This window comes from Lactuca virosa, chromosome 2 (assembly GCF_052849685.1).
Source record: "Lactuca virosa cultivar CGN04683 chromosome 2, Lactuca_virosa_CGN04683_v6, whole genome shotgun sequence".
In the NCBI taxonomy this organism is placed as follows: domain Eukaryota; kingdom Viridiplantae; phylum Streptophyta; class Magnoliopsida; order Asterales; family Asteraceae; genus Lactuca; species Lactuca virosa.
Genome location: NC_136427.1, coordinates 217,780,907 through 217,925,085, shown reverse-complemented (window position 1 = coordinate 217,925,085; position 144,179 = coordinate 217,780,907). Strand labels below are relative to the sequence as shown.

The window sequence follows — 144,179 nt, the reverse complement described above, 5'->3', positions numbered from 1 at the left end:
ACCAAGACGCTCCATGCAACTGATCGAATAAATCGTCGATCCTCGGTAAGGGGTAACGGTTCTTGACCGTCAGTTTGTTCAGCTCCCGGTAATCAATGCACATCCGGTGTGAACCATCCTTTTTCTTGACAAAAAGGATCGGCGCTCCCCACGGCGAGCTACTCGGCCGTATAAACCCCTTCCCCAGCAGCTCCTGAAGCTGCGAGGATAACTCATGCATCTCTGGTGGCGCAAGGCGATAGGGCGCCTTGGCGATAGGCGCTGCCCCCGGAACCAAATCAATACGGAACTCTACCTGCCTCTCGGGAGGCACACCCGACAACTCCTCGGGGAAAACATCTGGGAACTCGCGCACTATCGGGACCTCATCGATCGACCTCGGTCTATTTGCATCTACTCTCGTATCCACCACATAAGCCACAAACCCACTACAGCCCTGCTGTAAACTCTGCCTCGCTCTAGCGGCCGAACAAAATGCTGACCCAGAACAGGAACCCTCGCCGTACACCGTAAGTACTCCCCCACTGGGGTCTCGTATCGTCATCAACTGTCGCTCACAGTCAATCACAGCTCCGAAACGGCTCAACCAATCCATGCCCACTATGACACATACGTCCCCCATAGCAATCGGGACCAGATCTATCGGAAACTCGACACCGAAGATCTCGAGTACACATCCTCGAATCACATCAGTAGCATACACCGCTCGCTCGTCAGCTATGGAAACTCGTAGAGGTCGACTCAACGCCTCACGTTGGGTACTGATGTGCTGACTAAACGCTAGTGACACAAAAGACCGACTCGCACCCGAGTCAAATAACACCAAGGCAGGTACAGAACACACAAGAAATGTACCTACGCATATCACAATATAAGCATAACACTACAAACTCAAAATAAACAGAGGAAAGAATACATACCAGCTACCACATCGGGTGCTGCGCGGACCTCCTCCGTTGTCAACTGGAAGGCTCTCCCGCGAGCCTTCGGCGCCTCAGCCTTCGTCGGCCGACTCTCTGTAGCTCGAACAGCAGCAGGAGCAGATCCCTGAGAAGCTCCCTGAGCTGACCCTCGTAACTGTGGACACTCGGCCTTCCGGTGTCCGGTCTGGTTGCAGTGAAAACAGACTGCACACCCCTTGGGGCAATCCTTGGCCATATGCCCCTCCTTGCCACATTTGTAGCAAGTCCCTGCTCTGCACACTCCATCATGACTCTTGCCGCACTTGCCACAAGTGCGGCCCCTCTGGCTCCCTGATCTCGAATCGGCAGGCTTGGCCCGCTTGGCTGCCGGCTGAGACTGTGCCGGTCGCCGATCCCTCCCCTGAGACTCCGCCTCCTCCCTAGCCTGAGTCTCCAGCTCTATCTCCCTCTTCCGGGCATTTGCCTGAAGCTGGGCAAATGTCCGGTACATCGAGTTCGCCACGAACTCTCGTATATCCCTCCTCAAAATGCTCAGATATCGGCTCATACGTGCCTGCTCGGAGGACACGTGCTCTGGGCAGAACATCGCCCGCTCATGGAACATCCTGGTGATCACTGTAACAGACTCTATACCCTGCTTGAGGGTCAAAAACTCCTGGGCCAAACGCTCCCTCTCCACCTGGGGAACGTACTCTTCTCGGAACATAGCAGTGAACCTCTCCCAGGTCACTGCAACAAGCTCAGTAGGCGAATAGTGCGCCATCACAAACTTCCACCAGTCCTTCGCTCCCAAGCGAAGCTGGTTCAACGCGAACCGGACTCTTAAATGCTCTGGAGATGAGAAAGTAAAGAAACACCCCTCAATTTATGATATCCACCTCATCGCTGCAATCGAGTCCTGGGTCCCATCAAACTCCGGTGGTTTTGTGTTGCTGAACTCACGAAACAGCAACGCATCACCACCCTGCGGCCTAGTCGCAGCTATAGCTGCAGTGGCCGCAGCAACCGCAGCCTCAGAAAGAGCAGCGTATCTCTCGTCAAATGTCTCTATCAGTGTGGTCTTGATAGACCCGAACACCTCTGGTATCTCTGCCCTGATGGCCGCAGGCACCTCCTCATGAATGATCCTACGGATCTCCTCATCACTAGTACCGCTGCTCTCTGGTGTGTGGCGTGTCCCAACCATGATGTCTCTGAAATACAACATAATAAATATCAGGGACTCGCTCGAGTATACTCGCACTCGATAACTCCACCCTACTTGCTCCTTAGTACCCAATGGATTCTTACTTAGGGTGCGCACTGCTCCGGTGTCTTCAGTAGTACGGGCCCTATACTACCGTCCACACCGCATCAGCATCCACTCTAAGTCCTCCTCCTTGGATCCCAAGTCCCAAGTACTCTACTCTCTTTAACCATATGCTACTCACTAGCAGCTTTCTCATAAACTCCTCGCTGCTATCTAAACACTCTCAAGTATCCCTAGCAGCAAAACTCCTAGACTAAGGCATCACATATCAGGCCACTCTAGTCCTAATAAGAATACCTAGTCTACTCTAGCATGCATAGCATAAATCATCATATATCATAACATAATATATCTCATAACACTAATTACAAGGGTATTTTGGGAAATCACCGTTCGGGCGCTGGCTGATCGTACACATGGCTCTGCTCTGTTTGTCTCAAAACTCTTTTTACTCTTTTAAAAAGTTTTTAGTCATCAAAATTTCTCTCAAATCCTCAGTTTGAGTTCAGATACGCCCGAAGATGAATCTGAATCCCTCAAACCAAGGCTCTGATACCAACTTGTAACACCCAAATTTTCAAAACAATTTTTCACATTTTATAAAACATGTTTTCATTCATAATCGTTATAAAAACACCATTGTATCACATAACAACATCTCCCAAGATCATAATAAAATCTCCCCGCGTGTGTACTGATCAAGCCGGCGCCTTCCCGCGATCCTCGCTGGTACCTGAGACACATAACACAACACTGTAAGCATAAATGCCTAGTGAGTTCCCCAAAATACCACACATAACACATATTAGCCACTCGAGGCTATAACTCTGTTTGACACTCTGGTCAAAGTGTCTCTGTGGGACCCCCCAGTTCCATAACTCTGTGGGCCCTCTGGCCCTAACTCTATGGGTCCTCTGACCCTAACTCTGTGGACCTTCCGGTCCTAACTCTGAAAACTCTGTAACATACATAGCATATAACACATAGAAATCACATCATGCAAAAGCATACACAATACTCTGTCTCATAGCTCTAATTACCACTCTAGGTAAAGTATAGTGAGAAGACTCACCTCGGTTAACTCGGTAAAGCTCGAACTCTGTAAAGTCGGGTCTAGCCTCCGCCTAATCATATGAAATAAACACTCTGAATCAATACATCTCTCAAGGCTAGACTATTCCTTCTCTTGGTACTCTCAGAAGGGTAAAAGACCATTTTACCCCTCTCATGGCTCAAAGACCCTAAAGTTGACCAAACCCTAAAAGTCAATAAAGGTCAACGGTCAAACTTTGACCCGACTCGCCGAGTGCACTTGGGCGACTCGGCGAGTCTACACGTGCCCACTATCTTTCTGATCTCGCATGACACGTCGAGTCTTTCCCCTTACTCGACGGGTGACACCTGTCATGAATCGCGGGGCCACCCCGACTCAACTCGCTGAGTCTGTTCATGGACTCGGCGAGTTCCGCCTTGAACTCCAGTCCTCTATTTCCTCCGACTCACTGAGTCAACCCTATGCTCCACGAGTCGTCACAGATTGCGAGTCGCGGGGCTACCCGACTCTACTCGTCGACTACGTTCATGGACTCGACGAGTTCATTCCATGCACATCCTCAAACAACTTCCTGAGGTCAGATCCAGTCCTCTAACCAATAGATCTATCATTCCCAAACCCAATAACCACGTAAAGTTTCCATCTTGATGCACATACAACATCTATTTGATCATATATGATGATTTAGCCCCAAATACCATAACTCAAGGTCATAGCCTCCATTGTTATTCAAAAAGCTTAATGAATAAGGCTCTCTGGACCTCTATGGATCCAGATCCAAAGCCTCCTCATCATAAGGGACTATTTGGGCTTCAAATCTAAGCAACAAAGGGTCTAAGAAACCCTAAATCCATATGATCATCATAAGAACAGAAGGGGAGTCGAATTACTACCTCAAATGTGAAGATCTTAGCTCCAAATCCATAGAATAGCAATCTCCTATGCTTCCTCTTGGCTAGTACTTCCTTCTTCTTGCTAAACAACACTCCCAAGGTCAAAAAAATGGCTTCCTTCCTCTCCCAAAACACTCAAGCACTCTAGGGTTTCTCTCTATGACTGGTGACCTCAAATGGCGGCCATAAGGGCCTTTAAATAGTCCCCAAACCCGAGAAATTAGGGTTTCATTAAACAGCGTGGACTCGTCGAGTCCATGTATGGACTCGCCGAGTCCAGTCATTAACCCGGATGGAGATTCGCGACTCTACTCGGCGAGTCTGAGCGCCTACTCGCCGAGTCTCTCTCCAAAACTCAATAAAATACATAATTTAAGATACCTGGGAATCCGGATGTTACATATAAGTTCTAATATATTAATAATATTATTTAATTAGTATTCATCAAGAATTAATCTAGAATTAATTAAGTGATCAAAATGGAGACTAATAAAATATATGGGTTGATTGTGTAAATCATTCATACTTGTATAGTGGGCTAGTTGCTCCATGGATTATCTAGTTGGGCTAAGGTCCATAGGATGCTCCATGGGAGTTACAAACCCATGGGTCATGTAAATGAAGAGCCATGTTACATTAGGGTTTACATGGTGTAACCCTAATGCAACACACTATATAAAGAACATGTTATCTACCAAAATCGGCTACACTAGTGAGACAAGAGGGCAAGCCGAATTAGAAAGTGTTATACATTCTCTCAAAGTTTATTCCAAAAGCATTTGGTGTTGTGTGAATCATTTGAGGCATCACACTTGGGGTGCTAGGCTCTCAAGGTTTTCAAGGAATCAAATCAACAACAAGGTATGTAATTCTAGCCATCTTTTATGATTAAAGTTCCCCATGTATGCTAGATAGGATTATGAACCTTGGAAAAAGTATCTTGCATGTATTTTAGACAAACATAGATCCAAGGTTTTCTAGGGTTGCATGTACACTTAGGAGTGTTAGAATGCTCAAAACCCATCAGTGGTATCAGAGCCTAGGTTTGTTTGTTTTGATACTTGATGCAAAATTGTGAAAAAACTCGTTTTTATGCATTCTGACACATGAACTCGCCGAGTCCATGGGGGGACTCGACGAGTCCATGACCAAACTCATCCTACTCGTCGATTAGGTTCTTGCACTCGACGAGTACAAGCCCATGAGTGCAGTTTTTCGAGTTTTGCTGCTGGAAATGGACTAGAAACATTACGCTAAACTGTTTTGGTGTTTTAAAACTTGTTTTAGATGGTGTAATGATAGTTTTAATCCATTTACAATGGCCAATATAAAAATTACATGATTATATGTGTTCGTATGTTCTTGAAATTTTGATATGATTATTCATGTTCTTATGAGTTCTTGATAGATCATAGGAATTACTTGTTTAATGTTGAATTCATGATCTCTATGTGTTTTAATGGAATCCATAACTTGTCGTCAAGTTATGGATTACCAAAAGTCACTTTGTATTAATTTCATTAAAAGAACACATAAGTTACAAAAATGAAGAGTCTTCATTTTAATAACTCATAAGTTATGAATTGAAAAGGTTTTGTAAAGTTACAAAACTTGCCCTCAAGTTTTGGAACATGTAAAGTCATCTAGTAAACTTTAGTTCCAACCCCTAGAATTTTAAAAGTTAAAATTCAACCCTTATACTTTATAATATTATAAGTTTAATAATATATATATATATATATATATATATATATATATATATATATATATATATATATATATATATATGTATAAGATCAAAGTCGTTTTACCGTTAGTAGGCCTCATTCACGAAGCCGGTCTATAAGGGGGGTATAAGGTTGTTGCCTATAAAATGACAGCTTAATGGGTGTCCACTCTCACCCACCGCTCCCTTGACTGGTGGAGGGTCGTTAGCCGAACGGGTAGGACAATGACTTAAAATTCTCATTAAAAGTATAATGATTATTATAAAGTGACTAAATGTTTTATAAATTCCCAATCTTAGTTACTTTAGGAAAATGTGAATAAGGTGCTAACCCATGAAATTACACTTTGCACTTTGATTATGTCGTTAGTGGAACGTGTGTGGTTAACCGGCATACTAACTTGGACTTAACAAGGTAGACAAAGGGTGACTTAAGGTTTTCATAGGTCGGTGGAGCGCGTGTGGTTAACCGACACATCGATTAAGTGAAAAACATTAAGGGTACCAAGTAATTTGCATGGTTACTTCACACCTTGTTTTGTGATCATCGGTATCCCAGTCACAAAACATGAAGGGCACACTCGAAATTGAAACATGCCATTGAAAAGTTCAATGAATCTCAAAAGAATCTAGGAGTTTCTAAAAAAACAAATAAAACCTAATAGTTTATATTTCGTATTCATGGTGGAAATTGGTGAATCGTCATTCACCTACCTTTCAAATATGTTTTAGATTAGATTACGGCATCCCTCTTCTAAGTTATAATATATTGTGATTGGATCATAGCCTTAATATTACATTTGGGTGTTTTATTAAGGACTATCTTTATATCTAAACTAAACTTGTTTTTTCTTCTTTTCAGATGTCTACCAACAATGCTGCTCCTGGCTCAAACCCTACTGGCTCCTTCTCTCTCATGAACCTTTGTGGGAGAGTCATCTTTGATGGATCCAACTTTACAGATTGGATCAGGAACATCAGGATGGTCACTCGGTATGAGAACAAAGAATATGTTCTCGACAAGGAACTTAAGGTACCCGAGCCAACTGCTACTCCTAAGGAGTTTGCTGAATATGAGGCACATGAAAGAGATGCTACCAAAGTGGCATGCATCATGATGGCCACTATGACAGCCGAGCTCCAAAAGTCCTATGAGGACTATTATCCTTTTGAGATGCACCAGGATTTGATGGACCGCTACCATCAGAGTGCTCGTCAAGAGTGATATGAAATCATATCCTCTATGATAACAACCCGAATGAAAGATGGTGAACCCATCACTGGCCACATGCAGAAAATGCAAAGGTATGTGGACCGTTTGATGAAGCTGAATGTGAACTTCCCAGAGGAGTTAGCAATAGATATCGTTTTGCACTCCTTACCATCGTGTTATGATCAATTCCGCATGAAATACCACATGAACAAGGAAGAAGTCACCCTCATCAAACTTCAGGGACTCCTAAAGACCGCAGAATCAGGTCTTAAAGGTAAGTCGGTTGTTACCACTCCTACTCTTACTCCAAACTCCGCACCTGTTCTGGCAATCGGGAAAGGTAGAGGGAAGAAGAGGAAGAACCCTTCGAAGGGTACCAAGGGTAAGACCCTTGATGGCTCCTCTTCAAGCGGAACCAAGAAAGGTTTCGTCACTCCTTCTGCTGACCCAAAAGAGGCTGAATGCTTCTACTGCCATGAAAAGGCGCACTGGAAGCGGAACTGCCCAAAGTACCAGCAAGATTTGAAGGATGGGAAAGTGAAACCCAACCATGCAGGTATTTACACTATATTATCTAATAACTCACCCTATTCTAACTCTTGGGTCCTTGATACCGGCTGTGGTATTCATATTTGTTCTGATTTGCAGGGACTAAGAAGAAGTGAGAATGTGGAGCATGGAAAGATAAACTTGATCATGGGGAATAGGAAAGTTTCACCTGTCACCAAGATTGGAGTTTATACTTTGTTGCTAAGTAGTGGGTTTACTTTAGATTTGAATAAATGTTGTTATTCGCCTGAAATGGAAAGAAATGTTATTTCCTTTCATGCTTTGTACAAACAAGGGTTTACCTTCTCTTTTGATAATGAAATTGGTGGAATAAATGCTTTCTTTAATAATGTGTTTTATTTTAAAGCATTACCTTGTGATGGTGTGTATGAAGTTGTGTCTGTTGTAGATAATTTAGGAAATAATGTGTTGTGTATTGATTCTACTAATGATAATAACTTCGATAAAGCATCATCATGGCATTGTCGTCTTGGACATATAAGCAAGAAACGCATAGGCCAACTCCAAAAGGATGGAGTCTTGGAGTCATTTGAACTAAAGTCAGATGATAGTTGTGAATCATGCTTACTTGGAAAAATGATAAAGTCACCCTTCACAGGTTCCTGTTCTAGGGGTGAAAGTTTGTTGGATCTAGTACACACAGATGTGTGTGGACCCTTCAAAACTGCCACAAGGGATGCTAATCGTTATTATGTGACTTTTACAGATGATTATAGTAGATATGGATATGTCTACTTAATTAAGCATAAGTCAGAGACTTTCAAAAGGTTTAAAGAGTTTAAACAGGAAGTTGAGAATCAATTGGGCAGGAACATTAAGATGCTTCGATCCGATCGTGGTGGTGAGTATCTTAGCACAGAGTTCCTCGACTATCTTAGGGAATGTGGGGTTGTCTCACAATTGACACCTCCCAGGACACCACAGTTGAATGGTGTAGCTGAGAGGCGTCATCGAACCTTGTTGGACATGGTTCGTTCCATGATGAGTCGAGCTTCACTACCAATCTCATTCTGGGGGTATGCCTTAGAGACTGTCGCCCATATCCTTAATCTGGTCCCTACAAAGAAGGTTGCCAAAACACCTCACGAGATGTGGATTGGAAAAGTTCCTAGTCTAGCCCACATCAAGATTTGGGGTTGCGAAGCTTTCGTGAGACGCGAGACTCGTGATAAGCTCGAACCTCGAAGTGAGAGGTGTATTTTCATTGGCTACCCACAAAAATCCTTTGGTTACCTTTTCTACAGACCTAGTGAGAATGTGGTCTTTGTAGCAAGAAGGGGTGTCTTTCGAGAGAGAGAGTTCACAAGCCAAGGAAACAGTGGGAGGCAAATTGACCTTGAAGAACTTCAAGAGTCAAGTGGTGAAGGAACCTCAAACCCTAGCAGTCAACTTGAGGAGGAAACTTTTGTTGATCCAATTGACAAGTCTGTACCTCTGAGGCGTTCCACAAGGGTTAGGAATGCACCTAAGCACTACTATGGTTTCCATATTACTGCGGAAGGTGAGACACTGGTAAGTCTGGATGAACCTAACAACTATGCGGAAGCCATGGCAGGCCTCGAGTCTGCTAAATGGAAAGAGGCAATGGACAGCGAGATACATTTCATGTATGACAATCAAGTTTGGAACTTGGTTGACAATGTACCAGGTCGTAAGACAGTTGGGTGCAAATAGATCTTAAAGAAGAGGACCGGCATGGATGGTAATGTACACACTTATAAGGCGCGACTGGTTGCAAAGGGCTTTTCTCAAACTCCAGGAGTTGATTATGATGAGACCTTTTCACCAGTAGCCAAGATCAAGTCTATTAGGGTATTGTTAGCCATTGCTGCATTTCATGACTATGAACAATGGCAAATGGATGTCAAAACCGCTTTCCTCAATGGAAAGTTGGTTGAGGATGTTTACATGAATCAGCCAGAGGGTTTTGTCAGCACAGAGTACCCTAATAAAGTGTGTAAGCTTGAGAAATCCATTTATGGATTAAAGCAAGAACCTCGCAGATGGAATCTTTGTTTCGATGAGAAAGTCAAAGAGTTTGGCTTTTCGAGGAGTGAAGATGAATCTTGTGTATATGTCAAGGCTAGTGGGAGTATAGTTAGCTTTTTGGTATTATATGTGGATGACATACTACTCATAGGAAATGACATCCCAACCTTGCAGCAAGTGAAGTCCTGGCTTGGGAAGTGTTTCACTATGAAGGACCTAGGAGAAGATGCCTATATTCTAGGGATAAGGATTCTGAGAGACCGGAGTAAAAGACTAATTGGACTTAGTCAGAGTACATACTTGGATAAAGTACTGAAAAGATTCAGCATGCAAGATTCCAAGAAAGGAGAGTTACCCATCCAGAGTAACGCTAGATTGAGTAAGACTCAGAGCCCGAGTACCGAGGTTGAGATAGCATAAATGAGTCGAGTATACTATGCTTCAGCTGTAGGCTCGATCGTGTATGCTATGACGTGTACTCGTCCTGATGTAGCCTTTGCTTTGAGCATGGTTAGCAGGTATCAGGGGAACCCTGGTAAGGCTCACTGGACGGCGGTAAAGAACATTCTCAAGTAACTGCGGAGGACTAAGGATTGGTTCCTTACCCTTGGTGGGAGTGATGACTTGAGAGTTGTAGGGTATAGTGATGCTAGCTTCCAGAATGATAGGGATAATTTCCGCTCTTAGTCGGGTTGGGTCTTTACCTTAAACGGAGGACCAATTTCTTGGAAAACTTCCAAGCAGGAGACAGTGGCTGATTCAACTTGCGAATCAGAGTATATAGCGGCAATCGAGGCAGTAAAGGAGGCGATATGGCTAAAGAACTTCATTGGAGACCTTGGAGTTGTACCAGCTATAAAGGATCCCATAGAGATTTTCTGTGATAGTGAAAGTGTTGTTGCTTTAGCAAAGGAACCAAGGGATCACGGGAGATCCAGACACATTGACAGAAAATATCATTTCATCAGACATCGAATAGAAGAAGGACTCCTCGTGGAAAAGAGGGTATCATCGGATGAGAACCCGGCAGATCCCCTCACGAAGGGACTGGGTAGGGTTAAGCATCTCCAGCATGCAAGGAGCATAGGGCTGAAGGATGATATTAGTTTTAGTAGTTAGAAATTTTTTTTTGAAATTTGTAAAGTGTAATTGACATTTGATGATGAATAAAAGGTCTGTTTTATTTATGAGTAAAGTGTTGCTATCTTGTGTCGATCGTTTACTATTATTTCTTTTGCATGTTTTGACTTCCAGAATATTTATGTTGTGTTTTACATATTATTCAAATCATCCACAGTCGATCATATGTTGGAAGTAGATATGAATTAAGACTGTCATGAGTTGGTTGTAGAGGTCTAAGATGTTGGACATGGCCTCAACACTCATGAGTGCTCATAAGTCCTGAGTATTGGATTCAACCCACGCTCGCTGGTCTCACTTCATGGAATTTATCTCGAGTGATCGCAAGACGGTAATATCATATAAGTCTTCAAACCTAGAGATATGACTTGTTGTCTATGAGTTGGTTATACATTGATCGTGCGAAAACGCATTGGTAACTCGATGTTATAAAACGTGTGTTTGTGTGTGATTTAACAAGTAGTAGAACAAGCATATGAGTCGAAGTTTATCTGTTCCTTCTTGGATTAGAAGTGATATCTGGGCCCCTCGATGATTTTGTTTTGACCTATGTACCGGGCCCAGTCAGAACTAAATTGATGTGTTCAACTAAGTTCTATGTCAAACAAATCGGAAATCGGGAAAGAAACTGCTGGACAAAAGTAAGACATTGTTCCATGTATTTTTCCAGCTGATATCTAGAACAGAGGATTATATGATCACTTATCTGAAATGGCATATCATCATCTTCTCAGTTCCGAGAGACCTTGAAAAGAGCTACGATTGCTGATCGGTTCCTGAAGTCATACTTGCAGTTATAGTTATTAGACTTATCCAAGTGGGAGACTGTTGGATAAGGTGTCTAAGTCCATAACTATTTCTGGTATGTACTTGACCCGACCCGGCATGGTCCATTTGGGTTGCATGGCATCATGCAATTGGATAGACTAAATGAGAGAAATAACACTTGTGGTTTATTAATATATTATAAGTTCTAATATATTAATAATATTATTTAATTAGTATTGATCAAGAATTAATCTAGAATTAATTAAGTGATCAAAAAGGAGACTAATTAAATATATGGGTTGATTGTGTAAATCATCCATACTTGTATAGTGGGCTAGTTGCTCCATGGATTATCTAGTTGGGCTAAGGTCCATAGGATGCTCCATGGGAGTTACAAACCCATGGGTCATGTAAATGAAGAGCCATGTTACATTAGGGTTTACATGGTGTAACCCTAATGCAACACACTATATAAAGAACATGTTATCTACCAAAATCGGCTACACTAGTGAGACAAGAGGGCAAGCCGAATTAGAAAGTGTTTTACATTCTCTCAAAGTTTATTCCAAAAGCATTTGGTGTTGTGTGAATCATTTGAGGCATCACACTTGGGGTGCTAGGCTCTCAAGGTTTTCAAGGAATCAAATCAACAACAAGGTATGTAATTCTAGCCATCTTTTATGATTAAAGTTCCCCATGTATGCTAGATAGGATTATGAACCTTGGAAAAAGTATTTTGCATGTATTTTAGACAAACATAGATCCAAGGTTTTCTAGGGTTGCATGTACACTTAGGAGTGTTAGAATGCTCAAAACCCATCAATGATGAGTATTCTAATGATTGTTAGGGTATATTTCCAAGTATGGTGACGCTACGTGGTAGACCAGTTGGAAGTTCTGGTGCCGGCGAGGGATCAGGCTCGGACTCTGGAGTCGGGTAGCTTGATGGTCAGATGAGGGAGTTCATTCCATCTGAGAGTACGCATAATATCACTTACCAGACTCCTGTGACCTTCGGTATGGTCAAGGAGGGCATTTTAGAGATTTGTGATGAGAGGTTGAGTGTGTTCTGCACTGAGATAGCAGCCAAGATATGGACGCGTACGTTGATGTTTCGGGAGATCAGAGCTTGTGAATCCCCAGATTATCATAGGGCGAGGGACCCCATTGCTAGCAGCAGATGGTTGGCAGATGTCGCCAACACTTTTTGTACAGCCGTTTCCCGAGAGGGACAAGGTCCGACTTACTTCCTACCTCCTGAAGGATAGGGCATGTGATTGATGGGAAGAGGTTTATATAGAGTTGGGTGATGATACGGCGATGCTATGTCATGGGATGACTTTTCGACCAGGTTCCGGGCAGAGTTTGCCCAAGCGATTGAGGCATAGCAGTTGGCGCGAGAGTTTCTGGATCTCCGCTAGACTACTGAGACTGTGGCAGAGATTACTGCCAAGCCTCGGGAGAGAGCTTATTAGGTACCACGGTATGCAGCGGATGAGGAATGAAGAAGGGAAGGTATCAGGATACACTGCATAATGATATAAGTGAGATAGTGAGTATCTCGGAGTGCGAGACCCGAAATGATATGATTTTTAGAGCCCGAGAACGAGATACTGACTTGGAGCACATTGTGAAGAGGGAACCAGATCAGTGCATAAATTGGAGGGTCTCGGGAAGAGACCCAAGATTTCGGATCAGTTTTTGAGAGGCCAGCAGGGCCGGATTCAGAGCAGCACGTGCGGGAAACTACACAATGGAGTCTTTCGTTCCAAGGGTTTGAGTAAGTGTATCTATGGGTTATCCTCTATTTGTGTTTGAATTATATTTTCAATAGATGCCATATGTCAATTGCATACAGAGAATTATTAGTGGGTAGCTAAAGGTCATTTGCGTAATTGCGAGTTGGGAGTGTGCAATGTCATCTGGTTTATGGTCGAGATCGGATCAGGGGTGTTATGTGGAAGGTCTGCAGTCAGGGTTCCGTAGGATGGTTATCCAGCATCGTCAGGATTCGGTGGTCTTAGTAGCCGTTATTGATTGGCTAATGGAAGCACCAAGGGAAGTGGGTCGATGATGAGGTATTAGTTGGAGCATCTGTCTTTTGGTCTTCAAGAGTTGAGTGTGTTATCATTCAAGCATCTGGAGTTATTGGTTTTGCTGGGATTCGAGAAGTGTTCGTCTAGTTCTTAGAAGTGTGTGATCTTTTGGATTGGCTAGTAATAGAGCACTAGTTGGTAAGAGTTGGTTGTCATCGGATCGATCGTTGGAAAGTGAGGATTGGGAATTCTTCAATTTTCATGTATTGTGAAGACTTAGTCGAATCTAAGTGGGGGAGAACCGTCCAAGGATCCAAAAGTAGGAGCAGTTTTGAAACTAGGATAAGTTTCACATCCTTATCAGAAAGGAAGACAGCCCAAGCGGCTATATGGATTGAGGATAGTGTGAGTTGGAAGTTCGAAAAACTTGCCAATAATGAGATCGCGTTTTTGGAATGTTTGATAGCATGCCTTAGGGAATCAGTTTGGGGATTCCAGTCAAGACATGAGTTCAGTTTGGAATGTTAGGTCGTGTGTATGCTCGACGTTGGATGCGTTCGGAGTAGTAATCAGCGATTGAGACAGCGTGGGAAGTATTATAAGTCTGAGGGTGTAGCCGTAGCATTCACAAGGTTATCAGATAGTGCTAGAAGTGTTTTAAGTATGCGGGTGTAGCCGTAGCATTCACTAGCATCCAGATGGCGTGGGAAGTGTTATAAGTTTGCGGGTGTAGCCGTAGCATTCACAAGGTTAGCAGATAGTGCTAGAAGTGTTGTAAGTCTGTGGGTGTAGCCGTAACATTCACAAGGTTGGAAAATAGTGCTAGAGTGTTGTAAGTCTGCGGGTGTAGCCGTAGCATTCACTAGGTTGGTAGATAGCATAGCGTGTTGTTAGAACGCGGAAGGGACAATAGTACCCACCAGTCGGGTGCAACAGTGAGGGCGTGGCAAATCCACGGATTGGTTTACAGAATTCTCCAGATGAATTAGACCTGGTTGAGCTAGCGATACGACCGTAGGAATACCACTGCAGTTATGAGATCAGGGAAGCAATAGACCGTATAAGGTCGTTTGTGGTGAAAGGCTACCCTTGGTCATGTAGCAATCACTTTTAGCCTTGGATTTGGTGATGTCAGGACTCGATGTATGGAGTCGATCAGTTAGATCAGAAGGTCATTAGAGCCATAGTGGCAAGATAGCTAGTGGCAACTGTTGACAGACAAGGATTTCGTTCGGAAGTTGTGTGGAGCGGCTGCGTGGGAGTCTTTTGGCTCTGCAACCGGGCTGGAAGCCGGTGTTTTAGATAACTGGTGAGCGAATTGAGACCAAGGAGGTCTCGGTAGATCTTGGAGAGCATCCATGTGGCAGCATGCTGTTTTCGGGCAGTTTCAGTGTTTTGGCAGTATTAGTAATTATGTTTTAGAATTTCAGGTATGGATGGGTAACATATTTCTTGGGTTATGTTAAGTAACTCACAACGGGATTATCTGAACCTTGGCCAAGTATAAGTGATCTGCAGGGATAATTGGAGCTGTGATTTTGTTTTCTAGTGGGAACCTCGAGTTAGCAGAAGTTGAGTAGTCAGTTGAGAGATAAGTGGACTGAGTTCAAAAATAATGATTCAGTATGGGCGGTCTGTCAGGGAGTCCGACCATCCCAAGTCTACAGATTCCAGATTGTGTAATGTGATCATAATACAAGAAATTCATTTATTTTCGGGTTTTAGAACCCTGCGAGGGATGATTAGATTACCTTGGGGAAGGCTGGGGTTATGCTCGGGATTGTGGACATGTCGTTCAAGTTGTCGGGCATGTAAGGGATGGTAAGGAATGATTTCGAGGACGAAATCTAATTTAAGTGGGGGAGAGTTGTAACATCTCGTTTATTAAATAAATAAATTGATAAAATTAATAAATGAATAGTGGCCCTAAATTTGGAATAATTTAGCAAGGCATTGGTTTTGAAGGTTAAATGATTCAATTTGGACTTTGGGGTTAAGAGTGTAATTTCCGGGCTAATTTGTAAAGAATTTTAAGGGTTGAGGGTTGTTTGGTAAATTATGGATTTAATTTGAAAAGGAATTTATAAGTGAGGGTATGATTAGTAAATTATGGACTTATTATGAAAGTATTTTTAGAAGGCAAAGGCTAAAGGGTAAATTCTAGACTTAAGTTGGAAAAGATTTGCGGAGGAAGGACTAAACTTGTTAAAACGAATGAAAGTTTGCTATAACATGGGATACACCCGGTGTCCCTTCCCATCGTCTAAACCCTAACCCTAATACTCAACATATTCACCAGCCGCCATGTGAGACTCCAGCCGCCAACCTCGTGTCCAGCCGCCACCGTTGTCGGAGCCGAGAACCACCGGTCGAGTGTTGTTGTTGCCATTCCGTTGCCGACGAAGGCGAGAAGTTGATGACCATCGCCGCCACACCTCTACCTTTCTTCTTCTCATTCTTTTTGTCACCATTCGTATCCGTTCATGGTGTTCGCCGACATTGTCCCAACTGCCGTCGCTCCTGACGTTACTCCGTAGCAACCGGTCGCCGCCGCTGCCGCCGTTCGAGCAATTTTCCCTTCAGTTTTCCAATCGAAGTTCACCACCATTAGGAGGGATCGGCTGAGTTCATGTTTGGGGGTGTGCTCGCGATTAGGTGCGTTGCTTTTCATGTGGGCGTGTTTTTTTGGCCTGAAAAACCGAGAACAACCACCATGGCAGCCGACCATGGTGGCTTCCGTAGTGTACAACCATTTTGCCACCACCCACCGCCATGCGGTGGCGGTTGTGTGTGATATTTAGTGATTGTGTGTGTGTTTTATAATAGTAAGGGGTTGTAGGAGCGTTTCTTGGCTGGAGACCCGAAGAAAAACCCCACCAACACTACCACCACGAGGTGGTGGCTGCCGCCGTGAGCCGTCGTTAATCACCACTACCCGAGGTGGTAGTGGGTGGTGCCCGACCTAATGAAACCATAATTGACCTAAAAATCTAATCATTGTACTAATTGGCATGTGCTTGGGTTAGAAAACCTAATTTTGGAAGATGTTAGTTTTGGATTTTCGGGACCCGCGTTTGGACCAGTGGATTGAAGTATGAATTATGCCCAATTACACTGTATGATTGACCTAGTAGATTGATGGACTTAATGGATTAAGTCCTTAATGGGTAAGTGTTTCTAATTAATCCTAATCGCCATTTCATGTGAAAACCCTAATTGTGTTGTGTTTGAGTTGGGCCTTTTCTGTTGGGCCTAGATGTTTCGACTATTGATGGGCCATCCAAGAACAAGTATATGGACTAGAATATTGAATTGGGCTTTAGGATAAGGCCCATTGGAAAAGCTTGGGCCCAATTTGGAAAATTGGGCTATAGATGGGCCATAACTGGGCCTTGATGATTATGAGATATTGGACCATTAGAATGCCAAATTTTGGACCAAGAATAAATGGTTGGGCCTTAAGGTAAGACCATGTAGAGGTTTGGGCCCAATTTGGAAAATTGGGCCATATGTTGGGCCTTGGTTGATTATTTGACTTTTGGGCCTCCAAAATATGAGTTTGGGCCTTAATCTTGGACCAAGCTAGGTTAGGGGTAAAATGGTCCTTTTACCCCAAGAGGGGATTTTAGAGTTATGAATTGGAAGACCAAATGGTTAATTGGGTTTTGTTTTGACGATTGACAGTTCGGGAATTGGCAGTCAGCAGCCAAAGAATTATCTATGGGACTTCAGCAGTGCGAGGTGAGTTTCCTTCAGTAGGAACGGGTCTACGGCACCAAGGTCGGCCCGTATATGTGATACGTTAGTAGCTGAGTGTGGGCGGGGCCCAAATCTCAAAGTAGCCGAGTGTGGGCGGGGACCGAATCTCGTAGTATCATTTGAGTATGGATATGTGACTGCTTGATAGAAATAGATATACTTGTTGTCTGTGTGATACTTGTATGCATGTTAGTAGCGGAGTGTGGACGGGGCCCGAATCTCCTAGACAGCGGAGTGTGGGCGGGGCCCGAATCTCCTAGACAGTGGAGTGTGGGGGGTCCCGAATCTCCTAGACAACGGAGTGTGGGCGGGGCCCGAATCTCCTTAAAAGCGGAGTGTGGGGGGGGCCCGAATCTCCTAGACAGCAGAGTGTGGACGGGGCCCGAATCTCCTAGACAGCGGAGTGTAGGCGGGGCCCGAATCTCCATGAGATTGGGCGAGGCCCGTATCTCCTAGTTGCATGTTATGTGTATGGTATGTGGTAGTCTGGGGAGACTCACTAAGCTTCGTGCTTACAGTTTTCAGTTTTGGTTTCAGGTACTTTCGGTTGCAAAGGAAAGAGCTCGGGATGATTGCAGTGCACACGCCATTTGTTTAGCCTAGGATGTTTATACTCTGATATATTTGACAAATGTTATGATATTCTTGAGATACACGATTTATGATTTTTATATGTTGAATGATAATTCTGGTTTTATTAATGATTTAAAATGAAATTTTTAGACTGTATTTTTGGGATGTTTCAACTCCATTCTCTAGAGAAATAGCCAAAATTTCAATCCTCCTCTCTCCCCACTCCTAAGTAATCATCTTGCTAGTTTGGGTGTGATTTCATTAGAGGCACGACACTTGTGGTGCTTGCTTCCAAGAGATCTTCAAGAAGGAATCATAGTTATTTACTACAATAACTATTAAGGAATGTAATCCTAAACCCTAATTTATGTTTTTTCAAAAATTACCTAGGGTTCTTAGGGTTTCTTATTTGATATTCATAGTTATAGGTTCAATAGTGAAAACATAGATCCTTTTAGGTTGCATGTACTTAAGGGTTTTAAGTTTATGTGTTTTACCTAAATCCCATCACAACTTTCCAAGTCCAATAAGTCCCAAGAGTTTTCCATATAGCTCAAAAGGTGTTGGAGTTGCCTCAACTCCCAAACACAAGCTCAAAGGACCAAAATGTGACAAAAATGGCCAATTACAAGATCTAAGAAATCAATGACCAAGATACAAGCTTTTTACTTTAGAATGGTCCAGAAATGAAGCAACCTTGTTGGATCTATACTTGAACCCTTCTTCTATACACTTTGCCACCACCTTGTTCTATAACATCCTGATGATGAGCTGACTTCAATTTTGACCCTATGTTTAAAGAGATATTACATCTTGGCCCTTGTGCATGAGAAAGGTTGCAAAATGGCCCACAGTGGCATTTTGGTAATTTGGGTCGAGACTTAGTACGCTGGGCATACGCTTCGTATGCAAGGCGTGTTGGATTTGGTGTCTAACCCCATAACTATATCTGGTATGTACTTGACCCGATTGTAGCATGGTCCTTTTGGGGTTGCCTTCACCAGTGCAATCTGATAGGATGGACTTTTGAGAATAAGATTATTGGTGATTTATTAATATATTATAAGTATAATATATTAATTGAGAAATCATATTATTTAATTAGTGTTGGTCAAGAATTAATTTGGAATTAATTTTATGATCAAAAGTGACTAATTAAATCTAGGGGGTTGATTATGTAAATCATCCATTCTTATAGCGTGGAACAAAGATCCATTAGGGTGGGCTAAGTGATTCATGGATAGTCCATGGAGCTTTAATCCATGGATCCTAAGGGATATGGAAGGTCGTAGTGCATTAGGGTTTCATGGATGAAACCCTAGCCTTGAGAAACACTATAAAAGCCTCCCCTTTGTGAAAAAATCGGCTACACACATGTACACAAGAGCATAGAACCGATTTTGAAGCTACAAGTCCTATTCTCTTAAGCCTCCTTTTCATATTGGTGTTTGTAACACATTAGAGGCACAACATTTGAGGTGCTCAAGCTTCCAAGTTCAAGAACTACACAAAAGGTAAGATATCTACCTAGTTGTTACTTTGAATTGTATGTTAGTTAAGTTATATGCTTTGGAAATTTGAAAAATGCATGTATAATTAGAGAAAACATAGTTCCAAAGCATCTAGGGTTGCATGTGCACCATAGGAGTGTTATAGTGCTTAAAACCCAACAGTGGTATCAGATCCTAGGATTTCTTTCTATTATATTTGATGCACACTTGTTTTCAAAGCTGAAAAATCGACTTTTCTGCACTCTGACTGATGAACTCGCCGCGTCCCATGAACAGACTCACCGAGTCCACTCAGTAAAGCATCAACTCGGCGAGTCCAGTTCATGTACTCGAAAAGTTGCTGCCCCTGTGTGCAGAAAATTCGAGTTCTTGGCAAAAATGGATAAAGTCATTACCACAAATTGTCTTGTAAACATAAAAATTGTATTTTCTAAATTGGTAATGATTGTCTTCATCCATTTAAAAGGCAATTGTCAAATGTTTTGATAATAACGTAATTATATGTAGTATTTGATATGAATTGTCTTGCTATGAGTTTGTTTAGATTAATAGGAAAAATTATATGATAGTTGCGTTTGATCCAAAATTTGATCTAATTGTTAATGAAATGTGTTATTGTAACTTGTCCTGAAGTTATATGAAAAGTCACATTCATGGATATTAAAACTCATAATGGTTCATAGGTTATGAATATGAAAGGTCTTGAAAAGTTTCAAAACTTGCCCTCAAGTTTTGGAATTTATAAAGTCACATTAATAAGATATTTAATTCTAAAACCCTAGAGTTTTAAAAGATTAAAATTTTACCCTATACTATTATAATATTAAATGTTAATACTTATATATATATATATATATATATATATATATATATATATATATATATGTATAAGAAAAAAGTCAGTCTTACCGTTAGTAAGCCTCATTCACGAAGCCGGTCTATAAGGGGGGTATAAGGTTATTGCCTATAAAATGGCAGTTTAATGGGTGTCCATTCTCACCCACCGCTTCCTTGACTGGTGGAGGGTCGTTAGCCGAATGGGTAGGACAGGACATTAATTCTCGTTAAAAGTATAATGAAATTATAAAGTAACTAAACCTATTATTAAATTCCCAATCTTAGTTACTTTAGGAAAAATGTGAATAGTGCTAATCCATGAAATTACACTTTGCACTTTATTGAGTCGTTAGTGGAGCGTGTGTGGTTAACCGGCACACTAATCTGGGACTAATAAAGAGTGGCAAAGGGTAGCTTAATGTTAATCATAGATCAATGGAGCGTGTGTGGTTAACCGGCACATTGGTTAGGTGATTTGTAACATTAAGAGTACCAAGTATATTTGCATGGTTATTCACACCTTGTTTGTGATCCTCGGCATCCCAGTCACAAACTTGAGAGGGCACAATCGAGATTTAAACATGCCATTGAAAGTTCAATGAATCTCAAAAGAATCTAGGAATTTCAAATCCAATTAAAACCTAATAAATAATTTCGTTTTTCATGGTGGAAATTGGTAAATCGTCATTTACCTACCTTCAAATATTTTACAATTGGATTACGGCATCCTTCTTCGCAATTGTAGAATATTGTGTTGGATCCTAGCCTTAATATTTCATTTGGTTGATTTATTAAGGATTTTCATCTAATCTAAACTGTTTTCTTTTTCTTTTATAGATGTCTATCCCAAATAATGCTTCCAACCCAATCTTTTCAGGCTCTTTCTCCCTCATGAACCTATGTGGGAGGGTCATTTTCAATGGTTCGAATTTCAATGATTGGATTCGAAACATCAGGATGGCTATTCGTTATGAGGATAAAGAATATGTCCTAGAAAAGGAGCTCAAGGAGATTGATGTCACTACTGCTACTCCTGAACAAATTGCTGAACACACTACTCATGAGAGGGATGCGACAAAGGTGTCGTGTCTAATGATTGCAACCATGACTGCTGAGCTACAGAAGTCCTATGAGGAATACTACCCCTATGAAATGTATCATGATTTGATGGAAAGGTACCATCAATCAGCTCGGCAGGAGAGGTATGAGATCATAGCCTCCATGATCACCACTAAAATGAAGTATGGAGAGTCCATTAAGGGCCACTTGCAGAAAATGCAAAGATATGTGGACCGCTTGCTAAAATTGAATGTCAACTTTGATGAAGAATTAGCTATTGATATTATTCATCATTCCCTACCTCCTTTTTATGATCAGTTTCGTATGACCTATCATATGAATAAGGAGGAGGTCACTCTTAGCAAGCTTCAGGGTCTCCTCAGAACTGCTGAAAGCAACATGAAAGACAAATATGTTGCTACTACTCCTACTCCTACTGCTGCCCCTGTCCTGGAAATTGGACATGGTAAGGGTAAAAAGAGGAAGGCTCCTTCCAAGGGAAAGTCCCGAGATGGATCTTCTTCTAGCGGAACCAAAGTTGGTTCTGTTGTGCCCTCTACCAATCCAAAGGAAGCAGAGTGCTTCCATTTCCATGAAAAGGGGAACTGGAAGCGAAGCTGCCCAAAGTACTTGCAGGATATTAAGGATGGTAAAATCAAGCCCTCCTTTGCAGGTATTTACACTATTCATTCTAATGAAACATCACATGCTAATTCTTGGGTCCTTGATACAGGTTGTGGTATTCACATTTGTTCTGATTTGCAGGGACTAAAAAGAAGTAGGGATGTGGATAATTGTTGTTCTTTATTGCTTAGTAATGGTTTAAATTTAGATTTGGATAATTGTTGTTTCTCGGCCGATATGGCGAGAAATGTTATTTCCTTTCACAGTTTGTATAAACAAGGTTTTACCTTTGCTTTTAATAATAATAATGGTGGTATTTATGCTTATTATAATGGTGTTTTTTTATTTTGAAGCTTTAACTTGCAATTGTGTATAAAACTATGAATGTTGTAGATAACCTAGGAAATAATGTGTTACATATTGATTCATCCAATGATTTGGATAAAGCATGCGTATGGCATTGTCGTCTTGGACATGTCAACAAGAAGCGCATAAGGCAACTCCAAAAGGTTGGAGTCTTGGAATCGTTCGACTTGAAATCGGATGATACTTGCGAATCTTGTTTACTTGGAAAGATGACTAAGTCACCCTTCACTGGTACTTGTGAAAGGGGTGAGGGTTTGTTGGATCTCATACACACTGATATGTGTGGGCTCTTCAGATCTGTCACAAGAGATGCCAGCCGCTTCTATGTGACTTTTGAAGGGTTTTGAGCATTCTAACACTCCTATGGTGTACATGCAACCCTAGAAACCTTGGATCTAGGTTTTCTCTAATATACATGTAAATTTGATTTTTCCAAGGTTCATATCCTAACTAGCATGTTATGGGGTACTTGTAATATAAAATCTAGATAGGATTACATACCTTTTCTTGTGGTTGATTGTTTGGAGTTATGAGAGCCTAGCACCAATAATGTGGATGCCTCAAGTGGAATCACAAATCACCAAACCAACTTGGAAAACTTGAGAGAGTGGTATGCTCTTGTAGAAATCGTCTATGCCTTCTTATCTCACACACTAGTGCCAATTTCAAGTGCCAAGGACTCCTTTATATAGTATGGTGGATTAGGGTTACATCCATGTAAACCCTAATACCCATGACCTTTCATTTCCATAGGATCCATGGGTTAAAAGCTCCATGGACTATCCATGGACTTCCATGCAAGCTTAGCCCATCCTAAATGAACATTGTCCCATTCTATATATATAAGAGTCCATATTTAATTAGTCTTTTTTTATCACCAAATTAATTCCAAATTAATTCTTGATCAATACTAATTAAATAATATGATTTCATATTAATATATTATATCTTATAATATATTAATAAATCATAAATATACTATTCTCAAAAGATTATCCATACAAATTGTTTCGGTGAAGTGGAACCCAAATGGACCATGTCGGGTCGGGTCAAGTACATACCAAATATAGTTATGGACTTAGACACCTTATCCAACAGTCTCCCAGTTGGATAAGTCTGATAACTATAGTTGCAAGTATGACTTCAGGAACCGACCAGCAATCGTAACTCTTAAAACTCTGTTGAACTATGAAGTGCCATTTTAGATAAGTGATCACATAATACTTTGTTCAAGATATCAGCTGGACAAATACACGGAACAACGTCCTACTTATTGTCCAGCAGTTTGTTTCCCGATTTCCGATTTGTTTGACATAGAACTAAATTGAACACATCAATTAGGTTCTGACCGGGCCCGGTACACAGGTCAAAACAAAATCATCGAGGGGCCCAGATATCGCTTTTAATCCTCCAAGGACTAAAAGGAACATATAAACTTCGACTCATATGCTTGTACTAACTACTTGTTAAATCATACACAAATGTACGTTTTATAACATCAAGTTACTGAGGCGTTTTCGTACAATCAATGTACAACCAAATCACAGTCAACAACTCATATCTCTAGGTTTGAAGATTTATATGATATTACCGTCTCACGATCACTCGAGATAAATTCCATGAAGTGATACAAGTGAGCGTGGTTTTAATCCAATACTCAGAACTTATGAGCACTTATGAATGTTGCAACAACACTTGCTATGTCTAAACACCTTAGACATCTACAAGCCTTATTCATGACAGTCTTAATTCATACCTACTTCCAAAGTATGATTGACTATGGAAAGTTTGAATAAAGTAATTATTCTGGAAGTCAAAACATGCAAAATTTGAAACAATAGTAAACGATTGACACAAGATAGTAACACTTTACTCATAAACAAATAACAACTTTTATTTAATCACCAAATATCAATGACCTTTTACAAGTTTTAGAAATAGCTATCTAATTATTAAAACTAATAGCGTCCTTCAGCCCGATGCTCCTTGCATGCTGCAAATGCTTAACCCTAGTCAGTCCCTTCGTGAGGGGATCTGCTGGGTTATCTTCTGACGATACCCTCTTTACTAGGGGTGTAAGTGAGCCGAGCTACTCGTGAGCTACTCGGGATCGACTCATTAAAAGCTCGACTCGAGATCGAATTAAACGAGCCTGAGCCGAGCTCGAGCCTAAATGTGAGGCTCGTTTATTAAACGAGCTCGAGCCGAGCTTCAACTCATAGGCTCACGAGCCTAAACGAGCTTAAACGAGCCTATATATATATATATATATATATATATATATATATATATATATATATATATATATATGTGTGTGTGTGTGTGTGTGTGTATGTATGTATGTATGTATATATGTATGTGTATATATATATATATATATATATATATATATATATATATATTTATATATATATATATATATATATATATATATATATACATAGAGGCTCGTTTAGGCTCGATTAGGCTCGCGAGCCCACTAAATTGTTCACGAGCCGAGCTCGAGCTTCATTTTAAGGCTCGAATCGAGCTCCAGCTCGAGCTCGAGCTTCCTCAAAATTAAACAAGCCGAGCTCGAGCTTGGTCAGGCTCTGGATCGGCTCAGCTCGTTTACACCCCTACTCTTTGCCACGAGGAGTCCTTCTTCTATCTTGTGTCTTATGAAGTGATATTTTTTGTCAATGTGTCTGGATCTCCCATGATCTCTTGGTTCCTTGGCTAAGGCCACCACACTATTGCTGTCACAGAAAATCTACATAGGCTCTTTTATAGCTGGTACAACTCCAAGGTCTCCAATGAAGTTCTTCAGCCATATCGCCTCCTTTGCCGCTTCACTTGCTGCTATGTACTCTGATTCGCAAGTTGAATCAGCTACTGTCTCCTGCTTGGAACTTTTCCAAGTAATTTCTCCTCCATTTAGGGTAAAGACCCACCTCGACTGAGAGTGGAAATTATCCCTATCAATCTGGAAATTGGCGTCACTATACCCTATCACTCTCAAGTCATCACTCCCACCGAAGTTAAGGACCCAGTCCTTAGTCCTTCGTAGGTACTTGAGAATATTCTTTACCGCAGTCCAGTGGGCTTTTCCTGGGTTCCCCTGATATCTGCTGACCATGCTCAAAGCAAAGGACACATCAGGGCAGATACAATTCATAGCATACATGATCGAGCCAACAACGGAAGCATATGGTAATCGACTCATCTCAGCTATCTCAGCCTCTATACTCGGACTCTGAGTCTTACTCAGTCTAGCATTGTGCTGGATCGGTAAGTCACCTTTTCTTGGAATTCTGCATGTTGAACCTTTTCAACACCTTGTCCAAGTAAGTGCTTTGACTAAGTCCAATTAGTCTTTTACTCCTCTCTCTCAATATCCTTATCCCTAGGATATAGGCAACTTCTCCAAGGTCCTTCATAGCGAAACACTTCCCAAGCCAGGACTTAACCTCCGACAAGGTTGGGATGTCATTTCCTATGAATAGTATGTCATCCACATACAGTACCAAAAAGCTAACTATACTCCCACTAGCTCTGACATATACACAAGACTCATCTTCGCTTCTCGAAAAACCAAACTCTTTGACTTTCTCATCAAAACAAAGATTCCAACTGCATGATGCTTGTTTCAATCGATAAATGGATTTCTCAAGCATACACACTCTATTAGGGTGCTTTGCATTGACAAAATCCTCTGGCTGATTCATGTAAACATCCTCAGCCAACTTTCCATTAAGGAAAGCGGTTTTGACATCCATTTGCCATATTTCATAATCATGAAATGCAACAATGGCTAGCATAACCCTAATAGACATAATCTTTGCTACTGGTGAGAAGGTTTCATCATAGTCAATTCACTGAGTTTGAGTGAAGCCCTTCGCAACCAGTCGCGCCTTATAAGTGTGTACTTTCTCATCCATGTCGGTCTTCTTCTTGAAGATCCATTTGCACCCGACTGTCTTACGACCCGGTACGTTGTCAACCAAGTTCCAAACTTGATTGGCATACATGGACTGAATCTCGCTGTCCATAGCCTCTTTCCATTTAGCAGACTCGGGGCCTGCCATGGCTTCCCTATAGTTGTTAGGTTCATCCAGATTTACCAGTGTACTATCACTGATAAATGTATCACCTTCCGCAGTAATATGGAAACCATAGTAATGCTCAGGTGCATTCCTAACTCTAGTGGAACATCTCATAGGTATGGGCTCGTCAGTTGATTCAACAGGAGTTTCCTCCTCAGGTTGATCGCTAGGGTTTGAGGTTCCTTCACCACTTGACTCTTGAAGCTCTTCAAGGTCAATTTGCCTCCCACTGTTTCCTTGGCTTATAAATTCTCTCTCGCGAAAGACCCCTCTCCTTGCCACAAATACCACATTCTCACTGGGTCTGTAGAAGACGTAACCAGAGGATTTATGTGGCTAGCCGATGAAAACACATCGCTCACTTCAAGGTTCGAGCTTGTCGTGAGTCTCGCGCCTCACGAAAGCCTCGCAACCCCAAATCTTGATGTGGTCTAAATTGGGAACTTTCCCAGTCCACATCTTGTGAGGTGTTTTGGCAACCTTCTTGGTAGGGACTAGATTAAGGATATGGGTGGCAGTCTCTAAGGCATACCCCCAGAATGAGATTGGTAACGAAGCTCGACTCATCATGGAACGAACCATGTCCAACAAGGTTCGATTGCGCCTCTCAGCCACACCATTAAGTTGTGGTGTCCTGGGAGGTGTCAATTGTGAAACAATTCCACATTCCTTAAGATAGTCAAGGAACTCTATACTAAGATACTCTCCTCCTCGATCGGATCGAAGCATCTTAATGTTCCTGCCCAGCTGATTCTCCACTTCCTGTTTAAACTCTTTGAACTTTTCAAAGGTTTCTGACTTGTGCTTGATTAAGTAGACATAACCATATCTACTATAATCATCAGTAAAAGTCACATAGAAGCGGTTAGCATCCCTTGTGGCGGTTTTCAAAGGTCCACACACATATGTGTGTATGAGATCCAACAAACCCTCACCCCTTGCATAAGTACCAGTGAAGGGTGACTTTGTCATTTTTCCAAGTAAACAAGAATCGCAACTATCATTTGACTTTAACTCAAATGACTCCAAGACTCTTCTTGTTGACATGTCCAAGACGACAATGCCACAAGGATGCCTTATCCAAACTAGTGGAAGAATCAATATGCAACACATTATTTCCTAACTTATCTACAACATTCACAGCTTCATATACACCATTGCAAGGTAATGCTTTGAAATAAAACACATCATTATAAAAAACATTAATAGCACCACATTCATTATCAAATGAAAAACTATAACCTTGTTTGTACAAGCCATGAAAAGAAATAATATTTCTCGCCATTTCAGACGAGTAACAACATTTATTCATATTTAATGTTAACCCACTACTTAGCAATAAAGAGTAAACTCCAATATTGGTGACAGGTGATGCTTTCCTATTCCCCATGATTAATTTTATCTTCCCGTGCTCCACTTCCTCACTTCTTCTTAGTCCCTACAAATCAGAACAAATGTGAATTCCACACCCTGTATCAAGGACCCAAGAATTAGTATGTGGTGAGTTATTAGACAATATAGTGTAAATACCTGCAAAAGAGGGTTTGATCTTCCCATCCTTTATATCCTGCAAGTACTTGGGGCAGCTTCGCTTCCAATGCCCCTTTTACTGACAATAGAAGCATTGTGCTTCTTTTGGGTTAGAAGTGGGAGTGGCAGAACCACCTTTGGTTCCACTTGAAAAAGAGCCTTCAATAGACTTTCCCTTGGTACCCTTCGAAGGGGTCTTCCTCTTCTTCCCCTTTCCATGCCCGATTGCCAGAACAGGGGCAGTGGTAGGAGTAGAAACAACATTTTTCCCTTTGAGGTTGCTTTCATCAGTCCTCAAAAGTCCTTGAAGCTTGCTCAAGGTGACCTCATCCTTATTCATGTGATAGGTCATGCGGAACTGATCATAACATGGAGGTAATGAGTGCAGTATGATGTCATTAGCCAGCTCCTCATCAAAGTTCACATTCAGTTTGAGCAAACGGTCCATGAATCTTTGCATTTTTTGTAGGTGGACCGTGATGGACTCTACATCCTTCATCTTAGTTATTATCATGGAGGCGATTATTTCATACCTCTCTTGACGTGCACTCTGATGGTACTACCTTTCCATCAGATCCTGGTGTATCTCAAAAGGCTAGAAGTCATCATAGGACTTTTGGAGTTCAGGTACCATAGTGGCAAGCATGATACAAGCCACCTTGGTGGCATCTTTCTCATGTGCCATAAAATCAGCAACCTTCTATGGATTAGCAGACGACTTATCAAGTTCCTTAAGCTCCTTGTCAAGGACATATTCCTTGTCCTTATAGCGTGTGACCATTCTGATGTTCCTAATCCAGTCATTGAAATTAGTTCCATCAAAAATGACCATCCCACAAAGGTTCATGAGAGAGAAGGAGCTGGTAGGGTTTGAGCCTGAAGCATTGTTGGAAGACATCTGAAAAGGAATAAAGACAAGTTTAAATAAGATAAGGAATCCTTAATAAGACACCCAAATGTAATATTAAGGCTAGGACCCAACACAATACTTTATAACTTGGAAGAGGGATGTCGTAATCCAAGCTATAAAATATTTGAAGGTAGGTGAATGACGATTCACCAATTTTCACCATGAAAAACGAAATAAATTATTAAGTTTTAATGAAGTGAAATTCCTAGATTCTTTTGAGATTCATTGAACTTTTCAATGGCATGTTTAAATCTCGATTGTGCCCTTCAAGTTTGTAACTGGGATGACGAGGATCACAAAACAAGGTGTGAATAACCATGCAAATTAACTTGGTACCCTTAACTTTATCACCTAATCGTTGTGCCGGTTAACCACACACGCTCCAACGATCTATGATAAACAGTAAGTTACCCTTTGCCATACTTACTAGTCCATGTTAGTGTGTCGGTTAACCACGCACGCTCCACTAACGACTTGGTAAGGTACAAAGTGTAATTTAATGGGCTAGCACCAAATTCACATTTTCCTAAGTAACTAAGATTGGGAATTTATAAAAGGTTTAGTTACTTTATATTTATCATTATACTTTTAATTAGAATTATAGTCATTGTCCTACCCATTCGGCTAACGACCCTCCACCAGTCAAGGAAGCGGTGGGTGAGAGTGGACACCCATTAAGCTGCCATTTTATAGGCAACAACGTTATACCCCCCTTATAGACCGACTTCGTGAATGAGGCCTATTAACGGTAAAACTGACTTGATCTTATACACACACACATATATATGTATATATATATATATATATATATATATATATATATATATATATTATTAACTTATAATATTATAAAGTATAAGGGTTGAATTTTAACTTTTAAAACTCTAGGGGTTGGAATTAAAGTGTGTGTGAGACTTTACAAATTCCAAAACTTGAGGGAAAGTTTTGAAACTATTCAAGACTTTTCATATCTATAACTTATGAGTTTTAATGGTTTTAAAGAAAAGACTTTTGGAATTCCATAACTTGAGGACAAGTTATGGAGTCCATTAATTGACATTTAGATCAACAATTACACTAACAAACAATTTGCAAATAATTCCTATGATCTAGTAAAACTCATAAGCATGAACATTCATATCAACAATTTCAAGAATCATATAAACATATACAAAACTTGAAACTTTTGATAATAACCATTGAAAATGGATTAGCATAATCATTACCACATCAAAAACAGATTTTATAAGACCAAAACAGTTTAGGGTAATGATTCCAGTCCATTTCCAGCAGCAAAACTCAAAAATCTGCACACAGGGCCTCCTACTTTCCGAGTGCAAGAACCTACTCGACGAGTAGGATGAAATAAAACATGGACTCGTCGAGTCCCCCCATGGACTCGGCGAGTTCACTGAACAGTGAGCAGAATTTCGACTTTTTTCAGCAATTTGCATCAAGTACAAGGAAAACAAACCTGGCTCTGATACCGTTGAAGTGTTTTGAGCATTCTAACACTCCTATGGTGTACATGCAACCCTAGAAACCTTGGATCTATGTTTTCTCTAATATACATGCAAATTTGATTTTTCCAAGGTTCATATCCTAACTAGCATGTTATAGGGTACTTGTAACATAAAATCTAGATAAGATTACATACCTTTTCTTGTGGTTGATTGCTTGGAGGTATGAGATCCTAGAACCAATAATGTGGATGCCTCAAGTGGACTCACAAATCACCAAACCAACTTGGAAAACTTGAGAGAATGGTATGCTCTTGTAGAAATCGGCTATGCCTTCTTATCTCACACACTAGTGCCAATTTCAAGTGCTAATGACTCCTTTATATAGTATGGTGGATTAGGGTTACATCCATGTAAACCCTAATACCCATGACCTTTCATTTCCATAGGATCCATGGGTTAAAAGTTCCATGGACTATACATGGATTTCCATGCAAGCTTAGCCCATCCTAAATGAACATTGGCCCATTCTATATATATAAGAGTCAATATTTAATTAGTCTCTTTTTATCACCAAATTAATTCCAAATTAATTCTTGATCAATACTAATTAAATAATATGATTTCATATTAATATATTATATCTTATAATATATTAATAAATCAAAAATATACTATTCTCAAAAGATTATCCATACAAATTGTTTCGGTGAAGTGGAACCCAAATGGACCATGTCGGGTCGGGTCAAGTACATACCAAATATATTTATAGACTTAGACACCTTATCCAACAACTTTTACTGATGATTATAGTAGGTATGGTTATATCTACTTAATCAAGCATAAGTCAGAAACCTTTGAAAAATTCAAAGAGTTTAAGGCAGAAGTGGAGAATCAGTTGGGCAGGAAGATAAAGGTACTCGGATCCGATCGAGGAGGAGAATATCTTAGTATCGAGTTCCACGACTATCTTAAGGAATGTGGAATTGTTTCACAATTGACACCTCCTAGGACACTACAGCTGAATGGTGTGGCTGAGAGGCGCAATCGAACCTTGTTGGACATGGTTCGTTCCATGATGAGTCGAGCTTCGTTACCAATCTCATTTTGGGGGTATGCCTTAGAGACTGTCGCCCATATTCTTAATCTGATCCCTACCAAAAAGGTTACCAAAACACCTCAGGAGATGTGGACTGGGAAGGTTCCCACTTTAGACCACATCAAAGTTTGGGGTTGCGAGAATTTTTTGAGGCGCGAGACTCACGACAAGCTCGAACCTCGGAGTGAGAGATGTATTTTCATCGGCTACCCACAGAAATCCTTTGGATATCTCTTCTATCGACCAAGTGACAATGTTGTCTTAGTCGCGAGAAGAGGGGTCTTTCGTGAGAGAGAGCTAATATGCCAAGGGGACAGTGGGAGGCAAATTGACCTTGAAGAGCTTCAAGATTCAAGCGGTGAAGGAACCTCAAACACTAGCAATCAACCCGAGGAGGAAACTCCTGTTGAACTTATTGACGAATCTGTACCTCTGAGGCGTTCCACCAGAGTTAGGACTACACCTGAGTTTTATTATGGTTTCCATATTACTACAGAAGGTGATACATTTATCAGTGATAGTGCATTGGTAAATTTGGATGAGCCTAATAACTACGTGGAAGCCATGGCAGGCCCTGAGTCTGCTAAATGGAAAGAGGCTATGGATAGCGAGATTCGGTCCATGTGTGACAATCAAGTTTGGAACTTGGTTGACAATGAACCGGGTCGAAAGACAGTCGGGTGCAAATGGATCTTCAACAAGAAGACCGGCATGGATGGAAAAGTACACACATATAAGGCGCGACTGGTTGCAAAGGGCTTTACTCAAACTCAGGGAGTTGACTATGATGAGACCTTCTCACCAGTAGTGAAGATTAAATTTATAAGGGTTATGTTGGCCATAGCTGCATTTCATGATTATGAAATATGGCAGATGGATGTCAAAACCGCTTTCCTTAATGGAAAGTTGGCTGAAGATGTTTACATGAGTCAGCCAGAGGGTTTTGTCAATGCAAGATACCCTAATAGAGTGTGTAAGCTTGAGAGATCCATATATGGATTGAAACAAGCATCTCGCAGCTAGAATCTTTGTTTCGATGAGAAAGTCAAAGAGTTTGGATTTTCGAGAAGCGAGGATGAGTCCTGTGTGTATGTCAAGGCTAGTGGGAGCATAATTAGTTTTCTCGTGTTGTATGTGGATGACATACTACTCATAGGAAATGACATCCCGACCTTGCAGGAGGTTAAGTCCTAGCTTGGGAAGTGTTTTGCTATGAAGGACCTTGGAGAAGCTACTTATATTCTAGGGATAAGGATTTTGAGAGACAGGAGTAAGAGACTAATAAGACTTAGTCAAAGTGCCTATTTGGACAAGGTGTTGAAGCGTTTCAGCATGGAGAACTCTAAGAAAGGTGACTTGCCTATCCAGTGCAATACCAAACTGAGTAAGACTCAGAGTCCGAGTACAGAAGCCGAGATAGCAGAGATGAGTCGGATACCATATGCTTCCGCAGTTGGCTCAATCATGTATGCTATAACTTGTACTCGCCCTGATGTGGCCTTTGCTTTAAGCATGGTCAGTAGATATCAAGGGAACCTGGGTAAAGCTCACTGGATTGCCGTTAAGAACATTCTTAAGTACCTGTAGAGGACTAAGGATTGGATCCTTACCCTTGGGTGGAGTGATGACTTGAGAATATTAGGGAATTGTGACGCCGGGTTTCAGACTGACAGAGATAATATGTGTTCTCAGTCAGGCTGGGTGTTTACCCTAAATGGAGGAGCAATAACATGGAAAAGTTCCAAGCAGGAGACTGTGGCTGATTCAACGTGCGAATCAGAGTACATTGCAGCAAGCGAAGCATCGAAATAGGCGATATGGTTGAAGAACTTCATCGGAGACCTTGGAATTATGCCATCCATAAAGGATCCCATAGAAGTTTTCTGTGATAATGAATGGGCGGTTACTTTAACCAAGGAACCGAGAGATCATGGTAGATCAAGGCATATCGACAGAAAGTACCACTTCATAAGACATCAAGTAGAAGAAGGGAACCTCGTGGTGAAGAGGATATCGTCACAAGACAACCCAACAGATCCCCTTACAAAGGGACTGAATAGGGTTAAACACTTGCAGCATGCAAGAGGCATTGGGCTAAAAGACGATATTAGTTTTAGTAATTAGATCAATTAGAAACTTGTAATAGCTAAATTGTAATTGACATTTTGATGATTGAATAAAAGGAGTTTTATTTATAAGTAAAGTTACTGTCTTGTGTCAATTATTTACTACTGTTTCATTTTGCATGTTTTGACTTCCTGAATAATATAATTATTCGAACCATCCACAGTCGATCATACATTGGAAGTAGGTATGAGGCTAGACTGTCATGAGTTGGTAGTAGATGTCTAAGGAGTTAGACATGGCAAGAGTCTGTTGCGCCATTCATGAGTGCTTGTGAAATAAGAATTTGAGCATTGGATCAACCTGCACTCATCAAAATCACTTCATGGAATTTATCACGAGTGATTGTGAGATGATAATATCATATAATCTTCAAACCAAGATATATGAGTTGTTGACTACAAATTGGTTGTGCATTGATGATGCGTAAATGCATCAGTAACTTGATGTCATAAAACGTATCGTTGTGCGTGATTCAACGAGTAGTTAGTACAAGCATATAGAGTCGAAGTTTATATGTTCCTTTTATCCTAAGAAGGATTAAAAGCGATATCTGGGCCCCTCGATGATTTTTTTTAGCCTATGTACCGGGCCCGGTCAGAACGAAATTGATGTGTTCAATTATGTTCTATGTCAAACAAATCTAAAATCGGGAAACTAATTGCAGGAAAATAAGTATGACTATGTTCCATGTATTTGTCCGCTGATATCTTGTAGAACAGAGGAGTATATGATCACTTATCTAAGGACAGTCACTGACTGGATCAGAGTTCGACAACGGCTTTTGGAAGCTACGATTGCTAATCGGATCTTGAAGTTACATTGGCAGTTATAGTTATTAGACTTATCCAAGTGGGAGACTGTTGGATTTGGTGTCTAAGCCCATAACTATATTTGGTATGTACTTGACCCGATTGTAGCATGGTCCTTTTGGGGTTGCCTTCACCAGTGCAATATGATAGGATGGACTTTTGAGAATAAGATTATTGGTGATTTATTAATATATTATAAGTATAATATATTAATTCAGAAATCATATTATTTAATTAGTGTTGGTCAAGAATTAATTTGGAATTAATTTTATGATCAAAAGTGACTAATTAAATCTAGGGGTTGATTATGTAAATCATCCATTCTTATAGTGTGGGCCAAAGATCCATTAGGGTGGGCTAAGTGGTTCATGGATAGTCCATGGAGCTTTAACCCATGGATCCTAAGGGATATGGAAGGTCATGGTGCATTAGGGTTTCATGGATGAAACCCTAGCCTTGAGAAACACTATAAAAGCCTCCCCTTTGTGACAAAATCGGCTACACACATGTACACAAGAGTATAGAACCGATTTTGAAGCTACAAGTCTTATTCTCTTAAGCCTCCTTTGCATATTGGTGTTTGTGACACATTAGAGGCACAACATTTGAGGTGCTCAAGCTTCCAAGGTCAAGAACTACACAAAAGGTAAGATATCTACCTAGTTGTTACTTTGAATTGTATGCTAGTTAAGTTATATGCTTTGGAAATTTGAAAAATGCATGTATAATTAGAGAAAACATAGTTCCAAAGCATCTAGGGTTGCATGTGCACCATAGGAGTGTTATAGTGCTTAAAACCCAACAAGGCGTTCATACGCGGGCTTAGTACGATAGGCATACATCGCATATGCAGGACGTACGTGTGGGGGTTTCAAACCCTAAAATTTAGGGTTTGAACCCTATTTAAACAACTTTATGGCCCCAAAACCTTCACCCTCATTAGCCTCCATCTAAATATCATCCCTCTAGCTAACCGTAAGTGAGAAGAGTGCACTTTGAGCTCATTTATGTGTTTTGGTGGTATTCTTGAAGAAGAAGAAGGTGGTAAAAGGACACTGGAGCTTGGAAGAAGCTTGGATCTGGGATTCTCTACTTGCTAGCAACCTCCAGGAGGTAAAAAGCTCTTATCTTGATCATCCTTTCTTATAGATCTAGATAGTCCTTCATTTAGAGCAATTTTTGGTCCCAAGCTTTGTGATTCTTGAGCATGGCATGTTCTTGATCAAATAAGTCTTCATTTCAGACTCAATGAGGGGTCTTGATTCATAAAAATGAGATCTTGATGCTTAGTTCTTTCCCATGCATGCTTTAGAAGGTCTTTAGGTGTTAAGAAGTTAAGTTTGTTGGTATTAAGCACTTAATAGGCATGCAAAGTCATAAAGTTGGAAACTTTATGACTCTCAGTGGTATTTTGGCCTTGGATTTGCATTTGGACATAAAAAAGTCGAAGTATTAAGCTCTTAAGTGGTTAAGAAGGAAGACTGTTGCGTACATTTGGCGTACCAAATGGTACGTTGTGCGTACGCAGGTTGAGCCCCGATGCCTCGGACCTCGAGTACGCCCCGCATACATCCAAAGTACGCCCCACGTACGAGGCTTGAGCTGACTCGACTGAGTTGACTCGGATCGGTTGACTCGGTTGACTTGTTAATTTTGACCAGTTTTGACCAAGGGTATTTTGGGGAAAATGTTATTAATTTAGAGTGGGAAATGTTTTGATATTTAGGAGTCGGGTTGAGCCGGTTGTCGGAGCAGAGATTTATTCAGACTGCATTCAGACTGAGAGGTGAGTTTTCCTCATTGTACCCATGGGTCGGAGACACCAATGTCGGCCCACTAGATTATTTATCTTGGTTAGGATAGTATTATGCTAGTTTGTAGCTGATTAGTAGATCTGCATGAGTATATGTATTTGTTGGTTGTATGTTATGTTTATCTGTTATATATGTCGACATATTGTTGGGTTGAGGTTGTACTGCTTTGTGCGGTAGCCAACAAACCCGGAGCAATCCAGACCTATGCTAAGGACCTTGTAGGGGTATTCCATACATAAGTTGTGGGCTCGGGAGTATTCCAGATATGAACTAAGGGCCCGAATGGCATGCCAGACTCATATTGTAGGCTCGGGGTAATCCAGACTTATGCTGAGGACCTTGTAGGGGTAATCCAGACATAAGTTGTGGACCTGATATATGCTATTATATGTATGTGTGTGTTGGTACTTTGGGGGAACTCACTAAACTTTGGCTTACAATTGTTAGTTTATGGTTTCAGGTACTTCAGAGGATCGTGGAAAAGTGAAGGCGTGATCATGCACAACTTCCTGTTTTATGTCACTGGGTCTTGGGAAAACTCTGATTTAAAATAATGCTTTTGAAACAATGACTCTTTTTGTAACAATATTGATTAATGGTTGATTTTGAAAATTTTAAATTTATTGTGATTTTTGGAGTGTTACATGTTCTTCAATATTCCACCTTCCAATGAAGAAATAAGCTAATAAATGATGTCAAGGCTAAAAACTAAGTAAGAGGAGGCTAGGGTTTCTCAATGAATGATCTTTAGGTGATGGAGACTGGTTATGAGAGGGTTTCCCATAAGTTAGAGCCCTTAAATAGGGCTCAAAACTGAAGATTTAGGGTTTTGATATGTCGCGATTACGCCCTGCGTAACATAAATTACGCCATGCGAAATTCATTAAACCTGCGTCCGAAATCAGTAAGTTACGCTCTGCTTAATTCTTAGTTATGCCATGTGTAGCAGCTATGCCCTGCGTAACTTTCCTACGCCATGCGTAGGACAAAATCCCCCACTTTCCACTTCAACTTCAAACAATCATAACTTCTTCGTTTCAACTCCATTTTCGGCGTTCTTTATATGCACAAAAAGGTATTGAAGAGCCCCACAATCCTATCTAATTACTTTGGATTTAAAACATACTTAACTAAAACCATAATCCATGCAAGAAGCCTGGAATATTACTTTTCCCATTTTACCCTTTTTGCTTCGAAGCACAATTCGATGGCTTTAATCACTTAACCCAACATTATCAACATCTGATAGGGTCTAAACTGTATTCCCTTGAAGCCCAAGGCGTTTACTTGATTCATTTATTGTCCACAATCCTGAAATAATATACTTCTCGAAACATGATGTTACACTAACCCAAATATGATGGAGATTCTCTAACCCAAATGTCATGGAGATTCTCTCCCCCTTCTCTCTTACTTGCATAAAACCTAGCCTTCATAAGCTAAGGTTTTGTTCTTCTTGGTCCCCAATAAATTACAAAGGCTAAAAGGAAGAGTAATATGTTCTTGTTTTGAAAATTGTCTACTTTAGGATGCGAGCTAATAAAGAAACTCTATTTTGGGATTTCAAAGATCATCCGACAATCTATTCTTTTAATCTTTCTTGCAGTTAGTTGTTGCTATTTTTTTTTCATGACCATAGATCGTATATTGTAGTTCAATTGGTCAATTTTGCTATACTTCTATTGCTTTACTTTGTATTTTGAAAGACATCATAACAAAAGATGTGCGTATACATATGTTATTTCCATTTTCCCCTTGAACAGACGTACATATATTTTTTTTCGTTTTTTTTTGCTTTGAAGATGGGAGCCTAATGGTTGAAGAGTGAAACTCAACATAGGAGGTCCAACGTTCAAACCCAGACACATCAAAAATATTGTTAGTGTTCCACAACTGCCTTTCCACATAAACATTAAAATTAATTGACGTGAGCAGTTTAAATGATACAATTTAACAATTTTTAGATACACATGCTTTTGTTCTCATCTTCTTTTGAAGCATCTTCAAATTGAAACTCAAATTCATGGTCATATGCCCATGTGTATATCAATTTAGCCACTTGACAAACAAGACGCATAACATGATGTTTCTAAAAATTTGTTCTCATCTTCTTTTGAAGCATCTTCAAATTGAAACTCAAATTCATGGTCATATGCCCATGTGTATATCAATTTAGCCACTTGACAAACAAGACGCATAACATGATGTTTCTAAAAAAGATGATGGATTCAATCCAGATATACTCGTTATTCTAAATAAAATAAAATAAAATAAAATAAAATAGTAAAAAAAAAAATCCATATTTAAACTTGTCACCCAAATTTAGTACAAACTATTACCCAATGGAGCCTCATTTATCGCCTCTATAAAATCCGGCCGATATCGATCTTGTATCTACTGAAATTAAAGCAAAATAAAAAGTTCATTTCCTTCCCATTTTTAAATTCCATCTCACCAGTAATATATATATGTCATGCAGTATCTATGTATGTATGTATGTTTGCATGATACATGTATCATAAACGTGAGTGGTTTAACCTTGGAAACTTTGCCACCTCTTCTCCCACTCTCATCTCTCTAGAGCCGTCAATCCAATTCTCTCTCTTTAAAAAATCACTTGAATCAGAACCAATTTACACGCGCCGCCACTCACCACCTCCAATAAAATCGTCAGTCACACATCGCAGTCCCATAATTTCTCCTCCACCCATTCAAGAATCAGCATCGGAATAACAAAAAGAGAGATCTGTCAGATTCATCAATCCACCTTTTTGGGAAGCTAAACCCAATACATAAAAACTTTTCAACAAAATCGAGTTTAATTTATGAATCGAACTCACTCAACCATTAAAAGAATTACAGATGGGAGTAGTAACATCATCAATCGCTGCAAAACTCGCTTTCTTCCCACCTACTCCACCGTCTTACACGGTAGTCGGCGACGCTTCCGGCAACGGCAAACTATTTATTCCAGAGGCTCCCAGGAGAGAAGGTGTCGACGTATTGAAGCTTCGAACTAAAAGAGGAAACGAAATAGTCACTGTTTATATCAAACACCCTAAAGCTTGTGCCACCCTTGTTTATTCTCATGGTAATGCCGCCGATTTGGGACAGATGCTCGAGCTTTTCGTCAAATTAACTCATCGTCTTCGCGTTAATGTTGTTGGGTATTCACCTCTGTGTAATTACTTACTTTTCTGCATAAATTTGACCAATTTCTGATCTGATATTTATGAATAAGGGAACGAAATTTCTAGCCTTTATTTAACTTCACTGAAAACAAGAGTTGATTGTTGACTTTTTCGTTGTCAGATTAGTGTTTGATAATTAAAAGATTCTGATAAGTGATAACCAGAAGTGTATAACATTATTCGAATAGAAAGAGACAAAAAACTAAAACAATCAATCTGAATTTTATATTGGATTCAAACATCAACATCTTTTTTTATATCTGCAGCTATGACTACTCTGGCTATGGACAATCAAGCGGAAAGGTTTGTGAATTGTCATCTTTAATTTTCTTGAAATGAAATTAACACAAACCCTTGTCGTATATTTCATAAAAAGAATATCTTTTTTTCTTGTTTAACAGCCTTCTGAGTGTAATACATACGCCGACATTGAAGCAGTATATAAATACCTCAAGGAGAAATACAAAGTCAAAGACAATGAGCTAATCTTGTATGGTCAATCTGTTGGTAGTGGGCCCACCATTGATCTTGCCTCACGTGTATCTGGCTTGAGAGGCGTTGTTCTTCATAGCCCTATCCTCTCAGGGTTAAGGGTACTCTACCCTGTCAAAAGAACCTATTGGTTCGATATTTACAAGGTACACTACCCTGTCTAATCTGTTATCTGTCATCTGTTATCTGTCTGTATGTCTTATGCTTTTTTTGGTTTTAGAATATTGAGAAGATTGGTTTGGTGAACTGTCCGGTTTTGGTGATTCATGTAAGTTTCTTTTTTAGAACATTTTATAGTTGATTATCGGGCATTGTTAAAAGGTGAAAATGTGTGTGTGTGTGTGTGTAAATATTAAACAGGGAACAGCAGATGAAGTTGTTGATTACTCTCATGGAAAGCAGTTATGGGAGCTTTGTAAGGATAAGTATGAACCACTGTGGCTAAATGGAGGTGGGCATTGCAATCTTGAGCTTTATCCTGAGTTTATTGTACACTTAAAGGAGTTCAGTTTGGCTCTTGGAAGGAAATAATGGCTGTAAAGAATAGTTTAGATGGTAGACTTAAGCAAGTGTTAACATCATTATGTAAGAAAATGTTACCTTTTTTTTCAGGTTAATTTTTGGTATTGAATTACCATGTATGACTTTGTAGTTTGTATATACTATATATCCTTGATTTTCAGATACAAGTCAACAAGTATCATGTAGATATTGTATTCATGTATTATGAATATGTGTATGAAGTATGAACATGGTAATATGACATGAATACTCCACTACTACTATTGAGTTTTCCATCTACATGAATCTGTTTGTTTGTTGTTATATTTCTATGTATGTGTGTGAAGGGCATAAGTATGTGTCGTAATCAATTAATAAAGTAAGTGAGTACGAGATTGTCCCATGAAGACTTTAAGAGTTTAAGTCATTAACATCTACAGTTTGACAAAAGTGTTTCTTAATTGTAATTTTTCATAATGTTAGACTTAGAATTGTGATAATCCTTTTTCAGTAAAGTAAAATAACTAGTGAATTGGAAGTCAATTTTGTGAATAATATGAAAGAAAGGGACTAGGATGCTTAATATTCGTTGGTTGTAGTTGGATTAAAGAATAATACGGATAAGACATACTAATTTATTTGATGCAATTTTAAAGGGAACCATAATGATGAGGAAAGACAAATAAAAGATACAAGTATTTAGGGTCTATAATGTAATCGGATGGATGTAAGATTGTCTATATCTAACTTCCCATTACCCCATTTTGGTATGAGATTTGGGTCTCAACTTTCTTTAATTAAATTATCATATTCTTATGGAGGATTTTAATATAATTTGACTTTTTCAAGTCCAAGTTAAACTTAGGTTTTTGGTCGGTCCATATTAAACCTAGCTAATGTAGATACACAACATCAGGGTTGATGAGTAGCGTTGTCTCTTGTATGTTTTTGTTTTTATTTCTTTATAGTTGTACCTTGTTTCTTGCTCATATATTTCTCTTCTGATTATTCATGTATTATTATGTTGCTCCTTATTGACTTATGATTTGTCATTTTCTTATGTTATCGGGTTCATATGCTTATTTATGATGTATATGTTTTCTATATACACCAATTTTTCTCTCATTTGCCTCATTCACAAATTATTGTTTTTGCACATATCATATGTCATCTTTGTGAAGCACTCATTGCCCCCCTATGGAGGCAGCACTGTTGACATCTACCTCACCTTACCCACATCCTGATGTCATCCTCAAGGTTTGTTGTTTATTTCGGTCAATGTTGATTGTAAGATAAATGTGGAGTCATTGGTTCACTCTCCAAAATAATAATAATAATAAACCTTTATGGAAAGAGAGGAGTCTCCAACATATATATATAGAGAGACTTTATTGCACTAATATGGAATACACTAACAAAACATCAATTGAACCGAAATAAACATTTGATCACATAATAAATAACAATATGAAAAAACCGATAATTTTGAACTATAGAATATTCAACAAGTTTTTACCTAAAACATGTTTAATAAAAAGATAAAAAGCAAAAAGAGGACTTAATCTAGACATACATATAGGGACGTATCTTTTTGACCTAATACATAAAAGATGTCTTAATGGGCTAAGTGGGGAGGGGGAGCATTACACATTTAGATCATCCATCTTTCCACCTTCTAGTTGATTTCCCTACAATAAAGCACACATAGATTAGCATCAACTTCTCCCACAATCTACCCACTTAACTCTAGAACAAATACTTTTAATAAAAAACACAAGGGAATAAGAATAACTATAATAAATTAGAATCATCACCTTTTTCATTGTGTCAAAAAGGATTCACTTTGCAGCATTCCAGACATAACCATTCTCCCAATATCATATCTAAAAGCAAAGTAGAACTAGGAGAATATCTACATGGCTCAAAAGGATGAAAACTATTTGCTAAGCTTCTCCAATTTGCACTTGAGTTCATAAATAGCTTGTTGTCTCATATTTGCAAAAAACTTCAATGACTAAAACACAAAAAACAAACCATTATTCTAACCTTCATTCTATCTTTAAGAAAGAAAAAGTTAACACAACAAAAACATGAAGATCTTTACTTTACTTTACTTACCCCAATTCTTTGCAACTCCAAAGATTTCTGCAATGCTTCTCTTTTACTAAGTAGAATTCTTGAAATCTTTAAAGGGCGTTTATAATTCTTCCCACGATAAATAATTATTCCATACCCAAGTTTCAATTTCTCTATGGAAACAAGAATTCCACCACTTTCTGCTTCAAGACATTGTGAAGTGTACAACACCCTTGAAAACACTCTTTGCATTGTAACCACTTTCACTATTTCCCTATGCTTCCAATGTTGATGCATACCTTCTATCACTCCATCAAACACACCACGTCGCCCTAAAAAATCCAACATTTTTTTAATCAATAATGTAAACATAATCACCAAAAAAACAAAAACTTTATATTTTTTATATTCTTTAATTACCAAGAACTAATGTGCTATCCATTTTCAACCCCATCTTTCTGTAACACTCTCTTTCTTCACTTGTCATAATCTCTTGATCCTCATTTGGCTCTGTGGGCTTGCATGCAGAGGATAATTTCATTAACTCTTTTGATGCCTTGTTTATCTTCATCTTGAGCTACAAAATGAAACAAAAAGTAATTGATTATAAATTTATAATATCCATTTTTCGAATAAAATGAAATGTGAATATAATTTGAGTATAATATCCATACAATGAAATACTTGCGTTCTTGATTCCGGATTTCTTTTTCTAACTTCAACTTTTCAGCTTCGGTTTCAACTTCGGAATCACTAATTCCAGAGTTGAATCCATGGTGTTTTGACTGAATCATCTCGAATTCTTTTAATGTACCAATGGTGCTAACATGATCAAGATCCGATAAAGTTTCATCAATATAGTCAAAGGTTTGACTTATGTTGGAACGTGTGGTTTCTTCAAGATGTTGGAAACTTCTGATCTCCATTTCTCTGTTGGAAACAAGGTCTGCAATGGTGGGAGAAAGGAAATCTTTGCCTCTGTAAAGAATTATATAGAATTTATTACGTAACAACAAGACTCCACCTGTCAAAACCTGCACATGTTAACAAATTATCACTTTAACGTCTAAATTTCCCTTTGACTTTTTGGTCAAACGAATATTACCTTCAGCTCATAAGCCATCTGTTCATTGTTTGTATTGGGAATTCCCCATTTCACTGCGATCTTTGCAATGTGACATTTCTCCCATAGCTTTAAAATGGCGGAAGCTAAGCCTTGCAGGTTTTGATTTCTTCCTATAAAAAAGTTAACAATGGCGCCCCTGTTATCTCTTTGAATCATTAAATACACATAAATTATCGAAAAGATTGATGAACATACCGAGGACAAAATGGGTAGGAAAATGGTAAGCTTGCTTCCTCAAGTGAGTTAACTCGTTGTCTGTGAGTTTAGATGGAGCATTCATTAGAGAAAGTCTTGAAGGTGGTTTATATCCATGAACGATTTCAGGAAGCAAATCTGCATCAATCGGCAATGGCTTTGGCATCCACCAATCAATAAATCGAGGGCCCAAACCATCTAATAATCTATCAGTTTCCCTTTCGTAAAGTGACCCTTGTACAGGCTTCGTCTCCTCTTTTCCACCATGGAAACTAGATCGCATCTCTCTGTAATTGCATCCTCTGTAGATAACAAGAGTATCTTTTTTACTCCATATCACTAAGCCTCCCGTTTTAATCTGCCATGAAGAAAATTTGTGGGTTTGATTCGTATGTTGCGAGAGAATTAAAAGATGTGATTTTGAGAAAAACGACATAAGCGTTACGAACCTCGACGATTTCGCGTGCTCTATCCATGTTTCGACACAAGGGCATGTCGAATTTGAGCATAGCGAGTTCATCGGTATTCCAAATTAACCTAATTTGTTCAAGAACACCTTCGTTTACTCCTGCTTTCTTAACATTCACCCACTTCCTCATCCTCCTAGCCTCGTCTCTCAATCTCTCAAGTAGTTCATCATTAAGGGTTATGTCAGCTGCAGTCACCGCTTTCACCCTTTTTGTCCTCCTAAACACCATTCTTTCCACCCTTTCCCACGGCAGTTTCCGGCGAAACAATCTCTTATCTCCTCCGTCGCTATCTTCGTCCAACTTCCCCAATGACAAATCAAAATCGATTGGTGCTAAATTTTTCTGGGTATCCTCTAATTCTTGGTTTTCTTCTTCAAGAATATCTATACTGTACAAAATTTTCTTCATTGCGTGTTTGCCTCTTCCGCCTCTAACTTTATGGGTCAATAATTTTTCGGCCTTTTCGTTTTTGTTATCAGAAGACTTCTTCCTGGTTTTAGGTTTTGAATAGTCAATAACTTGATTGGGTTCAAGAACAAGAGGACCTTTCATCCATGGAGCTGTTTTTGTGGCTGGAATCGGAGGATTTTGCTTAAATTCATTATTTGTGTCAGGGATTTCAGGGGTGGTTTGGATGGGAACAGAAAGGGAATCGGGGTGATTTTGAGGGTTTAAGCAGTGAATCTTTTTCGGGAAATTCAAAGCATTTGAGAGCATGGTGGGGGAGAGAAACATCCTTGCTGACATTGTGATGGAAGCAAAATTCTCAAAGCACAAACAGGTTTGCCTCGAAGCTGAATTTGGAAGTGGAAAACTCGAAATGCAGAGTGGCGAGATAAATCTATCCAAATGCAACAAAGGTCCCATAAAAATCTTGACATGTCATCATCTACGTGGCTGATTTGGCTGATGAGGCAAGCTCTTCCAGACTGTATGTATCTATAGATCTCTTTTTGTATCTACTTGACAAGGACAAAGCCTCAAGGGTTGCAACAGAAAATTTACATTGTATCGAAAATTTTCCTAAAAGATTTACTTTGTGCTGTAAAATTTATAGGGTTGCACCGATCACACTTAGAGAAATATGGAATGATTGTGATGAACCTTTTGTGGTTCTATTATAATATAGTATGTTAGAAACACACTTCTTATATTGTTGAAACAGATAACAAACAAAATTTTCAATGAGTTGAATTTATAACCACTTGTTCAAGAACTAAGTTCACCAAAAATATGTAAAATTTGGTATTATTCCTTATCCGATTCTCGCTGATTTCCCAATAAATATAATAATCAATGCCTATAATGTGGGAAACAATGTAGATCATAATCAATATAATAAATACAAAATACACTATGTCTAAATAGGCCCCTACAATTTGTGCGGGAAGAGGAGGGGTACTCAAGCTGGATTTGAAGTTGAAAAAAGTTTACACGATGACCTTTTGCGAAGATGTTGGCATGTTGAAAATCCGATGGTACATGGAGGACACATACATGACCGAGTATGACCTTTTCTCTGATGAAGTGTATATCCATTTTGATGTGCTTTGCGCGTTCATGTTGGACAAGTTACGAGATAGATAGACATCGAAAACGTTGTCACAATAAATCAGGGTGGATAGACGAAGTGAGACACAGTGGCGGACCTTAGTGGAGCCCGGGGGGTCCCGGGCCACTGCTCCGATTCCGATACGTTTTTTTTTCTATTAGGTGCATCGGCTTAAAATACGAGTGTCATTACTAATTTAGATTTATTTGGAATTTTTTTTAGTGCCAACCCTACTAAAACATTATGCGTCCACCACTGGTGAGACATTTAGTTTAGAGAGTAAGGTGTTGTTTGTTTTTTCTGAGGCAAAATGTCTGCAGTCTGCGGACCACATCTGTAGACCTCTGCAGTAGAAGATGTGGACCAAACGTCTGCAGTCTGAAAAAATAAGACTGTTTGTTTTTTTAACATCTGCGAGATACTAAAATAAACTGAAATTTAAATAAACTGATTTTTTTTAACTTCAAAGTGTTTTTTAATATTGTTATGACTTTGTTATAAATAATTAACAAATCTATATCAACTTTTATGTATTATTGTATAAAAAATAAAAATAAAAATGGTATGAATTAACGTATATATTCGATAAAAACCAACAACTTTGGTTGCAAATTTATAACTAAACATTATAATTAATGATACATAAATGGATGAAAATAAACTTCGATTTTTTCAATTAAATCCATTAAAAACGTAGCATAAATATTTTCTCGAGAAATTGACGATCGTGTATTAAATAATGTTTTACAAAATTTAGCAAAAAAATATAAGAATATATTATGATTTTTTTTCGTATTTATATAAACAACTTCAACGACTATTATTGTAATAAATCTTTATTTATAAATTTGTCAAAAATATCATGTTTGTATCGTCGAACGTTTTTTTTTTTAAGTTTTGTAATTTTTTTTTTCAATTTTTTATCATTAATAAAGTTGGAAAAAATATAAATTAAAAAAAAAACTGAAAAAAATATAGATATATGTGTTTTTTTTAGTCTAGAAGATGTCTGAAGATATTAGAAGACTCTGGTCCACATCTGCGCCAAGAAGAGGGCGCACAGACATTTTTAGGTCTGCAGTCTTCAAAAAAACAAACAGTCTGCGAAGGCTAATGTCTGCGCGTGGTCTGCGCGGCGCAGACAGAAGAGGTCACGCAGATCTGCAGACAAAAAACAAACACCACCTAAATTATATAGCAACACCCTTCAACAACGAAGTTTGCTACACCGTGGTACTCGGCTTCTGCATTGGACATGGACAACGTGATTTTTCGTTTAGCCAACCAAGAGATAAGGTTGTCTCCAAGGATTGGATTTTGGGTTTGTTCACCTCTAGTAAGAAGACATAGGTAATGGGAATGGATTATGAGTGTTTAAGGGTTGTTGAGATGTAGTGAGAAGACATTGATGATGGGGATATATAAGGAATGTTTAAGGGCTGTTGAGATGTAGTAAGAGTGTAGGGAGATGTGTCTATGTGGGTTGTTGGCCCTATTGCAAGTCGGTAAGTAGTATGGAGGAGAGTTGTTTAGGCCAAGAGTGTGAGGGTTGTTGGGTTGGTAATTAGTCTGAGGTGGAGGGCTTTTCATGTTGGGACAAATGGTGGGAAGGATAGTGAACAAGGGTTGTTGAAGGGTTGTTTGAAATGAGTGGAGTGGTGAGAAAGATGGTGTATAGTGTTGGTGATAGGATAAGTATGAGGATGGTTCAGTAGAATCATAAAACTTGTATTGATGTGGTTGGTATTTGGATAGATTTGAGTATGGGAATATATGTTAATGAAATGTTACATGATAGAATATAATTGGAGGGGAGTTTGAGAGTGTAAAGATAGGTATCCTCGATGATTTATTTGGTAGCCGAGAAAGACATAATGAGTGGTTAGTAGGGATAATATTTGAGGGACAGTGGAGGGAATGTTAGGGTACCACAAGCACCCGAAGGTGTAGAGGTGGGTGTTCATTGATATAGTATTTTGGTGGGTGTTTTATTGGCAATGGTGCGAGACGGGAGAACTAAGTTGTTATCTTGATGTTTAAAGGGTGTAGTTCCAAAATGAGGGAGATAAAGAAGCTTGTATGAGATTTGTGTCTATCATATATTGTTATAGTTTGAAGGATATGTTTGTCTTTACCATTTTGGGATGAGGTATATGAGCATGTAAAATAGTGTTGGATGTCATGGGTTGTGCAAAATGATTAAACACTGTATTGTTAAATTCGCGTTCATTGTTACATTGGAATGTCTTTAACTTTCTTTTGAATTAGGTATGTATTCGTATATGAGCTTATAGGAAAGTTTGAAATACTTGAGATTTTGTTTTTGAGTACAAAGGTCTACATGGAACATGAGAAATCGTCAAGCATCTCAAGGTAGTATTTGTGATTATGTGTGCTAGTGATGAGAGATGCCCAAATGGTGAAAAAGTAATAGAAAGAGAAATATAAATGGTAACAATGTTTTCCCAAAGAACAAGCATAACACACAATGTCATTACTTTTGCTATTACTAGGAAACAAATTGCTACGGTTGAATAAATGAAAATTTGAAATTGCAGGATGGTCGAGTCAGTTATGATATCTGGTTGGCGACACGATAAAAGAGCTACGGGAGGAGACTTGGCATGTTTGGGCTTGAGTAAGAGAATAGAGCTCGTTAGAATTATTGCATCTCATGATATGCTTTCGTGTGTTGAGTTTCTTCGTAGAAAATCCAAACGGGTCAAATTCTATTGACATGTTATCATCACAAGTAAATTTTAGAACATTAATAGAGGTTTTCGATGATGTTGAGACATGATAAAGTTGTTCAAAATTAAGGAAGGGTGCGGTTGTGTTGCCATGACAAAGAATTGGGACAAGAGTATCATTTCCTACTAGGGATTGATCCTAATGTATATCCTTTCTCAAATTATAGGGATTGACTATTGTATTTATTCTCAAAAAAATAATTTATATTATATGAATTTCACAAGAAAGATTTACATAGACGTAGCGGATAAAAAATAATGAGAACGGTATACCAAACTTATGGTAGCATTACGCAAATTCCCATTCTCGATTGCCCCAGATTAAATACAATGGTCAATCCCTATAATATGGTAAAAGATATTCATCAGAATCAATACAATAATCGAAAAAATATAATAATCAAAGAATAATGAAACAAAATTCAATATAATAATTAAAGAATAATGATACAAAATACACCAAGTCTAATAACATGAAAAAATGCATGAAGAAAATGCCAACAAACCAATTCACTACCACCTCTTTTTTAGCAAAAATCTTATAGCAGAAACAAGGGGATCATGATTCTTGACCACACATCACCATATCATTCTACACAACCCACAAAAAAAAAGGAAAATAAAATACATGGATCTGGTCCAACAAACACATAAAGATATCTAACAGTTCTATTGATCAAATTAATCTAATTTAAACCATGAAATCGAATATTTACAATTGAAATTGGTCACAATCATATATTCTTAGCTTCTTCTTCTTCCAAAGGATCACGAAGGGTACCAAACATGGAATCCATCCACACTGTGTAATGCCCATAATTATGACGATATGTTGTATGATGAATTGTGTGGTATCCTGCCCCCATTACTGGCCAAATTTTTCCATGAATGCAATCATGAATGTTAGCTGTCCATATAGCTTCCAGAAATAAAAGCACAATGTGTGTTGTGAAATGTGTAGGCACTATAAATAGAGCAATCACATGTGGTAATGCTTGCAGAATTCCATCTATTGGGTGGAATGCCAATCCTGAGAAAAAAAAATGAATTACACACCAATTAGATACTTATATGATGTTTAACAAGAACCCTAATGTTTTCTTGTTTAACATGCTTAAATTTCAAGATAACAAGAACCCTCAAGTTGTATGCTTTAACATGCCTAAATGACAAGAACCCTAAAGTTTTCTTGTTCAACATGCTTAAATTTTAAGAAACCTAAAGTTTTCTTGAATACATGCCTAAATTTCAAGAACCCTAAAATTTTCTTGAATACATGCCTGAAATTTCAAGAACCCTAAAATTTTCTTGAATACATGCCTAAATTTCAAGAACCCGAAAATTTTCTTGAATACATGCCTAAATGACAAGAACCCTAAAATTTTCTTGAATACATGCTTAAATGACAAGAACCCTAAAGTTTTCTTGAATACATGCCTAAATCTCAAGAACCCTAAAGCTTTCTTGACTAGATGCCTAACTTTCAAGAACCCAAAAGTTTTCTTGGTCAACATGCCTAAATAACAAGAACCTTAAAGTTCAAAACTTTGGAGATCAAACTTTTTGTTACCAAAAAGAAATCAAGACTTTTAGCAAATCCTATATTTACAACAAGAACCCCAAAGTTTCTTGTTTAACAAACCTAAATGGCAAAAAACTCTTAAGTTTTTAATTTCAGAAAACCATTATGTTTTGGGCAAATTTGTAGTTTAACTAACCACTTACACGTTATTTTTTCCAACCAAACCACAAAAGTTCTAGACATTTTTTTTCCCAAATTAACTTTTTTGACCTGATATAATAGGTCTCAATATCAAGTCAAAACGGTTAATTTAGAAAACTTTATGAGACTTTTATGGTTTGAAATAAAGTATTAGTGGTTGAAAGGTAGACAAAGGTACTTACCAGCAAATGGAGAAAGTGTATTTTGCTTATTGTAGATATGATGAGTTGCATGAAGATATTTGTAAAGAGGCTTAATATCATGCAACTCTCTATGCATCCAATAAATCCCAAATTCTACAATTAAGAAATAAAGCCCAAAATTCCAAATGTATGAAGCCCATCCAACGTCACTTATTCTTGAAAAGCATCTTGTCCGTCCATTTTCAACCATGTACTCAGAGATTGTAGGAAGAGCACAATACCATGGCATCGCCTTCATTGCTACATATATTTGTAAAAGCATTGCTTTTCTTGAAGGAATTGCATCTGTAAATCAATAAAGATTTCAATAATCATCAAACACTACTAGAAATTTTATTTTCGTTCATAACAACTTGATACAAATCTTTATGTATAACCAAATTTGAATCTGAAAAGAGTTTAATACGGGCTCCTTTTAGAGGATGATGATGATGTAAAGACATGCGAATCACATTCAAATCTGGGCAGTATAGTAAATCATACTAAATTCTAAAACATGTCCGAATATTCAAAATGGGGATCAAGATATTTATCCCGAAACAAATGGGGATCAAGAATGATATGGGGATCAATCGTTATCATTTATATCATAAGCTAAAGATTCGGTTCACACAAAACCCAAAAAACAAAACTGAAAGTTGATAATTACAAGCATCTATGAATATCGATATGTGGTTCAAATCGCAAAACAGAAGAGAACAATGAAGAAACTAAGCGATCTTTATATGTTCTGCATACGACTACTGATTGAATTTATAATCGTAAAACGCCGACTTTCCCGATGGAATTGGAACTCACATTTATCAAATGGAGACAAAAACAAGCAACTTTTTTATCAGCTAATTGCTAGATTATAAACAAAAATCTGACCTTTGGGTACAAAAACATTACGCTTAATGTGATAGATGTAGGAGCACCAGAGGACGCCGGAGATAAAGTAAATAAGAGTGGCGGCAATGTAGTTACGCAGCCACCCTTGGACGAAGTGTGGAAGTGGGGTCCACAGCTTTTCCGGCAGTAAACCACCGAGCACTATTTGATTATACAGATTGGTCTCCTTCACGAAGAGACCCAAGTAGTCATCCATCAGTAAGTAGAGAATTGCTACCAGTGAAGTAAGCGGCGGCTGAGGGTTAAACTCCGGCGATGGGTTTTTTACAAGAGTAATAAAAGGACAATCTTGAAGCTGGAAAGTGGGTTGGTGGGTGGGTTGGCTGGTCAGATGTGTGCGGACTCAAAGGAAAGATGGCGATATAAATAATAAGACGTATCATCATCGACAAGGGCCATGTGTCTGGGCTTTCGGCAGCATCTTGTACAAGTCATTAAGAATGAAGTACAACCCTAGAGTAATGAGTTTGACACTTAGAAGAAAAATGGAAGACTACTGCTAAAATTTACTTTAAATTCCAATCAAAAGTACAAAGAGAAAAAGTCAAAAACTAAACTGTTTTTACATTGGACTCGAGGACTCAACTTCTAGACTTCTGGTCTTCTCCCAAGAATCATGATGTCATTTCATCATGTAATCACCAATTTCATTTATAAATCAATAAATTCATTTATCAACCGGAAGAAAGTTTGTAATTCCTATTCTCTATCAATACAATCGACGGTCAAAAACCAATCGGAAATAACTATGATAATGATTTTAATTCCAATCGAAAGTCTTCGAGTACATAATGTGTTTTCTAAATCAACATTTGTTTTATTTAATAAATGTGATTTTATGATTTAAGTAAAATGTGTTTGATTATTTAAAAAACCTACGGGTTACGGGGCGGGTTTGGATATCTGTTGATTCGGTGGATAAGGGTATGGGTTTAATTATTCAAAACCCTGCGGGTTACGGAGCGGGTTTGGATCGGATTTTGGAATTTGTTAAAAGGGTTTGGATCAAGTTCGATTCGCTCCAAATCCGCCCCATTGTCAGGTCTATTACTAAATACTAGTAATTGTCTTATATATATAACAAATAATTATCATAAAAAATAATAATAATACTACCCTTTTACAAAATGTACAACTAAAAGCATAATTTATAAGATAAATGTAATGTAACTAGTGCAAAATGTTATGAACACAAAAGGAAAGCTTGGAATTTTTGAAAGATATCTATATATGTTTCTAGGCTACAAAAATGTACACTTGAAAAAGAAGTTTTAAAATGGCAAAGATTACTTAATTGCATATAGGAAGTGGACATATCCAACTATTCAAGATAAATATAGAATGACGTGAGGATTGCGATAGATAGGAAGTTGACTCACAATCAAACCTTTTTACTTTTTGTTATTTAAATTTGAATTCTTTTACACTTTTGTAAAAAATAACTTTTTTTTTGAAATTTTTCTAAGGTTCTTAAGATCATGATCTTACCTAAGATCGTTTTATGTGTTGTAAGATCGTAATCGTAAGATCCGATCAGGATCGGGAGATCCTACCAAAATAAATTCATATTTAAAAATTTGTTCGTAAGTTTTTGGGTGTGCAGTATACATTATTACTTGATGTCGATTAAGACGTCGATATGGAGCCAACTTTAACTTTTTAAACACAAATCATAACTTTGGTTGTTGTAAACCTTAAAAATTAGAAAGAAAACATCTCAATTACAAAAAGAAATAAGATTGCTATGATCTACAACTAAAGGCTTAAGATCACAAATGAAATATCATGAATGTAACCTGTCTAATTCATAATGATACTCTATGAGATTTCTTGCAACTTGCGATGCTTGATTTAAAGTTAAATAGACGAATTTTCCAGGTTCGACTACATAATAAAAATAGAGATGTCATATCAGATTGTGTTAAGATCTTATTATTCTAGTCCGGATCCTAAGATTCTACTATAGATCTTGTTTCATATGTGCTGTAGTGAGATCGAGATCGTTTTTAGGTTGCAGGATCTTAAAATCGCAAAATCTTACGATCAAGATCAAGATCAGGATCTAAACAACCATTTTTTTTCTATTGGTTAATGGTTATGAATATTTTTTATGGATTTATTCATTGTATATACGAAAATATATTTCACCAACGTTATTTATTAACTTTTTTTATCGACATGCAACTCAAAGTTAAAGCTTATGAGATTCGAACGTACTTTAAGTGATCATCATCAAGTCATGTTATTGGAGTAAGTTATTCATTAACTTCTTTATCGGTTTTACTGACATAATAATTACGTGATATAATTATTTGAAAACTAATTGAATGTTCGTATGTTTTGCATAAATGAAATTATATATATATATATATATATATATATATATATATATATATATATATATATATATATATATATATATATAAAGTCGTCTGACTTTTGAGCACTAACATTAATAAGCCAACTAAAGTTGTTTGGCGTCGGCTAAAATATCGGCTCACTACCTCCGTCTCCAATCAACCATTTCTTATCCATCTTCCAATCAACCAACGCTTTATTCTTATTCAAAGTTCTTAAATATCAATCTCAGTCTTCTCTCAATTTCATCTCTGAAGTCCACGGTGAACTCAATTTGGCTAAGAAGACGACACGAAAGAAAACCTACAGGAAAACCGAAGGTGGTACGGTATCCTCATCCGAAGGTAGTAGTGGTGCCTGAACAATCGAAGATCCTTTCAATGGTTTTGGTGAACGACAATGAGTTATAGGGATGTAACGTTGACTATAATTGTATCGCATCCGCCTTTGTCTCTCTCTTTTTCTTGCCATATCATATGCACATACCTACATCGGTACTCGTGGAAAATAAGACCAAGAAAGCTACAACGTTTCTGTAATGTCCCATTTTCACAAACAAATTTTCATTTTTAATTAAGGTAAAACACCATTTTCATAATACCCAAGTTAAAAAATCTTGTTTGTTCTAAAATATAGTTTTTTGAAAATCAAAGTAATGTAATAATTACGGAATCTCCAATACTGTTGGAGAGCGTGTATAGTCACACATTCGTCTTCCCATGATCACCAATGGTACCTGAAAAACATTAAACCCACAACTGTAAGCCAAAGCTTAGTGACTTCCCCCAAAAGACCACACACCACAATACACATATAATGCATGCACACTCGGGCATCATACGGTACCCTACATCACTACTGGCAGATCACTGATGAATGCATAACTATATATAATCAGAAGTGAGATAGACAGTCAAACATATGATCCCACTCTAGATCCGCAACCAAACAAGGAACATGGAAGAAAGCCTAGATCAAGAGTTCTCAGGTTATCATGCATGTCTACATACAACCCTTAGGGCACTCAACTAAACGAACAACAACCCCTGGTACTCTAACCAATATACCACCACTCCTATATCCTAACATACAAAGATATATACTGCAACGCATAGTATATTGAGGAAACTCACTTGAATCGAAGACCCAAGGAAATACAACAACATTTTCACTCTCTGCACACATCATTCCTGCGAACCAATTGGCAGCAAATACAAATAAATCCTTAATCAATAACCAAGTCCTTCAAATTTGACCCAAAGTCAAACTATTCAAAAGTCAACGATCAACGGTCAACAGGTCCACGACCCCCACAAAAGTTAAGATTGGGCTATAGTTTGGGATTTTAAGATTGGGCCATTAGACTTATGATTTGGGCTTTTGGCTAGTATATTGGGCTTCCTTGGATTTAGGCCCATGATGGGTTTTGGGCCCAATTTAGAAGATTGGGCCATATTGGGCTTTAGGTTGCCATTTGGGATTTAGGCTTGTTGGGCCTTGATTTCGGGTTAAGTAAGAAAAAGGGTAAAACGGTCTTTTACCCTGGTTATGGGCTAAGTAGCTTAGATTCTTGGTTATTGGTAGAGATCCAATTATTAATTGGATATTATTTTGATAATGATAGCGCGGGGATTTTTTCGGACCAGCTGACCGAGATTCATTTGAGTGTTTCAGCAGCTATAGGTGGGTTTTCCTCACTGTGTTTAGCGGGTCGAAGGCACCAATGTTGGCCCATGGTTTGTTATGTTTAGGATGTTAGATGTTTGCGTTACTCTTGCATATGTATTATGTTTGAATGTGTATTGGGCGGGGGCCGATGACCATTATGTATACTATTTATCTTTGTGATTATTGCATGTGTTATGTGTTTATATGTTTATATGTATATTGGGTGGGGCCCGATGACTGACAGATCTATATACCGAGCGGGGCTCGATATCGGGCAGGGCTCATTATGTGTTTATAATGTATGGTATGTGGTATTTTGGGGAACTCACTAAGCTTCATGCTTACGGTTTTCAGTTTATGTTTTCAGGTACTTCTGGTTCGAAGGGTAAGAACTCGAGATGATTACAGTACACACACCATTTCATTTTGTATTTTATGTTACTATGATGTTTTGTGATGTAGTTGATACACTTTGTTTCACCATGGTTTCTATGATGATATTTTGGATAATAGTTTGAAAATTTTTGGTCTTAATTTTTTGGACGTTACAAATGTATGAATGAAATTGACTATTGGAATGGAATTTTCTGTTGGAATACAATTGTCTTTTGGAATGGAATTAACTGTTTTATAATAGAATGGAATTGATGCAACACCCAAAAATTTCAAACGAATTTAAACTTTTAAAACATGTCAAGTTCATCAAAACATTACAACTTTGTTTTCAAAATATTATTTATCAGAGTATTCCTAGAAACATAAACATAATATGAGGAGTTGTACGATCATGCCTTCGCCTTGCCGCGATCCCCTGATGCACCTGAAACAATAAACTGAAACTGTAAGCCCGAAAGCTTAGTGAGTTACCCCCAAAATACCGATACACATACAGTCCACATAACCATATCAGTAATAACATATCACAACAAACTGAAACAGCATACAATGGGTCCACAGCTTTACGAGCTGGATTACCCCTGGGCCCTCAGTACGAGTCTGGAATGCCTACCGGGCCCTCAGCTCGTATCTAGAATGCCATCGAGCCCTCAGTACAAGTTTGGAATGCCTACCGGGCCCTCAGCTCGTATCTGGAATGCTCTCGAGTCCTCAATATGAGTCTGGAATGCCTACCAGGCCCTCAGCTCATATCTGGAATACTCTAGGGTTTGTTGACTACCGCACGGAGCAGTACAACCTCAACCCATCCCACATAACCTGAAAGAACCCCTTTCTATACTTTCATATTTCTAAAAGACCCAAACTTTCATACTTGACAATATAGTTACTCCAAAACATGCTACATGCATATTCATAAAACAATATTTTTACATTGATAAAGTCATTACAAAAGATTGGATACAAACCGACTATGTTTTAAGATTTTACATGACTACCCAGGATATTGTAATTTTATACATACATGAACTGAAGTACAAAAGTATTATTACAAACTATTCTAAGTCTTCCAACTATACTGGGTGCTTATTGCCTGCATTATGTTAAAACATTGGGAGGGGTAAGCGATAACGCTTAGTGAGTTCAATAATAGATACAATATAACGTTATGCCATATATATACCAATATGGCAGAAGCAATTAGAAGCAAGGAACAACAAAGACATAATGTGATAAGCTTTCCCTAACAATCATTGATTTGATTTAAATATATACTATCATTTAGACATAACAATTTCCATACTTGATAAACATCAATAACGCTTCGGCCCAAATGGCACTGAAGACAAACAATTTCTGATTAACATTAATGTAGATTTCAGGTTTTCATGCCCTGTCTAACCATATGCCAATGCCATAGAATAGAGTCATTCACTTACTGGGGGACATGCTCTACCTGGCCAGAGGCTACATACCAGTGCCACTGTGAATCTGAGTTCGTAAACTGATCACATGGTCAAAGGTATAGCTTTGCTATCATAAATAGCAGAAATAAAAATAACACGGGAAAATACTCAGGAATAACATTCTACCGAAGCCAAAGTGATGCCTATGTCATACACTTCATGGTCAACGGTTCATACCAATACCCAAGTGATGCCTATGTCATACACTTCAAGTCAGAGGTACAGCCTTGCTATAAAAATAGCGGATACAACAACTCGAGATGATAACATGGAAACGCACATAGCACATATAACACATAACATACAATTGTTTCTACATATTAAACTCACCTTGAATTAACCGGGGGTCAAAATAATAATTTGGGCAGCATTTCGGCTCTAAATATGACTTTCGTCGTTGAAAACCGGGAGTTTTCTTGAAAACCGGGCCTTGCGAAGGTAGAGCTTCGAAACCGAAAAGATAAATTTTTCGGGCTTCTCGGGAATCTCGGGGAGCGTTTCAGGCTTTGGAATAAGTACCGGGGCTTCGGGGGATGTCGGGATAGTAAAAGTATTGAAAAATGGTGAAAAAGTGTGAAATTTCCAAAGTTAGCCGAGAGGGTTCGCACCCTCCTATTTATAGGAGGCGAAGGTCTTCGGCCGAAGGGAGGAGGGGCAGCTGGCGGCTCGCGAGAGGACCAGATGGCGCGCATGCGAGGGCTCCAGGTGGCTCTCTTCGGACGCAACAGGCGTCTTCGGATGCGAGGAGTCACCGGGTGACTAAGCAGCTTCGGACGACTCATCGCGACACGCGTCGGATCCGAGCGAGGGTGAGTCACGACGTCGGAAACGAGGCGGACACGGCATCAGACCAATCAGAAGGTGCCAGCGAGGCCGCGGTCCAATCAGAAATTGCCACGTGGATCAACACTATTCATGCGAAAATTAAATGAAAATGTGCCCAATCTTGTAAAATCCATAACTTTCTCATACGGGCTCCGTTTTTGACGTTCTTTATATGCACGCGTAGAGAAAGTTATGCTCTACAACTTTCGTTTAGACTTCGTCGGAAAATTTTGACTTTATTTTTATATAATTATTTTTAACAGACCGGGACTGGTAAATCCGTTAAAAATTCATAACTTCTTCATCCGACGTCCGTTTTCGTCAGACTTTTTACCATTGTACTGCTAATGACGAGACCTTCGATTCTCTTTTAGGTTGTGTCGGCTAAAAATCACTCGATCTAAAATTCGAGTTTTTAGCTGTCTACTGCTACGCTGAAACTTGTAAAAATCATAACTTCCTCATACGAAGTCAGATTTTGGCGTTCTTTTTATCGAACTTCTCGGTTTAACGAATACTACGACTTTCATTTAGATCACTAAGGCTAAAAAGTAGTTTATCAAAAACTCACTTTTTACGTCATTCGGCACCGTGCCGGTTTTATCGCAGATCTTCGATTGGTCATAACTTCTTCGTTATAACTCGGATTTCGACGAGGTTTTCGCCTACGTGTTTCTAACGAGATTATCTACAACTTTCATTAATAAAATTTTACTTATTTCAAAGTTTATATTTTCGCTAAATTTCACTATTTGGCTTTTAATTGGAATCTCATAAGACTTCCAATAATTTATGAGTGATTCTAAACATAGTTTTACTTCATTTCTAGTAAAAACTATCTGTTAGAACTTAACACTCAATTTCTTATAATATGATTAACTTTTTAATTTACATAACACGATTTCAAAACGTGTATGTTACATAACCTGTAACATATAACATAACTACTGAGCATGCAATAATCATATAACATCATAGGTAGTCCTACAGATCCACCTAACTGGAATAATCACTAACATGCAACACAGACTCATACTCAACATCCAATACTGCTAGGATAACACATCCAATGGGTCGGCCTTGGTGCCTTAGACCCCTTAGTATAGTGAGGATAACTCACCTTGCAACTGTCGTCTGAAATTAGAAAGCTCAACTCCTGGATCACCAACACAAGCTCCACCACCTATAGTTACCATAAAACCATTTTTCATAAATATCCAAATTACCATAATACCCTCAGAAGTCAACTGGTCAACCCTTGGTCCAAGTCAAAGTCCACAATCAAATTCAACAGTCCATGTTGACTCGACTCGTCGAGTGCAGTTCACCGACTCGTCGAGTCCTTCCTGAACTCGAGAAGTCATGAAATCCTTGATTGGCTCGTCGAGTTCCCCTTTAACTCGCCGAGTTCATACGTGTCCAAGAATTGGGAGAAACCCTAGCCGACTCGCCGAGTTCAAGGCAATCTTCAACGGACTCGCCGAGTTGTTCATCCAACTCGTCGAGTTCATGGCCATCTTCAACGGGCTCGCCGAGTTGTTCGTCCAACTTGCCGAGTCCTTGCAGACCTTCATCCATGGAGACGCTTTTTAAGCCATGACAAGGTTCCAGATTACAGATACAAGCTTCTAAGGCATGTTTATCACGTAAAGTTGCAAACTTTACGCACATGCAAGGCTCTAAAGGCCCTAAATGACCAATCTAAGCTTCCAATGGAGCTTTACACCTTGGGAGAGTCTCATTCTTGCACAAGCTGGAAACTTTATGGACTAAGAAGCCCAAGGGAGCTCAGTTCTGAAGTTACAACTTCAGATCTTAGCTTGCATACAAGAATATCTTCCAATCATACCATGAAAACCCTAGAATTTGTCCAAAGAGGGGATCTAGAATGAAATGAGGTCAGGGTAACGATTTATACCTTCCAGAAGATGCCCAATAAGGTAGATTTCAGATCCCACAAGCTCCTTGCTTCTGAATACTTGCTCTCCAAGCTCCATTCTCCACAAAATCCTCTTCCAAGCTCAAAAACACACAAATGGAACACACACACTCGATTAGGGTTTGAGAGGGACAAGAAGCAGTAAAAGGGGAGGCTGGGGGAGGCCAATGATCCTTTAAATAGGGTGCAAAACCCCGAGATTTAGGGTTTCATCTGCCAGCTCCTACTCGTCGAGTCCCTTCTTGGACTCGGCGAGTAGGTCATTAAAATACGTAGACCAACCCGCTGCTACTCGACGGGTAGGGCAATCAACTCGTCGAGTAGCCCTTGAAATCAAGAACTCACACATTAAATCAATACCTGATAATCGGGGGGTTACAATTGATAGGTGTGTAATGGTATTGAATTGGAATGGAATTGACTGTTGGAATGGTTTGACTGTTTTATAATGGAATGAAATTGAGTGGTTTTGTAAGGGAATTGAATTGGAATGGAATTGATTGTTGGAATGGTTGTCTATTGGAATGGAATTGAATTGAATGATTGAATTGAATTGAATTGATTGATTTAATATAATTGAATTGAATGATTGAATAGAATTGAATTAAATGGAATGAAATTAAATAGCAATTGAAAACACAGATACATAATAACAAATTAATAGCACCAATGTCAAATTACTCATGGAATTCAAAAGATAATTGTTCATACCATAATTTAAAATATAGATAAATCAAGGCAACATAATTGTTTATACCATAATTGTTCATAACATAGACAACATATCCAAAAAAATCATAACATAATTGTTCAAAACATAATGACAGATACAACAAATACAAAAGATCATAACTGAAGGGTTTTGAGCATTCTAACACTCCTATGGTGTACATGCAACCCTAGATGCTTTGGGTCTATGTTTTATCTAATATACATGCAAACTTTTATTTTTCCAAAGCATCATCCTAACTAGCATACAATGGAGTATCTTTACTACAAATTCTAGTTAGATGACATACCTTTTTGTTGTATTTGGAAGCCTTGGACCTTTAAGAACTTAGTGCCCCAAGTGTTGCACCTCAAATGGAATCACACAACACCACCAACAATGGAGGAACTTGAGAGGAGGTTACCTGCACTTCATAAAACCGGCTTGCCCTCTTGTAAGCTTACTAAGGTTCGATTTCATGAGCTAGAAGGGTTCTTATATAGTGTGGCAAACTAGGGTTACACCATGTAAACCCTAATGACTTTCCATATCCCTCATGCTCCATGGGTTAAAACCTCCATGGAGTATCCATGGGTAACTACATGGGTTTAGCCCAACATAAAGAACTATGAATCATAAGCCCGCTTTATAAGAATGAATGATTTACACAATCAATCCCCATATATTTAATTAGTCTCTTTTGATCACTAAATTAATTCTTGATCAATATTAATTAAATAATATGATTTCATATTAACATATTAGAACTTATAATATATTAATAAATCATAAATAACCTCTTCTCAATTATCCATCCTTCAGATTGTTCCGGTGCCATGCAACCCAAATGGACCATGCTACTCTCGGGTCAAGTACATATCAATTATAGTTATGGACTTAGACACTAATCCAACAGTCTCCCACTTGGATAAGTCTAATAACTATTATTGCAAGTACGACTTCACAACCCGACTAGCAATCGTAGCTCTTAAAAGCCGTTGTCGAACTCTGACCTAGTCAATGACGTTCCATTAGATAAGGATCATATATTCCTCCATTCTAGATATCATATGAACTGAGACATGGATTATAATCATTCTCTCTGTCCATCTGTTGTTTCCCGATTTCCGATTTATGACGACCGACTAATTGAACAAATCAAATCAGTCCAGGCCTGGTGTCATCACTAAATCATCGAGGGGCCCACAGATATCGCTTTTATCCACATGGGGTAAAAGGAACGGATAAACTTTGACCCAAATGCTCGCTTGTACTTACTCATCAATTACACACAACAATATGTTTTATAACATCCAAGTTACTGGTGTGTTTACATATGTCAATGTGCAACCGACTCGCAACTACAACTCACATGTATCCGTTTCAAGAATATAATATATTATCGTCTCATGATCACTCGTGATAAAATCCATGAAGTGATTCAGATGAGCGTGGGTTGAATCCAATAGCCGAATCTTATTCCAGGAGTACTCATGAACATTGCAGCCACCTTGTCCTAGACAAACTACAGACCCATTCATGACAGTCTTGCCTCAATACCTACTTCCAAAGTATGATCGACTGTGGATGGTTTGAATAACCTAGTTATTCGGGAATTCAAAACATGCAAAGTGAAACACAAGAATAATACTAATCCTATATGGCCCAAAGCTTCTGAGCCATATTGATTACTCATCATTCATTGTATAATGTTTCGAATAATCAACTTAATATTTGAATTAGAACAATAGTTATGCCATGCTCCAAGCATGCACACTATGTTTGTCTAAACAATAGTTATGCCATGCACCAAGCATGCACACTATGTTTGTCTATGGTCCTTACTTTGTGAAATATATCAATTGAAAAACATTTCAATGATGCTCATTTCAAAATTCCAAATCTTTATTGCAAGTGTAAGAATTCCAAATTCTTGTCACTGCTAGAAAGTGTTAGATTCTAAACTATCATGCAATGATTCTTTTGTAATGTCTAGGTGCCAAAAGTCACAGAGACTTGACCAATGATATTACAAAATATTCCTTTGGAGATTGCTACAAGACAATTCCATGGAAATGAAGTCTCAAATTCAAAGTATTCCTTTGAACATCCTTCTTGCATAAAAGTTTCTAACTTTCTCATCTATTCTTCAACTCCTAATATGGAAACATTCCATATTTGCCATACGACAATTCATTATTAATAGACTCATGTCTATTTATAATAATGTCAATATGGTCCTTCCATTACTATACTTCCAACTGTCCTTAAGCGACCAATCATTGTCGAACCTTAGATTGTCCTTAACAGTTGTTTAACCACTTTAGTCATATCCGGTTCTATTCCTTTTCCCTCCAAATGCCCTAGGCATTCGGAAAATTAGAACACGAGATATTATAGCATATGAATCGATCCTATACCCGAAGCATATGGGACACGATTCACAATGTCTAACATAAAGACATGATACTTGACCAGTCTTTTGCTATAATATTTCTATTTGCCATGTTCTCATCATTCGAATTATGAAAAGGGATGTTGTAATCATAGTCGAATTTTAAGAACGCAATTAACACATCCATATGTAGAATTTCCTTATGTTGAACCATTCCAACATAACATTCATATATATTTGACTAAATTTGATTAAAATCTCAATCTAAGCTTTTAGAATTGAAATGAAGTATGAATTCCTCTCCCTTAATTATAGCAAAACAACTTTTCAAACCCTGCAACTTGCGAATTGAAACTTTTGTTTTCTATAATTAACATTGCTAACTTGCAACACTTACCATAATAATTATGCTCCCACTAGCATAATAATTATTATTAGCATAACATTTATGCTCCCACTAGCTTTGACATGTATTCAGAAATCAGCTGGACTTCTAGAAATCAATACTTATTGACTTTCATTACCAAAGTTCATATTTCTGATACGATATGCTTCGATAAGACTTTATCTAGGCTTCTAAAAATCATACACCTTTCCTTAGATAGCTCACATGTGTGTCTTAACAATTTTAGAACTTACAGCAATAAGTCTCAAATGTTTAGACCCTTTGTCATTTCTCACAATTCGAATTATGAAGAGGGATGTCGTAATCATAATCGAATTTGAGAATGCAAATATCATAATTTCTATCTCCTTAAAATCTACTTAGTGAAAGCGTTTCCTCACAATCATTTTCATGAATCGGAGAGAAACCTTATGACACTTAGATTTTATGGTGTATGTGTTCCTATCCATATGAATTTGTCATGACCATAATCAAAAGACAAGGTTAGTGACAAATCCAAAATCATATGGATTGAACTTGTTCAATCTTAATTTCTTGCCACTTGGCAGCACAAGGGCCTACCATTGCTTCCAGGTTGTTATGCAACCAACTGAGAACTCTCAGAACTCACATGCATAGTCAACTTTAACTGGAATGGGCACAGAAACAAGAATATGTCAACACGATAGGTTATAAACCTCAAGTCGTATGCTAGTGATAAACAATAGGTTTTATTCTTTATTAGTTCTTGAAGCTTTTCCAAGATCTTTAAGACTCCCACTTCCCTCTTGACATATAAGATTTTCTTTTCATGAATCATTCCTTGACAAAACAAATATTCAAGAGTTAGTGCGGATTTTATCAAGACAAACACTTCACACAATTGGCCTTAGTTGGTCTTTGTTTTATCCAAAACATCACAACTTACCAATTTCAAATGTACAAGAATAGAAAAAAATTTACTCTACATTTGATAAGTGTTTTAAACCTTTTTTAAGATTATGTCACTCAAGGTTACAATCTTGGAGTATGACTCTAAGACTTGTTTTGGGAACGAAGTATGACTCATCTTGTTGATTTAAACTATTTCAACAATTCATGATTCCTCTTCTTAGCCATACAAATGCACTAAGATGTCTTTAGAGGATCAATTGTGATATGGTTTATCCACAAACATTAAGATGATCATAAAACACGATACTAAAGTACTCTCCCATCTTTTCAGATTGGAGAAACTTTTGTCTTTCTGCCTAATTTGATTCTTTTCATTCGTTCTGCCATACATTGAACCTTTTCCAATATTTTAGAATTATACTTAAACTTGTAAGCATAACCATGTTTACTAAACTTTAGCAAATCATGACGAATAGTCTTATTAATCTTTGTGGTGGATCTTGACCAACGCACACCCAATGTACCCGATCCCCTAGTCCTTCACTTGACTCACATATACATGTGAACAAGTAATTAGTCTTAATTTACCAAAGATGAGAATTCTCATTCATCATACAATACAACTTGCATGATTCCAAGTTTCTTTCCAATTGAAACTTGGGTGATGAGAATCTTTCCTTATTTGGAAAATACTCGACACTACCACAAACGAAAGAATCAAATTCATATTGCTAACATAGAAACATACAAACATCAATTTTCACAAATGTCATTGCAAGGAGATATAATAAAACAAAACAAAATTTTATTTATTTATAAAATTACGGGAATTTTTTTCCTTACACTGCAATTACAAATGAAAACTATGTTACTACATATTTCTAAGCAATCTATCATAACTCTTTATGCAGCAGCTCAAAAATCCGATCTTCGAACCATGCGATTGAAATCCATCTTCACGATCAGATTCAGCATACTCTTCCTTTAAGCTTCCTTCCCTTTGCATGATCCTACAAAACATCAAAATGAAACCTTGTCACATCATGTATTAAGAATCAACAATTAGGAACTTAATAGACTTAGACAGTAGACTTACCTGAAGCAGAGTCAAACTTTTCGATTCTACCTTTTCTCAAATCTTTCAGGTAGTCAGGGCAGCTTCACAACCAATGCCCCTTCTCTTGGCAATAGAAACATATAGACTCTTTGGGAATGGTACACGAGACAATCACAGACTTAGCCTTTCTCTTTCCCTTGGAAAGAGAAATCTTTTCTGGACTTCCAATGTTTCCATTGTCAATGTCCATGGAAGTTTGGGGAGTAGATCTTCCAATCAAATTTGCTTTTCCAGTGCGCCAAATCATTGCTGATTCAGCAGCAACAAGCAAATAGGTAAGATCAATAAGGGACATGTCGTGGTTTATCTCATAGTAGTCCTTAATGAACTCACTATATGACTCGGGAAGTGAATGAAGAACCCAGTCAACCGCCAACTTCCTTGAGACAACGACACCCAATACTCTCAGTCTGTCAATATGTGACTTCATCTCCAAGACGTGAGTACACACAGGCCTTCCATCTTGATGTTTCATTGCAAGTAGGGCTCGGGTGACCTTGAATTTTTCAAGTCTTTGAACTTGTAGGTTAGGGAGAATTATTGGAGGAGGTGGAGGAAGTGAAGTATAACTTCCACGATCCAACCGCAGGACATCATCTTCAAGAGGAAAGCTTGTTCCAAAATATTTGGGAAGACCATAGTTGTCTGAACTAGACATCTACAATGGGAGAAATTCAAGTTAGTTGATTTAAGTCCTTAACATAACACCCAAATAAAATATTAAGGCTAGGACCCAACACAATATTTTACAATTTGGAAGAGGGATGCCGTAATCCAATTGCAAAATATTTGAAGGTAGGTAAATGACGATTTACCAATTTCCATCACGAAAAACGAAAAAAGAATTTTAGGTTTTAAGTTAATTGAAATTCCTAGATCCTTTGAGATTCATTGAAACTTTCAATGGCATGTTTAAATCTCAATTGTGCCCTTCAAGTTTGTGACTGAGATGCCGAGGATCACAAACAAGGTGTGAATAACCATGCAAATTAGTTTGGTACACCCAATGTTACAACCACCTAATCAATGTGCCGGTTAACCACACACGCTCCATTGATCTATGATTAAAATCAAGCTACCCTTTGCCACGTATTGTCAGTCCAGATTAGTGTGCCGGTTAACCACACACGCTCCACTAACGACTTAACAAGGTGCAAAGTGCAATTTCATGGATTAGCACCATATTCACATTTTCCTAAGTAACTAAGATTTGGTAATTTATAAGTGTTTAGTTACTTCATATTTATCATTATACTTTTAATGAAGGGAGAATTAAATTTCTATCCTACCTGTTCGGCTAACGACCCTCCACCAGTCAAGGAAGCGGTGGGTGAGAGTGGACACCCATTAAACTGTCATTTTATAGGCAGTAACCTTATACCCCTTTATAGACCGGCTTCGTGAATGAGGCCTACTAACGGTAAGACTAACTTTGTTCTTATACATATATATAAATATTAAACCTATAATATTATAATAGTATAAGGGTAGAATTTTAAACTTTAAAATTCTAGGGTTTGGAATTAAATGTTTCAAAAGTTAGACTTTTACATTTACAAATTCCAAAATTTGAGGGTAAGTTTTGAACTATTCAAAAAAAAAACTTTTGGAATCCATAACTTATGAGTTTAATATAGGTTTTAATTAATGAAAAGACTCTTGAAAATCCATAACTTGGGTACAAGTTATGGAGTTCATAAAAACATTTATGGAAAAAGACTCTTCAAGTTCATAACCTATAAGTTTAATGATCTCTTTAAAAGAAAACTTTTCATTTTCCATAACTTGAGGACAAGTTATGGAATTCATCAAAACATTTAGATCAACTAATGTAACTTACAAAATCAAACAATTTGTCAATGATCTAAATTAAACTCATAAGAACAAGACAATTCATATCAAACAAATTTCATGTAATTAGCCTAACCATATAAACTAATACAAAACATGAAACTTTGACAATTATCTTTAAAATTGGATTAGGATGATCATTACCACATCAAAAACAGGTTTATAAATTCAAAAACAGTTTAGGGTAATGATCCTAGTCCAATTCCAACCTTAAAACTCGAAATTCTGCATCCAGGAGCACCAAATCGTCGAGTGCATGAACTAAATCGGCGAGTTGGTCAGATTATAGGGTGGACTCGGCGAGTCTGTCAGTGGACTCGTCGAGTTCACTGTGCTGACAACAAAAAATCGATTTTTCAAGCTTTGAAAACAAGTAGCATCAAGTATATTGGAAAACAACCCTAGGCTCTGATACTACTGAAGGGTTTTGAGCATTCTAACACTCCTATGGTGTACATGCAACCCTAGATGCTTTGGATCTATGTTTTCTCTAATATACATGCAAAATTTTATTTTTTCAAAGCATTATCCTAACTTACATACAATGGAGTATCTTTACTACAAATTCTAGTTAGATGACATACCTTTTTGTTGTAGTTGGAAGCCTTGGACCTTTAACAACTTAGTGCCCCAAGTGTTGCACCTCAAATGGAATCACACAACACCACCAACAATGGAGGAACTTTAGAGGAGGTTACCTGCACTTCATAAAACCGGCTTGCCCTCTTGTAAGCTTACTAAGGTTCGATTTCATGAGCTAGAAGGGTTCTAATATAGTGTGGCAAACTAGGGTTACACCATGTGAACCCTAATGACTTTCCATATCCCTCATGCTCCATGGGTTAAAACCTCCATGGAGTATCCATGGGCCACCACATGAGTTTAGCCCAACATAAAGAACTGTGGATTATAAGCCCACTTTATAAGAATGAATGATTTACACAATCAATCCCCATATATTTAATTAGTCTGTTTTGATCACTAAATTAATTCCAAATTAATTCTTGATCAATACTAATTAAATAATATGTTTTCATATTAATATATTAGAACTTATAATATATTAATAAATCATAAATAACCTCTTCTCAATTATCCATCCTTCAAATTGTTCCGGTGCCATGCAACCCAAATGGACCATGCTACTCTCGGGTCAAGTACATATCAATTATAGTTATGGACTTAGACACTAATCCAATAATAGCACCATAATTGGTTCATAACAAAGACAACACAAACACAACTTAAGCAATATTCTTCCCTTTCTTCCCCGCCTTCCCTTTCCCGCTTGAACTTCCATCACCTACACCATTGGATTGCATACCATCCCCTGCACTTTGACTTCCACTTTGACTACCCTTACCCACACTTTGGGCTTTCTTCCCAACCTTCCTTTTCCTGCTTGAACTACCATCACCTGCACTTTAACCTCTACAACTTCTTTTACTATGCCCAAGTTTTTTGCATTTTGAGCATGTCACACTCTTGTCCTTCCTTGATGCCTTACCATACTTCACCATATCTTTTAATTCCACAGCTGGCTTCCTTATTTTCTCCTTTGTTCTTCCAATGGGGACATGATGATTGGGAGGAAGAAATGTAGTTGGACATGGAAACTTTTCCCATATTCTTCTTCCATTAATTGTTTCAATCTTGAAAAAATACATTTCCTTCCAAGTTTTTAACCAGTAAGTGGAATGAACCCATTCTTCAGGTAAGCCAACATTCTACTTATTTTTTCGCATGTCCCAGATAGCAACAAGGGCATGCTTACATGGTATACTAGTGAGTTCCCATTTTCTACAAGAACATGCGTGATGAACCATGTCTACCACACACTGGTCCATTCATGGTCCACTCACCTGATAATTTCCATTCCCACAGAACTTACCCACACATTGAGCTGCATTAGATTTGTTTTTTCAAGCACACTTACAACAGTTGGAGTTAATGGTCCAACTGCCTTATCAATTACCTTTTGGACACTCATAATCTTTAACATAAGGTACTCTCTAATGAATACAAGGCATGTGATAATTTCTTGGTCGCGTGCTTTTTAATTTGATTATTTATAGTCTCACACAATTTATTCAAAAGCCCATCACAATGAGCCCTCCCTACAACATAAATAAAAGTTTATGTGAGAAAGTGAATCATTTGGTCACAATTAACCCAACAAAATAAAACAAACTTATGAAGTGTGACCTAGACCAATGCTGAGGTGGAATAGTTTTGACTCGTTCGTAGCAGTCATTGTTTAACTTTCTAAGCTCTTCCATAGTAAGGTTGAATTCTTACATTGTTGTTGTACTTGCACATTTACACAACATGTCCTCAAACACCTTTCCCCTCCACGTCTCCTTCATGTTTTCATGAATGTGTCGCCGACAAAACCTGTGTTCTGAACATGGATACAATGTACCAATTGCTTGCAACAACCCATATGAAAAAAGAAACAACATTAGATACCAACATAAACGTATAAAAATAAAATTGAATCTAATTTTGAAATTAATTACCTTATGTATGTCAGATATAAATGTAAAGTTGGAATTAGTTTGCAAATCAATGTCATCACCCAAGCAACTTAAAAACCAAGTCCATGAATTTATATTCTTAGCCTCTATGACAACATATGCTAAAGGATGTGTACAATTATTTCCATAAAGACCCTAAACATAGTGAAGGAGTTAGTAATTTAGAAAAAATGGAAGAAAATGACACAAGATATGTATTTATTAATGTTTACATCTTACCACTATTGTGAGTATAATTCTAGGATAAGGCCATTTCATAAAAGTCCCATCCAAACCAAGATAATCTCATTTACCAGCTAGAAAACCTTTCTTCAATGGCCCTAGGCAGATGTAGATCCGTTTGAAAGTTCTAGTCTCAGAAGCTAGTTTTGGCTCACTTTCCACCTTTATCTTAACTGTTGTCGTTGGGTTTCGAGTACGAAGTTCTTGAACATAGTCTCTTAGTGTAGTATATTGTCGTGCATAATCTCCCCTTACTTGATTCAATGCCTCTGTTTAACCCTAAATACCTTCATCTTGGAAATATCGACTTGGTATTCATGTTGAAGTTGTTCCTGTAAAGCTCTTGTAGGGACAGTAGGGTTGCTTTCCACCTGTTGCACTAGTTTCTTTGCCAAGCACTTGTAGGTACAAGCTTTCACATTTCTTTTTTGTAGAGATGCATGCTCTTTTTCGTAGGTTATGACTTCTGAACTCCCAGTCAACATCTTTTTCCCACTTGCAAGCATATAGTACCCATGGACACTTCTTTTCTTCACTTTCTTTATTGCTTTGACTGGGCCCACATGGGTCAAGTTGACCCAGGTATGGGATAGTGCCTTTGAAAATAGCTCTCACTCTGTTTTTGTCATTTTTATGAAGTCTAGTTCCCTCCTTGTCTCTACAACATGTTTTCTTATTGCGTCTTTCAATTCTTCAGATGAGGTAAATTTTTGGTACACATAGAATGGATCGCTAACTCTTGTTTCATTGTTTTCCATTGACCTTCGTATTGCCTTAATTAACCTTCTTATCCTGTTGCTCCTACCTTCATCAGATGATGACTTAGATAAGAATAAATCATTGTTTACAACGTCAATATCATCAATTTCCCATGTTTCTGTTTCCTTGACATTTGACCCTCCAAGATCACCCACCCATTCTATATCTTCATCAATATGTAACAAAAACTCATTCATGTCTATCTCAGGTTCATCTAGGATGTTATCTAAGTCTACTGTGAACTCACGATCATCACTATCATCAACATCATGACTATCATCACTATCATGAGTATTCCATCCAGGTTCTTCATTTAGAATTTCAACAACATCATAAAATTCATTTGTAGGAGGAGGTGTTGTTTCAAATTCATCGCATACACCTTGTGTTTCACATTAGGCATCAATTTGGTCACTTTCAGTTTCTTTTGTTGACACAAATTTTGGTTTGCTTGATCTAATACAATCCCTTATTTTAGTTTCCTTCCATTCCAAAAATAGCCTTCTACTACACGAAGGTTGATCAACAATTTCTTCTATCCTAACTTTACTAGGGGTAGAGGATATTGTATATGTACGCAACATTGTTTTAACTTGTTCAACATAAACTTCAATCAATTTATGTTTTCCTACGTATGTACACAAATGGTTAATTTTACTGTCATTTGCCAATGCAGACAACCCAAAGTCCAAATATGAAAAAAGGTCTTTTGAAGTGGTAATAAAGCAACTTACCCTCCTCAACACAACCTAGGGACTCCATCATCTCGTCAATATCATCCACACAAAACTAATCATTGTCCAGTAGATCAACATATCATTCTCCACCATAGAATAATCTAATGGAGAAGATAGTTGGATGGCCAGTTGTAAAAAGAGAAAGCTTCAACTTATTAGCTTGAAATTTGTTGGTGATAAATTTAATTTTTGAAAATAGGGAGTTACTGTAATTTTCAACTTCTATTTCTTCCATGTTTTCTCTAATCCTCCAACCCGCCATTGTTGCTTCGATGATTCTTACAGAATTTTGAGGAGTTAGGGTTTCCACTCGATTTAGTGAGATAGAGCTTCAATAAGAGATAAAGTGGTGATCGTAAAGATTGAATGATTGGAATGGAGAAATGATAGACATAGCCATTTTGTAAAAAAAGGACAAAAATTTTGGATTAGTGTCTAAGCCCGTAACTATATTTGGGAAGTACTTGACCCGGTTGTGCATGGTCCTTTTGGGTTGCCTTCACCGTAGCAACTTGACAGGGTGATTTATGGAGAGAGAGAAGATATTATGGTTTATTAATATATTATAAGAATAATATATTAAAGGAGAAATCATATTATTTAATTAATATTAGTCATAAATTAATTAAGAATTAATTTGGTGACTAAAAGAGATTAATTGAATAAAGGGGACTTAAACTGTCAAATGTGTGATAGTTGTATTTTGGGCTGGGAAACCTAATAGATTAAAGAGGTGAACGAAATTATGATGGGAGCCCATCATATTTTCGTCCATGGCCTGTATTCCAGAAGGTTCCATGGGCTGCTTAATGTTTAAGCTGTCCATTAGGGTTTTGACTGAAACCCTAGCTGCTCACAGTATAAATAGAACCCCTAGGCTACAGAAATCGGCCACTGCTTCTCTAAGAACCCTATCGTGTTGAAATTTTTGTGCCTATTCAAGTTGGCTTTGCATAGGAGTTCTGAGAGTTCTCAATTGGTTGCACGACTACTTGGAAGCAATGGCAGGCACCTGAGCTGCCAAATGGCAAGAATTTAAGATTGCACAAGTTTAATCAATATGAGTTTGGATTTGTCACTAACCTTGTCTTGTGATTATGGTTTTGACAAATTCACATGGATAAGAATACATACACTATTAAATCTAAGTGTCATAAGGTTTCTCTCCGATTCATGAAAATGATGGTGAGGAAACACTTTCACTAAGTAGATTTTAGCTAGATAGCAATTGTGATATTTGCATTCTCAAAGTCGTTAGTGGAGCGTGTGTGGTTTACCGGCACACTAACATGGACTTGTGAGAAGTGGCAAAGGTCTAAACAATTGAGACTATGATTACGGCATCCCTTTTCATAGTTCTAAAATTGTTTAGACACACATGTGAGCTATCTAAGAGAGGTGTATGATTTTGATAAAGTTTTATCAAAACAATCTAGTATCAGAAATCTGAACTTTGGTAAGAAAGTCAGCTGATTCTGAGTACATGTCAAAGCTAGTGGGAGTATAAGTGTTATGCTAATAATCATCATGTTAGTGGGAGCATGATAATTATGACAAAGGTTGCAAGTTAGCAATGTTAATTATAGAAAACAAAAGTTTCAATTCGTGAGGTTGCAAGGGTTGAAAAAGTTGTTTTGCTATAATTAAGGGAGAGGAAATTATACTTCATTTCAATTCTAAAAGCTTAGATTGAGATTTTAATCGTATTTAATCAAGGATATATATATGAATTTCATGTTGGAATGGCTCAACATAAGGAAATTCTATATATGGGTCCATTATTTGCGTTCTAAAATTCGATTATGATTACGGCATCCCTTTTCATAATCTGAATTTTGAGAACTTGGCAAATTGAAATGGAAATATTATAGAAAAAGACTGGTTTAGTCTTTATGTGAGACATCATGAATCGTGTCTCATATGCTTCGGATATAGGATCGATTACATGTGCTATATTCATCCTTTCTAAAAATTTCCAAATGTCTGGGGCATTATGAAGGGAAAAGGTCTAGAATTGGATATGACTAAAATGATTAAGCAATTGTCGAGGACAATCTAAGGTTTACCAAAGATTGGTTGCTCAAGGACAGTTGGAAGTATAATGTTAATTCTGGAAGGACCATATTGACATAATCTGTAAGGAGGCAACTCTTGTTCAGAAGTGATAGTCAAAATGGAATATGGAAATGTTTCAAAGTTAGAAATTATTCAATCTGTGTAAGATTAGGAAACTTAATGAAAGAAGGATGTTTCCAAGGAGCTGATCTCCTTTGGAATGCTCTGTAATGATTGTTTTCAAGTCTTTCTGACTTCGTGCATAATCATTAAGAGGATCAATGCATATAAGTTTAGAATCTAACAGATTTCAGTAAATGGCATGAATTTGGAATTCTTGCATTTGCAGTAAGGATTTGGGACTGTGAAAAGAGGATCATTGGAGTGATGTTCAATTGATCTATTTTACAAAGTAAAGATCATAGACAAACATAGTATGCATACTTGGTGTATGGCATGACTAGTGTTTAGAAAACATAGTGTACATGCTTGGAGCATGGGACAACTATTGTTTTAAATTCAAGTATAAAGTTGATAAAACCGAAACAATGAATAATGAGTAATCAGTATGGTGATAAATAAAAGTGTTTATTTATATTCATAGGGTTTGATACCATATTTGATTCATTTATTCTTGTGTTTCACTTTGCATGTTTTGACTTCCAGAATAACTAAGTCGCTCTTCCTGAATGATTAAGTTATTCAAACCATCCACAGTCGGTCATATGTTGGAAGTAGATATGAATCAAGACTGTCATGGGTTGGTTTGTAGAGGTCCAAGTTGGTGGACAAAAGTGGTGCTACAACACTCATGAGTGCTCATAAGTTCTGAGTATTGGATTCAACTCGCGCTCATTTGAATCACTTCATGGATTTTATCACGAGTGATCATGAGACGATAATATCTTATATTCTTCAAACCTAGAGATATGAGTTGTTACTATGAGTTGGTTATACATTGATTGCACGAAAACGCATTGGTAACTCGATGTTATAAAACGTGCCTTTGTGTATGATTCAACAAGTAGTAGAACAAGCCATATGAGTCTAAGTTTATCCATTCCTTTTACCTTCGGGATAAAAGCGATATCTGTGGGCCCCTCGATGATTTAAAGATGATACATGTGAGTGCTTGGCCAAGCCAGGACTGATTTGATTTGTTCAATCAGTCAGTCATCATGAATCGGAAATCGGGAAACAACAAATGGACAGAGAGAATGATTGATAATCCATGTCTCAGTCCATATGATATCTAGAATGGAGGAATATATGATCCCTTATCTAATGGACAAGTCATTGACAAAGGTCATAGTTCATCGACAAGGTCAGAGTTCGACAGAAGCTTTTGAGAGCTACGATTGCTGATCGGTTCCTGAAGTCATACGCAATAATAGTTTTAGACTTATCCAAGTAGGAGACTGTTGGATTAATGTCTAAGTCCATAACTATAATTGGTAAGACTTGACCCGACCCGGCATGGTCCATTTGGGTTGCATGGCATCATGCATTTGGATAGACTATAATGAGAGAAATAACGCTTAAGGTTGGTTAATATATTATAAGTTCTAATATATTAATAAGGTTATTTAATTAGTATTGATCAAGAATTAATTTGGAATTAATTAAGTGATCAAAAGGAGACTAATTAAATATATGGGTTAATTGTGTAAATCATTCATTCTTATATATGTGGGCTTGTGATCCAAGATTCCTTATGTTGGACTAAGTCCATGGGGTGACCCATGGATACTCCATGGAGGTTAAAATCCATGGAGCATAAGGAATGGGTAAAGTTATGAGTTACATGGTGTAACCCTAATAGCCACCATATAAAAGAATCCCATGGCTCAAGAAATCGTGCACTAATGTGTGAGTGTGAGGGCTAGACGATTTCAAGGAGTGTTCAAGTTTCTCTCAAGTTATTCCAAGTGTATTTGGTGTTGTGTGAACCATTTGAGGTGTCACACTTGGGGCACTAGGCACTCAAGCTTCATGAAGACATTCTACATCAAAGAGGTATGTATTCTATCTTGTTATATTTATTATTTTGTATGCTAGATTAGGATAATACCTTGGATGTTCATAATTGTATGTATAATAGAGAAAACATAGATCCAAGGTATTTAGGGTTGCATGTACACTTAGGAGTGTTAGAATGCTCATAACCCAACATATAAGTCTTGGATGATTGCATGTACAATTAGTGAAACCTAGATCCAAGCATTAGGGTTTGCATGAGCACATAGGATGTTGTATTGGCTCAAACTCATCAGTGGTATGAGAGCTTAGTTTGGTTTCAATTGTATTTGATGCTATATGATCTGTTCTTGCTTAAAAATTTCGTTTTTGTGCAATCTGCTTGTCAGGCAGAGGATATTTCGAGATTATTTGCTGTTTTGGTTAAGGATCATTACCTAAATCGTTTTAAACAAATAAAATCCGAATTTTATTACCTTTTTGACAATATCCTCAACAAAACAAGAGATAATTACAAATCATTTGATTAATAAATTTCTTATTTGATAATATTTGATTATATGAAATTGATTTGGTAAATTATCTTGTAAATAATCTTAATTAGGTCAAATTTAGATAATCATTAAACTAATTGTTTAATTTAAAATTATTTTCTATTTGATCATTTGTGTTTTTGAAAAGTTCAAAACTTGTCCTCAAGTTTTGAAATTTAAATTTATGATTAAAATGTTTAATTTGAACTATTTTAAATTTCAAACCCTAGAATTTTACAAGTTTAGAATTCAATCTTATACTTTATAATATTATAAGATTAACATATATATATATATATATATATATATATATATATATATATATATATATATATATATATAACTTAAATTGCTAGTCTTACCGTTAGTAGGCCTCATTCACGAAGCCGATCTATAAGGGGGGTATAAGGTTATGGCCTATAAAATGGCCGTTTAATGGGTGTCCACTCTCACCCACCGCTTCCTTGATTGGTGGAGGGTCGTTGTGACAACCCGAAATATTTTAAATTTTTGCCTTGTAAAGCACAGCCAGTCAACTCAACTGAGTGTCAAACTCATTTCTGCTATCATTTAGCCTCGTTTAGAGTCTGTTTAAAGGTTCAAAGCTCAGTACATTCAAGCATTGAGCATAGAAATGGATCGCGGAAACTTCTAGCACCAAAATCGAGCCTTACACTCCAACATCACGAGTGTACGGTCGTACACTGGGTGTGCGGCCGCACACCCTTCTCCTGGCAGCACACTCTCGTGTATATAGGAGGGACTTAGCCTTCATTCATCGCTTTTCACCCTCCCAAGCCTAGAACTCGATTTCTCTCTCAACTATCATCCGATTTTCAGCCTAGATCTTCAAGAATGTAAGTGTTCTTCCCTTGATTTGTTGTTAATCTTCATAAACTAGTTACATCCTTTGATTTCATCCATTTGAAATCATGTTTTGGCTAGATCTTCAAATCTTCATCCATTTCACCAAGAACACACACTTGTTCTTGGCGATTTTGGACCTTCTCGAGCCTCCGAATCGTAAGTACCCTTTCCCTATACTTGAATCTTGTTTAGAACACTTGATTTAGTCTTAGAAAATGCCCAGAACTCAAGAACATATGGTGTGTGCGGCCGCACACACAGGTGTGACCGTACACCCCTCAAAACACCCTCAAAACACCCCTAAAGGCTCCCATATTGTAAGTACCATTCCCTAAGCTTGTTACTTACTATATATGAGCCTTAGAAAACGTCCAAACCATGTTCATCAAGGAGTGTGCGGCCGCACACACTCCATGTGGCCGTACACCCCTTTGTTTAGTGCATAAGGGCCTCCAAATTGCCTTTCTAGCTTCAACACTTGATGAGCATTAGTCCTACAAGCCTCCCAACCATTGGAAAACGTTTTTGTGCACTCTTTACCATGAGTGTGTGGCCGCACACTCCCTGGCTGCACACCCATGGCCGTACACTCCTCAAAGTGGCCGTACACTCCCTTTTAGTGAATCACATGTGATTCCAACACTTGGTCAAAGTGTTTCCTAGTCCCGTAAGGTGTTTCCTTGCATTTGGTTGCTTCTAAACACTATATTTATGCCAATATATGCTATTATAGGTCATTTAGGACTCGTTAAGTTTCGGTACTTCATTCGTGGAACTTCTCATCCTTACGCGCATATTCGTTTGAATCACCCACATAAGGTGAGTTCATACCCCTATAATCAATCTTTTAAACTGTTTTAAATGCTTTTAAGGGGGGGGGGGGGATACAAGTTGAACACAATGTTAATTGTGTTATTTTTTGTTATAAACATTTTCAAAAGACTGCTTATGTCATTTATAAGTGGTCAAAACATTTCAAAAACTCTTTTTAAGTTATGTTACTTTATAGTTTAACAAAACTCCATTTTTTAAAGTGCGGCATAAATTAGTAGAAAAATGAGTCTTTTCAACAACAGTTCAAGTAAATTACTAGTAAACTATAAGGGGTATAGTTTAGGGGTTCAGGTCATACTATAACTAGAAGATACTAAGATGCTAGATACTAGAGAATACTAAGATACTATAACGAGAGGATACTAAGATAGTATAACGAGAACATACTAAGATACTATAACGAGGAGATACTAAGATACTATAACAGAACGAACTTACTAAGATACTATAACTATAATGTGAGATACTACTTCATGGCGCGACACACATTGTTGTAGCGTGTTTTGTACCAGAGTCTCCTGGAGGGAGAGCGTGAATTTGTATATAGATCTATACGGGATTGACCATCCCACACCTTGCTGCTAGCTACAGTGGGACCTGCAGGTCTACGGGTGACGAATGTCATATCATTTCGACGTCTCGAACGTCGTGTTATACTAAGTCAAATCAAGCATGGATACAATAATATCACATTTTACCTTAATTAAACTAATAAGTTAAAGGTAAACAGTACAGCAAGATGTCAGTTCATAAGACAACTGAGTACTTATATTTTCCTATTACTTTCATCTTGTGACAGTTCCATTTGAAAGTTAATACAAACTATTTTCGAGTCAAGATAGTTATGAACTAGGGAAAACTTACATTTTACAACCGACACACAAAGCAGTCGAGTCTAGTACATTCAGTAGAAGGGGCCTATAATGCTAACTTTATGATTCCTTAGTGTATGCATTCAGGGATATATATTAATCGAATCCGACAGGTAGTAGGATGTGTGTTTTCCGCTTCATTTCCTGTTCCTTGTTTGGTTGTGGGCTTAGAGCAGATACACCCAACCTACTATCTATCTGATCTGAGATATATATATGTTTCCGTATACCCTAAGTAATCATAAGGGGTACCAGGTATGGGCCAGGTCATAGGACACTAATTCAATGCACCGTTTTCTAGTACACAAACATACTTTTCAAACAAGAACTTTCGGTATACAAAACTAGAAACTTACCAGTAAAGGGTTTAATCCATTTTTATTAAACCAGTATAACTTAAAGGACCTTAGGTGGTTAATTCTATAATACCTTAGTTTATACACCAGGGTTATATATAGTTAATATCCGATAGGCAGTTGGATGTGTGTTTTCCGCCTCATTCCCTGTTCCTTGTTTGGTTGTGGGCTTAGGGCAGATTCACACAATTAACTATATATTCGATATTAGATTATATGTAGCTAGTATAAACTAAGTGATTATAGAAGGAACTACTGTGGTTATCATTTTTACTATAAGAAATAAGGGTTTTCTTAAAGGATCTTTTCATAAAACATAAAGGAACTATTACAGTTAACTCCATGAGTACCGAGTGGAAACGCCAGGGTTATATACAACGGTGATCTAACAAACAATGGGATGTGTGTCTTCCGCCTCATTTCCTGTTCCTTGTTTGGTTGTGGGCTTAGGGCAGATACACACAACCGATTGTTTGTTTACTCTGAGTTTTATATAACTTGTATTCATTTAATACTCATAGAAAGGACTGTTGAGTCATTTTTACTTATCTTTCATCAAAGCATGAAATATAGGATTTTCTGGAGGAACAGGCAAACTTTTCTAAACAGAACTTACTACAACTTACTACAACTTTCTTACTACTTACAACATCACTTAAATCTTATGAACTTACCAGCTTAAATGCTGATCTACGCTTTCAAAATAACTTGTATTCTCAGGAGACCAGTAGACAGGTACGCGCACTGGGATTCAGAAGATGGAGCAGTATAGCTTCATGTCTTTTTGTTATTTTGCTATGTATTCTATATTATGTGAACACATACCTTGTAAACACTTTCTTTCAAATGAAATGGTTTTTTTATTACTTTTCTTACTATGACGTATGTCTTGTGATACTAAACATGACGTCCTCCACCCCAGAACGTTTCCGCCGTTCCTGTTTTGGGGTGTGACAGTCGTTAGCCGAACGGGTAGGATAGGGCAAACCTTTCCTCATTAAAAGTATAATGAATCTATATAAAGAAACTAAATGTTTTTTACAAAATTCCCAATCTTAGTTACTTTAGGCAAAAGTGAATTGATGCAATTCCATGAAATTACACTTTGTACCCTTGCTAAGACATTGATGGAGCGTGTATGGTTAACCGACACATTAATTGGGTTCTAAGCAAAGGTGGCAAAGGGTGACTCATGTTTGTCATAGTTCGATGGAGCGTGTGTGGTTAACCGGCACATCGAATAGGTGACTGTAACAATGAGGGCACCATGTATATTTGCATGGTTATTCACACCCGCTTTGTGATCCTCGGCATCTCAGTCACAAACTAGAGGGGCATATCGGGATTTAAACATGCCATTGAAAGGTTCAATGAATCTCAAAAGATCTAGGAGTTTTTCAATACATTTAAAACTTAATTTTTTTTCGTTTTTCATGATGGAGAATTAGTGAATCGTCATTCACTTACCTTCAAAATTATTTGCTTGTTAGATTACGACATCCCTTTTCTAATTAGTGAATAATGTTGTTGGTTCCTAGCCCTAATTTCTCATTTGGGTGTTTAATTGGGGAATTCATTTCTAATCAAACTTTGTTCTTTTTCTTTTTTCAGATGTCGAACGTCAACAACAACGCTTCTGGTTCAAACTCCTCTGGCTCGTTCTCACTCATGAACTTGTGTGGGAGAGTGATCTTTGATGGGTCCAATTTCAATGATTGGATCCGCAACATTCGCATGGTCACTCGCTACGAGGACAAAGAGTATGTCCTCGATGAGAAGCTGAAGGAGATTGACATCAACACTGCCTCTGCTGAAGAGATCACGACCTTTGAGGCCCACGAGCATGATGCCACGAAAGTCCATTGCATCATGTTAGCGACTATGATTGCAGAACTCCAGAAGTCCTATGAGGACATGTACCCATACGAGATGCACCAAGATCTGCTAGACCGGTACCAGCAGAGCACTAGGCAAGAAAGGTACGAGATCATCACTTCGATGATCACTACCAAAATGGGTAATGGAGAGTCCCTTACCGCTCATCTGCAAAAGATGCAGAGATATGTCGATCGCCTGCTAAAGTTGAATGTGAACTTTGATGAAGAGCTGGCAATTGATATTATCCTTCACTCCTTGCCTCCCTGCTATAGCCAGTTCCGCATGACCTACCACATGAACAAGGAGGAGGTCTCTTTGAGCAAGCTTCAGGGCTTGTTGAGGACTGCTGAGAGCAACCTCAAGGACAAATCTGTTGCATCAACTCCAACTCCCGCTGCTGCCCCTGTCTTGGCAATAGAACAAGGGAAGGGTAAGAAGAGGAAGGCTCCCTCTAAGAGCCACCACAAGGGAAAGTCCCAATATGGTACCTCTTCTAGTGGAACCAAAGTTGTTTTTGCTAAACCCAACTCCAACCCTAAGGAGGCAGAGTGCCACTACTGCCACAAGATAGGGCATTGGAAAAGAAGTTGCCCAGAATATCTGCAGGCCATCAAGGATGGGAAGATCAAGCCATCTTTCGCAGGTATTTACACAATTAAATCTAAAGGTTTATCACATGCTACTTCTTGGGTTCTTGATACAGGATGTGGTTTTCACATATGTTCTGATTTGCAGGGACTAAGAAGAAATAGGGATGTGGAGCATGGAAGGATGAATCTGATCATGGGAAACAGAAGATCGTCGCCTGTCACCAAGATTGGAGTTTATTCCTTAGTGCTTAGTAATGGATTAGGTTTAGATTTAAACAATTGTTGCTATTCGCCAGATATGGCAAGAAACATCATTTCATTTCATGGTTTATATAGACAATGATTTAGATATTCGTTTGATAATGAAAAGGGTTCTATTTATGCTTATCTTAATAATGTTTTATATTTTGAAGCATTGCCTTGTAATGGAATATATGAAACTGTGATGGTTGTAGATAACTTAGGAAATGATGTGTTGTGTGTCGATTCTTCCAATAGTATGGATAAAGCATGCTTGTGGCATTGTCGTCTTGGACATGTCAACAAGAAACGCATAGCCCAACTCCAAAAGGATGGAGTATTGGAGTCATTCGACCTTAGGGATGATGACGTATGCGAGTCTTGTTTACTTGGAAAGATGACCAAGTTACCCTTCACTGGCACTTGTGCGAGGGGTGAGGGTTTATTGGACCTCATACATACATATGTATGTGGACCCTTTAGATCCACCACAAGGGATGCGAACCGCTTCTATGTGACTTTCACCGACGATTATAGCAGATATGGGTATATCTACTTAATCAAGCACAAGTCAGAAACCTTTGAAAAGTTCAAAGAGTTCAAGCAAGAAGTGGAGAATCAGTTGGGCAGGAAAATCAAGATGCTTCGATCTGATCGAGGTGGAGAGTACCTAAGTCTTGAATTCCACGACTACCTCAAGGAATGCGGAATAGTTTCGCAATTGACGCCACCTAGGACACCGCAGTTGAATGGTGTAGCTGAGAGGCGTAATCAAACCTTGCTAGACATGGTTCGTTCCATGATGAGTCGTGCTTCGCTACCTATCTCATTCTGGGGGTATGCCTTTGAGACTGCCGCCCATATCCTTAACTTAGTCCCTACGAAGAAGGTTGCCAAAACACCTCACGAGATGTGGACAGGGAAAGCTCCCTCGTTAGCACATATCAAGGTTTGGGGTTGCGAGGCTTTCGTAAGAAGAGAGACTCACGACAAGCTTGAACCTCGTAGTGAGAGATGTATTTTCATCGGCTACCCACAGAAGTCCTTTGGATATCTCTTCTATAGACCGAGTGACAATGTTGTCTTCGTTGCGAGAAGAAGGGTTTTCCGAGAACGAGAACTCATAAGCCAAGGAGACAGTGGGAGGCAAATTGATCTTGAAGAGCTTCAAGAGTCGAGCGATGAAGGAACCTCTAACATTGGCGCTCAACCCGAGGAGGGTTGAACCAATTGACGAGTCATTACCTCTTAGACGTTCCGATAGAGTTAGGGTTCAACCCCAGTTTTATGGTTTTCATATTACTACCGAAGGGGATACGTTCATTAGTGATAGTACACTAGTGAATCTGGACGAACCTAACAGCTATAAGGAAGCCATGGCAGGCCCGGAGTCTGCGAAGTGGAAAGAGGCGATGGACAGCGAGATTCAGTCCATGTATGACAACCAAGTTTGGAATTTGGTTGACCATGTACCAGGTCGTAAGTGGTCGGGTGCAAGTGGATCTTCAAGAAGAAGATCGACATGGATGAGAATGTGCACACATATAAGGCGCGATTGGTCGCGAAGGGTTTCACTCAAACTCCCGGAGTTGACTATGATGAAACCTTCTCACCAGTTGTGAAGATAAAGTCTATTAGGGTGATGCTAGCCATTGCCGCATTTCATGATTATGAAATATGGCTGATGGATGTCAAAATCGCTTTCCTTAATGGGAAGTTAGCTGAGGATGTTTACATGGCTCAGCCAGAGGGTTTTGTCAATGAGAAGCATCCCAATAGAGTGTGTAAGCTTGAGAAGTCCATTTATGGACTTAAGCAAGCATCTCGCAGATGGAATCTTTGTTTTGATGAAAAGGTCAAAGAGTTTGGTTTTCTGCGAAGCGAAGATGAATCATGTGTATATGTCAAAGCCAGTGGGAGTGTAGTAAGCTTCCTCGTATTGTATGTCGACGACATACTACTCATAGGAAACGACATCCCGACACTGCAGGAAGTTAAGTCCTGGCTCGGGAAGTGCTTCGCTATGAAGGACCTCGGAGAGGCTGCCTATATTATGGGAATAAGGATAGTGAGAAACAGAAGTAAGAGACTAATAGGACTTAGTCAGAATACTTACTTGGACAAGGTACTAAAACGTTTTACTATGGAGAATTCAAAGAAAGGGGAGTTACCAATCCAAAGTAATGCCAAGTTGAGTAAGACTCAAAGTCCGAGTACTGAAGTCGAGATAGCAGAGATGAGCCGAGTACCTTACGCTTTCGTAGTTGGCTCGATCATGTATGCTATGACTTGTACTCGCCCTGATGTGGCCTTCGCTTTGAGCATGGTCAGCAGATATCAAGGGAACCCTGGCAAAGCACATTGGACCGCAGTCAAGAACATTCTTAAGTACCTTCGAAGAACCAAGGAATGGTTTCTGGTCCTCGGTGGGAGTGATGACTTAAAAGTGCGAGGGTACAGTGACGCCAGTTTTCAGACCGACAGAGACAACTACCGTTCGCAGTCGGGCTGGGTCTTTACCCTAAATGGAGGAGCAGTGACTTGGAAAAGTTCCAAGCAAGAGACCGTAGCTAATTCAACGTGCGAATCAGTGTACATTGCAGCGAGCGAAGCGTCCAAGGAGGCAATATGGTTGAAGAACTTCATTGGAGACCTTGGAGTTGTGCCAGCCATAAAGGATCCCATGGAAATTTTCTGTGATAATGAAGGAGCGGTTGCCTTGACCAAGGAACCCAGGGATCATGGCAGATCTCGACATATCGACAGAAAAAATCACTTTATTCGACATCGGGTGGAAGAAGGACTCCTCGTAGTAAAGAGGGTATCGTCAGAGGATAACCCAGCAGATCCGCTTACGAAGGGACTGAGCAGGGTTAAGCACTTGTAGCACGCTAGGAGCATCGGGCTGAAGGACGATATTAGTTTAGATTAGATAGTTTAGAAACGTGTAATAGATAAATTGTAATTAACATTCGATGATTAAATAAAAGAGTATTATTTATTAGTAATGTTACTGTCTTATGTTAATCATTTACCTATTGTTTCATTTTGCATGTTTTGACTTCCTGAATAACAAGATTATTCGAACCGTCCACATTCGTTCATATGTTGGGAGTAGGTATGAATGAAGACTGTCATGAATTGGTGTGTAGATTGTCTAAAGTGTATTAGACATAGCAAAAGTTTGCTACAACATTCATGAGTGCTTATGAACTTGATTTGAGCATTGGAATAAACCCACGCTTGCTGGAATCACTTCATGGAATTTATCACGAGTGATCGCAAGACGATAATATCATATGGTCTTAAAACCTAGATATATGGTTTATTGTTTACTAATTGGTTGTGCATTGATAATGCGTAAACGCATCAGTAAATTGATGTTATAAAACACATTGTTGTGTATGATTTGATTAGTGGATAGTAAATGCATATAAGTCGAAGTTTATCTGTTCCTTTTATCCTAATAGGGTAAAAGCGATATCAGGGCCCATCGATGATTTGATTTGACTTATGTGTCGGGCCCGGTTAGGACTGAATTGATGTGTTCAATTAAGTTCTATGTCAAATAAATCAGAGATCGAGAAACTAACTACTGGATAATAAGTATGACTATGTTCCATGTAATTGTCCGTACGATATCTAGAACAGAGGATTATACGATCCCTTATCTAAAGGACAGGTTACTGATAAGATCAGAGTTCGACAGCGTCTTTGAGAGCTACGATTGCTAATCGGATGGTGCTTGCATTTGTAGTTACTAGACTTATCCAAGTGGGAGACTGTTGGATTAGTATCTAAGCCCGTAACTATATTTGGTAAGTACTTGACCCGGTTGTGCATGGTCCTTTTGGGTTGCCTTCACCGTAGCAATTTGACAGGGTGATTTATGGAGAGAGAGAAGATATTATGGTTTATTAATATATTATAAGAATAATATATTAAAGGAGAAATCATATTATTTAATTAATATTAGTCATAAATTAATTAAGAATTAATTTGGTGACTAAAAGAGATTAATTGAATAAAGGGGACTTAAACTGTCAAATGTGTGATAGTTGTATTTTGGGCTGGGAAACCTAATGGATTAAAGAGGTGAACGAAATTATGATGGGAGCCATCATATTTTCGTCCATGGCCTGTATTCCAGAAGGTTCCATGGGCTGCTTAATGTTTAAGCTGTCCATTAGGGTTTTGACTGAAACCCTAGCTGCTCACAGTATAAATAGAACCCCTAGGCTACAGAAATCGGCCACTGCTTCTCTAAGAACCCTAGAGTCGATTTTGTGTGCCTCCTCCCTCTCTCATATACCACCCTCTTGCTAGTTGGTGTTTGTAAGCCATTAGAGGAGTGACACTTGTGACTCTAAGCATCAAAGACAAGAAGATTCAAGCAAGCAAACAAGAGGTAATATTCTAGATCTGATTTGTTTCTTGTAATTTCGAATTATTACCATTAGATCTAGGGTTTATATGTCTTGGATGATTGCATGTACAGTTAGTGAAACCTAGATCCAAGCATTAGGGTTTGCATGAGCACATAGGATGTTTTATTGGCTCAAACTCATCAAAAAATACCCCTCATGTGCGAAGCATGTGGGGGGGGGGGGTCTTAACATTTGGAATTGACGACAAACGGACGCAGGGACCAGGCGGGTAATAAAAAGAAAAGGTGAGGATGGTCTGAGTGCAAAACAAGTGCAAAACAAAAGATAGGGACCAAATGCACAACTTTACCCCACAGGGCCCATTTCAGTAATTTGCTAACACCGGGGATGTTGTTGCTACTAATCATGTTTCGTTAGAAAACTCATACAAAACGCGCTTATTTGATTAATATTAAACCTTGAAACGAGAATGGAGGAAGACGAGAGGATAAAAGTAGCAATCGCATCAGCTGCGTGTCTGAACCCTAAATTCAACTCTCCTATGTTGTTGCCTAAGCTCGCCTTTCCGAAGTCATTACTAAGTGCAGTAGGCATAAGACACACTAATGTGACATGGAATTGTGCCATTTGGTCTTGGTGTAAGATATGGATTATAGATATGAAGTAGGCGTCGTTAGTAAGTTCTCAACTTTATTCCTAGCTGCCACCAGAGAACAAAATCATTAGATTGCCTTAGGGACTATAACCCGGGAGTAGGCTAGACCCGACGATCAAGTTAGATCGATATGTATGAGGAGATGGTTAGGGCTTGGGCCATCCCATTTATCAACTAGTTAGGGGCTAGGTTGTATGCACTTAAATGGCTAGGTTGTATGCGCTTTAGAGGTCTGGCAACACAACCTAGCCCACAACTAGCTGGGCCTGAACTGGGTTGACCCAAGCATAACCTAACTGTCCATTGACTAGATCTATAAATAGAACGCCTCCTCCTCCATAAGGAGGATCTCTCATTCTCAGACATGAGCCTCCATTGTATACATACACTCTTCCCATCAAAATGGTTCTCCATCCAGGAGAAACCATCTCCCATGCACATCGATATGACTTGACTGTCGGAGCATGCTTTCAGGCACAATCCCTAAGACAGTTCTAACATTTTTGTTCTCTGATGGAAGGTAGAAGTCAAGTCAGGAACCCGCTTATGACACCTATTCCAGATCTGATACCAAGAATCGATAACCCGATTCTTTGTCACAGCAGTGGATCTTATGATTACCAAAATGGGTAAGGAACTTTGGTTTGTTCATAATAAGGTAATATCACCTGTAATTACCAGCCATATTATCTTATTTTGAACAGGTCAAACAAGATTAATCCTCTCTAATAAATGAAGATTTTTTTGCCACTTATCACACTCTTATTCAATTTGCCAAATGTCATTTTGTGGTTATTTTAAATTAATTTTTTTCCACATGTCATTTTATGAGTTTTTCTATTTTATTAAATTCTATATAATATTTTAATGTAATAATTGTAATAAATGTACTAATAAATTGATATCAATTTCATTAATGAATTTACCTTTTAATTTCAAAATTCCAAAATTAAAACTCATTAGTTTCTTTTATTTATTTAAATTATTTGTTTAAATTTAAAAGATAAAAAATATTTCTATTATAATAATTCATTATTTAACTTTTTTTTTTAAATTAACCCATGTAATACATGGGTCTCACAACTAGTTGTCAAATATATACAAAAAAAAACATGGTTATAAAGACCAAAATTTTAGTTAACCAGAAAAAAAAAAAATTTCTCGGATGTTGTTGCGACGGGTGTTGTTATTGGCACCTAAAACCACCTTCATAAGTCAAAACCGCCTACATGACTATAATTAACCTAATGAGATGACTGGTTTTTTTTTTTCAATTTCTATTTTCCTTATTGATAACTAAATTTCTATTTTAGATGCACCTGAACTAGATAACTAAATATTACATATTTAGTCCTTTTATTTACATTTATATTCGATTCTTAATTTTTTATTTAAAAAAATTACTCTTACATCTTTATATTATTATTATTATTATTATTATACGCACACATTGTTTATGATACTAGGAATAATCCACTAACATAGTTATTTTATTATAATGAGTAGCGAAGACTCTGTTTATACAAGAAGTATTTTGAGATTATTCGGATCTGGTAATTATAAAAAACAATAATTTTGAAAAAATTATATATATATATATATATATATATATATATATATATATATATATATATATATTATTCGTGTTCGTTTGCTTATTTAAATGAACAAAAATCATATTTAGATTTGTTTATTTATTAAATAAACAGAAAATAAATGAGTTTTTATCGAACAATTTATAAATTTTTTGGATATATGTTGGGTTTGTTTACTCTTATAGTTACATTTTAGTAATAACATTAAATTTTAAAAAACAAATGTTAAAAATATATATTGGATTGAAACTCCACCGCACTAAAAACTTTTGTTTTTGCAAAGCTAGAAGCCGCACTGTAGGTTAAAAATATATATCAAAATTAGATTCGTTCCTGACCCGCATACTATTCAAACACTAGTTATGTGGTCGGATTCTATTAGGTTGATCGGAAGTCAACAAAAAGCGTTAGATATTGTGTTGATGACTGTTTTTTGATGTATTTAGAATTTTAGAAATTTCATTATTTTTGGAACGGTTATACTTAGGAAATTCATCATTTTTGATGAGGTGGTTGATAGATCGTTTTTTTGAATTTCTAATAGCTGTAGGAAAACTAAATTGTGTTTTAGTTTCTTGGTTTTAAAACCCAATTTAGTTTCTATTTTATTGTAATGAGTCTTTTTAACTCTCCGTTAGTTTTTAAATAAAATCACACTATTCTAACAAAAATTAATGAATTTTGTCAAACTATTTAGAACGTTTGGATATACGTTCGGTTTGTTTATCATTACATTTTTGGTGAATAACTATAAATTTAAAAATACAAATATTAAAGGGCATTGTAATTAAAACTTTATTAAATAATACAAAATATTTTATTATAATATAAATTTAATTAAATAAAAGTTGTTGGAAAATACATAACTATTAAGATTACAAAAAATAAATTTATATATTAATTGTAAGGTTTAATAATAAATATTAAAAAATAAAGGCTTAAGTTAAAAGTTTGATATATCTCAGGGGAGGTATATGTTATTATAGGTTCTTAATAGGTATGCCAATAAAATTCCCCCGTTGGTGTTTCGGTAGAAAACTCATACAAAACACGCTTATATTAGAATAAACCTTGAAACGAGAATGGAGGAAGACGAGAGGAGAGAAGCAGCAATCGCATCAGCTGCGTGTCTGAACCCTAAATTCAAGCCCTCGTTTGCTGTTGCCCAAGCTCGCCTTTCCAAATTCCAGGTTCCATGATTCAACTTTTTTTATCAAAGTTATGATATCGGGTCAGTGATAATTCGTCGATTCCTCCGATTATCTACAAACAATAGCTATATCGGATTTATTCTGATATCTGATTTTGCTTCTTCTATGCTCTTCAATTTAGGAATCCAAAGTTCTATTTGCATTACCATGTCGGAATCTATTTTGGAATTCCAATTCATAATAATAGGAACTGGAACTGACTATGATCTGTTTGATTGTGATCCTTTCATCGATAGGAACTGCACAAGAGGCGATTACAGATAAAAGAAAAATCCAAGGTCAAAAAGAAATCACAAGGTTCGTTCGACAGCTTCCATTAAAACTATGTTTTATTTATTTTTTTGTTGTTGTTCACTGTAAGGTGATCAATCATGGTTCTTCAGGGAAGCCTTCTAGGCCAAACAGATTAGAAGAGAAGGATAACCATGTTGATGAATTTGTAGCAAGCAAAATCCCATGTAAAACAGCTGAAGATACACCCAGTTCTACCTCATTAGATGTTTCTTCAATGCCAAAACCACAAATACCATCAAAGAAACCATACAAGTTACACTGGGGGTAAGTTATTATAATTTTTTTTATAGCTTTTGATGTTCATAAATGGTTTTTAGGTTTACTAATTTTGCATATTAATTTGTAGGCTTGACACCAAAGAAAGATGGGAAAGGAAATCCAACATGTAGTCCAGAGATGAAGATTCTTAGGATCATTGTGTAACGTGTTTTCCCTTTAGTGCTGAAGGGATAAATGATGTATGTCTGGAGTAAGTAATAAGTGCTGAATACACAAAGAATCTCTTTTTGTTTGAATACGAGTAAATGACCGTTTTACCCTTGTGAATGTATTACGTGGAAAAAACTCCCCTATATATCTATATGCATAAAGTCCTATTCCCATTAAGTAAAAAAGAAAAACACTTTAGAGGTTTCGTTTTCTTTAACCAGTAGTTGAATAGTAAATGACCGTTTTACCCTTACAATCTAGAAGCAAATATCACAACATTCATCAAATTTTTACTTTGATTTATCTCAAGAAACACTGAAATCCCAAAAGTCAAATGTGTCAAAAAAGTGCCCATAGTATCAGAAAATTTACAATGTGGGCAGATTGCAGAAACTAACTTATTATTAATATGAAGATGAACACCTAAAAATGTGCATATAGATATAGTGAGCTATATCTATATATATATATATATATATATATATATATATATTATATAGCTGGGCTAAGTTCACGTTCAATATCTTCCAAAGATCTCCCCTTTGTTTCAACAACATTGGCAGCTATGTACATAACTGCAAGAACACAGATAGATGCAAATCCCAGGTACACTTTGCTTATCCCAAATTTAGTCACCACACTCAAGAAATACAACCCAATTACAAAGTTTGATATCTGCTCATTAAAAAACATCACCATTTGTTAGTAAAAATAATCATTTTTTTTAAAGATTGAACATAAAATAAACTTACCCAATGCATTCCAAGTGATAAGGCAACTGCTTTTGCTCTAATTCTGGAGGCAAAAATCTCTGGTAATAGTAGAGCAGGAACAGGGCCAGCACCAAGTGAAAATGATAGCACATACCTGAAGAATTAATTTGTGGGTGATTAATTAATTATATGAATAAAAGAATATAAGAATGAAATTTATATAATTTGGTAAAAAATTTAACTCACAAAATAGTCCCGATGACAGCAAGTGGTCCAGAATATGGTGCTAAAACTTTCCAAGTGAAGGATAATGAGAGCAGCATCATGGAAATAGCCTTGCAGATAAAACATGTATCAAATATTTTTTTTACATGGTTTTGAAGTTTATATAATTACAAAAATGATATTTAACAAAATTATCCCTATATTTAATTATGTGCATACCATTCCAGAAAAGCTTGTGATGAGAAGACTTTTCCTCCCTTGTTTATCCATCAAAGAAGACGCAATCATTGTGCCTGAAATAAAATCAACTTCCATCCTTTAGAAAAAAACAACATTTTACCATTTTCCATCTCCAAATTGAAAAACCAAAAAACAATCATCAAACCAAAAACATTGGCTGCTCCAACAGCAGCACTTGCTGCCACGTCAGATGCAACGCCAGCTGTACGGAAGACAGAAGTGGAATAATACACAACCGCATTTATTCCAGCCAATTGTTGGAACAAGAAAAGTGCTGCACCAACACTCACAACTGCCATCAAAAAATAAAAACAAAATTAAATAAAATGAGTACTGACAGGACAAGACAGGACAAAACAGAACAGGTTGTACTGATTTGATTTCACCTTTGAAATAGCGGGAACTGAAAAGGTCAAACCATCCGGCATCTTGTTCTTCTGAGCCTTGATTGGATGCACTCAAGTCCGCCATAACTTCGGTGACCCTCCCCTCACCGTATAATGTCTTTATTGCTTTTTCAGCATCGGAGATTTTCCCATGCTGAACAAGCCAACGAGGGGATTCTGGAGAAAATGCCATTCCAATTGCCAATAGAACTGAAGGGATCACTGCAATACCAAACATTGTTCTCCACCTGGAAAACAAACAGACTGAGTACTCACAGGACAAGACAGGACAGGACAGAACAGGTTGTACTGTGTTTTGAAAATAGTGGGAAACATTAAATCACCATAGAGGGTTTCCGGCTAAGGGTAGTCCAGCTACCAAAGCTGCAAGGATTCCAATGCAAATGAATAACTGGTTGATAGATCCAAGTGTGCCACGGATTTCGGTTGGTGATATCTAAAAAAAAATATTTAATGTGAGAAATGTAAAGTTTTTGAATAAAAATGTAGAATCTTCTTTTTACCTCGGATATGTAAAGAGGGACAATAGCAGATGATATGCCAATTCCAATGCCAGCAAGCAAGCGGCCTATGATCATGGTTTGTACATTTGTAGCTGTGGCACTGGAAAATTTGATCATATTAATAACATGTGTAAATACAGAATCATAACCACAACTGTGATAGCTAAAAGATGGGAGAATATTATATCAAACCAAAGAAATGCTCCAACTGCAAGTGGAATTGCATCAAGTAGAAAAGTTTTTGTTCTTCCAAATTGGTCAGCTAGAGATCCTCCTGTAAATGAACCAACTGTGGCACCAGCGAGAGTGGAGCTAACAATCCATCCTTGTAGGACTGTGTTTTCAGCAATACCAAGATCCTTGGCAAGATACTCAAGTGCACCATTGACAACACTGAAGCAGAAACAGATTGGGAATTGGATGAATTATATTATAGAACAGTAGTAGTTTTATGATATGTAGAATTATGTGATGTACCCTAGATGATATCCGAACAATATTGCTCCCAGACTTGCAATACCAACATAAGGCAAAACTGATCCAGAAGACTTTGATTGGATCTTGAGAGGAGTAATATCTCCATCTGTATTTGATCATTTGTGTTAGAAAATGGTGATTCTAAATTGAATGTCTAATGGTTTTGACAAGTAGATGATTGCCAGAATACACAAGTTGATTGCAACATTCAAAATCTCAAACAACATTAAACTTTTATGATGAACAACTTAACCGAACTAATTGATTCACAGAAGAATCAAATGACATTAGGTCAAACACCAACACACAGAATACTTGTGCGCAAAATTGGAACGAATTATGAAGTAAATAGAGAGCATAATCCAATGAAACTAACCGGAAGCTTGAGCTTTGACTGATCTGGACTTTGTAGAGGAGCGGAACACACTTCTGGCGCCGGCGCTACCAGGCTCTATGCGGCGCATATGACCGGCACCGAGTCGCGAGACAAAATCAGAATCTCTCCCGTTCCCAATCATGCGCACAGTGCTTTTTCTGTTCCTGAATTGACACGAACCCGACGAAACCCTACTGCTATGATTTTGGACATGGAAACCATTGACACTGACGCTTAGAGCTTGCATCTTCAGTTACAAAATTTCGAGAAATCAACACTGTTTATTACTTGTGAAAGCAATGCTTGTAATGAACAGGATCGAATGTAGGGAAAACGCAGAGAATTTAAACAAATTGATTGAACTCGAGTGAGTGTTGATCTGAAGGTGGAGGAGGTATGAGGGGTGGGAGTGGGACCCTGACGTGTTCTTGTTGTTTCCGTTGCTTTGGTGGCACCGATCCAATCGACATGTATTTTATTTGTAGTTTGAGGATTTGAGAAAATGAAAAAATATGTAATGTTGTTGAATTTGTTGAAATTTGGTTAGATTTCGGATTGGATTTTAGTACACGCAGATGTCATGTGACTTTCTTCATCCTAACCGGATGACACTTCCACGTGCTTCTGCGTATTATACAGTACATAGATATCACTTTGAAATACTTTCATTATTAATTGAAATTGAAATAATTACTAATCATATGGTCATGTCATATCATTTTATATTACGATGATTAACAATAAAATTATAAATTAAAGAGAAATGATCATAACTTGAAAAAAATAAAATATATCCTTTTTTTTTTAACAATTAAATATTTTATATTTATAAGAAAGGTTAGCGTAAATCTAACGAAAAATTACAAAGGAATAAACAATATCTGATTTAACCTTCAAAACATCCCAGTAACACTAACACTAAATTTCTTTCCCATGCACAATCTAATTATAAGAAGATCTATCTATCAATCAACAAATTCCTTCTAATATTAAGATCATCAAAAAGAACATCGTTACGGAAGTTTCAAATGAGCCACTACATGGTCACAATTATAAACTCCAAAACTGTACGTTTGACACTAGAAACTCGAACATTATTGATCCAATTAACAACATCTTTGACCCCGACAAAGGAAGGGTTGTTTAAATCACATCATCTGCCTGAAAACACAACTACACAACCACAAATGATAATATGCGACAAATTTTCAAGTACGAGTTACAAATGCCGCAAACAATTCAAAAACATCCCATACTAAAATTTTGGATTGTGGACAAAAAACAATTCCGAAATTTCAAGAAAAAAAAAATATGAAATTCAAAAACAAATTTGAAATTTCAAGAAAATGTGTTTTTTTACTGAAATATATCTAAAAAGTTAAACAAATATAACAAATGAAATACATATATATATACACACACACACGAGCTTAAAAGACAACATTTGACTGAAAAAATATATGATATTATATATTTCGAAGATTTCTGACTTAAAAACTACTCCACGTGTGTTGGGTGACACATCATTGAACTCTCCTCTTTAAATCACTTATCACCTTACTTTAAGTTATATTATTCAACATAGATTTGTTTAATTTTTTTAAACAACATGTTTATTATTTTAAAAATATTATTAAGGATATTATAAACAATTCGAGTATATTTTACATAATTTTCAAACCATTTGGTAAATTTCATATAAATAATTGATTTGCATATGATTAAACTAAATAAATATTTGATTTAGAATTATTTTTAACTATTGTATGGTTAATTTCAGTTTATTTCAACAGCCTGTAGACGTTAAAAAACAAACAAACTTTTTATTACAGACTGCAGCTGTGTAGTCCACCTCTTCTGCTGCAGAGGGTTGCAGATGTGGTCCGCAGACTTCATGCGTTTTTCCTTCAAAAAAACAAACAACATTTTATGTGTTATTTGTTTTTTGTCTGCAGATCTTCTTGGTCTCTTCTGTCTGCGCCGCACAGACTACGCACAGACATTAGACTTCACAGACTGTTTTTTTTTTGAAAACTGCATACATAAAAAGGTTTGTGCGTCCTCTTCTTGGCGCATATGTGGACCATAGTCTTCAAACATCTTCAGACGTTTTCTAGCCTAAAAAACACTTATATCTTTGTTTTTTGTTTTTTTTAAATTTTATTTTTATAGCTTAGATTTATTCCAATTAGGAAAAAAAAGTTAAAATGCTTGAAGAAAAAAGGTTCCGGCGACACAATCATGACTTCTGTGACAAATTTATAAATAAATATTTAATTACAATAATGATTGTTAGAGCTATTTATATAGATATAAAAAAGAAAATCCTAATATTGTCTTATATTTGCTGTGTCAAATTTTATAAAACATTATTTAATATAGTGTCATTCATTTCTTAGAAAAAATATTTATGCTCGACTTTTAATTGATTTAATTGAAAAGGTAAAATGAAAAATTTGAAGATTTTCATTTAAATCAATATTTATTTCCGTCAATTTTATGTGTTAAATTCTTTTATCCTTAATCACAATGTTTAGGTATAACTTTGTAATCAAAGTTAGTTGATTTTTATCAAATATATAAGTTAATTCGTGCCATTTTATTTTCACTTTTTATATAATAATACATAAAAGTTGATCTATATTTGTTAATTATTTATAATAAAGTCATAAAAATATTGAAAAACTCTTTTAATATTTAAAAAAAATTCAGCTTAATTAAATTTTAATTTATTCTAACAACATGTAGATGTTAAAAAACAAACAATATTTTTCTTTCAGACTGCAGACGTTTGGTCTACCTCTTTCTACTGCAGATGTCTGCATATATGGTCCGTAGACCGCATACCTTTTGACTTAGAAAAAACAAATAATAACGTAGTATTGCGCTATCATTTTCACTTGCTATAACAATTTCTATTATATTAAAAATATTTGGTGAAGTTTAGTAGATTTAGTGACAAATATTTTATTAAATGACCTATTTTTAATAAGTATTTTTGGTATAATCATTTTAATAGCATATAAAAATAATTGATATGGAATAATTATAATACTTAAATGAAAACTTTAGGGGGTTTGGTCCAAGCCCAGCCGTTTACAGAGAGATATGAGCCCAACGATGAGAGGAATGGAAGATGAGTGTCATCTTGTTGCTTACGAGATTCAACTTCGTTTTTGAAATTTCTGCAACTCGAAGCAATTCCTTCTGGGACTAGGTCGCTCGTAGACTTTTTACATGTTTTTTCAACTCTCTTAAGCTTATTATCATTCCAATTTCGTTCAAATTTGACCCTTTACGATGATGTCCCCAAATCTTAGCCCTGACGATCGAGGCTCTTCTCATGCGGCTAATTTCAGGTATATTTGTCTGTTGATTTCGTATCAGTTATAAGGTCTTTTGATTTGGTAACCAATGCCCAACCTTTGCAAATGATTATAGAAAATTAGGAGAAAATTACACACAAGAGAATGAAACTGCCCTCAGGTATTGTTGTTGATCGGGGTTTTACAAATGATGTACTTCCAACTCTTTTTGGCCTATGTATTCTGTTGATTTAGCTCACTCACATTCTTTACTATTCACTAAACATTGAAATTAGTACTACGGAGAGTAGAATGTGCACGATGAAAGCTCATTTCAGTCGAATGGTTCTCTTTCCTTGTGGTACCCTAGTTTTCTCCTGATGTGAATGTGCCAATATTGTTTGCTATGAATATGAAAGCAGTTGCAATTTCTACTTGGTTTTGCACACACATGTACTTTCTATCAAAAATATAAAAGCAACGAAAAAAGAAAGAAGTGAACAACTTCCAATGAAGAGCGATTTAGAACAAAAGTTCCATAGAAACAACATATAGAGATTAGAGATAGATTAATATATCCTCTTATTGCTAGTTTTTTCAACTGATTAATATGTGTACAACAGGCACACTCCCTTGCAAATAATCCATTTCATTGGCAACTTCTTGAGGATATGGTCTGTGTATTCCATGTACAGCTATCTGTCTCAAACAGGAGCTTCTGTTGTACTTTTTATCTTCAGTTGTCTTGTTCCATCATCCATCCTCTTTTTAATTCTGCAAAAGCCATGGAAGGGAAGGCCACTCTCAAATACACAGGTAAATCTGAATCCTTCAGACATAATATTTCTGTTACTATATATCTTTTTCTTTAAAAAATGTCTTACTTTTCAGGTAGTACCTTCGCTTATTAATGGTGTGATTACAGCTTTATACTACATCTTATGGGGAGTAGGCCTCAAATCCTGTGGCCCTGTTAGGTATGTTTTTCTGCTTGATAAAACAGTAAAGTTGGCAACATTTTCCCTAAGGTCATTTTGGTCATTTCAGGGCTATTTTGGCAGAGTACTCAGGTGCTGTTCTTGGAGTTCTTTCTGCTGTTTTGTATGGCAGAAAAGGGCATATTTGGAAAAAAGTTGGTGGGCTGTTTGCAATGTTGGCATCTTTCTACTTCTTGTCTCAAGGATGGGCCACTGCTACATATTCTCCATTCTATATCCTCTCATTCATAAAAATCTTACTTTTTTTTTTAAAACTTTTTCTGTAAATCTGTTGTGAGTTTTATATTTGATGAAAGACTTAACTAGAAAATACCATATAATGATAGCGATGATACTGAAGGTAAAACACAGGAAATATTAAACATGAAGAGCATGATAGCTCCTATATTTGCTGGAGTTTTATCAGCATTAAGAAGGGTAATCACAAGACGTATCTCACTCAAGGTATTCTAAAAAATTGAAACATCTTTTTAACAATTTATAGTAACTAAAACATGATTAAACATATATTTTTAATTTGCAGAATCAACTAAAAAGAAGGCTTCATGCTATAACAATTGCATCTGCCACTTGCTTTCTGTTTCCAGTAGCCATGTGGGACATGATTGTAGTAAGTTTAAATACATTCATTTCTAGATTACTCTTTCTAGTTTTTACTACTTAAACATAATCTTTTCTTATTTATTTATTTTATATAAACAAACAGGGTTCTAGCTCAACCAATGTGGAATTACCATTTTCTGTTTGGGCTTTTTCAAGCACCATTCTCTTTGGTGTAATATTAATATTTTATGTGGACAGCATTGCTGAAGAAAGGTAATCCTAATTACTATCTATTTATTTATTTATTAATATTTTATATAATATTAATGGTATGAATGTAATATTTAGGCTGCATATGGTGTTCTCATCTCCAAGACATTTAATGGTTGCTGGAGGATGCTTAATTCTCATGGAAATCTTTTACAAAATGGACTTCTCATTACCAGGCTTTTTGATTTGCTGCATTCTATTGGGCTTTGGTACATCACTTTTATATCAAATTTCACTATTACTGTCTTATCATTTACTAAATACTATGACAATAAATTAAAATATTATTAACCTTTCATGGTTTTAACAATGTTTTTTTTTTGTGTAGGAATATACGAAGCAACTTCTTTGGAACGTGGGAAAAAAGAAAATTTAAATAATATTGATGTTGGGGATGGGATATTTGATGATCAAAGTCAAAGTCAAAGGTCTCCTCTTCCAACTTGATATATTTGAGACTCGTATCTTTGTTAATTGGTAAGTCCTGAATGTGTAATGATGTAATGATGTCTGTCTGGATAAAGTGTTGTATATGTCATGTCTGACTCTTTTGTCTTGTATTGCAGCATGGATTATGTGTATGTACATCACGAGAGAGAGAAGATTAGAAGCACGTGTTGCAGAATTGATAATATCTTTATATTCACAAGAACTCAAGAAGCCAAGAAATTTACTCATGAAGAGAGCTCAAGTGATGAAAATGAAGTGAATGTGAAAGTTGATTACTAACCAACTATTTTGAGTGTTATTACAAGATTAGTCACTTTTTTTTTTCACATTTTAATGTATGGGAAAGTAACCAACTAACAAATTTGTTCAAATTATACCAATATGACTTTCAACAGTTTTATCGGTTACCCCCTTTATGTGGCTTCTACAATCTATATGGTGCTCACGTGACATCCAAATTGTTGACATCAACATTAATAATACTATAAACATCATGAATGTAAACAACACACATTTGTCAGTTAACATGTCAAATGTTACTAATACTGTTATTGTTACAAAATCTATAAAAAAGAATGTTAATCGAATATACTTTAATTCAAAAAAGAGTTTCAAGGTCTCTATCCGAGTTCCAAATCTTCTCAACTTCATCAATGTTGTATAGCAACAAGTCTTTCTCTTTCCTTAAAGACAATAACCTCAAAACACAATCTATATCTTCCCATTGAGGATGCGAATGATCTCCCGCCGAAAATGCAAAAACACAATCTTTAACCTTAATCCAAGACCACCCCGGTTCCTTAACAACACCTTTTATCCTCATTAATCTCCTCAAATCTGCCGCTTCTTTCCACCTCCCTTTAGCCGAATACAAATTCGCCAAAGTAATATAAGTCGAAGGGCAATTTGGGGTTTTCTCAAGAACCTTGGCGGCTGCCCGCCGCCCAAAGTCAACATCACCGTGTAATCTACAAGCTCTCAACACGGTTGACCACACAACATCATCGCCACTAAACGGCATGTCATTTATCATGTTTTCAGCCTCACGTAATCGACCCGATCTACAAAGTAAATCGATCATACAACCATAATGTTCTTTAGATAAACTTAGGTTATATTTTTTAATTAGGTCAAAGTATCGAAAGCCTAAGTCAACTAAACCCGCGTGGCTACACGCGGTTAGAACCCCAATGAATGTGATTCCGTCCGGTTTTAAACCGGACCCAATGAGCCGCTCGAAGAGGTCAATAGCTTGTTGACTCAACCCGTGTTCTGCGTACCCGTTGACCATTGCAGTCCATGACACAATATCGTTACATTTAACCTCATTGAAAACCTTTAAAGCTTCTAAAATGGACCCACATTTCGAATACATATTGATTAAACCACTTTGAACCATGGGTTCATGATCAAGACCTACACATAGACAATGAGCATGAAGTTGTTTGCCTAAATCAAGAATCGCCATGGTCCCACATACGCTTAAAACACTAGCAAAAGCAAATTCATTCGGTTTTAATCCTTCGTTTCTCATTAAAGAAAGATACTTAAAAGCTTCATCTCCAAAACCCATTTGAGCATGTCCTCCAATTATAGTGCTCCATGAAACAATATCTTTTTGTCTCATTTCTTGAAAAACTATTGATGATGAATCTAACTTTCCACATTTTGAATACATTGTCATGATGGAATTAGCCACCGACATAAACTTTATAAAACCACTACGTAAAACACGCGCGTGAAATTGTGTACCGAAATCTATCCGTGCAAGATTTGCACAAGCAGAGATGAGTCCTGCCAGAGTGTACTCGTTAGGACTCACCTCTGATTCTTGCATACGCAAGAACGCGTTAATCGCGTTATGTTCTTGACCCGTTTGAACATATGATGTGATCATTGTTGTCCATGAAACAACATCTTTTGTTTTGATTTTATCAAATAAGTGTAACGCGTATTCACCTTTTCCACATTTGTTATACATGGTGGTAAGAGAGTTGGCCACAAATGATGTTGTATCAAAACCTTTCTTCAATGTTTGTGTGTGAATTTCTTTACCACTACGTAATAAACAAGCATCTGCACATGCTTTTAATGCGATAGCTATTGTGTAGGAATCATATGACATACCATTTTGTAATAAGTTAGAAAAATATGAGATCCCTTCGGTGTTGAAACCAGCACGAACTAACCCAGTTATAATTGCAGTCCACGAGACCACATTTCTTATAGGCATTTCATCGAACACTTTACAGCCTTCGTTTACTTTCCCGGTTTTCATATACATGTCTAAAAGAGCGCTGCCTACAAAGACGGAACTAACGAGATCGGTTTTTACTGAGTACCCATGAAGTGATTCGCCTTGTTTAGCACTGAAACTGAGAGCGCATGCCTTGAGTGCTAGACTGAATACGAAGGGGTCCATTCGTTGAGAGGGGTCGACCCACATGTTGGAGAATAAAGACAAGGCTTCAGATGAATTGGAGGTCTTTACGTAGCCAGATATTATGGTGGTCCATGTGATTTCATCTCTGTGAGGTAATTTATCAAACAGTTGGCGGGCGTCACTCAACCTATCTGATTTTACGAGCTCCTTGAGTTTGGAGTTGACTTCGAACATGTCGAATTGAGTGACATTGTGGGTTTCTTGAATTGATTGGGGTTTGAATGTTTGAGCGTAGGCAATACATGAGGTTGTATAGGATCTTTTGATACAAATTCTGGCTGATATAACCATGATTCGTCACTTATTTGGCATACAACGTTGATTGTTTACGCACCTACGAAATGTATAGCAACCATCAATAATGCTTCTGGTTCTAGCTTCCCTATTACAATAAATTGTCTTTGCTTTGTATAGTTTACGTTAATATGGGTATATTATGTAATTATGTTTCCAAATATGTTTAACGATGGATCACCAATTAAAGAGAAAATTACAAATATAATCAAAATCGTTAATTACTTTGTAGAAAATAGTAAAAAAAACTCAAATTACAAAAATAGCCATTAAAATCGCAGAAGAATTAAGCCCATCTGTAATTTCACCAAGCCATCGCATACAAGTCGCTAAAGCACATCGGTGCTTTAGCGACTTGTACATTCGCAGACGATATATATATATATATATATATATATATATATATATATATATATATATATATATATATATATATTGATTTTTTCTGGTATAAATAGGGGGTACAAGTGACTAAAATCGCAAATGAACTAAGTTCATTTGCGATTTTCTCTCAGTTCATCTGCGATTTCGTATTTATTATTATTATTATTATTTTTAATAATTTTTACAACGAAATTGATAGGGTTTGACTATGAAACAACCATATTATATATAGAGTCTTGCAAAAAATTATCACTTTTGTTGTTATTTCTTTTGGAAAATTTGTTTAAAATCTCTTTAATAAAATGAATGAATATTTGCTTTGTCAAATCGTCCATAATGCTTCAAGAGAGAGAGTTCTCCAACGAAAAGTGTGAAAAATGAAACAAACAAAAAAAAATTACGTTTTTATACCTGCAAAAAATGTGAAATCGCAGATGGAATGTGAAATAGCAGATGGACTAGTCCATCTGCGAACGTACAATTCGGTAAAGCATTGATGTGCTTTAGCGACTTGTACGTTCGCATTAATCCATCTGCGATTTTGCAGGCTATTTTTGTAATTGGGGTTTTTTTTTGGCTATTTTCTACAAAGTAATTAACGGGTTTTGTTATATTTGTAACCAAAATAAAATTTTAAAATCGTTATTTTTACTATTTATATAAAAAAGTCATTTATATTGTAAAATGGAATTTATAATTTCTATGAAAAAGATAATGATATAAAAGTGTAACATATTTTTTGATTTGTATATATTTAATCAATGAATTTTATTTTGTCCATGTTTTCCTATTAAATTTGTTTGAATGGTTCAAAAAACATTTTTATGACATGCTATAGTAGGGTTAGCCGGTTTCTGGCGTATTTGAGGCTCTGGTAATCTTCTCCGGTGATTATTATTTTTCTGGCGACTGTTGGTAGAGAAAAAGGGTAAGAAACAGAGAAAATAACTAAGAAATGGAGGATTGGAGAGGGAAACGAGAGAGATCCGGAGGAGAAACCGGAGATCTGAGAAAGAGGGAGGGGCTGTGGTTTGTGGTGGTGAAGGTTTGGAACCGGATGAAGCAGAGATGACAAGCTTTAGAGGGCGACGACTGTTGATGGTGGCTTCGGGGGAGCCGATTTGGAATTCCAACAAAGTCGGTACCGGAGGGTGCTAAGGTTTCGGCAAATGCCGACAACCACGACAGAGGCGATGGAAGGCGATGGCCGAAATCTCGTCGGAAAAAAGCAGGTGGTTTTTGGTGTTGAAGGTCTTGATTGTAATGGTGGATTGGAGGTTAAAGATGATGAACAATGATCAGTTTTAATAGTGGCCAGAGAAAATGACCGAAATATCGCCGAAAAAGCATTGTTGGTCGGAGACTCACCGGAGAAGATGATCGGAGTCTCACTGGAGCTGCAAAGCTTCGCCGAAGCTGCCAAATTGAAACATCCCAAAAATACAGACCAAAAATTTCGTTTTTAATTATTAATAAAACCATAGTTATCCAAAACACATGTCATAATATCTCAAACATCATATCAATGTATATCAAAATATCAGAGTATAAATATCCCAGGCTGAACAAATCGTGTGTGCACTGCAATCATCCCGAGCCCTTCCCCTTGCTACCGGAAGTACCTGAAACCAAAACTGAAAACTGTAAGCACGAAGCTTAGTGAGTCTCCCCAAACTACCACATACCATACACATATCATGCAACTAGGAGATACGGGCCCCGCCCACACTCCGCTGTCTAGGAGATTCGGGCCCTGCCCACACTCCGCTACTAACATGCATACAAGTATCACACAGACAACCAATATATCTATTCCTATCAAGCAATCACATATCTATACTCAAATAATACTACGAGATTCGGGCCCCGCCCACACTCAGCTACTAACATATCACATATACGGGCCGACCTTGGTGTCGTAGACCCGTTCCTACTGAAGGAAACTCACCTCGTATGCTAACTGTGAAATCTCGTGTGAGGAATCTCTGACTGATGCTCCGACGACTCCCCGACTATCAATTTCATAATAACACTTAATCAAAATATGATAATCCTTCTTAGGGTAAAATGACCATCTTACCCCTGGTCAAAGTCAACGCTTGAGTCAAAGTCAACCTTCTGGTTGACCCAACTCGTCGAGTTGCTCCATCAACTCGTCGAGTCCTAGAACCTGAAATCGCGATCTAACTCGTCGAGTCCCCCCCTGACTCGTCGAGTTCCCAGGCTACTCACAGTCGCGATCTACCGATTTAACTCGTCGAGTCCCTTCATCGACTCGTCGAGTTCTACCTTAAGCTAAAACGGGACAAACCAACTCACCTCATCGAGTCCCTCTATGGACTCGCCGAGTTCCTCTGTCTGATTGAGCCATCTCAATGGATTAAGCTCCTACCCTTCAGATCTAAACTCCATACTTCACCTACACATTGGGAATACACTTTTAAGGGTAAAGTTTCCAACTTTACCCGCTATTAGTCCTTCTATATGGGTTTAGCTCAAACCCTAACTCTCTAGAACATAGATCTTGGTCCACAAGCCATAATACTCTAAACCAAAGCACACTATAATAGATATAGGCCTTAGACATCAGCTGGACACATAAAGTTCCAAGCTTTCCTTCCATGCATGGCCTTTTAGGGCTAAAAAGACCATAATAACGCTTTTAAGCTTGCATGGGGCTTCCATGGTCATAAAGTTTGCACCTTTATGCCATGGAACCCCTTCTAAATCCCAGATCTGAAATGTAAGTCACTTGGGACATCCAAATCCCAAAGACCAAGGTTTTTGAACCAAAACCCTCACAAAAATGGAAGTAAGTAGATCTAATGAATGAATGATTAAGCTAGAGACTTGATTACCAGAAAGTGATAAGGATGGAAGGAAATCCCTGGATCTACTATCTTCTCCTTGAACCTTCTAGCTCCTTCTTCTTCTTCTAGCTTCAAGAACACACAAAATCACTCAAGAATGGCTCACACACTCACAAAATGTTCTAGGGTTTAGGGTTTAGGACTTGGAGGCTGGAAATGAGGCCAAAAGGTGGGGATTAAGATGCTTAAATAGGGTGCAAAACCCCGAAATTAGGGTTTCACTCTGACAGGCCTACTCGCTGAGTCGAGGGCTCTTGACTCGTCGAATAGGTGGTTGAAATCCCGCGTCCAAAAACTCAATTCTACTCGACGAGTCTGGGGCTTCCAACTCGTCGAGTAGCTTTATAAAAATGAATAATTTGTAAATAAATGCGTACCAGAGACCGGGCGTTATACAAATAGGCCAAAAACCTACTATAGCAGGTCATAAGAATGTTTTTTTGAACACTTCAAACAAGTTCAATGGAAATATATATATATATATATATATATATATATATATATATATATATATATATAAACTCAGTGATTACATGTGTACAAACAAAAAAATAAATTATCTTTTTAAGTTATTATCCCTTAAAAAATCTATTAATTTTTCACATCATTTTTCCAAAACAAAAAAGAAATTTATTTTGCAAAAACATATTAATTTCTTTTACAAAATTTTGCAGCTTGTTGTTGAATGTGTTATTTAGTATCTATATCTATATCTATATCATACTATACTTATAAAAGAGACATTTTTTTCTATCACCACAATCATATGAAAGTTCCATGTCTTTTCATATTTCTTTATAATAATGATTCCATAATATCTATTTAAACCTACATAACTTTTCACTAGCATCTAATTAACAACTACCACTCAATAGTTTTTTTTTAACTTATGATACTTACCAATTGATTAAAATTGAGATATATATAGTTCACAATGGTAAATTTTTATTATAATGGTTTAAAGAGTTGTGTGAGTGGTTGATAAGTAGATTAGAAAACTCCATACAAAAAAATTGTGTATGGAGAGCATAAGTAATAAGAAAGAGGAAGATGATGATGAGAAGGAAATATAAAAGTTTATGGTAAGAAATATTGCTTCATTTTCTTCTTTTTTATTATCCAAATTTATACTGTATATTTATGATTTTGGTTGGAATGAAAAATATTATATATGAAGATGCTCTAATCATTGCCTCTTGATTCACATGAGCAACAAAACTACTTCAGAACAATACAAAACAAGAATGGATACAACTAGCATAGTTCATACTTCATGATTTTAAAATGGTGGTTCAATTTACTTTAAAGTTTTGCATTTTCTTTTAATGAAAGTTATAATTATGTTCAGCGGGGTCCCAAAAGGAAGTTATGCAACTAAACATCTAAATTCTAAACCCAATGGTCCATGTCATATAAATTATAATGGAGTTTGCAAGATGGTGCATGTTAATGTTCATTCCACCTCAAATTGTATACCTAGAATTTTAAAAAGATTCATTGGGTGTGTTTCCAGGGTGATGTAATGGAGTGCATGTCGAAGTTTAATTTTATAGGTCTTCAGTTGTGTTGGATGTTCACAATCGATTACATGGAAATAGTCCTATAGATGACAATTATGTAGTTGATAAAGCTTATTAAAATTCATTTTGCTATATTCCATAAAATTGATAAATTTGAATTGTTGATATATCATTACAGACTATTATTTGATTATAAATCGTTTAATCATTCATTGATCTTTTTAAATGAGGCGTTTATGATTTAACTGTAAGGTAATTAAAAGTGAAATAAGATTTAGCCTTTGCAATTTGCACCTCTAATTGTAACGCCCCATTTCTGGTATGTGATTTAAATAAAGTAATTTTCATTTCTTAAGGGGTACTCGACGAGTCAGTAGCCCGACTCGTCGAGTAGAGACGAGATTTGCACGTGGTTTAAGTTGGCAACTCGACGAGTCCATATTCTCAGACTCGGCGAGTCTGCCAGTCTGAATGAAACCCTAATTTCAAGGGTTTGCACCCTATTTAAACATCATTATGCGCCTCAAACCAGCCTCCATCACCCTCAGAACGTCCCTTACTAAACCCTAGCCTCCCTTTAAGCATTCTTGGAGTATTTCTCATTTTGTGGAGGATTTTGGTGCATTTTGAAGTTAGAAGAAGAAGAGAGAAGAGGGGTTCTCAAGAGGAGCAAATAAGATCTGAGTTTAGTGTGTCTTTCCAGCTTCCATCAAGATATAAAGCTCGAATCTTTGCTTGTCATCATGTAGATCTCCATAAAAGCTTGCTAGTCTTGCTTTTGAGCCTTTTCTAGACTTTGAGGTCGATTTATGGGTAGTTAAGACGAATGGGTTTCAGATCTAAGCACTTCAGGACTCCTTAAGCTCAAGGTTGCCACCTTTATTGAGCTAAGCACCCATTCCAAACCTAGATCTCCTCTTTTAGCTCCTTATTGGGCATTTTAGCTTATCATGAGCATGCATGAACGTAAAGTTAGAAACTTTACGTGTGAAATCAGTCCTAGGACCCCAGATCTATGAATTGGATGCATTGGAATTGAGAAAAATCGATTGTATAGTTTGGCATGCTTGGGACTCGACGAGTTGTTCTTCAGACTCGGCGAGTCGAGTCGCGAGTCCTCGCTTTTTCCCCGATTTGAGAGTTTAGGATGAATTAGTGAGTAGAGTAAGGACTCAGTGAGTTAAGACTTGGATCTGGAAGCAGTCGGACTCGACGAGTTGTTCATACGACTCGGCGAGTCAAAGACTGGGTGTGTTCTTCTGTTGAAAGGGAACTCGACGAGTTGTTCATACAACTCGGCGAGTCGGATGAAGATTAGACTCGATGATAGTATCGAAGAAGAACCCGTCGAGTATTTGCCAAACTCGACGAGTAGAAGCGAGTAGAGGATTAGAATGGTTGATGGGGACTCGACGAGTTGGCGGTCCAACTCGGCGAGTCTGGTCAACTGAAAGTTGACTTTGACTTGGAAGTTGACTTGTCCAGGGGTAAATAGTCATTTTACCCTGTGATTTGTTATCAGTATTTGATTTAGTGTCTATGGGATTTGTAGCCGGGGAGTTCCGGAGCAGCAGTCAGGCAGTTTCAGATCTAGCATCTCGGCAGCCAGCGTTGCGAGGTGAGTTTTCCTTCCAGTAGGAACGGGTCTACGGCCACAATGCCAGCCCGTTTAGTTAGCAGTAGTTCCGGACCTTAGTCCGATGCAGTAGTTAGAGCGCTTGATGTCTTTGTGATTCAAGCATGTTTTGTGTTATGTGTTCCGGACTCTGGTCCGATGCAGTATGCAGTATATGTATTCATGTTAGTTGGCATGTTTATGTTATGCCATGTTCAGTCAGTTTCCGGACTTCGGTCCGATGCAGAGGGCAAGGCCCTGGCTAGTTTCCGGACTTCGGTCCGATGCAGTTTCCGGACTTTGGTCCGATGCAGTGGGCAAGGCCCAATATGTGTTTTATATGTTATTGTATGGTATGTGGTAGTTTGGGGGAGCTCACTAAGCTTTGTGCTTACAGTTTCAGTTTTAGTTTCAGGTACTTTCGCTAGCAAAGGGAAGAGCTCGGGTTGATGGCATCGCACACACCACAACTTCAGTTTTATCCTGGGAGTTTTATTCAGATATTTTGATATGATTGATACAATTTTGTTTTGACACAGTTACTGTGACTTTTGAGTTACTCATTCCATGGTTCTTATTATATATGACACTCGATGTTGTGATTTTTAGTAATATTAAAACAAAAATTTTGGGTCGTATTTTTGGGATGCTTCAAGTTGGTATCAGAGACTTGATTTGAGGGATTCTGATACACTTTCGGGTGTGTCTGAACTCAAACTAAAGAAATGGTAAAAGGTTTTCAAAAGAAAAACATTTTCGAAATTTTTTTTTGATAAAGAAACTTAAAAAGAAAAGAACTTTGAAAGGAGAAAAAAAAGGTGTGGTGCATGCAATCAGCCGAGCTCAAGTAAGTACTCCCAAATTACCCATACAAGTTTATATTATGATTATCTGTTTTAGTTTCAGTAGAACAGCATGCTAGAATAGGACTAAGTATCTAGGAGGATGACTTATGTGCCTGCTTTATGTGCTTCAGCTTTGTATTGAGTAGACAGTAGTAGGATAGCCTGTTAGGGTTATGCCTGATAGTATGAGTTTAACATTGTATGCTAGTACAGTTCCTCGTTATGAGGATAGATATGCTTGAGTAGTTTCCTGTGTCTGAATGTTGCTTGCTTTGTGCTTTGTGGGACTCTGAGTGATGAGAGTTAGCCATTAGGTGAATACGTCACGTCACATGTGATCAGGGTCGAATAATCTCAGAGTGCTGGATTTGGCCCTATTGCGTAGATCTTGTTTGAGTCTAACCGTTGTAGGGACGAGTCTTTTACTCGAAGGATTATCTGAGTCTCGTCACATGTGATGGTATTCAGGTAATGACTAATTGGCATTACAAGGAGGCCTTCAGCAGCTGAGGACTGGTTTTGGTTGAGTCAGAGATTTCCCTAGGGCAAGCCTAGGATGAGAGTAGTAGAGATCAGTAGCAGTAGTAGCGACTTGGTGGAGTCGAGGCAGTTCTTGAGGAAAGTACGGATAGATGTGGAAGGTAGTATGGGCCCGTACTACTGAAAGCAGAGGATCCGTACTTGAATCAAGGAAGGCCAAGGCGAGACCAGGAAACTTGCAGTAATAGTGATCCCTCGAGATATATCAGTATTTCTGACGTTTGTCTCTATGTGTTTCAGAATGGTGGTTTTACGCCCTAGACCAGCAGTCGACAGTTCAGGTGTCGGTGAGGGATCAGGATCAGGCTCGGGGGCCGAGCACTTGGATGAGCAGACTAGGGAGTTTCTCTCTTCAGAGATTACTCGCATCATACTTGAGCAGACTCCTGTGATCTTTGGTTCGATCAAGGAGGGTATTTTGGAGCTGATGGATGAGAGGTTGAGCACCTTTCGTGCTGAGGTGGCGACCATGATGGGGTCGCGCACACTCACTTTCAGGGAGTTCAGAGCCTGTGGAGCTCCTGACTATCATGGGGCGCGGGACCCCATAGCGAGTACTAGGTGGTTGGCAGATGTCGCCAACGTATTCCGCACCAGCAGATGTCCTGATGGGGACAAGGTCAGATTAGCATCATGTCTTCTGAAGGACAAGGCACGAGATTGGTGGGAGGAGATCGGGCATGTCGTCGGGGATGACGCAACACTTAATGCGCTGACTTGGGCTGATTTTACTACCAGGTTCAGAGCCGAGTTTGCACCGGTTATCGAGGTGCAACAGTTAGCCAGGGAGTTTCAGGATCTCACCCAGACTACGGAGAAAGTGGCAGAGATTACCGCCAAGTTCAGGGAGAGGGCTCTTCTCGTTCCTCAGTACGCAGCTGATGAGGAAATGAAGAAGGCCCGTTATCATGAGATGTTGTGGAGCGATATCCGCCAGTTTGTGAGCCGGTCCAGCTGTAAAACGCTAGATGACATGATTGCTAGGGCTCGTGAGAGAGATTGATTTAGAGATGGAGAAGAAGAGGAAGCCAGAGGCGGCATCTGGCACAGGGAGTTCGGGCAAAAAGCCCAAGGTATCAGATCACAGATCTAGAGGACAGCAGAGCCACAATCAGTGTGGCAAGTGTGGGAGATTGCACGATGGGGCGTGCAAGGCAGGGAGTTCCGGTTGCTACAAGTGCGGCCGGACTGGGCATATGAGCAGAGATTGTACAGCTACTCCCACCGTTACCGCAGCATCTGATCTGATTTGCTTCCATTGCAATCAGAGGGGACATAAAAAGTCCCAGTGTCCGAGTTTAGCAGCAACAGGGAAGGTGGTGGCACCTGCCCCTGCAACATTGAGGATTACAGACGGCCGTCAGGGCCGGAGTGAGACGCCAGTGGCGAAGAGTAGAGCTTTTCAGATGAAAGCAGAGGATGCGCAAGCGACTCCTGACGTGGTGATGGGTATGTATCTTTCTCCTATTTCTATTTTGATATTGGTTGTTTCTCATGATTATATGTTTTCGTATAGGGTCGTTCTTAGTGAACGACATTTCAGCTATAGTATTGTTTGATTCGGGGGCTACCCGATCATTTGTTTCACTTGCGCTTACCAAGAGGTTTAGCAGAGCTCCGGGGGAGCTGGATTGTCCAGTTGAGGTTGAGATAGCTGATGACAGGACCGTCAGGGTCGCGAGAGTACATAAGGGGTGTTCGCTTCGGTTGTTCGATGAGCAGTTTTCGGTAGACCTGGTTCCTATTCCGCTGCGAGGGAACAAGGTTATAGTGGGTATGGATTGGCTGAGCCCCAATGGGGCAGTGATTGATTGCGAGCTGTAGTTAGTGAGGGTTCGCACTCCTAGTGGGGGAGAGTTAGTGATTCAGGGTGAAAAGCCACAGCACGGACCGATTCTTTGTTCAGCAGCGAGAGCGAGGCGCTACTTCTAGCAGGGTTGCGCAGGGTACGTCGCCTATGTTTTAGATGCCCGGGAGAAGGGAAAGGCGAGTGTTGACGATGTACCGGTGGTACGTGAGTACCCGGATGTATTTCCAGAGGATCTGCCTGGGATACCTCCGGAGAGACAGGTTGAGTTTCGGATTGACCTGGTTCCGGGTGCGGCTCCGATAGCCAAGGCACCGTATTGGTTGGCTCCTCCAGAGATGCAGGAGTTGTCTACACAGCTGCAGGAGCTGCTAGACAAGGGTTTCATCAGACCGAGTAGTTCACCATGGGGAGCCCCGATCCTGTTCGTAAGGAAGAAGGATGGGTCGCACCGTATGTGTATAGATTACCGGGAGCTGAACAAAGTAACGGTGAAGAACCGTTACCCACTCCCGAGGATAGATGACTTGTTTGATCAGCTTCAGGGAGCATCTTGGTTCTCCAAGATTGATTTGCGCTCCAGGTATCATCAGATGCGGGTCAGAGGTGAAGATATGCAGAAGACCGCTTTTAGGACCCGCTATGGTCATTATGAGTTTGTGGTGATGCCGTTTGGGCTCACCAATGCTCCAGCCGCGTTCATGGATCTCATGAACCGCGTATGCAGGCCGATGTTGGATCGGTCTGTGATAGTGTTCATCGACGACATCTTGGTTTATTCCAAGACTCAGGAGCAGCATGAGGAGCACCTGAGGGAGGTGCTAGAGACTTTGAGGAAGGAGAGACTTTTCGCGAAGTTCTCCAAGTGCGAGTTCTGGTTGCGCGAGGTGCAGTTCCTTGGACACCTCGTCAACCAGAAGGGTATACTAGTAGATCCGGCCAAGATAGAGGCCGTGATGCAGTGGGAGGTCCTGAGGTCTCCATCTGAGATTCGGAGCTTCCTAGGTTTGGCAGGGTACTACAGGAGATTCATCCAGGACTTCTCCAAGATAGCAGTTCCACTCACCCGACTGACTAGGAAGTCGGTGGTGTTTCGCTGGGGGCCTGAGCAGCAGGCAGCATTTGAGACCCTCAGATAGCGTTTGTGTGAGGCGCCGATTCTTACCCTGCTAGAGGGAGTGGATGACTTTGTAGTCTATTGTGATGCTTCGATCACAGGGATGGGAGCAGTGTTGATGCAGCGAGGGCATGTGATAGCTTATGCCTCTAGACAGTTGAAGCCTCACGACGCTAACTATCCGACGCACGATTTAGAGCTGGGGGCAGTGGTGTTTGCCCTCAAGATTTGGAGACATTACCTCTATGGGGTCCGCTGTACCATTTACACGGATCACAAGAGTCTGAGGTACCTCATGGACCAGCCGAATCTAAACATGAGGCAGCGTCGATGGTTAGATGTGGTAAAGGACTATGATTGTGAGATCCTTTATCATCCGGGTAAGGCTAACGTAGTGGCCGACGCCCTGAGCCGCAAGGCGGTAGCAGCCCCGATCAGGGATGTTTTTTTGAGGATGACAGTGATTACTCAATTGTTGGAGCAGATTAGAGAGGCATAGGTCGAGGGCCTGAAAGAGGAGAGGCAGAAGTGTGAGAGGATTGTGGGCCGGGTAGCTTCTTTCGATTATGACAGTCGAGGATTGTTGACCCTTCATGGGAGAGTCTGGGTGCTGTATTGGGGAGGAGTACGGAAGGTGTTGATGGATGAGGCCCACAAGTCCCGGTTCTCCATCCATCCAGGGGCGACGAATATGTATAGAGATCTTTGACCCGATTATTGGTGGCCCTGCATGAAGCGGGACGTAGCCTGGTACGTAGAGAGATGCCTGACCTGCAGGAAGGTCAAGGCAGAACACCAGAGACCCCACAGACAGATGCAGCCGTTAGACATTCCTGTGTGGAAATGGAAGGATATCACTATGGATTTCATCACTAAGCTTCCCAGGACCGCACGTGGAGTTGACTCGATTTGGGTCATAGTGGATCGGCTGACCAAGAGCGCGCATTTCATACCGATTCAGGAGAGCATATCGACCGAGAAGCTAGCCGATATCTATGTGCGCGAGGTAGTGGCATGGCATGGGGTGCCTGTATCAGTAGTATCAGACCGAGACGCCCGTTTTACTTCCAGGTTTTGGAAGCGGTTTCATGACGAGATGGGGACTCGTCTTCATTTTAGCACCGCTTTCCACCCCCAGACGGACGGGCAGAGCGAGAGGACGATGCAGACTCTCGAGGACATGCTTCGGGCATGTGTCCTAGATTTTGGTGGCAGTTGGGATACGTATCTTCCATTAGCGGAATTTTCGTATAACAACAGTTACCACGCTAGTATTGACCGCTCTCCTTTCGAGATGCTCTACGGGAGAAAGTGTAGGACCCTGATTTGTTGGGGCGAGGTCGGTCAGCGAGTCTCGGGAGTACCGAGGTGGTGCTCAAGACCACAGAGTTGATCCAGCAGGTCCGTAGCAGATTGCAGACTGCGCAGAGTCGGCAGAAGAGTTAAGCCAACAGGAGGCGTTCGGACTTGGAGTTTCAGGTGGGCGATATGGTCCTCCTGAAGGTATCACCCTGGAAGGGTGTTATCAGGTTCCGGAAGAGGGGCAAGCTGGGCCCTAGGTTTATTGGTCCTTTTAGGGTTTTGGCCCGGGTGGGTCGGGTTGCTTATCGGTTGGACCTTCCAGCAGAGCTTAGCCAGATCCACAACACTTTCCATGTTTCTCAGTTGAGGAAGTGTTTGGTGGACGAGTCAGCAGTTGTACCCTTGGAGGATATTCAGGTTGATAGCAGCCTGAATTATATCGAGAGACCAGTTGCGATCTTGGATCGAAAGACGAAGACCTTGAGGAACAAGGTGGTTCAGTTAGTGAAGGTGCAGTGGCAGCACCGAAAGGGTTCAGAGTGGACGTGGGAGACCGATGAGGAGATGAGGGAGCATTATCCAGAGTTATTCTCAGATTCAGTAGCAGCAGACTTCGAGGACGAAGTCTAAGACAAGTGGGGGAGAGTTGTAACGCCCCATTTCTGGTATGTGATTTAAATAAAGTAATTTTCATTTCTTAAGGGGTACTCGACGAGTCAGTAGCCCGACTCGTCGAGTAGAGACGAGATTTGCACGTGGTTTAAGTTGGCAACTCGACGAGTCCATATTCTCAGACTCGGCGAGTCTGCCAGTCTGAATGAAACCCTAATTTCAAGGGTTTGCACCCTATTTAAACATCATTATGCGCCTCAAACCAGCCTCCATCACCCTCAGAACGTCCCTTACTAAACCCTAGCCTCCCTTTAAGCATTCTTGGAGTATTTCTCATTTTGTGGAGGATTTTGGTGCATTTTGAAGTTAGAAGAAGAAGAGAGAAGAGGGGTTCTCAAGAGGAGCAAAGAAGATCTGAGTTTAGTGTGTCTTTCCAGCTTCCATCAAGATATAAAGCTCGAATCTTTGCTTGTCATCATGTAGATCTCCATAAAAGCTTGCTAGTCTTGCTTTTGAGCCTTTTCTAGACTTTGAGGTCGATTTATGGGTAGTTAAGACGAATGGGTTTTAGATCTAAGCACTTCAGGACTCCTTAAGCTCAAGGTTGCCACCTTTATTGAGCTAAGCACCCATTCCAAACCTAGATCTCCTCTTTTAGCTCCTTATTGGGCATTTTAGCTTATCATGAGCATGCATGAACGTAAAGTTAGAAACTTTACGTGTGAAATCAGTCCTAGGACCCCAGATCTATGAATTGGATGCATTGGAATTGAGAAAAATCGACTGTATAGTTTGGCATGCTTGGGACTCGACGAGTTGTTCTTCAGACTCGGCGAGTCGATTCGCGAGTCCTCGGTTTTTCCCCGATTTGAGAGTTTAGGGTGAATCAGTGAGTAGAGTAAGGACTCAGTGAGTTAAGACTTGGATCTGGAAGCAGTCGGACTCGACGAGTTGTTCATACGACTCGGCGAGTCAAAGACTGGGTGTGTTCTTCTATTGAAAGGGAACTCGACGAGTTGTTCATACAACTCGGCGAGTCGGATGAAGATTAGACTCGATGATAGTATCGAAGAAGAATCCGTCGAGTCTTTTCCAAACTTGACGAGTAGAAGCGAGTAGAGGATTAGAATGGTTGATGGGGACTCGACGAGTTGGCGGTCCAACTCGGCGAGTCTGGTCAACTGAAAGTTGACTTTGACTTGGAAGTTGACTTGTCCAGGGGTAAATAGTCATTTTACCCTGTGATTTGTTATCAGTATTTGATTTAGTGTCTATGGGATTTGTAGCCGGGGAGTTCCGGAGCAGCAGTCAGGCAGTTTCAGATCTAGCATCTCGGCAGCCAGCGTTGCGAGGTGAGTTTTCCTTCCAGTAGGAACGGGTCTACGGCTATAATGCCAGCCCGTTTAGTTAGCAGTAGTTCCGGACCTCGGTCCGATGCAGTAGTTAGAGCGCTTGATGTCTTTGTGATTCAAGCATGTTTTGTGTTATGTGTTCTGGACTCTGGTCCGATGCAGTATGCAGTATATGTATTCATGTTAGTTGGCATGTTTATGCTATGCGATGTTCAGTCAGTTTCTGGACTTCGGTCCGATGTAGAGGGCAAGGCCCTGGCTAGTTTCCGGACTTTGGTCCGATGCAGTTTCCGGACTTTGGTCCGATGCAGTGGGCAAGGCCCAGTATGTGTTTTATATGTTATTGTATGGTATGTGGTAGTTTGGGGGAGCTCACTAAGCTTTGTACTTACAGTTTCAGTTTTAGTTTGAGGTACTTCCGCTTGCAAAGGGAAGAGCTCGGGTTGATGGCATCGCACACACCACAGCTTCAGTTTTATCCTGAGAGTTTTATTCAGATATTTTGATATGATTGATACAGTTTTGTTTTGACACAGTTACTGTGACTTTTGAGTTACTCATTCCATGGTTCTTATTATATATGACACTCGATGTTGTGATTTTTAGTAATATTAAAACAAAATTTTTGGGTCGTATTTTTGGGATGTTTCACTAATTTTATGTTATGCTAACGAAAAACACAATGTCATGAGACTCTCACAAAATACAAATCAAAATACAAATCGTTTAATTGTTTTATAACTTATGTTTTCTAATAACATATGAGGGCTAAAACTCATTTTGGGTTTTATAATTATTACTAGTATGGTTAGAATCTATTACAGAATTATAAACATCCTTTATTTATAATTTTAACTTTTCCTTTAATTCTTTGTATTTAAGTTATCAATAATTTATATGGTTAATTATTTTTTTTATATGTTGTAATAGTCAATCAATTTATTCCGTAATAAAAAAATTAGAACCCCAATATCGACAAATTAGGAGCAGTTTTGAAATATCAATTTATTAAAAACCGACAATTTAGGCATGACAATTGGGTTGGGTTCGGACTGGCGGGTCACGGGTTGACGGGTTGGCGGGTCAGAATACATTGACCCAATCCAACCCATATAATATATGGGTTGGTGGGTCACGGGTTGGCGGGTTGAAAACATCAACCCAACCCAACCCATATAACCCGTATAAGTATATGGGTTCGTGGGTTAGTGGGTCGAACCCAACCCGTATAACCCATTTAATAAGCAACACATTTTAAAATGAAATTTAAAAATACAAATAAAATGAAGTCATAAAGTCTTAAATAGTCAACATAAAGTCATAAACATAAAGTCATAAACAAGAGTGACGACGACGAGTGGTGTGTGACAGCCGGAGGACGTGAAGACGAGTGGTGTGTGTGCGACACTGCGACAGTCGATGACTCAATGCCTCAATCGACGGAGACGAGAGACACGGAGTCGTGAGTTTGGAGACTGCAGACTGGATTTCTTTTTGATTAGGGGCTTCTTAGGGGCTAGGGCACGCTAAGTCGACTCAAAGATGTTTTGCAGTTTTGGAATTCGGAAAACGATTAAATGATAATCAAATATTCAAAACTGATAAATAATTAAATATATTTTTTAAACATTATATATATATATATATATATATATATATTTATATATATATATATATATATATATATATATATATATATATATATATATATATATATATATTATCGGGTTGGCGGGTTAACCCGCGAACCCAAACAGGTAACCCAACCTAACCCATGAAATAAATGGGTTGGCGGGTTGGTGGGTTGGCGGGTCAAAAATCTCAACCCAAACCCGTTTATTTTCGTGTTAGGTCAGTGTCGGGTTATGGGTTGGGTCGAGGATTGCCACCCCTAACCGACATAACATGTTCCAAGATCAGTTCCAATATTCTAGGGTCGTAGGTTCCAGTTTTAATAGGTCTATATATAAAAAATGACTAAAAACCATAGATAAAATTATAAAATTCAACATATTTTAACTATATATTTGTTTTATTGCTTTACGCACGGGAATACGTGAAACATCCCAAAAATACAGTCCATAAATTTCGTTTTAAAACTTATAATAAAACCATAAATCATCCATCATCATAAAGAAAATCAAGAATCATGTATCTCAAAACATCATGTCAAATACTGTATCAAAATCATATGAGAAAAATATCAGAGTCTAAACATCCCAGGCTAAAATTGTGGCGAGCGCTTCCCCTTGCTAGTGGAAGTACCTAAAACCAAAACTGAAAACTGTAAGCACGAAGCTTAGTGAGTCTCCCCAAACTACCATATACCATACACATAACATGCAACTAAGAGATACGGGGCCCGCCCACTCTCATGGAGATTCGGGCCCTGCCCACACTCCGCTGTCTAGGAGATTCGGGCCCCGCCGACACTCCGCTGTCTAGGAGATTCGGGCCCCGCCCACACTCCGCTGTCTAACATACATAGAAGTATCACACAGACAACAAGTATATCTACTCCTATCAAACAGTCACATAAAAATACTCAAATAATATTACGAGATTCGGGCCCCGCCCACACTCGATTGCTATAAGATTCGGGCCCCGCCCACACCCTGCTACTATCATATCACATATACGGGTCGGCCTTGGTGCCGTAGACCTGTTCCTACTGAAGGAAACTCACCTCGTAAGGCTGAATGCTGAAAACTCGAGTGAAGAATCTCTGACTGCTGCTCCAGCGACTCCCCGACTATAAATTTCATAATAACACTTAATCAAAATCTGGTAATTCTTCCTAGGGTAAAATGACCATTTTACCCCTGGTCAAAGTCAATGCTTGGGTCAAAGTCAAAGTCAAGGTTGACTCCCAGTCAACCCAACTCGTCGAGTTATCTCCCAACTCGGCGAGTTCCTGAACTACTCAGACTCGTGGTCAACCGAGTCAACTCGACGAGTCCCTTCACAAACTCGTCGAGTTTTGTTCTATCATAAAATCGGGACACCCCGACTCAACTCGTCGAGTCCCTCCTTGGAATCGTCGAGTTCTTCAAACCCCAAGTCCAAAACTATGTCCAGCTCACTGAGTCATCTCCTAGACTCAACGAGTTCACTCATTAACAAAGGAGTTGGGGGACCACGACCCGACTCGCCGAGTTGCATGAACAACTCGTCGTGTCCCCCATGATCTTAATCTATTCAGTCGATTTCAGTTGGGTTCATTGCCTCCAAAACATAGATATGGACCCCTAAGGTCCTTATGTCACGTAAAGTTTCCAACTTTACGTGCATACATGGGGTTTTTAGCTCACAAGGTCCAAAAAGGTGTCTTATAAGGTGCATGGGACTCCCATGGCCATAAAGTTGGCACCTTTATGCCACGGAGTCCCTCAAAGACTCTAGATCTGCAGTTGATACACCAAATCACACTTGCATCCATGAATGGTTCCAAAATGCACTCCAAAAGCCCTAAACTACCCCATAAGAAGATCTAGAAAACAAATGGTCAAGGTATAGACTTGATTACCAGAAAGTGAAGGAAAATTGATGTTGCTCCTGGATCTACAACCTTCTTTTGGAGTCATTTAGCTTCTTCTTCTTCTCACAAGCTTCAAATCACACTGAACACTCAAAATGGTTCACACACTCACACAAAGCTCAAGCTCACTGATTAGGGTTTTCTACACAATGGAGGATGATGAGGGAGGCCACAAGGGGTGTTATGTTCTTTAAATAGGGGGCCAAACCCTTAAAATTAGGGTTTCATTCTGGCAGTCCTACTCGTCGAGTCGGGACTACCCAACTCGGTGAGTAGACACCAAAACCCGCGTCCCTTCCAATCTCTACTCGACGAGTTTGGGGCTACCAACTCGTCGACTTGCCTTGTAAAAATGAGTAAATAATATTTAAATGCATACCAGGGATTTGGCGTTACAATACTCCTAATCATATCATATCATCATATCATATCATACTATATTATAAAGGAAGCATTTTTCCTTTCACCACATTCATTTGAAACTCCCATGCAATTTTTCTTTCACCACATTCATTTGAAACTCTCATGAATTTTCAATTTCTTTCTAATAATAATTATAAATTGGTTAGTAAGGTTAAATAAATATCAAACCTAAAGTGTAAACATATATAAACTAAATTTCAATATTAAAATAATATCTTTACTTTTACTTATAAAGTTATGTTTTTTTAACTTTTAACATATTATACTTAATTTATTAGTTTTAATATATTGTTAAATGTAAACCATTGTCATTTTAAAATTACAATTTTGGAACAACTTATATAAAATACTTAAATTATTAATTTAAATATAACATTACAGGGTCAACTTAAATATAAATTTTAGTTGAACTTAAACAACCCAAAAAATATTTTATAAATAGTTAAAAGTGATAAATTGTAGTGTCTTTCTAATAATGATTATAAGTTGGTTAATAAGGTTAAATAAATATCAAACATAAAGTGTAATCATAAATAAACTAAATTTCAATTTTAAAATAATATATTTACTTTACTTATAAAGTTACGTCTTTAACTTTTAATATATTATACTTAATTTATCAGATTTAAAATGTTGTTGTATGTAAACCATTATCAGTTTAAAGCTACAACTTTCGAATAGTTTGGACAAAATACTTAAATTGTTAATTTAAATATAATATTATAGTGTCAACTTAAATATAAATTTCAGTTCCACTTAAAAAACCAAAGAATATTTTGTAAATAGTTAAAAGTGATAAATTGTAGTGATAAATGCAAAACTAAATTATAATCTCAATTTAACTAAAATATTTCCTAAATATATTTTTATAATCGTTAAAAGTTTTCAAATAAGTAGCTTAAAATAACTTACAATAACAATAATTAAAAATAACTTTATATAAATGATTATATTGTTACCTTTAAAATTAAAAAACAATGTTTGATGTTTTAAATAATTATAATGATAGAAATTAAAACATTAATAAATTTTAAAAAATTAATTAGCACCAACAACAACTATAAATAACATTAAACCATATATTATATTTAATTTTATTCATGTGTAACTTGCGGGTAGAAGTCATTCAAACGATTGAGATTATGCAGTTATAATAGATGTACATATTATCATATAATTAAAAATAATCAATATATTATATCAATTTAGTAAAGGAATTATTATATCAAGTTTAACAACAACGTTATTGTTATGTTTAAAAAAACATGTATTTGTAAAGACTTCAACTATATAAGTGTTTCTGCGCAACGCGCGGGCATTCGCCTAGTATATTTATAAAAGAGACATTTTCACTTGCACCACATGCATTTGAAACCTCCATGATTTTTCAATATCTTTCTAATAATTATTATAAGTTGGTTAATAATGTTAAATTAATGCAAAAACTAAATTTTAATCATAGATTAATTAAACTACAATATTAAAATATCATATTTTACTTTTATTTATAAAATTGTGACTTTAACTATGTAATTTGTGTTTACCCCCGCGTTGAAAATTTTTATGTGTCCGCCCTTCAAGGGTGTAGGGATGACAAAAACCCCATATCTTATAGGGAACTCGAAACCCACACCCGTTTTGACTAGGGAATCCCTAAGTTGACCGGGGATGGGGAATCCCCGAATAAAAAAGTGGGGATGTGGATACCCCTAATCCTGGACCCTAGACTCGACACCAATATATATTAATATATAAAAATAATACAAAACATATATTTATAGTACAATTTACAATACATAAAATTTGATCCAAGTAACTTAACTCATTAGCAATTACTTGGTTGAAATTATACTTTTTATTTTTCTTTTATATAATTTAATGTTGTGTATGATTTTTTTCTTTGGTTTATCTATTTTACCTCCATTACCGCTCTCATAATTTTTTTCTACTTGATTTTTCATGTATTTATTTAAATTTGGTAGAAAATTTGTTTATAGTTTTTATACAATCTATGTATATTTTTATATTTTGTTAATTCTTTAAACTTATGTTTATAAAATTGAAATTTAGAGTTTTTTCTTACAAAAAAGGTTTCATGTTAAAAGAGAAAAAAAAATCTTCGATTTCCCGCTGGGGATCCCAGTCGTCGTTGGGGGTGATGATGGAGGTTTATTTATATTCCCCGATGGGAATGGGGATGTGGATGAGGATTCGAGGATAGGAAAGGGGATTGGGGTACCCTGTATTCCTCGCCCCCATTGTCATCTCTACAAGGGTGATCAACAATTATAATATTCATGCACAAAAATTTGATTGCAACACTCCAAACCAACTTATCATTAATATCCATATAATCATGAGGAAAAGACCACATATATGTAGCAAAAAACTTGCCTTGCCTTAGAACATCTATCGGTATGGGAAAGCAAAATGTGTTTGTAGTAGAGATAGATTTTAATTTCTATCATTCTAATTATTTAAATCATTAAACATCGTTTTGGTTTTAAAGATAACAATATAATTTTTGTATATAATGTTATTTTAACTATTGTTGTTGTAAGTATTTTAAAATAACATATTTGGAAACTCTTAATTAATTTAATTTGGTTTTAGAAAGTTAAACTTTTTTAAAATTTATATAAAAATGTCAAATTAACAAAAAAAAGTTGATTAAAATTTACTTTTTATAATAATATTTTTCCCTCAAAATAGATAGTTTAAAATAAATTAAAAATATTAAAAGTTTAAATATAATATTAAATATAAAACATGTATCAAAGTATAGTTTTAAAATTCATTAAAAATAATAAAGGTATAAATAAAATGTTAAATATAAAACCTACATCGTAATTCAAAATTCACACACAACCTATAGATATAATTCATTGAAATAATATCACATAAAATATGTCTATCTAAATTGAGTTTAATTTTATTTTCACGGGTAACAGCTATTGGGATGATGCGACTTTAAATAAAATAATATGGGATCTATTATTTGATACTCATAAATCCATTACATGAAAGTAATTTCGTACACCCATGTTTGATAATAATTATCATTTATCTAAAATACTTAGATTGTTTTATAATAAATTAGTGTAAAAATTATTAATCTAAAGTTATTAACGATAATATATTCATTTTAATAACATATATTTATCGATATTTTAATTATAACTATACTTATAAAGGGAACATCTTTTCTTTCACCACATTCATTTGAAACTCCCATGGTCCACACTGAGCCGTGAGACCGGAGGGTCCTCACCGAGATGCATGACCAGAGGGTCCATGCCGAGCTATAGCCATGAGAGGCTTATTATTTATGTATGTGGTATTTTGGGGAACTCACTAAGCTTCGTGCTTACTGTGTTGTGTGATATGTGTTTCATGTACTTCTGAGAATCGCGGGAAGACGCCGGCTTGATTGTACACACTTGTTCGAGATTATGTTTGAGGATTCTGGGATACTATAGGTTGTTTTGTTGATTTGTGTTTTGACAAATGATACATTGTGGTTTTGAGAAAATATGATATTGAGTTTTATGTGATTTAAAAATGAAAAATTTGTTTGAAAATTTACGGTATTATATATATATATATATATATATATATATATATATATATATATATATATATATAGGGCTAGGTTATTTTGTTTCTTACATTTATTGTGTGCTAGAATGAACCAATAGGAATTTAGTAAATTAAATAATTATTTAATTAAATAAATATAGATATTAAATGATTTCCATAATTATATGTATATTAAATGATATCCATAATTATAATTCTCTTTTTATGGAAACTAATTAAATCTGTCATTAATGTCAGCAATAACATTCTTTCAGAATGAATTCGCATCTAGGTTTTTATATATGAGTTCGTATTTTGTTTCAGGACTCACTCACTTAAAATACAATACAGTTGCATGAAATATGAAGAACGAGAGTGTATTCTACTAGAATACACTCTCATTCAGCTGGAATACACTCTCATTATTCTAGATATATGAATTTATTCTAAAAGAATATTATTGTTGACATTAATGACGAATTTAATTATTTTCCATAAAAATGAGTTATAAGTATGGATATCATTTAATATACATATAATTAATACTAAATTCCTATTGATGCATTCTAGCACACAATAGATGTGAGAAACATTTGATATTACCTATATATATATATATATATATATATATATATATATATATATATATATATATATATATATATATATATATATATATATATGGAGCTCATATTGCCACGGTAAATTTTGATCTCTCCATTGAAAATCTATATAGATGGACAATTATACCCTTATTTATTAAGAGAGAGAAATACCAATCTTTTTTCAAAAAAGGCACACGCCTAAAAACTCCAAACCACACACAACAAACATACAATTCTTCCTCACTTGGTGTCTTGGTGCTGCTCCGTTTAATTCTTTTAACCACCTCGGTACAAATAATAGCCGGCAACTGACGGTGCACATGGATTGGAAAAGTTTCAACTTTCAATTCAACAAGTGTAATGCTTTCATTAGAAGCCAACAGAGCCATGGTGGGTGATGGTGGTGGAGCTTCTTATTTTGAGCTGTAAGTGCAACTTGAAGTGGTGAACACCATCAGAAGAACATGGGTGTTGATATCACATAAATTTCCAAAAAAAACCTTATTTTCTTTTCTTCTCACTACAAGAATACGGAGCTATGCCGACGACACTTATCCCGACGACTCATGTCGTCGCTACAAGTCCAGTTATGCCGACGACATGTCGTCGCCACACCTTTTGCAAACTTTGACTAAATTCCTTTGACCTGGATATCTGTGCCGACGACAAGTCCTCGCTACAAGTCTGGCGGGAACGACAAAATTGTTCGCGGTATTCTGAAACTTTAAACCGACGATTTGTCGTCGGGATAGGTATAGAAAAATCTATTTTCTATTTATTTTTATTCCATGTTCCAGAAATACAGTACGACGTAGTTTTATGTAATCTATACCGACGACACATCGTTGGCATGCCACGTGGCGATCCGCGTGAAACGTCTATCCCGACGACTTGTCGTCGGCACATGTTTTTAATTTTTAATTTTTTTTTGTTTCAGCAAAAAAATGAAACGACATCGTTTATATAGACCCTATACCGACGACATGTCGTCGGCATATGGGTTTACCCTAAAAAAACGCAGTCGTTCGTTCATTTGCACACAACGACGCAGGCTCTCCTCTCCGACGAAAATCACATTCTGCCTTCCATAACCGACGATTAGCACCGGGTAACATCTTTTCTACTCCTAATTCGTTCTTTATTGCTGTGTGGTAAAGCTCTACCGACGTCCTGTCGTCACAATAGGGGGAAACTATTCCGACGACATCTATGCCGACGACCATATTGACCTATGCCGACGACATGTCGTCGGGATAGGGTCCGAAATTGTCGTCGCCATAGGGGGTTAATGTTGTAGTGTCTCTTCGTGTGATACAAACCCATCAGGTGGGTCTTTTTTTTTTTTTTTTAGTTTCTTTCGTGTACTTCTATAGCAGGGAGTGAGAGGGATTTATCCAGCAATGTGATCCAATGATTGTAATACAAAGATGTTTTTAAAGATGATTATGATCATTATCGGATATAAGTTGCGACGACTAGAGCAATAAACGAAAATCCATTCATATGGTGCTTGTCGTTGGTCGCACAGCCGATGGTGTTACATGAATGAAAGTGATAAATAACGAAGACACAACCATTGGAAATACAACAAGCATCAACATGCTTGGGCTTCCATGTTCCATCAGATGGAGTATGGAAACACATGAGAAGGACATAACGAAGTAACCAGACAAGAACATAATAGCTCCGGCCAAGTAAACCACGAAAGACCTAAGCTGAAAAGAGACGATCCAGATGATGACAAACGTGCTCTGATTTTGTTGATTTTGTTATCAATAATGCGATGGTATATAAAACCATATAATACACCGATATTGGCGCCAAAATTCTTGAACACGGAGATGGTGTCGAGAGCGATTGTACCCTCGACCGGATGAAACGTCAATATGCTGGCCACTGATGCCTGTAATGATTCTTGTTTATGCTTCTTTATAATAGTTGTAGAACAACGAATTGACATTAGATGATGGGGCGTGGTAAGAACCTGATGTGCCTTTTTTGAAACACAATTTTGGATACAAGATAAATTTTTTTCATTACATTCTTAGAAAAGAAAAAAAATTATACTATTCTGTGATAATGTTACACTTACTAATAACAAGGAAACACAATATATAAATCATTCTACCAGAATATATTATTACATATAGTTTTTTCATTATATTGTAGATTATTTTTCTAGAATAATTCATTCTTTTTGGAAGATTGGTGGTCATTGTTCATCTTCATCCCATACAATGTTATCCAGCCTTTAGGACCTCCCCTTTCTCGTTGGTTCATTTCTAGCATCTTGTCCCCTAAGCCATTTCAAAATACGCTCACATTCTATGAGATTGACATTCTAAAACAAAATTCACACAAAATCATACAAAACTCTAATAAGAACATATCGAGAAAGAGACCGGTAGGTAAGTGAACTTACGAGATTACATTAGGTGGTGTGTTTGGTAATTCACTACTTAACTTAACTTGAAATTCAAGATTCTATTAAGACATAATCAGTATTCAAGATTCCATTCTAGTTGTTGTAAGGTTCATATGTACCCTATTTTGCTTCGATATCTCTCGTTGTTTCAATTATCTAAATATAAAGAATAATCGACATTAAGAGGCATTAAAAAAAACAAAAACTAACAAGATAAAGAGAAAAATGACTACACAATTGACATATCGGTAACTTGCAGCTACATCATTTGCAGAAACATGAATAACATCAATTGAACCATTTTGAGTTCCCAAAGCGACCACCATCCTTTGAGATATAATTATAAACTAAAAAGGAAAACAATCAGTTTGAAAGATAGTGAAATCAAAATTAAAATAATAAATTATACGATAAACAGTGCAAGAAGAAAAGCTCGGTTCTAGTCACAATTTTACCCTTTGCATTCTTTCACTTTTTGAACCTTCACCACCTTTAAAATCATACTCTTTTTTCAGCCCAGTGAGAAATATGGAATATGTCAAGATTATGTCCATGAATAGATTTGCAATTGTGGGTAAAAAGAGAATAACTGCAGTGTTAAGTACCTGTTTGTGTGATAAACAATAGTCCCAAACAGTTTCATCATACCCTACATACAGAAAAAAAGAGAAGATCCAATCAGTTTATGATGACAAGGTAAGAAAGTAATTAATTATCATAGAATTAGCTTAATTAGGTTAAAGGAGAAGGCACAAGTAGAAACAACAAAAGAGAAAAAAAGTCAATATGTTCAAAGATCTATCAACCTGCATCTCTTGCCTTCTTAACCTAGGGCTACTACTAATTCGGAAACAAACACAAACTTTTCAAGTTCCCAAACACCCTAGTGTAAATCATTTCTCCGAACATCCATACATTCGGATTGTAAACATCGATACAGTCATTGAAACTTCCGTACGGTGGTTGACGGGCAGAATTGGGCGGGGATAAGAGGGCAGCGTGTGGCCGAGGGAGGATAACAACGGTGGTGTTTGGAGTCTTGCCGTTAGGTTCGTTGTCGGAAAATGTTTTGCCGCAGCTGTAAAGAGGGACGACGAAGGTGTGGGAGATTTCGGATTTGCAAACGGGGCATGGCGGATTGGTGCCGGAATCGGTGGTGAAAGATAACCATTTGTAGATACACGACCAATAATAGAGGTGGCCACAAAGAGTGACCACCAGATCTTTAACGAAGTCGAGGCAGATGCTACAGTCGAAGCAGGGCAAAAACTTGTCGGGTTTCCGGCGGCGGGAATAAAGTTGATCGAGCCGTTCTTCCTTCCTTCTCTCTGTATTTAGGGCACTGCATCGGTAGTGAGTGAAGATTTTGGATACGGGAGGACCGATTCATAGGGTTAATAAGATTTTATCGGAACTGCCATTAAATGATTTCTATATATAACCATGTTTATTTTTGGTTTAAAAAATTAATATATACAAGATTACTATTATATCATTATATTATTTATTATTTATTTAATTATTTTTTTATTTTTGATTGGTCCACAATCATCCTTACATCCACACAATAATTAGTTAACTAGCTCTATATATATATATATATATATATATATATATATATATATATATATATGTGTGTGTGTAAATCACATCTTCAACAAGGGTCCGTGGGATCGGGAATTGAAGTGGTGCTTCAATAAAGCAACCGGTGGACTGTTGACTCCATTATTTGTGCTGCACTTTACACTTCGTAGTGCTCTTAGTACCCCAGATCATGCGTGTAACACATTATAGATACAGTCAAAAGGTAAATATGGATGTGATTTTGTATTATTGTTGTCTCTCTTTAAAATGGAAAAAAGTACTTTATTTCCATTCATCCAAATCCATGGTACGCAACATCAATAACTGAGCCTTGTTCATATATTGGCCTTCTTGTTTACAATTCGAATCACTTGTTCACATACACACTTTACTAAGCAGCAAAAACAGCAAGCATTAGAACAGGCGGATATAGTAGAGCGAGGTACGTTTTTGTTGAATCACTTGTTTTCTTTGTTTGAATCTATCGATCCTTGATGAAATTATCTGGAAAAAAAGTGTTTGCTTTGCTACTCGTTATTGATTATTTGTGTATGCTCTACAGATAAAATCAACTAAATGTTTAAATGAATGGCAATGCCTCCTCATTTTCCTTCTCTTGATTATTGAACAATGTTTTGGAGGAATAGTTTTTTTTTGGACGAATGCTTCCACGTTGAGATCAATTCTATAGCCCTAATAAATCCCCTTAATTGATATCCTAATTGAAGGCACGATATTTTTTCCTCATCTCTCACAACCTTACCTTTTATAGCCAAACGTGTTATGTGTTTTAATTCCTAAATCCTGAAAGGAAACTTAATTTTATAATAGTAATTATCTATGGATTATACTATATGATATTTGAAAAAAGTTAGCTAGGCAAGTTAATAATGAAAATATCCATGGATCAAGGTATACTAATTAACAACTTTTAACAATTTCATCCCCTTTTTTATCTGGTACATGGTTTGCAGGTCTGTGTAAAAGCTAAAATATTGAAAGATGGAGTTTGTATCTGCAATCATCAGTCCTATTATCATCGACTCTTTGATGGTTCCAGTCAAGAAACAGTTGGGATATATATTTTCCTCCACAAAACATGTTAGGAACATGAATACTAGAATGAAGCAACTAGATGGTACAAGCCATGATGTAAAAAATCACATGGAAACAAACAACATAAGTAATCTGGAGATACCTTCTCGTGTAACAGGGTGGTTGGAAGATGTCAAAAAGGTTAAAGAAGATGCTAAAAACATTTCAAATACCGGGACCGGATGTTTTAACATGAAAATGAGGTATCGAGCGGGAAGGAATGCATTCAAGATCACGGAGGAGATGGAAAGTCTTATTGATGAAAATAGTAAGATAATTTGGAGTGATGCTCAAAAACCTCTTGGGAAAGTGAACTCGAAAATCACATCCTGTTCTGCACACTCGGATGGTGATGCCCTCCAACAAAATCACTTCAAATCGAGAGAGAAGTCTTTTAAGAAAGCCTTCGAGTCCCTCCAACAAGATCACACAAGCAAAGTGATAGCCCTATGTGGAATGGGTGGTGTTGGGAAAACCACAATGATGGAACAACTGAAAAAGACTGCAGAAGATAAGAAAACGTTTGATTATGTTGTGAAGGTGGTTATTGGGCAACAAATTAACATGTTTTCTATTCAACAAGCTGTGGCAGAATACATGGGCCAATTCCTCACAGAAACTAGTAACACTGCAAGAGCAGATCGTCTTCGTATAACATTTGGGAACCTTCCAGAAGGTAGAAGAAAGGTTTTACTGATATTAGATGATGTGTGGGAAACGATTGAACTCAAAGATATTGGATTAATTCCTTTTCCCAATGGCTTCAAGTTGTTGCTGACATCACGAAATCAAAATATTTGCAATAAAATTGCAGTAGAAGCTGATTCGGATTTGACACTAGTTAGAGTGGATGTGATGGAGGAGCTCGAAGCACAAAACTTCTTTTGGCAAATCACAGGAGTTTCAGAACAACATGATGTGGAGCTCAATCAAATTGGATGTAAAGTTGTCAGAAGATGTGGTTTTTTGCCCCTTGCCATTAAACTTATTGCCACAACCCTTAAGTCGCAAGAAGTGTTTGTATGGAGAGATACGCTTCAACATTTGAAGAAGAAAAATCTAGATGACAGCGTGCAAGAAGTTATTGAGATAAGCTATAACTATATAAAAAAAGAGGAGGAAAAAGCGATTTTTCTTCTGTGTTGCTTGTTTCCTGATGACTTTGATATTCCAATCGAAGAACTCACAAGATATGCTTGGGGTCTACAGTTGTTAAGTGAAGTTTCTACTTTGGGAGATGCAAGAGACAGGACAAAAACATGTGTGCAGAATCTCAAAAGTGCAAATTTGTTGATGAATAGTGATGATGATGGGTGTGTCAAAATGCATGATCTTGTGCTTGCTTTTGTGTTAGGTAGAGTTTCTAAAGGTGACCATCCATGGATAATCAACCATGGTGATATTTCAAAGTGGAGTAGAGCTTGCAAAAGAGTTTCTATTACTTGCACGGGTATGTCTGAGTTTCCCAGAGATTTTTGGTACCCGAACTTATCTCTTTTGAGACTTATGCATGGAGATAAGTCGCTTAGGTTTCCTGAAGATTTTTATGAAAGAATGGAAAGTCTTGAAGTTGTAGCATATGAAAAAATGCAGTACCCATTGATTCCCAGATCACTTCAATGCTCCACCAAGCTACGAACACTCATTCTCCATCAGTGCCTATTGATGTTTGATTGCTCTGTTATTGGTGAATTATTGAATCTGGAAGTGCTCAGTTTTGCACATTGTGGCCTCAGAAAGCTACCATCCACAATTGGAAATTTGAAGAAGCTAAAGCTATTGGATTTGACGGGTTGTGTCAATCTTCGTATTGATGACGGTGTCTTGAGAAATTTGGTCAACTTGGAAGAGCTGTATATGAGAGCTGTTGATGGATACGCTATTCACTTCACAGATGGAAATCGTGATGAATTAGCAGAACTTTCACAGAATCTTTTTGCATTAGAAGTTGAGTTCCATTGCTACAAGGTTAAGCCCGAGAATATGTTGTTTACGAAACTTCAAAGGTTCAGGATCTCCATGGGACGTAGTATAGCAGACAATCCGGGCTTAAAGATGCACCCATTCGCAAACACGTTGATGTTGGTCACTAAAAAAGATGAGTTATTGGAATCTCGAATAAATCAGTTGTTTAAGAAAACAGAGGTGCTTTATTTAGAAGTGGATGGTATGAATGTTCTTGAAGAAGTTCTAGTGGGCTCTGTTCCTATTCACCATCAGTCGTTTAATAATCTAAAAATCCTTGATGTTTTCAAGTGTGCAAACTTGAGATACCTCTTCACAGTCCCTATAGCAAGTGGTTTGACAAAGCTTACGCGTCTAACAGTTTCACAGTGCCCTATTCTGGAAGTACTTGCACATAGTGAGAATGGTGGAGCTGGGATCATTAAGTTTCAAGGGCTAAAGTTTCTTTCTTTGGATAGGTTACCAAAGTTTGTAGGTTTTTGCCACACGGTTAATGTCATTGAGCTACCACAGCTGGTGGAGTTGAGACTTGATTGCCTTCCTCATTTCACTAGTATTTATTCTGAGAATACATGTGCAACATCTTCTATGTCCAGTAATAAATCTGCACTTCAACCCTTCTTCAACAAACAGGTACCTCTATAATCTATATTGACATTAATGTTAACAGTTATATATAATTTAGGGCATTCCTCAAGTAAAATATTTTTAATATGATTGCACGATAAATTGATCGGGTGGTGCTGTTGATGATCAACAAGTCTTAATTGTTGTGCAGGTGCTGATTCCTAAGTTGGAGATATTGAAAGTTCAGAGGATGAATAAGCTGAAAGAGATATGGCCTTATCAATTTAGTAGTAGTGACGAAGTTAATGCCTGTTTGTTGAGACAGATTGAAGTGAGAGAATGTGATAATCTTGTGAATCTGTTTCCAACCAATCCCATGTCTTTGCTGGGTCATCTGGAAGAGCTTCATGTTTCATTATGTGGAGGCATTGAAGTGTTATTTAACATCAACATGAGTTGTATTGGTGAAATTGAAGAATTCAGTAGCAAGTTGAGACACATTAAAGTATATAGGTTGGATAAGCTAAGAGAGTTGTGGAGGATGAAAGGTGCAATTAGCTCTGATATCCTTATCCGTAGCTTTCAAGCTGTTGAAAGGATAGATATAGAAACATGTGTGAGCTTTGTAAACGTATTCACTCCGACTCTCACCAATTCTGATGTGAGCACACTTATGAATGTGAGTATAGATGGTTTGAGACCTTGGGAGGAAACCGGGAGAAACATTGAATTGGTTCAGAAAAGCCAAGAGGTATGCAATGTCATTCAGCTTTCTATTTCTATTTCTATTTTGGTGTTAGAGCACTTATTTATATGTGTCTCTATATACACACTCACACTATATATATATGTGAGTGTGTGTACATACATACATATACATATATACATATCACACTACAACAAATTAATCAATTCTACACAATTCATTGGACACTGAAAAGTGTATAAGATTATGAACTTGCATGAAGAAATGTGTCCTGAAAAATTATTTCTGTATCTCTACACTTCAACATGTGATAAAAAAAAAAGTTAAAACTCTGAATTCTAAAACATGGACAAAGTACCCAATATCAGTTCACTTTTAAGTTTGCAAAAGCAGGCTAGATTTCCCACATCGCTAAGTGTGGATCTCTCTCAACCTTCACATTGTTATTTTTACAAATTTATAAGCAATTTTTTTTTTTTTTTTTTTTTTTTTTGCTTTGTTATTTCTCTACACCTATGAGCATGTGTGTTTCATTTATTTTAACAATTGTAACTTCAAATATTATTATGTATTATTAAGAGCGACTGAAAATAACAATTTTTGGGTATTTCCATTAAATGCAAAGATTCTACATATTTTTTCTATTGATTAAATGAGTGATCACCCAAAATTATTTATGTATGGTAAAGAATAAAGTACATTACAAATTTAAATTTGTTTCCTTTGTTTACATGTTTTTTTGTTTAAGTCTAAAAAAGATTTCTTTGCTGTTTTAGTCCTTAACTCATCTTTTTAGCATTTTTAGTCCTTACGATAAACTTAACATCTTGATTGTTGAACTTTAAAAATACCCATTTTCCCTTGTTTTTATTTTCTATTATTAGTATTGTTATTATTATTATTTTATTATTAAATTAAAAAATAAAGAAAATTTATATATCATCCTACCTTTTGTTCCTATCTATTTTCCTACTCATATAAAATAATGACATGTGGAATTCATTATTTCTCTCTTAATTCTCTCTCTTGATTTTGACACTTACCTTAATTTAGTTAGTAGGAAGATCAGTTGGAACTAAAATTTGATTTGTCAAAAATAAATATAACCTAATCCCTACTCTCAGTCGGTCGATGGGAGCAAGCTCCTTATCCCTTTACCCCTAATGTCGAAGAGTAGAACCTCCCCCCCTCCATTTACCGACCACCCCACCGCTATTGTTTTCCCTGTGCTGCCCCACCACCTTACTTGTCTCAGGAGGGACATCTCGGTTCCCCTCCATGCCTCGTTTTTCAGATCGTTTTTGAAGCCTTGAAGGACATTTTACTTCAGTTGTTTGTGTGACTCTCACCTGAAGTTGGATGTTCTGCAGCGTGCGTGTTTGTATGCTTTTTAACTTCTAACAATTGTTGAAGATAGAAATTGATATTCCATTTCATCTTCCACCAAAAGTGTTTGAAGCTATACACAGATCTCCTCAGGTAATAATCTTAAGTATATTTTCTTCCACTTCATAATTCCCTTCTAAAATAGGTGGAGAGGAGGTATTCTGTGCGGTTGCTTGGTCTTCCTCCTTCGTCGTCCCCCTTTTGGGTTTTTCTCCCCTTCCCTGTCACCTTGGGTTCTAGGGGGATTTTGTGTTCGGAGTTACCCAAATGGCCGTGGCATCAAACAAGAAAAAAGAAAAAGAAAGAAGAATTTAGAGATACAGTCCGGAGCAACAATTTGTTCATTGTATCTACCATTTGTTCACTGATCATGAGCTCAAGGTGTTCTACCTTACTAAAATTTCTTCCATCCCCCTACCCTACCCCCCCCCCCCCCACACACACACACACACATGTCCTACAACTATTTCACTTAAATTTCACATTTAACTCATCTGGTACCTAAAAAGTATAATGTCTTTTGGAAACAGGTTTTGTGGTTATTAAACTTGGATAATTATATATATATATATATATATATATATATATATATATATATATATATATATATATATATATATATATTTGGAGATAAAGCATGTATATCATGTCCTAAAATAAAGGATCTCAAATTGTATCTTATATATATCATCAAGGAATACATAAGGAGGGACGTGGAGTCTTTCAACAGGTGGGAATTGATTGTGGAGAATCTTTTATCCCGATGGTAAAACCGGCTACTATTCGAACGATCCTTAGCATTGACATCTCTCGTTTTTGGCCGATTCACCAACTCGACGTCAACAATGCTTTTCTTCACGGTTATTTATCTGAAACAACGTTTATGCATCAACCGGCTGGTTTCGGGACTCGCGTTTTCCTGATCACGTGTGCCGTCTTAAACTTCCCTCTACGGGTTAAAACAGGCACTGATGGCTTATTACCACGGTCAGGAAAAAGCTTACATACTTTTATATGTCGATGGCATTATCCTTACTACATCGACCGATCCGGTTCATGGCCCAACTCTCATGAATTTTCTATGAAAGATCTAGACTCTCTAAGTTGTTTTTTTTTTTTTTTTTTTTTTTTTTTTTTTTTTTTTGAGATCGTTGTCTCCAAAACAGTCTCTGGTTTACATTTATCTCAACATAAATATGCCTTCAAAATCTTAGAACGGGTACGAATGTCAAATTGTAAGCCTGCAGCCACACCGGTTGATACATAGAGAAAACCAAGTGCTAACGTTGGTCCACTTATTGATGACCCAACTTCTTATCGAAGCATGGTCAGGGCACTTCAATATTTAATATTCACGAGACACAATCTGATGTATACCATGCAACAAATCTGAATGTATATGCATGCACATTGAGCGCCACATCTACATGCACTCAAGCGGATTCTACAATATGTTTAAGGGACTATCTCATTCGGTCTAACCATTCATAAGTCCCCCATTCCTTCACTAATAGCCTATACTAATGTCGAGTAGGCCGGCTGCCCAGATACTTGACGCTCCACTTCGGGATATTATGTTTTTCTCGGAAATAATCTGCTATCTTGGCCGCCTAAGCGACAAACCACTCTATCTCGATCAAGTACAGAGGCCGAATACCGCGGTGTGGCAAATGTTGTGGCATAATTGTGTTGGATTCCAAATTTGCTTTTGGAGCTTAATCACCCACATTCTCGCACCTCTATTGTTTATTGTGATAACATTAGCACAATTTATTTGACGGCCAACCAGTCCAACATCAGTAAACGAAACACATAAAATTAGACATACATTTTGTTTTGGAGAAGATTCAACGCGGGCACGTTCGGGTATATCATATACTATCTCGTTATCAAATTGTTAGTATTTTTACTAAAGGATTACTTCGGGTTTTATTTGATGGTTTATCTTAAGTCTCAACATCTGCTCACCTCCCGTTTCGACTGCAGGGGTATATATATATATATATATATATATATATATATATATATATATATATATATATATATATATATATTGGCGATAAAGCATGTATATCTGGTCCTAAAATAAAGGATCTCAAATAGTATCTTATATATATCATCAAGGAGTACAGAATGAGGGACGTGGAATCTTTTTATACGCTTCTAATGGTTTTGGATTACGACACCATGTTGCATGAATTGCATTTTTCTACTTTGCAGGGTGTTGGTCTTATGTTACTTGCAACATAAATGATGATTTTGGATTTCAATACACCGAATAATGTGTTGATGATGTAGAAAACTTAACGGTAGTTAAATTAATACCATGCATTGGAACTTCCATGTTTGATGATGATGAAAAATTAATCTGAGATCAAGTATGGTAGTGGTGAGGAAAGTGATTGCGATGGAGGAAGATTGGACGGATCTAGATTGTGGTGGAGAAGTCGATCATGCAAAAAGGGTTGAGTAACTAAGGACCGACAGTACTTGCAGCAACAGAGTGGGGAAGTGAGGAAGATGATGAAAGGGGAAGTGTAGGATTAATAGCCTGATTATTAGAACTTCACAAATATATGTACGTGAATTTGATGGAGAGAAAATAGAATCACTCTTGGATTATGAATGTGTACAAGAGGTAAAACGAAGTGAGATACATAAAAGCTACTTACTTTATTCTAACAACTAATGGCTATGTGAACCAAAAAACTAGCAAAAATAATAGGTCTTACTTGACCACTTCTACCTAAGAGCATCCATAATGCAAGTAGTATAAGAGTTTAATAGGGTGATGACTAGGATTGAATAAGAGTTGAATGGAGTGTGGGTGATGACATGGAATAGAGTTGAATGATCATTGAATGGTTCAGTAGAAGGAATAAAGTGGTGATTAGGATTGAGTAGGTGTTTAATGAGTTGTGTTTGGTATTGTATAGATGTTTAATGGATGATGTGGCAATCCATTTAACTCTATAGAATTCAATGGATTGTGGATGCCCTAAAGACCAATACCATCTAATGACTTGTATATCTAGTGACTCATTCTCTCCATGTGCACTTTTACAAAGTCAAAGTCCATATAATTGGTCAAATACTACTTCTAACTTACTAAATTACTAACTAAAAGACATAAAATATAAAATCATGGAACAATTATTAAACCATAGTTTCAGCCATGCACGTGAGTATGTGATAATTAAACCGATTAATCCAACAATCACCCCCTTAATCGGTTTACTCATATCCTTCACTCACAGGAATGCTGAAACACCGTCAAAACAACCTTCAGCAAGAAGCGGTACGTAGGTGGTGGGGCCCCTATGGATAGTTATAAAGATGTTTAATAATACAAAAGCAAAATAGTTATTTAATAAGGCTTGACTGATTTATATTAACGGTGTGAGTAATAGACCATGAAATAGGGACCAAAATTGCAAAACAATTTAATGAACCTAAACCAGTAAAACCAGATAAACACATAAACTCAGGGACCAATTTTGTAATATAGTCTGAAAAATATCATTTTTACGTATTTGTGTAAGTGCGTGTATTTTGCATACCTATTGTAGGAGATTTCTAATTATATCTGTTGTGATATTTGCAGATTGATGTTATAGTGAATGGGGAGATTTTAGAGGAGCATGGTAGTATTCCTGACGTTGGATTATCAAATCATCCGAAATTTATTTTTCATCACCTTAAAGAACTTAAAGTATGGGGCTGTAAGGATGTTGAAGTGGTGTTTGAGATGGAGAGTTCCAGTAGCAGTCGCACAGATTTCACAACAATTCTGCATAATCATCAACCACTACTACTACTTCCCTATCTCAATGATTTATATTTACGAGATATGGAGAGGATTAGTGATGTGTGGAAGTGCAACTGGAACAAACTTGTAATTCCTCAAAACCAATCACAATCCTCATTCCACAATCTCACAAACATATACATGAATAATTGCAATAGCGTAAAGTACTTATTTTCACCTCTCATGGGCAAACTTCTTCCCAACTTAAAGGAGGTAAGGATATATTCTTGTGATGGTATTGAAGAAGTTGTTTCAAATAGAGATATTGATGAAAATGAAGAAATGGAAGGTACATCTACTCACACAAACACCATATCCTTCCCTCATCTTGAAAGCCTCGAGCTTCATTTTCTGCCAGTGCTAAAGAGTATCGATGGCGGTACTACAGTCACAACTACTTCCACCCATGATCAGTTCAAGGTATGATTTCTTTTAATTGGATCCTTTACATTTTCAATTATTAGGTTTTTGTTTTTATTATTATATTATCTTTTCCATTAGTTGCATTATATAGCTCCATAAGCTAACTCTCAGAAGCTGGAAAAGACAATAAATAACTACATACCTAATTTATTATAGTTTATTCGTTTGTATAGGCCATTAAAGTGATTCATGATAAGCATGTTTATAAATCATATCAAATGCATTTTTTATCCTTTTTTTGTTAAATTGACGAAAATGAATGGTGGATTTAGACCCGATTGTGAGGGAGAGAAAAAAATTGATTGATAGATGCATATAAGCCATATCAACATTATTCTTGATTTTTTTGCTAAGTAATATGAAAATTGCTACACAAATGATTTTCTTGATGTCTTTTTTGTTGATGCACTTTTTTTATCGTCTAGCTTGCTAGTTTGGCTTAATAAAATTCGGTTTGTTGTTTAAAAGAAGAGTAAATTACATGAATGGTCCCTATGGTTTGGGGTAATTTTCGCGCTTGGCCCTAACTAATTTTTTTTTAACTCGGAAGGTTCCTACTGTTTGTTTTTGTTACGTGTTTGGTCCCTGTCTTACATAGGAAAAAATGATGGGGTAGGTAAGGTAAGGTAAGGGGGGTGGGGTGGGGGTGTGTTTATTTAAATAAATTAAAAAATCAAGGGCAAAAGAGTATTTTTAGGTAAATACAATATGCGGCAAAAGACCCGGTTTACAATTTTTTTTGTAACAGAAAAGTGTTATTTTAAAAATATTAAATTTATGACATTGAACTATCATAGAGTCAAACGTCAAGATTTTCGATTATGAGAAAATCTCAAGATCTTCATTTCCCAAGCCTTTATTGAACAAGACTCCTTAGTAAAAAAATTGTTCTAAAAGTGCTTTCTATTCATAATATTAGAATTAAGACAGGTTTTACAATATACAATCTAACGAACAATTAATAAATGGACATGTACGACGTATTTGGGATTGATTTTCAAAACATCTTATCGACTTATTAGCTTTTTGAAAAGTCAATCAGTCAAAAAAAATGTTTGGCAACCCCAAAAACAGTTTTCAAAATAGTTTTTCCATTAGCTTCAAAAAGAAGATTTTAAAAAACATGTAAAACCTGATTTTTTGAATTTCTTTTTAGTTTTTTAACCACAATAGATTAAAAAAGGAGATTTTAAGTCAAACAGATTTTAACTTATTAATTTATTGACTTTTAACAAGAAAAAAGTTAATCCAAACATATTTTAAAAAACTTATTTTGCCACCACCATAAGATAACAAGGTGGTGTTTGTTTTTGAAGAGGTAAAATGTTTTCGGTGTTCTTCAATGTGTACCGAATAAAATGTGGGCTAAAAATCTTTTTCTATAAAAAAAAAGAAAGCTGGTGTTGGTGGAGGTGGAGATGGTGAAAGTGGTGGCGGTAGGGGGAGGTGGGGGTGGGGGCGAAGGTGGTATTGGCGGCGAAGGTGGTGGCGATGAGCGGCGGTGGTGGCAACGGTGATGTCAACATTGGTGGTGGCAGAAGAAATATCACATATGGTTAGAACTTAAAAAACATCTTCCAAAATCAAAGGTTATTTTTTTTCCTTTTGGGAAAAGAGGTCAAAAAGATTTTTTTGTATATTTTTCTCCTATAAAACAGTCTTTTCCTCAAATATTTTCCACCCGCAGACATAAGAGATTTAAAAATGTTTTGCCAAAAAACAAACACCACGTAAGCATGTTTGCCCAAAAACATTTTTGAAGTTCAAAAAACAATCCCAAACAACCCCTTATTTTTAGATACACTGATATCGATAAGAGTGATTATTTTATATCATGGAGTTTGCCTTCTCAATAATTCTATATTGAGAAATACTAAAATATTTTCGTTTAGATGTAACACACATTTGATGGAAGACTTAGAATAAATTAATTATTAATAATGACTGATAAGATGCTAACGTTTGCATTTTAAATTGCTCTTCCTTTTGCCATTGTGTCCTAAATTAACTGTTCATTTTAGTTAAATTGTTTAAACAAGAAGAAGATGATTTAATCAGTGCAAGTACGAAAATATAAGCATATTGATTGCCAACTCATTTCCTAATAATAATTTTTCAAGTAAAGTTATGTTTTTATTTTCCTACATGGAGGGGGTAATAGGTTAAAGAGTGCAATGTCATCTATTTTCTCTTCATAAATCATGGCACTATACTAATTTTGAACTGGGCAATATATAGAAAAACCACTATATTTTGATCATTTTTTTCAGTTTATCCATTCTACTTCAGTTTGTCTCATGAAAGCCACCCAAGTTTGGGGATATATTCTATGCCAACCACTTTAACCTGCAATATCTGGTTAAAGTTGTCACAACAGAAAATGTTTGTCAAAATTGAGTGGCTTTAGTGAAATTAATTGGACTAAACTTTGACAACCTTTTCAATTTTGACCACTTTAATGAGCTAAAAATGAAATGGGGTTGTTAAACCACAAAAAATGGCCAAAATATAGTAATTTTTCTGTATATTACCTTAGTTGTAGGAAGCACTTGTGTTTGTAAGCACATTTATAGAAACAAAATTTGTGTTAACTTGTAGTGTGTATGTGTGTAGCAAACAAGTAAGCTTTGTTTATTTAAGCAGATCCATTGATTTTTCATGTGTTGTAGCGTTCTCAAGTCGATGTTGCTTCTTGGTTCTTATGCCAATACACCAAAAAGATTGATATACTTTGCTGTGATGCCCTATCAAGAGTGTTTCCACCCTACCTAGTGGGGCAACTGCATAAGATTGAAGAGTTGAGTATATCAGGATGCAATTCAATGATGGTGATATTTGAAAGTGAAGGGGTCAACAATGATGGTGTTCATAGTAGGAATGTTGGTCGTGGAAATGATGATACAACTTGTAGTGCAATCACCATCCCAAGGTCGGCAAATATGACTTTGCTTCAATTGCCTAACCTAACGATATTGAAAATAAAAAATTGTGATGTTTTGGAATATATATTCACAAGTTCCACACTTGAAAGCCTCAAGCAACTCAAAGAATTGACTGTAGAAGAGTGCAAGGCAATGCAAGTGATTGTGAAGGAAGATGGAGACCACACAGAAACATCAACAACTATAGTCTTCCCTCGTCTGAAGTCTCTTACACTAGTAGGTTTACCAGATCTTAAGGGTTTCTTCTTGGGGATGAATGAGTTCAGATGGTCAGTATTAGAAAAGTTTAAGATGTATGGCTGCCCACAAATGATGATTTTCACATCTGGCCACTCGATGGCTCCGAAACTCAATTACATACATACAGGGTTAGGCAAGCATAGTCTTGAATGTGGCCTCAACTTCCATTTGACCAATACTACACATGAGGTATGTTGTTACTTTACTTCATCATATAACCAGGTCAGCATATGTGTCGTTTTATGATGTTTAAAATATTATTTGCTTAAAAATTTTGGTGGTTCATATGTGTATTCCAGAAGGAAGTACAAAACAAAACCAAATGAAGATACATAACCACTTCCCTTTTTTTATATCCATAAAAAGTTACGAAAATATGATTTTTTTTAATTATACATTAATATTTCATTCCTAAGATATTAAGTTGCCTCTGATGATATGAAAGATATGCTATATTCACTCACTAGGTGTGAGACCCATATATTACATGAGTTTATTTAGAAGAAAAATTAAATATGAAATTCTAAACATTTGAAAAGTTTGAATTTATAAGAAAAGTGAAAAAAATATTGAATTATTAAAACTAAAGTGTTTTTTATCTTTTAAATTTAAACAAATAATTTAGATAAATAAACAAAGGAAACTAATGAGACTTTAATTTAGTAATTTTAAAATTAGAAGAAAAGTTGATTAATGAATATGATATGCATTTATTATTACATTTAAATAGTATATGAAATATAATAAAATGGAAAAAACTAAAATGACATGTGGAAAAAATATAAAATGACAATAATAAGAAAAAGCCATGTAGCACCATTAGAAGATAACAAGTGGCAAAATCATTTTTATTTATTAAGAAAGATTATAAGTTAACCACTTAATATTTAAATGGGCAAATGACATAAAAGACCTTACGTTTGACAGAAATGTTCGGTTTTTTCCTTTTGCGTATTTTTGGTTCTATAAAGCAGAAGGTTTGCAACTTTTTTTTTTTTTTTTTCAATTTGGCCATTTTTGCAGGTTTACCCAGTAAAACTGAACATTTTTGCCAAATGAAGGGCTTTAATGAACCAAAAAGAAAAGGTAAAATGAAACATTTCACATTTCTGTCAAATGTAACGGCTTTAATGAATCAGAAACACGCAAAAAGGTAAAATTGAAAAAAAAAGTTCAAACTTCTGGTTTATACACAAAAGGGTAAAATTGAAATAAAAAAGTTGCAAACTTCCAGACTTTAATGAACCAGAAATACACAAAAGGGTAAAACCGAACATTTATGTCAAATTTAAGAGTTTTTATGTCATTAGCCTTATTTTACATAATGAACCAGAAAAAAGGCTTCTAAAACCAACATCTTCTTTCGTTTAAGAAAAAAACACAAAATAGATGGAAAGAAAAGCATTACCTTATTTCACATAGTTTCACTCATACATTCACAAACAGATATTTGTATGCAACTATATTTTCTTATTAAATCATTTATATCGTTTTAATCCAATTCTCTAACATTTATGTAGTGTTTAGTAATTACTAAAATTTTACGAAAATAGTGTAAAAGAATAAGTCTATCATCCATATGTCGTTTGCGTTATTTGAGTGTGCAATAAAAAATATAAAAAATACAATAACATAATTATCTGTTTTCTTAATAAAACCGGATGTAATTGTTCTGTAGATGAATGCAACTATAACTAAACAAGTACATGAAAAATTACCTTTTCGAAGTTTCCGATACACTCATCTTTTACTTCTTAATTTATTTTGTTTTGACCTCCCCCCATCTAACAAAAAAAAAAAAAAATGTAATTATTATTTTTATTTAAACAGACTAGACATTGATAACAATCTAAATTGTTTGAACAAATACAATAGACAAATCTGAATTTTGTTTCAACCCTTATCCCCACATTGCTCATATTCACAAAAAATAATGTAAGTAGTGCCATAAACTAGGTTGTCGATTGGAAATACATTTTGGTTCATTGAAGAGAACGTGTTCTAGTGAGTTCCACCTATTTGGGTGAGACTATTATTTTAGTGAATTGTCCCATTGGACTTGGTCTAAGTTCCATTTTGTTCTTGTTATAGGCATGCCAAACACCATATATACCAAATGTAATTTTCTTTTATAATAATTGGCATGTGTGATGATCTATGCTTGTTTTTTCTTAGCAGACTCAACTCCGTATGTGCTCTACTCCATACATGAAAAAGCTGTTTCAGTTCTCTTGGTCTTTTTCAAATTTAGTTGAAGTCGATACACAATGGTTTGACAAACTGTTGAAAAGCCGCATAATTTTTCCATGCAACGAGTTGCTGAATCTGAAGAATCTTGAAAAGATTTATATTACCAAATTACCCACTTATTCTAAATCCACAATAGAGGAGGTATTTGAAGTATTACAAGGAACAAGCAATGATGCGAAAGAAACACATTCTGTTGTGGTAGTTCCAAAGCTAAAGGAGGTGGCTCTGGATCGACTAGATAAACTAAAACATATGTGGAAGATCAATCAGCAGATAGTGTTGAACTTTCCAAACCTTACAAAGGTGTCAATTAAAAGATGTCCACGTCTTGGACACGTTTTCACGTGTTGCATGGTTGGTAGTCTATTGCACCTGCAAGAGCTACGGATAAGTGACTGCAGGAATATGGATGTGATTGTCAAGCAAGTTGAAGATTCCGAAATTAGACCCACCGAGGTTGTGTTCCCTTGTCTAAAATCCCTAACACTTCACAACCTTCCAAATCTTAAGGGATTTTTCCTGGGGAAGGAGGCTTTTGAATGGCCATTGTTAGAGGCTTTGGAAATCAAAGATTGTCCAAAAATAACAGTTTTCACAAATGGGCAATCAACTACTCCGGAGCTGAAGTTAATGGATACAACTTTTGGATTGTGTCATGTAATGGAAGACCCAAACTCTTTTATAAAGACCAAACAACAAGAGGTATGTGGTGTCTCATTTGGTTATTATTAACAGATTAATGTTTTCTCCAACAAAAAGTTTACATTAGTCTCCAATTTACAACTTGTTGTAATCTCCTACAGGGATGGCAGTTCTAGTGAAATTTCAAATTAATTCACACATGCTGTTTGGTGCACTTTAGAGTTACCATAGGTAAGATTATATCGTACACTTGTTTCCTTCATCCTAATCATGTCCATGTTTCTCTACCTTAATTATCTGATTGAATTGACTTGATGCCATAATTGCTTGCTTACTCTTTCAATCCAGGTTATTGAACTTCTAGTTTCAACCAATCTCATGTATGATTAAGCTGTCACCAGCTTGGCAATATTTACACAAGTTTTTTTGATTGGTTTCCACATATTCCAATATGTTAAATAATGCAT

At 37.4% G+C, this 144,179-nt stretch overlaps 8 protein-coding genes and 1 pseudogene across 11 annotated transcripts in view; 4 read left to right on the top strand and 5 right to left on the bottom strand.

The window, feature by feature from the left end:
- Positions 1-38,554: 38,554 nt before the first annotated feature.
- LOC145160214 (alpha/beta-Hydrolases superfamily protein) lies at positions 38,555-40,585 on the top strand. The gene is made up of 5 exons (XM_079079323.1): positions 38,555-39,291; positions 39,582-39,618; positions 39,717-39,953; positions 40,028-40,075; positions 40,168-40,585. Exons 1-5 carry the CDS (start codon positions 38,987-38,989, stop codon positions 40,336-40,338), a joined length of 798 nt encoding a protein of 265 aa, XP_078935449.1. The 5' UTR covers positions 38,555-38,986; the 3' UTR covers positions 40,339-40,585.
- Positions 40,586-41,776: 1,191 nt separating this feature from the next.
- CRS1 (maize chloroplast splicing factor-like protein) lies at positions 41,777-45,198 on the bottom strand. The gene is made up of 8 exons (XM_079079322.1): positions 44,155-45,198; positions 43,706-44,063; positions 43,490-43,620; positions 43,059-43,418; positions 42,805-42,961; positions 42,427-42,716; positions 42,123-42,322; positions 41,777-41,996 (listed from the first exon to the last, which is right to left on the bottom strand). Exons 1-7 carry the CDS (start codon positions 45,040-45,042, stop codon positions 42,245-42,247), a joined length of 2,262 nt encoding a protein of 753 aa, XP_078935448.1. The 5' UTR covers positions 45,043-45,198; the 3' UTR covers positions 41,777-41,996; positions 42,123-42,244.
- Positions 45,199-48,972: 3,774 nt separating this feature from the next.
- Positions 48,973-51,640, bottom strand: LOC145160211 (delta(7)-sterol-C5(6)-desaturase-like). The gene is made up of 3 exons (XM_079079321.1): positions 51,274-51,640; positions 50,383-50,688; positions 48,973-49,507 (listed from the first exon to the last, which is right to left on the bottom strand). Exons 1-3 carry the CDS (start codon positions 51,488-51,490, stop codon positions 49,212-49,214), a joined length of 819 nt encoding a protein of 272 aa, XP_078935447.1. The 5' UTR covers positions 51,491-51,640; the 3' UTR covers positions 48,973-49,211.
- A 37,765-nt stretch (positions 51,641-89,405) lies between these two features.
- Positions 89,406-92,515, top strand: LOC145160210 (uncharacterized). The gene is made up of 4 exons (XM_079079320.1): positions 89,406-89,582; positions 89,840-89,900; positions 89,987-90,161; positions 90,244-92,515. The coding sequence occupies exons 1-4, from the start codon at positions 89,475-89,477 to the stop codon at positions 90,284-90,286; spliced, it is 387 nt and encodes a 128-aa protein (XP_078935446.1). The 5' UTR covers positions 89,406-89,474; the 3' UTR covers positions 90,287-92,515.
- PGLCT (plastidic GLC translocator) lies at positions 90,605-93,770 on the bottom strand. The gene is made up of 11 exons (XM_079079319.1): positions 93,268-93,770; positions 92,892-92,997; positions 92,607-92,807; positions 92,415-92,514; positions 92,235-92,347; positions 91,891-92,138; positions 91,650-91,796; positions 91,484-91,557; positions 91,286-91,374; positions 91,079-91,193; positions 90,605-91,001 (listed from the first exon to the last, which is right to left on the bottom strand). The coding sequence occupies exons 1-11, from the start codon at positions 93,512-93,514 to the stop codon at positions 90,819-90,821; spliced, it is 1,623 nt and encodes a 540-aa protein (XP_078935445.1). The 5' UTR covers positions 93,515-93,770; the 3' UTR covers positions 90,605-90,818.
- A 2,577-nt stretch (positions 93,771-96,347) lies between these two features.
- On the top strand, positions 96,348-99,227 carry LOC145160208 (zinc transporter). Its single transcript, XM_079079318.1, has 10 exons — positions 96,348-96,626; positions 97,196-97,388; positions 97,464-97,549; positions 97,620-97,783; positions 97,884-98,014; positions 98,094-98,180; positions 98,277-98,386; positions 98,462-98,592; positions 98,712-98,860; positions 98,950-99,227. Exons 1-9 carry the CDS (start codon positions 96,568-96,570, stop codon positions 98,828-98,830), a joined length of 1,080 nt encoding a protein of 359 aa, XP_078935444.1. The 5' UTR covers positions 96,348-96,567; the 3' UTR covers positions 98,831-98,860; positions 98,950-99,227.
- A 58-nt stretch (positions 99,228-99,285) lies between these two features.
- On the bottom strand, positions 99,286-101,671 carry LOC145160207 (Tetratricopeptide repeat (TPR)-like superfamily protein). The gene has a single exon (XM_079079317.1). The coding sequence runs from the start codon at positions 101,565-101,567 to the stop codon at positions 99,432-99,434; it is 2,136 nt and encodes a 711-aa protein (XP_078935443.1). The 5' UTR covers positions 101,568-101,671; the 3' UTR covers positions 99,286-99,431.
- A 25,170-nt stretch (positions 101,672-126,841) lies between these two features.
- LOC145158218 (E3 ubiquitin-protein ligase RMA1H1-like) lies at positions 126,842-127,880 on the bottom strand (annotated as a pseudogene).
- Positions 127,881-127,969: 89 nt separating this feature from the next.
- LOC145160206 (disease resistance protein At4g27190-like) overlaps positions 127,970-144,179 on the top strand; it is a 17,665-nt gene continuing 1,455 nt past the window's right edge. For 2 of the 4 annotated variants that reach the window (XM_079079315.1, XM_079079313.1), the window contains exons 1-7: positions 127,974-128,130; positions 128,663-131,381; positions 131,527-132,066; positions 137,012-137,635; positions 140,308-141,009; positions 142,999-143,772; positions 143,874-143,943. In XM_079079315.1, coding sequence (XP_078935441.1) covers positions 128,691-131,381; positions 131,527-132,066; positions 137,012-137,635; positions 140,308-141,009; positions 142,999-143,772; positions 143,874-143,888 — 5,346 coding nt within the window. In that variant the 5' untranslated portion in view covers positions 127,974-128,130; positions 128,663-128,690 and the 3' untranslated portion in view covers positions 143,889-143,943. Of the gene's footprint in view, positions 128,131-128,662; positions 131,382-131,526; positions 132,067-137,011; positions 137,636-140,307; positions 141,010-141,843; positions 141,920-142,998; positions 143,773-143,873; positions 143,944-144,060 lie in introns of those variants that run through there. The other 2 variants (XM_079079312.1, XM_079079316.1) reach the window with 2 other exon arrangements.

Bases quoted from the DNA above. Each gene is read 5' to 3' on its own strand.
- LOC145160211 (XM_079079321.1), bottom strand. From the start codon at position 51,490: ATGGATGACTACTTGGGTCTCTTCGTGAAGGAGACCAATCTGTATAAT. The intron at 50,689-51,273 runs GTCAGATTTTTG...ATTGATTTACAG, and splicing joins TAATGTTTTTGTACCCAAAG to ATGCAATTCCTTCAAGAAAA. The intron at 49,508-50,382 runs GTAAGTACCTTT...TTTTTTTCTCAG, and splicing joins TACACTTTCTCCATTTGCTG to GATTGGCATTCCACCCAATA.
- CRS1 (XM_079079322.1), bottom strand. From the start codon at position 45,042: ATGGGACCTTTGTTGCATTTGGATAGATTTATCTCGCCACTCTGCATT. The intron at 43,419-43,489 runs GTAATATTCGTT...TAACATGTGCAG, and splicing joins AGATGGCTTATGAGCTGAAG to GTTTTGACAGGTGGAGTCTT. The intron at 42,323-42,426 runs GTAAGTAAAGTA...TTTGTGTTTTAG, and splicing joins TGGAGTTGCAAAGAATTGGG to TCATTGAAGTTTTTTGCAAA.
- PGLCT (XM_079079319.1), bottom strand. From the start codon at position 93,514: ATGCAAGCTCTAAGCGTCAGTGTCAATGGTTTCCATGTCCAAAATCAT. The intron at 92,808-92,891 runs GTACATCACATA...TTTCTGCTTCAG, and splicing joins TTGTTCGGATATCATCTAGG to TGTTGTCAATGGTGCACTTG. The intron at 91,797-91,890 runs GTGAAATCAAAT...TTTTGATGGCAG, and splicing joins CAGTTCCCGCTATTTCAAAG to TTGTGAGTGTTGGTGCAGCA.
- LOC145160210 (XM_079079320.1), top strand. From the start codon at position 89,475: ATGGAGGAAGACGAGAGGAGAGAAGCAGCAATCGCATCAGCTGCGTGT. The intron at 89,583-89,839 runs GTTCCATGATTC...TTTCATCGATAG, and splicing joins CTCGCCTTTCCAAATTCCAG to GAACTGCACAAGAGGCGATT. The intron at 89,901-89,986 runs GTTCGTTCGACA...ATGGTTCTTCAG, and splicing joins GGTCAAAAAGAAATCACAAG to GGAAGCCTTCTAGGCCAAAC.
- LOC145160214 (XM_079079323.1), top strand. From the start codon at position 38,987: ATGGGAGTAGTAACATCATCAATCGCTGCAAAACTCGCTTTCTTCCCA. The intron at 39,292-39,581 runs GTATTCACCTCT...TTATATCTGCAG, and splicing joins CTTCGCGTTAATGTTGTTGG to CTATGACTACTCTGGCTATG. The intron at 40,076-40,167 runs GTAAGTTTCTTT...AATATTAAACAG, and splicing joins GTCCGGTTTTGGTGATTCAT to GGAACAGCAGATGAAGTTGT.
- LOC145160207 (XM_079079317.1), bottom strand. From the start codon at position 101,567: ATGGTTATATCAGCCAGAATTTGTATCAAAAGATCCTATACAACCTCA.
- LOC145160208 (XM_079079318.1), top strand. From the start codon at position 96,568: ATGATGTCCCCAAATCTTAGCCCTGACGATCGAGGCTCTTCTCATGCG. The intron at 97,550-97,619 runs GTATGTTTTTCT...TGGTCATTTCAG, and splicing joins AAATCCTGTGGCCCTGTTAG to GGCTATTTTGGCAGAGTACT. The intron at 98,593-98,711 runs GTACATCACTTT...TTTTTTGTGTAG, and splicing joins CTGCATTCTATTGGGCTTTG to GAATATACGAAGCAACTTCT.